The sequence below is a fragment of the Macaca nemestrina genome, chromosome 17, assembly GCF_043159975.1.
Source record: "Macaca nemestrina isolate mMacNem1 chromosome 17, mMacNem.hap1, whole genome shotgun sequence".
Taxonomy (NCBI): domain Eukaryota; kingdom Metazoa; phylum Chordata; class Mammalia; order Primates; family Cercopithecidae; genus Macaca; species Macaca nemestrina.
The window spans coordinates 69,783,144-69,926,331 of NC_092141.1; the positions used below are offsets into that span (position 1 = coordinate 69,783,144).

At 47.4% G+C, this 143,188-nt stretch overlaps 2 long non-coding RNA genes and 2 pseudogenes across 10 annotated transcripts; 3 read left to right on the plus strand and 1 right to left on the minus strand.

The window, feature by feature from the left end:
• The first annotated feature begins 705 nt into the window (after nucleotides 1–705).
• LOC105468313 (ADP-ribosylation factor 2-like) lies at nucleotides 706–25,785 on the plus strand (annotated as a pseudogene). Its single transcript, XR_011615909.1, has 5 exons — nucleotides 706–938; nucleotides 3,939–4,098; nucleotides 9,810–9,920; nucleotides 20,587–20,711; nucleotides 24,104–25,785. The product of XR_011615909.1 is annotated as an ADP-ribosylation factor 2-like (transcript).
• A 2,080-nt stretch (nucleotides 25,786–27,865) lies between these two features.
• Nucleotides 27,866–32,708, plus strand: LOC139359659 (putative uncharacterized protein encoded by CRHR1-IT1; annotated as a pseudogene). The gene is made up of 2 exons (XR_011615910.1): nucleotides 27,866–27,938; nucleotides 28,787–32,708. The product of XR_011615910.1 is annotated as a putative uncharacterized protein encoded by CRHR1-IT1 (transcript).
• Nucleotides 32,709–34,553: 1,845 nt separating this feature from the next.
• On the minus strand, nucleotides 34,554–61,547 carry LOC105468320 (uncharacterized). The gene is made up of 4 exons (XR_011615918.1): nucleotides 61,461–61,547; nucleotides 57,043–57,138; nucleotides 42,171–42,291; nucleotides 34,554–34,682 (listed from the first exon to the last, which is right to left on the minus strand). It is a non-coding gene; the product is annotated as an uncharacterized lncRNA (long non-coding RNA).
• LOC139359660 (uncharacterized) lies at nucleotides 51,108–68,538 on the plus strand. 7 transcript variants are annotated; one of them, XR_011615913.1, is made up of 5 exons: nucleotides 51,108–61,737; nucleotides 63,015–64,013; nucleotides 66,446–66,576; nucleotides 66,901–67,019; nucleotides 68,060–68,538. It is a non-coding gene; the product is annotated as an uncharacterized lncRNA (long non-coding RNA). The 7 variants fall into 7 exon arrangements; XR_011615912.1 differs by having other exon boundaries at nucleotides 53,330–63,171; nucleotides 63,701–64,013; XR_011615911.1 differs by having other exon boundaries at nucleotides 53,334–63,151; nucleotides 63,701–64,013.
• Nucleotides 68,539–143,188: the final 74,650 nt, after the last annotated feature.

Sequence of the window (143,188 nt, forward strand, 5' to 3'; positions counted from 1 at the left end):
CTAAAGTTCTTGATATAGGTTCTGGCACATAGTATATGTTTAATAGATATTTGTAATTCTGATGATTTCAGTTATGTACCATTTACAGGCGTTTGTAACCTTTTTAGCTAACAAGGTGGGCATTTAGGGAACTGATTATGGAAAGCATTGCTCAGAAGCCAGGACTGGTTCTGCGACGTCTTAACGAGGTGCGGGTGGCCAGTGTTTTCCCCAACTGTTGAAAATCTGTTTAGAGGTGGGAGGGCAGTCTAGCCTCAGGCGGAATAGGAAACCTTCCTTATGTCTAATTTCAGTGTCAGAGTCTGCTATTTCCTACGCGGAACACCGCCCCAAACTAATGTCTACGTTTAACTCAACTGCGGTAAATTTCCTTCCATGGCACTATTAACCTGGCCCTGCCCACATGTCCGCTCCCGGTTGGTGTGAATGCTCCAGGGTTAGCTCAAACCTCAGCGATTTTCCCAGCCGATTGGCTGTGCAAATAGACAATCCTTTTGCTTTTCTGATTGGTCGCACGTGGCATGGAGGACGTGGGCGTGTCTCGCCGGAACTCGCTGAGCTGTCATTTGAAGATGAATAGGGTATTGCCAGAGCTTCGTGGCGTCGCCTACGGCGCTCCCTCCCTCCTAGGCCTTTACTATCCTTTGCATTGGTCAGATGTGTCGTCACTCATAAAACTTCTAGCTCATTGGTGCAAAAGCTCCAGGAGGCGGTGGGTGATTGGTTGGTTGCTGTTCCTATCTCCACGCCGGTTGTGGTTTAGCTGAACTGAGCCGAAATCCTAAAGGCCGCGGAGTCGGCGGTGATGTAGGTAGCGGTGCCTTGAGTGGCAACAGGTGAATCTCCGGCTCACCTGGGGCGGCAGCACTCAAGACCTGGCTGGATCTCCGCTTCGTCTGCGGGCCAGAAACTGGAGGGCGGCGGTGGCTTGCGGAAAGGTATTGGGCTCCGCTGTTCCTTCTTTGCCCTCTCGACGGCCGGAGCAGCGAGGAACCGAAGGAGGCTTCGTAGGTTCCACGCAAGGCCCTCTCTCTGCTCTTCCAGGGGCGCACAAGTTGAGAAGGAGCGGCCTGGCGGCCCAGGTAAAAAAGGCATTCGGCGTTCTTCCCCGGCAGCCGGGCGTGCCTGGCTGCCGCGCACGCTCACCTGGGCCACAGTGCTCGTTCGTGCCGACGTTTCTCCCTAATGCACTTTTGGCGCTTGGGGCCGGGAGAGTGAGCATGCCAAAAAGGCCCTGTAATCGGAGCCATCATACCCCAGAGGGTCTTCAGCGGCGCAGGGGTGTCAGGACCGCGGGGGTCTGGGGCACATGAGTAGCAAGAAGAGGAAAGAGAAGGGAGAGGGAGGTCAAAGGGGTGTGTCTGTGCGGTTGGCAGGGGGAATCTGTGGAACTATCTGCCTCAAGGGGCATCTGAGTGGGAAATACCTTCCCTCCCCCAGCATGTTCCATATTTGTGAACAGGAAAAATTCTGGGCTCGCTTTCTCTCATCCTAGAAAGGAATGTTGTGTACTTGGGCGTAATCCATGATATTAAGCTACTGCTGGCCACTGTTGAATTTCAGCGGTGAGGCCTGTGGAATTTCAGCGGTGAGGCCTGTGGACCTCCCCTCTGTGGTCACCAGAGTTCGAATGAATGGTTGATTGCCTATCGTCTTTGTGTCTTCCCCCTCCCCTGACCAGGAGTAAAGCTTTCTTTGGTTAGCAATTTAAAAGGAAAAGAAATCACAGTCTCTGGAACAAGGATATAGGTTTTTTTTTTTTTTTTTTTTTTTTTTGTATTATTTTAAAAAATAGAGGCAGGGTCTCGCTGTGTTGCCCAGGCTGGTCTCGTACTCCTGGCCTAAAGCAATCCTCCCGTGTTTTCTGTTATCTTAGTAAGCAAAAAATAAAGTGATCCTATTGCTTTGGCCTCACAAAGTGCTGGAATTGCAGCGGTAAGCCACCCTACCTGGTCTGAAGATCTTTATAGACTTCCAAGAGCTTGGTTAGAGGTGTAGACCCAGCACTGCTTTTAAGTCTTTACTTAGAATGTCAAGCTCACATTTCAAGTAGGCTGATCTCAAAGAGACTGTACATTTCTGTAAAGTTAGTCTAACTTTGCTATTGATGTACTTTATGTAAGCTACCATGATCTCTGCTGAAAAATAAAATATTGAACATTTATGCTGTTAGAAGTCAATATAGTGATTACCTTTTATGGAGTAATGACTGGGAGGAGACACAAGGAGAATTGATCTAATAATCATCTTTTTTTTTTTTTTTTTTTTTTTGAGATGGAGTCTCGCTCTGTTGCCCTGGGCTGGAGTGCAGTGTCCCAATCTCAGCTCACTTCAACCTCCACCTCCCAGGTTCAAGTGATTATTGTGCCTTAGCTGCCTGAGTAGCTGGGATTGCAACTGTGCACCACCATGCCTGGCTAATTTTTGTGTTTTTAGTAGAGACAGGGTTTTGTCATGTTGGCCAGGCTGGTCTTGAACTCTTGACTTCAGGTGATCCGCCCACCTTGGTCTCCCAAAGTGCTGGGATTACAGGCGTGAGCCACTGCGCCCAGCCTGATAAATCATCTTTTCTTGATTTGTTTACATAGATGTGTTTGGTTCATGAAAATTTATTGAACTTTACAGTTATGTACGTTTATATCTGTATGTAAACTATACTTAAATAAAAAGTTCTAAGAACTGGTTGAGAGAAAGGTGATAGTTACAGCAATAGAACACTGGATACTGGCTGGGCCTGGTAGCTCACGCCTGTAATCCCAGGACTTTGGGAGGCTAAGGCGGGAGAATCACTTCTTGAGCCCAGGGGTTCGAGATTAGCCTGGGAAATATAGTGAGACCTAATTTTCACAAAAAATACAAAAATTAGCTGGGCGAGGTGGCGAATGCCTGTAGTCGCAGCTGCTCTGGAGACTGAGGTGGGAGGATTGCTTGAGATGGGGAGGTTGAGGTTGCAGTGAGTCGTGATTGTGCTGCTGCACTCCAGCCTGGGTGACAGAGTGAGACCCTGTCTTAAAACAAAAGACTCAAATGAAAACTGGATGCTGTGGTGCCTCCTCAACTCTGCCAAGTTCTCTCTCTTGGCAGTGAAGCTTCCCAACGCTGAATTTCTTTGCCTCTGAAATGTCTTAGGTTATTTACTAGGCTGTCTGCTAGCCATAGGGAACTACTACGTTTCCAAGGGATATAGTTGTTTAACCTGCCTTAAAGACTTTGTTTTATATTGCATAAAATAAACAGCTTCTCTGCTTCACAAATTCTCATTTCAGTACAGTTTAGAATGAGGTATAGTTGTATTTGTTGTATCATTGCTTCTGTACTTCTGTTTTTTTTAAAAATTTAATTAATTAATTAATTTATTTTTTGAGACGGTCTTGCTCTGTCACCCAGATTAGAGTGCAGTGGCGTGGTCCTGGCTCAGTGCAACGTCTGCCTCCAGGTTCAAGTGATTCTTATGCCTTAGCCTCCTGAGTAGCTGGTACTACAGGTGTGCGCCACCAGGCCTGGCTAATTTTTGTGTTTTCAGTAGAGATGGGGTTTCACCATGTTGGCCAAGCTGGTCTTGAACCCCTGACCTCAGGTGATCCGCCCGCCTTTTGGCCTCCCAAAGTGCTGGGATTACAGGCGTGAGCTACCGCACCTGGTCCTGTACTTCTGTACTAAATTGACTAAAGGCTGCCACTGTCGTAGCAGTGCTGAGGTTGAGTTGCATATCCCACTTGGATGCTGCAGTGGAAAATATAATTTTCTGGTAAGGCATTGAAAGGTTTAGTTGAGTTTCCCTTTGAAGATAAGACTCACTACTCATTGGCCAAAGTGTACCTAAAATTGTTTAATTTTTCCTGGAAGCCATTTCTAATTGACACTTGTATTTTATGCATGTTGCTTCTATATCTCTGCAAAGAACAATTATTTGACTTGCTTTTCTTGTCATGTTACAGAATTCAATTACAATGGGAAACATTTTTGAAAAGCTTGTTAAGAGTCTACTTGGGAAAAAAGAGATGCGGATTCTTATATTGGGTTTGGATACAGCTGGAAAAACCACCATCTTGTATAAATTGAAGCTGGGGGAGACTGTGCCTACCATCCCTACAGTAGGTAAGTTAATGAAAGACCTGCGGCAATTCCAGTTTACAATTTAGTATGTTATATATATTTTTTCTGTTAGGTTCTGTTTCACCAGAGAAATATGTTTTATTTTTACATGCTGCTTCTGTTATTGAATAATCCTTTTTAAAAATCTTGTCTACTCCAAGAGCATACATTTTTAGAGGCCAAAAACCAGGTTACATTATATATCCTTTTCTTTTTTTTGACTCTGTCACCCAGACTAGAGTGCAGTGGCGCCTCTCTGCTTACTACAGTCTCAACTTCCTGGGCTCAAGTGATCCTTCCACCTCCCTCCTGAGTAGCTGGAACTACAGGCATGCACCAGCATGCCCAGCTAATTTTTGAATTTTTGGTAGAGATGGGGTCTTGCCATGTTGCCTAGGCTGGTCTCGAACTCCTGGGCTCAAGCGATCCTCCTGCCATGGTCTCCCAAAGTTCTGGGATTATAGGCGTGAGCCACTGTGCCTGACCAGGTTCTCTGTCCTTTTCTAGTGGCTTGCACATTCTTAGGTTCACAAAGGTGACATGTGAACACAGGTAGACTAAGCAAAATTAACCCTATCTGCTTGGCAAAAAAGAAAAAGATAATGGGCCAAACAGGGAGGGTAGTTCTGCCCCCCCATTCCTCCCAGCTAGTGTCCCAGCAGAAGGCTGAGGTGGGAGCTGGGAATCTGCTGGTGCCTCCTCAGTCAGCCTCTGTTCCAGCTGGCCTTAGCAGCAGCATCGCATCTCTCTACACCAAGTACACTCCTGGTGCTTAGAGACGGAGTGTGATTTCTTTTCTTCACTCTGGCTCAAGCCAACTGCTTGAGATGATGTCCAACTAGAGAAATAGACAAGCTGGCTGTATTGCTCTTACTGTGAACCAGCACTGTGTTTTATGGGCTCGTTAAGAGATTTGCAAAATGAGTTTTGACAGAACTGAATCTTTGCCTTGTGAACTGCCTTTAGATCCAAACTTCTGACTGAGGATACACCCCACAGGTTGGCATGTGAACATGACTACTGTTCTGAACACTGAATTAGGCACAGGACTCAAATGATCAACTTTTTTTTTTTTTTTTTTGAGATGGAGTCTCGCTCTGTCATCCAGGCTGGAGTACCGTGGCGTGATCTCGGCTCACTACAACCTCCGCCTCCTGGGTTCAAGCAATTCTCATGCCTCAGCCTCCCGAGAAAGCTGGAAATACAGACGTTCGCCACCACGCAAGGCTAATTTTTGTATTTGTAGCAGAGACAGGTTTTCACCATGTTGGCCAGGCTGGTCTGGAACTCCTGACCTCAAGTGATCTGCCCTGCTAAGTGCTGGGATTACAGGCGTGAGCCACCGCATCTGGCCTCCAAATGATCACCTTTCAACTTGGGCAGTAACTGCAGAGATTGCGTCGATTGAGGAGTGGGAAACCGATGAGAATGTTCGAGTTATGAGATGGTTGTGAGTAAGGTGGGAATTTGGTTAAATTTTCCAAATGGGTAAGCCAGTGCTGTCGAGGAGGCACTTTCTGCAGTGATTGAAATGTTCTGTCTGTGCTGTTCGAAGTGGTAGCCAATAGCTATGTGACTGTTGAGTGCTTGAAATGTGGCTAATGCAACTGAGGAACTGAACTTTTTTTTTTTTGAGATGGAATCTCGCTCTGTCACCCAGACTGGAGTGCAGTGGCGCAATCTCGGCTCACTGCAACATCCACCTCCTGAGTTCAAGTCATTCCCCTGCCTCAGCCTCCTGAGAAGCTGGGATTACAGACGTGTGCCACCATGCCCAGCTAATTTTTGTATTATTAGTGGAGACGGGGTTTTACTCTGTTAGCCAGGCTGGTCTCAAACTCCTGACCTCAGGTGATCTGCCCACCTTGGCCCCCCAAACTGTTGGAATTACAGGCATGAGCCACTGTGCCCAGCCAGGAACTGAACTTTTAATTGTATTTAACATTGTTTATTTTTTACTTATTTTTATTTGTTGATTGATTTTTGATTTTCACTTTAAGTTTAAATAGCCACATTGCTGGGCGCAGTGGCTCATGCCTATAATCCCAGCACTTCGGGAGGCTGAGGTGGGAAGATCACTTGAGATCAGGAGTTCGAGACCAGCCTGACCAACATGGTGAAATCCCATATCTACTAAAAGTACAAAAATTAGTCAGGTGTAGTGGCATGCTTCTGTAATCCCAGCTACTCGGGAGGCTAAGGCAGGAGAATCACTTGAGCCCGGGAGGCGGAGGTTGCAGTGAGCTGAGATTGCACCATTGCGCTTCAACCTAGGTTACAGAGCAAGACTCTGTCTCAAAAACTAAATAAATAGGCCGGGCGTGGTGGCTTATGCCTGTAATCTCAGCACTTTGGGAGGCCGAGGCCGGTGGATCACTTGAGGTCAGGAGTTCGAGACCAGCTTGGTCAACATGGTGAAACCCCGTCCCTACAGAAAATACAAAAAAAAAAAAAAAAGGTGGGGGTGTGGTGGCAGCTGCCTGTAATCCCAGCTACTTGGGAGGCTGAGGCAGGAGAATCGCTTGAATCCGGGAGACGGAGGTTACAGTGAGCCAAGATCGCGCCATGTACTCCAGCCTGGGCAACAAGAGTGAGACTCTGTCTCAAAAACAAAGCAAAACAAAAAAATAAATGAATAAACAAATAGTCACAAATGGCTAGTGATTGTATTGGACAGTGCTGGGGTAGACAGTTGTTCAATGTCATTTATTGAATAATTTTTCCATGCTGATTTGAAATGCCTTCTTTGTCACATACTAAATTCTCACTGGTATGTGTGTCTTTTTCTGGACAACTACCTTTTTCTGGACAACTACAGACTTACATTTATATTTGAACTCTGTTACTTCAAGTGTTACTAGGGCTTGGCATAGCTTTAAAAATAATTCATTATTCATTTTCAGAGATTTCCTGGTTGTGCTTACTTGTTTATTTCTCCAAGTTAAATTTTAGATAATTTTGCTAAGTTTCCTGCCCCTGCCCCTACCATCGCTATAGGATTGGAATGGCATTGTATTTATTTATTTAGCAAGAATTTAGATTGTTGCAATGTGATGAGTGTCTCTCACTAAAATAAGGCATGACTAGAATTGAGGTTTGGAAGGGGAGCAGGCCCAGCTGACTGTGGGTCTTGACAGTGATGTTTGGGATTTGGGTGTGGGAAGCTGCCAAAAGGACATCTTTCCTTCTTTTTTTTCCTTCCTTCCTTCCCCTTCCTTCCCTTCCTTCCCTTCCTTCCCTTCCTTCCCTTCCTTCCCTTCCTTCCCTTCCCTTCCTTCCCTGTCTTCCCTTTCTTCCCTTCTTTCCTATCCTTCCCTTCCCTTCCCTTCCTTCCCTTTCTTCCCTTCTTTCCTTTCCTTCCCTTCTCTTCCTTCCCTTCCTTCCCTTCTTTCCCTTCTTTCCTTTCCTTCCCTTCTCTTCCTTCCCTTCTTTCCCTTCTTTCCTTTCCTTCCCTCTCCTCCCTCCCCTCCCTCCCTCCCTCCCTTCCCTCCCCTTCCCTCCCTCCCTCCCTTTCTCTCTCTCTTTCTTTTCTTTTTTGGATCTTATTCTGTCATCCAGGCTGAAGTGCAGTGGCGTGATCTCAGCTCACTGCAACATCTGCTTCCCTAGCTCAAGCAATTCTCCTGTCTCAGCCTCCCAAGTAGCTGGGACTACAGGCATATGCCACCAATGCCTGGCTAATTTTTGTGTTTTTTCTGTAGAGACAGGGTTTTGCCATGTTGCCCAGGCTGGTCTCGAACTCCTGAGCTCAAAGCAATCTGCCCACCTCAGCCTCCCAGAGTGCTGGGGTTACAGGTGTGAGCCACTGTGCTCGGCCTATTCTTTCTTTTTTCAATTTTTAATTTTATTTTTTTGGGGAGATTATTCTTTCTTTTGTAAGTTTGAAAATATTCCAATCAAACATAAATGTGTAGAGAAATGATGTGACCACACTATGTGTTTTTAAGCGATTGCTTTGATTAGAAGGTGGTGACTGGATGGAGACAGGGAGAGTGGCTGAGGTGAAATTAGTTACATGGTTTCAAGAATTAAGGCTAGAAATGATGGTCTGTTGGATTAGGGTGACTATTAGCTGTTTAAGAGGTTGAATTGATAAGATATGGTAGTAGGGTTCTAGGAGTGAGAGCATCGGATGTTTCCAGGGCTCCTCTTAGGCTATCAGCTTGTGGAATGAAGTCAATGAGGGGATAACTAGCAGAGGAGGAGGTGGGGGGTAGGGACCTTAAATTCCATTTTTGACTGATACCTTGTTTTGGGGCCTTGAAGACATTTGCCAAAGCTGTTAGATTATGAGCCTGAAGCTCAGGAGAGAGGATATAAATCTCAGAGCTAGATTGGAAGATATAAATCTCAGAGTTAGTACAGAGATAGGAATGAAGTCATGGCAGTGAGTGAGATTGCGTAGGGAGGGGTGCAGAAAGAGGAGAATTGATGGGGCCAGTGAGAGCCAGGGGGACTCCATCATTGCAGGATCAGTTAAACGTGGCCGAGCTCACTAAGGAGACTGAGACGGTACGGCCATAGAGATAAAAGGAAAAGGGAAGCTGGGGAAGAGTGTCAAGGAGGGAGTGAGCAGTAGTGTCAGATAGAAGATCAGATTATGGAAGAGCTGAAAAGGCATGTGTTGGATTTGTTGACCTGGTGGTCATTGCTGACCTTAGTGAAAACCAGCTGCCCAACATGGTGGAGCAGAGATAAGGTGCTGTTGCGTGAGAGGACCAAAGAAAGCTCAGTGAATATAGCCACACTTCTTTGAGACGTTTGACTTTAAAAGAGCAAATAGACCAGGCATGGTGGCTCACACCCGTAATCCCAGCACTTTGGGAGGCTAAGATGGGCAGATTGCTTGACCTGAGGAATTTGAGGCCAGTCTGAGCAACATAGTGAGACCCGTCTCTACAAAAAAAAATTTATATTTAGCTAGGTATGGTGGTTCATGCTTATAGTTCTAGCTACTTGGGAGGCTGAGGCAGGAGGATCCCTTGAGCACAGGAGTTTGAGGCTGCAGTGAGCTATGATTCTACCTCTGTGCTCCAGCCCGGCCAACACAGCAAGGCTCTGTCTCTTTAAAAAAAAAAAAAAAAAAAAAAAGAGCAAATAGAGGGTGAAGATGTGAAGGAAGGAAGGAAGGAAGAAGTTGAAGGAAGGAAGAAAGAGGGTGCTGATGAAGATGTGGGGGTCAAGGAAAGGTTTGTTCTGTTGCTTTTAAAGATGTAAAAGACTTAAGCATGCCAAGGTGAACAGATTGGAGATATTCAGATATGGGAGAGAGTAGGAATAGTAAAAATTCCAGACAGTCTGGGTGGAGTGGATGTGGATCATAGAGGGAGGGAGTCGGTGAAAGAGAGTTACCCTCTTCTGTTGTTCCAAGAGGGAGGAAGAAAAGCGTGGGTAAAGATGTAGACTGGCTTTTACGCTGTATGGTGGAAATGGAAGTCAGTCCCATCAGTGGCTTCTCTGCTCTGAAGTACACTGTGATAGTCTCTTGCGGAGAGGAAGGGCAGGTGCATGGCTGGAGATTGGAGAGTAGAGAAGGTTTGAGACACCTGTCCTGATGAATGGGAGAGGGGGCCAGCACATTCTCTTTGAAGGCTATAGATATTTGACTAGCAGGCTGCTTTGTAAATTAAAAGTACTATCCACATGTTGAAATTATTTTGAATTGTTCAACCAGCACAAATCATAATTAAACATTTTCCCCCTATTTCATTTAGGTTTCCATATGGAGACGGTAGAATATAAAAATATCACCTTCACAGTCTGAGATGTTGGCAGCCACTTCAAAATGAGACCTCTGTGGCGGCATATTTTCCAGAACACAAAAGGTAAAGATTATTCAGTGTATAGCCTCGATACTGTTTCTGTGAAATGTCTCTAAAGACAGATGCTTGAAGTGATACCTTGTGGTGCTCTGCTCTATTGACACTGTCAGCCACTTCCTCTCTTAGGGTCCCCTTACTGGGGAGCTTTCTTTTGTGAGACAGAGTCTTGCTCTGTTGCCCAGGCTGGAGTGCAGTGGTGTGATCTCGGCTCCCTGCAACCTCTGTCTCCTGAGTTCAAGTGATTCTCCTGCCTCAGCCTCCCGAGTAGCTGGGGTTACAGGCATGCGCCATCATGCCTGGCCAATTTTTTTATTTTTAGTAGAGATGGGGTTTCGCCATGTTGGTCAGGCTGGTCTTGAACTTTTGATCTCAGGTGATCCACTTGCCTTGGCCTCCCAAAGTGCTGGGATTACAGGTGTGAGTCACCGCGCCCAGCCCCCCTGTCTACTTTAAATCACTACTAGGTTACTTCTAATGTCTACTAGCATGTAAATGCTATATAGTTAGATTGTATTGTTTTTTATTTGTATTTTTTTTTACTGTTGCATTACTATTTTTATTTTTTTATTTATTTACTTATTTATTTTTTGAGATGGAGTTTCACTTTTGTTGCCCGGGCTGGAGTGCAATGGCATGATCTCAGCTCACCGCAACCTCCACCTCCTGGGTTCAAGTGATTCTCCTGCCTTAGCCTCCTGAGTAGCTGGGATTACAGGCATGCACCACCACGCTCGGCTAATTTTGTATTTTTAGTAGAGACAGGGTTTCTCCATGTTGGTCAGGCTGGTCTTGAACTCCCGACCTCAGGTGATCCACCCGCCTCGGCCTCCGAAGTTCTAGGATTACAGGCGTGAGTCACCGTGCCCGGCCTGCATTATTACTTTTTAGTATTTTTGGTTCAAGGTGGGTTGAAACTGTGGATACAGAGGGCTGACTATAGTTTTTACACCCTGATTATCATGTAAAATATTAACCATATGGAATCTACAAATTACTCATTTTAGAATTTATTTGGAGTCTGTTCGTTTTGAAGGTTCTCCTGCATGTACTTGGTAGTAAAGACTTACACATTCGTCAGTCTTTCCCGACTAAACACCCTAGTCGACTGTCCCTCTATATTTTATATCATTGTTTTAGCTGTCACCTTTGGCAATTAACTCTATTTGCAGTTAGCTTTTCCAGGCTATAGCTTTTAGAATGTTTTTTCTCAAAGTAGTGCATTTATTTTTTTTAACTTTTTTAGCGGAAAATCTAAAACAAATACAAAGACAGAGAAGACAACATAACGAACCCCCACGTACCCATCACCAAGCCTCAACAGTTATTAGCATTTTGCCCATCTCAGACATGATGCCTTTTATTCATACATCCTTTAGTGTTCGTTTCCAACTGATAAGGCCTTTTATATACATATATATGTAAATCTCCATGCCATTATAACATCTCCAAAATTAATACTAATTCTTTAATATCTAGCACCTAGTCCCTATTCTAATTCCCCCAGTTGTATCAAATGTATCCTGGCTGGGTGTGGTGGTTGACACCTGTAATCCCAGCACTCTGAGAGGCCAAGGCTGGTGGATCACCTGCGGTCAAGAGTTAGAGACCAGCCTGGCCAACCTGGTGAAACCCTATCTCTACTAAAAATATGCAAAAAAATTAGCCAAGCATGGTGGTGTGTGCCTGCAATCCCAGCTACTCGGGAGGCTGAGACAGGATATTCTCTTGAACCCAGGAGGTGGAGGTTGCAGTGAGCTAAGATCGCACCATTGCACCCCAGCCTTGGCAACAGGGCAAGACTCCATCTCAAAAAAAAAAAGTATCTTTTCTACATCTGCTTTGTTTGCATCTGGATCAAAGTTCACACAGTGCATTTTGTTGTTTTGCCTCTTTAGTCTTTTATTCTACAGCAGTTGTTCTTTTTCTATGCCTTTTGTTTTCCTTATTTTATTTTATTTTATTTTAGAGACAGGGTCTCGTGCAGTGGCACAATCTCGGCTCACTGCAGCCTCTGCCTCCTGGAGTCAAGTGATCCTCTCACTTCAGCCTCCCAGATAGCTGGGACCACAGGTGCATACCATCACACCTAGCAAATTTTTTTATACTTTTTGTAGAGATGGGTTTTCCACCATGTTGCCCAATCTGGTCTCAAACTCCTGGGCTCAAGCATCTGCCCACCTTGACCCCCCAAAGTGCTGAGACTATAGGTGTGAGCCACCTCGCCTGGCCTCCCCTTTTTTTTTTTTTTTGGTTGTTAACTGTTTATTCCACGTTCTGGATTTGGCTGATTACTTTATTATGGTGCCGTCTAACTTGCTTGGCTGTCTGTGGATTTCCTGTGAACTGGTTGTTTATTCTAGAGACTTGATTAGATTCTGGTTCATTTCAGAGGCAAGAATACTTCATAAGTACTCTTCCTATCCTAATACAGAAGTTTGGTTGTCACACTTAAACATTTTTAAAAAATTTTTATCGTGGCAAAATATACATAATATAAAAATTACAAGTTTATTCTTAAGTATACAATTCAGTGGCATTAAGTACCTTCACCGTGTTTTATAACCTTCACCACTGTCCATTTCCACAATTTTTTCATCATCCCCAACAGAAACTTTGTATCCATTAAGCCATAACTGCCCATTCCCCTCTCTCCCAACCCTTAGTAACCTTTATTCTACTCTCTCTCTATGAATTTGCCTATTCAGTGGAATTGTATAGTAGTCTTTCGAAGTTCAGCCGCCTGGCCTCTTTCACTTAATACAGTGTTTTCAAGGTTCATCTATGCAGTAGTATGTATCAGAACTTAATTCCTTTAATGGCTGAATAATATTCTATTGTACGGATATACCACGTTTTGTTTATCCATTCATCTGTTGATGGACTCTTGAGTTGCTTCTGCCTTTTGGCTATTATGAATAATGTTGCTGTGAACATTCATGTCCAAGTATCTGTTTGAGTCCGTGCTTTGAGTTCTTTGGGTATATGCCTAGAAGTGGAATTGCTGGGTAACTATGTTTTAATTTTTTTTTTTTTTTTTTTTGAGACGGAGTCTCCCTCTATTGCCCAGGCTGGAGTGCAGTGGTGTAATCTCGGCTCACTGCAACCCTGGCCTCCTGGGTTCAAGCAATTCTCCTGCCTTAGCCACCCGAGTAGCTGGGACTACAGGCGTGAGCCACCACGCCCGGCTAGTTTATTTGTATTTTTAGTAGAGACGGGGTTTCACCATATTGGCCAGGCCAGTCTCAAACTCCTGACCTTGTGGTCCACCTACCTCTGCCTCCCAAGGTGCTGGGATTACAAGCATGAGCCACTGCACCCAACCTCATTATTTTTTTATTGTGGTAAAATACACATAACTTAAAATTTAGCATCTTAAGCTTTTTTTTTTTTTTTTGGTTTTGTTTTGTTTTGTGGTAGTGATGTTTTTGTGAGATGAGGTCTCTATATGTTACTTAGATTGGTCTCGAACTCATGGGCTCAAGTGATTCTCCTGCCTCAGCCTCCTGTATAACTGGGACTACAGGTGTGCACCACTGCACCCAGCTCTATCTTAAACATTGTTAAGTGTATAGTCAGTCAAAATGTTCTGCAGCCATCACCACTATTCATTTCTGCAACTATTTTCATCTTGTAAAACTGAAACTTTGTACCTGTAAACTATAACTCCTGTTGCTTCCCCCCACCCAGTCCCCCCACTCCCTGGCAGCCACCAGCTTGTCACATTTTTAGTGATGCCAAATGATTTCAGGTGATATCAGCTTAACTCCCCTGAATTAAAATTCTCCATCAACTTTTCACCTAATCATTTTAGCATCCGTTGAAAACTATTGCCTAAACCCATTATTTTATTAGAAGTTATAAAATGGTGATTTTTTTCCCCTCCTAAATCTTGTTATTCCTCTGCATTTATTAGCTAAAATCTTTCTAAACAAAGAATTCCTTCATCAAATATTTGGTTTCCCTGAAATATAGTTTGTACAAGAAAGGCTGGAAAAATGCTTTATTCTTTTCCTTCATAGATTTTCAGAGAAACCACTGGATGCCCCAGCAACTCCCATGGTGACTCTTAGATGTTTGTATCTTCGTGTTTCGATCTGCAGATTATATATATTTTTTGATACTCAGAGCATCCATTTATCTTGGACTGGCACTTGACAACTTGGCAAACCCTTGCAGTTTCTTAACTGCAGTAAAACTAGAGCATGTGGGTTTGAACCACAGCTCTGCGGTGAAACCTTGACAGTTAGGTAATCTCGTCTGTCTCAATTTCCTCATCTTAAAATGGAGATGATACCTACTGCCTGCATCATCGGGCTTAAATTACTTATGTAAAATGCTTATGTAAAAAGCCATTTCATGGCTGGATGACAGTAGGCACTCAAAAGCCCAAATTGTTTGAGGTTTCACTTCATCATTTCTCTGGCAGAATTCTTTTTTCTTACCCTACTGGGAGTTTTCACATTCAAATAACAAGATGAAATAAATGCCTTTATTTCTTCACTCTTTTCTTCATAACAAGCCTAATTTTAGTAAGTTTCGGTGACTATTGCTTTTGATGGTAGGGAGCTGGCTGTATTCTAGGACCTTGGGGTGGGTAATTTGGACTTTTCATGAAATAGCAATTGGGAGCTGTTGGAAGAATGGACTTGCTGTGAGTGGTCTTGGATGCAGCCCTATGTTTTTTCCTGCCAGTTTCTAAACATCAGGCTGTCTTTTAGTTTAAATTTTCTTCATCAGTATGTTGAGTATGATAGAACTTAATGCTTTTAGCTCTCTATTAAAAGACATTTAACTGTGTAGGTTTCACTTGTATAGATTGGAATTTGAACAGTTTGTGGTTTCTTTTTTATTTTATTTTTTTTTTATTTTTTTGAGACAGAGTCTCGCTCTGTCGTCAGGCTGGAGTGCAGTGGCACAATCTCGGCTCACTGCAACCTGCACCTCCCAGGTTCAAGCGATTCTCCTGCCTCAGCTGCCCGAGTAGCTAGGACTATAGGCGCATGCCACGCCCAGCTAATTTTTATATTTTTAGTAGAGACGGGGTTTTACCATGTTGGCCAGGATGGTTTGGATCTCTTGACCTGGTGATCCGCCCGCCTCAGCCTCCCAAAGTGCTGGGATTACAGGTGTGCATCACTGAGTTTTTTTTTTTGAAACAGAGTCTAGCTCTGTCACCAAGGCTGGAGTGCAGTGGTGTGATCTCGGCTCACTGCAGCCTCCACCTGGGTCAAATAATTCTCCTGCCTCAGCCTCCCGAGTAGCTGGGATTACAGGTGCCCACCACGATGCCTGGTTAATTTTTTGTATTTTTAGTGGAGATGGGGTTTCACCATGTTTGCCAGGCTAGTCTTGAACTTCTGACCTCAAGTGATCCACCCGCCTTGGCCTTCCAAAGTGCTGGGATTACAGGTGTGAGCCACTGCGCCCGGCTGTGATTTCTTAATTGATATTTTTATAGAATGCATAAGATGGTCCATTAGTTATTATGGAGAAATATTTTTCTCCTTGATTGTAGGTTCAGTTATTTTAATTTGTTGAATTGCAGTGTATCTATCTGGTTCAAAATTCAAAAGTAAGAAAACATGTATACTCGTCCTTTGGTATCTGTGGGAGATTAGTTCCAGGACCTCCCATGGATACTAAAATCCTTGGATACTCAAGGCCTTGATATAAAATGGCGTAGTATTGGCATATAACCTATACACATCCTCCTTTATACTCTAAATCAGTGGTCCCCAACCTTTTTGGCACCAGGGACTGGTTTCATGAAATATAATTTTTCCACAGACCCGGGGGCTGGAGGGGGGGGATTGGGGATAGTTTTGGGATGATTTAGCACATTGCATTTATTGTGTACTTTATTTCTATTACTATTACATTGTAATATATAATGAAATAATTATACAAACTCACCATCATGTAGAATCAGTGGGAGCCCTGAGCTTGTTTTCCTGCAACTAGATGGTCCCATCTGGGGGTGATGGGAGACAGTGACAGATCATCAGGCATTAGATTCTCATAAGGAACGGGCATCCTAGATCCCTCGCTTGCGCAGTCCACAATAGGGTTCACGCTCTATGAGAATCGAATGCTGCAGCTGATCTGACAGGAGGTGGAGCTCAAGTGGTCATGCTAGAGATGGGGATGGGGTGCGGCTGAAAATACCAATGAGGCTTCTCTCACTCACCTGCTGCTCACCTCCTGCTGTGCAGCCCCATTCCTAACAGGCCCAGTTCTTAACAGTGCTGGTCTGTGGCCCAGGGGTTGGGACCCCTGCTTTAAATCACCTCTAGATTACTTATAATGCTAAATACAACATAAATCCTGCATAAATAGTTGTGAAACTCTATTGTTCGGGGAATAATGATAAGAAAAAAGTCTGTACATGTTCAGCACATACACAGTTTTTTTCTTTTCTTAATAATTTCTATCTGTGGTTGGTTGAATCCATGGATATGGAACCCATGGATGTGGAGGGCGGACTGTATAGTGAAAAGTCGCTGTCTCATTCCTGTCCCTTAACCATTCAGTTCCCCTCCCATAGACAACATTTTTTTTTTTTTTTTTTTTTTTGAGACAGAGTTTTGCTCTTGTTGCCCATACTGGAGTGCAGTGGCTCGATCTCGGCTCACTGCGATGCCCACCTCCTGGGTTCAAGCAATTCTCCTGCCTCAGCCTCCCAAGTAGCTGGGACTACAGGTGTGCGCCACCATGCCCAGCTCATTTTTGTATTTTTAGTAGAGATGGGATTTCACCATGTTGGCCAGGCTGGTCTCAAACTCCTGACTCAGGTGATCTGCCCGCTTCAGCCTCCCAGAGTGCTGAGATTATAGGCACGAGCCACTGTGCCTGGCTGACAAACATTTTTATTTCTTGTATATCTGTCCAGACATATTTTATGTATATACCAGCTCTCTATACATATATTCCCATTTTAAAAAACACATTAATAGTAACATGTGTAAATATACCTTTTTTTTTTTTTTTTTTTTGAGATGGAGTTTCGCTCTTGTTGCCCAGGCTGCAGTACAATGGTGCGATCTCGGCTCACCGCAACCTCTGCCTCCTGGTTTCAAGCAATTATCCTGCCTCAGCCTCCCGAGTAGCTGGGATTACAGGCATGCACCACCATGCCTGGCTAATTTTGTATTTTTAGTAGAGACGGGGTTTCTCCATGTTGATCAGGCTGGTCTTGAACTCCTGACCTCAGGTAATCCGCCCACCTCAGCCTCCCAAAGTGCTGGGATTACAGGCGTGAGCCACTGTGCCCAGCCGTAAATATGCTTTTTGTAGGTTCTCCTAGTTCAGATGTAGGATCAGTCTGATGTTAGGTTCTTAGGTAAGGACCTATATAAAGACAGTATAAAATGGTACCTAATATTACAAAGCTTTATTAGGAATGGCAAAGGGATAATATGGCAGCTTCCTCCCTGTCAGTTCTGCATTGGTGACTAAGGATCTCAAATTTCTGGATAATCTGGCTTCCTTAGTTATGATGAGAGACCAGAACTGCTGATAGCATATGAAATCTTCAGGGGAGTTTTGAATGTTTTTCATTTTTTAATCTGATATGATGTAGCAGACATGACATTGACTCACGCGTAAGCCCCAAACATGCCGAAGCCGCAGGAACTCTCTATCAGCCATAGCAGGCTGCTCTGGAGCCGCGGGTTCAGGCAGCTGTTGAGTGGGCCTGGGAGGCACGGAGGGAAAGGGAAGAGGGCCAGCACTGGTTTAGTCGCCTGGACATAGTCATGAAATCTCATTGTCAGAGGAAACCAAGAAGTCATCTTATCCTGCTGCTGTTTTCCTTCCAGGGTCTCTTCTGCAGGGTCCCCATGACTTGTGACTGAAGCTGTGCACAAACAAACGTCTCCAGTGACAGCAATGCCTTCTGAGGCAGCCCATTGCATCTTCATCTGCTGACACTCTGTTAGGCTGACTTCTGTAGTTTTCACCACTGATCTTCAGTCCACCTCACAGAGCTCTATAAAATGCTTGGATCCTCTTTACATCATAGACTTTCAGCTACTTGAAGATAGCCATCAGCCCCTCATGAATCTTTTCTCCAGGTAAAATCTCCAGTTACAGCAGCTGGTCTTCATATGGCCGAGTGTCGAATGCCTTTGCTCTCCTGGTCGTTTTTTGAATTTCTTCAGTTTGCCCATGTCTCAGAGTGTGGAGTCCAGCACTGCCTGTGTAACGTTCCCAGGATGTTCTGCCTGATATAGAGTAAGCCTGGTGTCACCCATGTCCTAGGAACTGAGATCCCGTCACTACTGGTGATGCAGTCTAGGATCAAACTATTCTTTTGGCAGCCACTTCACATTTTTGTGTTAAGGGCTTACTGTTAGCCAAACACAATTTTTTTGTTTTTTGTTTTTTTGTTTTTTCCGAGACAGGGTCTCACTCTGTCACCTAAGCTGGAGAGAAGTGGTACGATCTTGGCTCACTGCAACCGCTGCCTCCTGGATTCAAGCAATTCTTTCACCTCAGCCTCCTGAGTAGCTGGGACCACAGGTGTGCGCCACCACACCCGGCTAATTTTTGTATTTTTAGTAGAGATGGGGTTTTGCCACGTTGGCCAGGCTGGTTTCGAACCCCTGACCTCAAGTGATCTGCCCACCTTGGCCTCCTGAAGTGCTGGGATTACAGGCGTGAGCCACCACACCTGGCTGACAGATTGTTGTTACCATTAATGTCACATGAACTACCGCCAAGGGCATCTCCCCTTCCTGTTCTTGGAGGATGTGTTGGATGCTTCCTGTGCCCCTCCCTGGAGATGCTTTTGGCCCCACAGCTTCCTCCAGCCAATGTAGCAGTGACTGGGTCTGTGCAGGCTTTGGTCACCCTCACTCAGGCGTGATGGGGTGATGCCTTTCTTTGGCCTGCCCCAGGTATCTTTTACTTCCTGGGATGTATCCGATACTATAGTATGGGATGCTGCAGAGACTTCCAGCACCAACCCCCTGGAGTTGGGCTTTATTTCACAGGTTGAGGGCACCATCCTCCACAAGAATCCCCAACTTCAGCCACCAGCTGGCAGTAGGTTTGGGGGTCCTCAGACCACCCTCACTTCTGGCCAGATGGCTACGAATTTGGCGATTTCCACTACCCCCTCAGGTTTGATCATTTGTTAGAATGATTCACAGAATTCAGGGATGTACCATTACACCCCATCCCTGATGTACAACTGTACAATTACAGTTTTATTAATTGATCAATAAAGCAAAAGGATGCAAATGAATCAGTCAAAGGGAAAGACACATAGATCTGGGAGGGCAGCAAACACAAAGCCTTCAGTGTTCTTCCTCGTGGAGTCAGGGGCCGTTACCTTTCCAGCACATCGACGCGTGACAATGTATAGAGTATTGCCAATCAGGGACATTCTCCTGAGCTTCAGTATTCGTCATTCTTATTGGGGCTGCATTGCATAGGCACAATTGATTGAATCATTGGCCATGTGACTCAAACTTTAGCACCCTCATTTTTCCAGAGGTGATCTTGTTAGCATAAACTATCTAGGGGCCCACCCTGAGTCATCTTGTTAGCATCAACTTACAGATGTGCGCCCGCCATGATAACAAAGACACTCCTATCACTCTGCAAAGTCCAAGGGTTTAGAGGCTACCTTCTAGAACAGCCAAATTCATTGCTATACAGATGCCCTAGGAATCTGTTGGTGTTCATACCAATGTGACCCAGAAGTGTGGGTGGCCTAACACCTGTGGAGTTGTTCTTGACTAACAGGGAATGGGTACTGAAGGATACTTGTTTCCTCTTTTGTCTCCTGGGTGGACAGTTCTGATGGGCATTTGATATGGCTTCTTAGAATGTCCAGCAATAGCGAGCAGTGGTCCCACAGTGGGGGCCCAGCTTGATAACTTCTATTGTCTGTCTCTTCTGCCCTGTTTTACTCCCTCAGGCCCTCATTCCTGCTCCCTGGGATCACTTCCCAAAGAAAGTACCTGCACTTAAGCTTTTGTCTCAAGTTTTGCTGTAGAGAGCTAGACCCAGAATGCTGTTTATTATAATGAACTTTACATGTTTTAAAAAAACAATGTTTTGGCCAGGCGCAGTGCTCATGCCTATAATCCTAGCACTTTGGGAAGCTGAGGCAGGCGGATCACCTGAGGTCAGGAGTTCAAGACCAGCCTGACAAATATGGTGAAACCCTGTCTCTACTAAAAATACAAAAATGAGCTGGGTGTGATGGTGTGCCTATATCCCAGCTAATCAGGAGGCTGAGACAGGAGAATTGCTTGAACCCGGGAGGTGGAGGTTGCAGTGAGCCGAGATCATGCCACTGCATTCCAGCCTGGGCTGCAGTGAGACTCTATCTCAAAATCAATCAATCAATCAATCAATCAATCAATCAATTAAAAAATAAAAAAACATGTTTTTTCCCTGATGTGGAAATTAAGTGATTATAAAATGAGACTAACTTTTTCAGTATATATTCTTGTTGTTAATATGGTACAGAGCTGTGATGCTTCTGCAAAAGGTGAGTTGAGTGTACAGCAGGCCTCCTAACTCTAGAGATGATGTATCCTTCCATATTGATTGCCTTTGTGAAGTCACACACAGAAGCAGGGAGAAGCCGTGAAGATACATAAACAGCTGTGTTTTCCAGGCTCAGATCACTAACATGCTCGTGATTTCTTTCTAGGTCTGATTTTTGTGGTTGACAGTAATGACAGAGAGCGGATTGATGAGGCCCGGGAAGTACTAACTTACTTATTAGAGGATGATGAGCTCAGAAATGCAGTTTTATTGGTATTTGCCAATAAACAGGTATGTTGTTACTGACTTTCTGAATGCTGGAACTGAAATTTACTGCCAAATGTCTCACTTATGAATGTAGACATTTAAATGAGATGTCTGCCTCCCTCTCTCCAGTCCCAACCATAACGTCTCCCACCATCTCCTTGCTAGAATATCTTTTTCTTACTGAGACAGTCTTACTCTGTTGCCCAGGCTGGAGTAGTGGTGTGATCTCAGCTCACTGTGACCTCCACCTCCCAGGTTCAAGTGATTCTCCTGCCTCAGCCTCCCAAGTAACGGGGATTACAGGCATGTGCTGCCATGCCCTCCTAATTTTTGTATTTTTAATAGAGACTGGGTTTCGCCATATTGGCTAGGCTGGTCGTGAATTCCTGACTTCAAGTGATCCGCCCACCTTGACCTCCCAAAATGCTGGGATTACAGGTGTGAGCCATCGAGCATCTACTAAGTTCCAGACCTGGTTTTAGGCTTAAACCAAGACAGACAAAATCCTCGTGTTCATGGAGTTTACGTTGCTAGTGGGAAGAGAGTCAACCAATAAATAAAATGTAATGTGCCAGGTGTGGTGGCTCATGCCTGTACTCCCAACATTTTGGGAGGCTGTGGCAGGGGGATCACTTGAGCCCAGGAGTTCAAGACCAGCCTGGGCAACATAGTGAAACCCCATCTCTACAAAAAAGTACAAAAATTAGCTGGATGTGGTGGCATGCACCTGTGGTCCCAGCTATTCAGGAGGCTGAGGTGGGAGGATCCCTTAAGCCTGGAAGTTCGGGGCTGCAGTGAGATGAGATTATTCCATTGCGCTCCATCCTGGGCTACACAGTAAAATAAATAATAATACATGTCAGATGGTAAGTGTTGTGGAAGAAGGAAAAGCATAGTAAGGGGGCAGGGTAGGTGTGGGAAAGACTGGGAATGCCTCTCTGATAAGATGACATCGGAGCAGAGACCAGAAGGCCGGGAGGAAGGGAGCCACACGGTTCTAGGAACAGCATGGCAGCCAGCACAGCTGGAACAGAATGAGCGGGGGAGAGAGGAGATGAGATTGGATCATATAGGGCCTGTTTTGGAGGAGGAAAAGGGCTTGTACATAAATGTAAAACAGTAAAAGAAACATGGGAGGAAGACCAAGCGTAGAACTATCCAACCTCAGGACTCTGAGCTAAACTAAGCATGAAAAAGAAGGTAGAAAGAACCACGTGGAATTGTACCAGCCTGAGATGACCACTGTCACATTCTGACATCCTTCCTTCACTTTCTCTTCCATGAGTGCATTCATTATGTAATTGAGATCATACTGTTTTGACAATGTTGCATCTGCTTTATCACTTTAGATTTATCAAAAGCATTGTCTCTTGTTATCCAACTCTTTGTAGACATGATTTTAAATGGTCAATGGATCATCATTTGTACAACCGTTACTCTACTGTTCAGGTTCAATGTCATTCCAGAGTTTGCACTAGTGAATATATGACTATTAAAGAAAGAAAATGAATCTGGAGTGTGTGTGTATGTGTGTGTGATTTTTTTGTTTTGTTGTGTTTTGAGACAGGGTCTTTGTCGCCCAGGCTGGAGTGGAGTGGTGTGATCACAGTTTACTGCAGCCTCGAACTCCTGGGCTCAAGTGATCCTTCTTCAGCCTCCCAAGTAGCTGGGACTGCAGGCACATGCCACCATGCCCAGCTAATTTTTTAATTTTTCTTTTTTTTTTTGGTTTTGTTTTTTGACTCACGCCTGTAATCCCAGCACTTTGGGAGTCTGAGGCGAGCGGATCGGGAGGTCAGGAGATCAAGACCATCCTGGCTAACATGGTGAAACCTCGTCTGTACTAAAAATACAAAAAGTTAGCTGGGCATGTGGCGGGTGCCTGTAGTCCCAGCTACTTGGGAGGCTGAGGCAGGAGAATGGCGTGAACATGGGAGGCGGAGCTTGCAGTGAGCCGAGTTCACCCCACTGCACTCCAGCCTGGGCAACAGAGTGAGACTCCATCTCAAAAAAAAAAAAAAAATTTTTTTTTTTGTAGAGCTGAGATCTTGCCATGTTGCCCAGGCTGGTCTCAAACACCTGTGCTCAAGCTGTCCTCCCACCTCAGCCCTGCAAATTGCTAGGATTTCAGGTGTAAGCTACTGTGCTTGGTGCCTTTGTTGTTTTCAATGATAAAAACAGAATGTTCTCATGGTATAAATACGCATACACTTCAGAATATTCAAGTGAAATAGTCTAGTGCTACTCTTCATTGTTAAATTTATTCTTTCTCTTTCCAGAAATCCAACTTTCTCTGCCTGTGTAAGCAATTGTATGATTGTGTTCTTTCACTTAGCATATCTTGGAAGTCCTTCCATATCAGTACATCTACAGCTACTTTGTTCATTTGTTTGTTTGTTTGTTTATTGAGATGGAGTTTCACCCTTGTTGTCCAGTCTGGAGTGCAATGGCGCTATCTTGGCTCATCGTAACTTAACGCCTCCTGGGCTCAAGCAATTCTCCTGCCTCAGCCTCCCAAGTAGTTGGGATTACAGGCATGCGCCACCACTCCTGGCTAATTTTGTATTTTTAGTAGAGACAGGGTTTCTCCATGTTGGTCAGGCTGGTGTGAAACTCCCAACCTCAGGTGATCCACCCGCCTTGGCCTCCCAAAGTGCTGGGATTACAGGTGTCAGCCACCGTGCCCGGCCTTACTTTGTTCTTTAATGCTGATTTATTCAAATTTAGTTTGAGCTTATTCTGTGCCACGCACATTTTGAGGCACTTGGGATACATCAGAGGACAAGATAGATCAAGATTCCTGCCCTCGTAAAGCTTGCATTCTAGTTAGGGGAGACAGATAGACAGTTAATAATAAATATACTTAAGTAAGTAAATGTCATGATACAGTAACGTATGGTGAGTGCCGTATTGAAAAGATGGAACCGACCACTTCGGTGAGGTCTCCAGTCCAGGAGGCTTTGTGGACCGTAAGGACTCTGACTCGTATCCTGAGAGAGGGGGAGCTGTTGCAGTTTTGATAGAGGAATGATTCAATCTGATTCACTGGTGGCTTGGTTGAGAACAGGCTTCACGGGATCCAGAGCAGAGAAGAGGGAGGCCAGTTAGGAAGTTATTTCAGTCATCCAGGTGAGAAGTGGTGTGGCGTCAGGTTGGGGTGACAGCTGTGAAGTTAGTAAGTGGTCAGATTCTGGATAAATTTTGATGGCAGAGCCATTAGGAGTTCCTGACAGATTGGCTGTGACATTGAGAGAAAAAAAGTTAGGATAATTTCAAGCTTTTTGACCTGAGCAACTGGAAGGTTGGGGTTGCCATCGACAGAGAAGACTGTGGGTTTGGGCACATTTAGCAGGGAAGAGCATATTTCGCTATACGGATACAACAGTTACATTGACTTTTGAATGTTCTTTTTCAAGGATCTCTCTAATACTATGAACGCGGCAGAGATAACAGACAAGCTCGGCCTCCATTCCCTCCGCTACGGAAACTGGCACATTCAGGCTACTTGTGCCACTACCGGACATGGGCTTTACGAAGGCCTGGACTGGCTCGCCAACCAGCTCCAGAACCAGAATTGACCAGAAGGATCTATTCTTTGTGCCTTGTGGCCACATCGGCTGGTCTCTGCTGCGTGCACGTGTACCTGTGTGCTGGGAGTGGAGGCAGCTTTCTCACAGTGCCTTATCCATGCCATAAGAAAAGCAGGTTACATTTTAAGAAACCCCGTGTTAAGTTTTAAACACCACCTTCCATTTCAGTAGCTTTGATGATCATTTTTGCAGTTGATGGAGAAGTCCAGAGGGCTTGCTGGTGCTCGAAGGCCAGAGCGGGCTTCATGGTGGAAAGGAGGAGGAGAGTTGGAGTGGGAACTGAGTTCAGCTGTTGCAATCCTGGTCTGGCATCTGGAGTCCTGTTAGTCTTTGGTGTCCTTTCGTAAAAAGGAAGGAATTGTCATTCTTTTTTTTTTTTTTTTAACCATATTTTTACTGTAGCTTTTCATGTTTATTTTTTATTAAAAATTTTCTTTTTTTTTTTAAACAGCCTCCCACTCTGTCGCCCAAGCTGGAGTGCAGTGGTACGATCTCAGCTCACTGCAACCTCCGCCTCTCGGGCTCAAGCAATCCTCCCACCTCAGCCTCCTACAGGTGTGCACACCACACCTGGGTAATTTTTGTACTTTTTGTGGAGATGGGGTCTCGCCATGTTGCCTGGGCTGGTCTCTAACTCCTGAGCTCAAGGGATCCACCCACCTCAGCCTTCCAAAGTGCTGGGATTACAGGCATGAGCCACTACACTCCCCAGAAATCGTCATTCTTTACCATCACTGCTGGGGCTAGCAGCTCACTCTTCAGTGCTTTAAAGCAAATGATCCTCAGGAAAGAAAAGGTACTTGCTTATTGCAGGTGTGAAGAGGTTCAGATTGGTGGAACTTTTCCCTGACGCTGTATTTTAGCCCAGAGTTCCTGATGTAAGATGCTTTATTTAAAGATATCAGTGAGCTTTTTCACTGGCATGTCAAGACTTCATAACACTAGGAAGGTATCCAGCCTTTTCCATATGCTAGTTCCTTCCCTTATTTGCCAGATGGGGACCCCGTGGGGAGGTGACCCAGTGTGAGGCCGCAGCTCTTTCCCAGAGCCCCGCAGGCCAGCGGAGGGTCGTGTCTGCCCTCTGGCCATCACCGTCTGGGGTCTCGGTCCTCTGTGACTGCAGCTCCCACATCCCTGCTCTGAGATAAATGTTCTTCCCGTGAAGCAGACGGTTCACTTTTGGGATGGCGCTGTCCCCAGGTTTGGCTGTCTCAGTCCAGATGATGGTTTTGGTTAGTTTCCATTCCCAGAACCACACACCTATGAGTTCTGAGAGTTTGTGACCGACTCAAGGGGCTAATTTGGGAGATGTGAGATTCCCAGCTACCCCTGGTATTGCCCCCGAGTTCGTGGCAAATTTCACTATGGGAAATAGCTCTTGTCAAGACCACGCTCCACCACATTGCCTCCCTCTTTTGGATGGCCATGGCATCTCATGGACCACCTGGAAATGTGTTTTATGTTGTTCTTCAAATATTAATAAAAATGTCCTGGAGAGGAGGTTCACTGAGTGGTTTAGAGCTCGTTTATCCAGACAACTGTTGGCCACATTAGTACCTAAGCGCTTCTACTACTTAACCTTTTTTTTTTTTTTTTGAGATGGAGTCTTCCTGTATTGCCCTGGCTAGAGTACAGTGGCGTGATCTCGGCTCACAGCAACCTCTGCCTCCTGGTTCAAGCGATTCTCCTCCCTCAGCCTCCTGAGTAGCTGGGACTACAGGCATCTGCCACCATGCCCGGCTAATTTTTATACTTTTAGTGGAGACAAGGTTTCATCATGTTGGCCAGGCTGGTCTTGAACTCCTGACCTTGTGATCCGCCCTTCTCGGCCTCCCAAAGTGTTGGGATTACAGGCACCTGGCCTCCAAGAAATATTTAGATTGTACACCTCAAATGGGCAGAGACTGTGTCTTTCACTTTTGTATTTATGCTACAGTGTACCTAGTACAGTGCCAGCCCTCGTTAAATACTTATTGATTGCTCAGACAATAAAGACCTTGCTTTGGAAGGAGGAGAGGATAGCCATGTGCTTCTGAATGTCTTAAGCTTTTTGAAATCTCTTTCCCCATCCAGTTTAGCAGAGTTTCTATTGAAACTCCTAGGCTGTGTTTATGGAGGAAAAACTCAGAGGTGCTGTCCTGGCCTTAGGCCCTGGTAGTACGCCTTGCTGGGACTTTTCACAGCACATCCACTACAGCCTTTCCCACACTGTGATGCTGGAGCCGGTGAGTCAGAGTAAGTGTAAGTGGGGAGCAGTTTTCAGTACAGTAGTTTTGAGGAAAGACTTGGGTCCCTGAAAGCCATGTTTGCATCCCTGCCATGTCCCTCACTGGCTGCTAGCCTCAGGCCACTGACTCTTAGCCTCTGTATCGCGGAGCCTCAGTTTGCCTAACTGTTAAATGGGGATACTGATTCCTGCCTCATAGGGTTATGAGGATTAAATATCTCCTACCTTTGAATGTCTTGCTCTGGTGTTTCCCTGGAGATATCTTGTCCAAGTATGAATAGCAGTGCTGGCCACAAACTCATCAGCATTATTATTATTATTTTTTTTTTTTTTTAATTTTTTTTTTTGAGATAGAGTCTTGCTCTGTCACCCAGGCTGGAGTGCAGTGGCACGATCTCAGCTCACTGCAAGCTCTGCCTTCCGGGTTCACGCCATTCTCCTGCCTCAGCCTCCAGACTAGCTGGGACTACAGGCGCCCGCCACCACGCCCAGCTAATTTTTTGTACTTTTAGTAGAGATGGGGTTTCACCGTGTTAGCCAGGATGGTCTGGATCTCCTGACTTTGTGATCCACCCACCTCAGCCTCCCAAAGTGCTGGGATTACAGGTGTGAGCCACAGCGCCTGGCCTATTATTATTATTGAGACAGAGTCTCACTCTGTTGCCCAGGCTGGAGTGCAGTGGCACAATCTCAGCTCACTACAACCTCTGCCTCCCGGGTTCAAGCGATTCTGCTTTCTCAGCCACCCGAGTAGCTGGGATTATAGGCGTGCACCACCACACCTGGCTAATTTTTGTATTAGTAGTAGAGACGGGGATGTACTATGTTGGCCAGGCTGGTCTTGAACTCTTGACCTCAAGCGATCTGCCCGCCTCAGCCTTCCAAAGTGCTGGGATTACAGGCGTGAACCACTGTGCCTGGTCACTTTTAAAACATTTCTATCACCCTGAAAAGAAACCCTGTACCCTTTAGCGATCAATCCTCATTTCCCCCATCCCCCGCAGCACTGGGCAACCACTAACCACCGACCTACTTCCTATCTCTACATCTGGTGGAGATGCTTTTTAAACTTTTTTTAACTACCCTGTGGTCCGTGATGAGCATTACACTGATAAATTCTCTCCTGTTTTTTCATTCTCTCCATCCTCTTTTGCTGTAGTGCACGGCATGGGAAGCCATCTCTAGGAGGATGCTGTGGTCACACAAGCACTGGACGAACAGCTGGAGTAGGCGACTTCCAAAGTGTCCTAATGTAGCTATTAGACCAACTCCTGCATTTGGCCAGTAATTAGCGTGCTGCTGCACATTGCCACTAGGTGGTGCTGCTGCTCCATCCCAACTAACCCACATGCACTCCCTGGCTAGGGTCAGCCTTGGGGGTTCCCAAGTGTAGGGGAATCCATCTCTGTGTCTATGGTAAGGGCTGGACACCAGGAGAGACCCAGAAAACAGGGATATTCCAAGAAGAGAAAGGCAAAATAAGCGCTCAAAGCAGAGGACTTTTGAGTGTCAATAATGAAGGTGGCAGCAGTAATCATGGATACCATTTATTAAAAATAGTGAATATTGGCCAGACATGGTGGCTCACACCTGTAATCCCAGCACTTTGGGAGACCAAGGCAGGTGGATCACTTGAGTTCGAGACCAGCGTGGCCAACATGGTGAAACTATCTACTAAAAATACAAAAATTAGCCAGGTGTGGTGGTGCACGCCTGTAGTCCCAGCTACTCGGGAGGCTGAGGCAGAAGAATCACTTGAACCTGGGAGGCAGAGGCTGTAGTGAGCCGAGATCGCGCCACTGCACTCCAGCCTGCGCGACAGTGGAAGACTGTCTCAAAAAAAAAAAAAAAAAAAAGTAGATATTGTGCTAGTCACTTGATACACATCATTTCATCATTTCTGATCTTTGCACCGAGCAAGGCATGTATATTATGTCTGCATTACAAAAGGGGAAAAATTAAGGTCCAAGAAGATAAAGTGGCCAGGCATGGTGGCACATGCCTGTAATCACAGCACTTTAAGAGGCTGAGACAGGCGAATCCAGGAGTTTGAACCCAGGAGTTTAAGACCAGCCTGGGCAACATAGTGAGACCTCGTCGCTACAAAAAAAAAATAAAATAAAATAAATAAATAAATAAATAAACAAAATTAGCTGGGTGTGGTGGTGCGTGCCTGTAGTCACAGCTCCTTGGGAGGCTGATGTGGAAGGATCACTTGAGCCCGGAAGATAGAGGCTGCAGTGAGATGAGACTGAGCCATTGCACTCAGCCTAGGCAACAGAGTGAGACCCTGTCTCAAAACAGAAATAACGAATATAAGGTGACTTGCTGGAGGCCACATGGCCATGAGCCAAATACAGCTCTGGGGTAGCAGGGCTCACATACTTCTGAGTATACCCTATTGCCTTGGAATCTGCTGAAGACCAAGCCCCTGCCCCCACGCCATGGCAGAGGAGGAGGGAAGGAAGCAAAGGTGCCCATCGGAGACACCTTGGGTGGGGGGAGGCACCCAGGGCCCAGGAAGGCCAAGCAGCATGTGGCAGGGCAGATCAGGTGACACCCAAGAAGGAATGAGGAGAGGCTGTGAGGCAAGAGGCACAGCACAGAGTCCTGCTGTTAGGTCTGCAGAGACCATGGCCCATGGGACCTGGATCTACCCTTGATGCTAATAATGTTCTTTGGGGAAAAAAACTATAATCACAAAGTTTCTGCAACTGGACCGTAGCAATGATTGCAGAGCTGTATAGATTTACTAGGAACCATCAAATTGTTCACTTACAATGGATAAATTGTACAGTACATAGGTTATCCCTCGGTAAAGCTGTATGAAATTTATAGTCAAGAAACCAATAGTGACAAGGGAGCTGAGAAAGTAGGTCTCAGCCGTGCTGTAGGCACTTTGAGAAGAGGAAGAGTAGATTTCAGGTTTATTGAAAGCCTGGCCCATGACATCCAGCTTCTGCTTGAATACTTTCAGTGCCCGGGAGCTCAGTATCTCAAAGCAGCCCACTCCGGTTTAGGATAACTCTCTAATCCTTAGAATGTCAAAATATATCATTACCATTATTCTTATACTGCTATGAAAAATAAATGTCTGTGTTTTGCCACATAACATTTCTCTGAGAGCTTGAGGACAGTTATTGCATTTTCCCAAGTCATTTTTATCTCAGACAGAATTCCCTGATGACCTGTAGGTTTTTTGTTTTTTGTTTTTTTTTTTTTTGGAGATGGAGTCTTACTGTGTTGCCCAGGCTGGAGTGCAGTGGCGCAATCTTGGCTCAGTGCAGCCTCCACATCCCGAGTTCAAGCAATTCTCCTGCCTCAGCCTCCCAAATAGCTGGGATTACAGGTGTGAGCCACCACACCTGGCAAATTTTTGTATTTTTAGTAGAGATGGAGTTTTCACCACATTGGCCAGGCTAGTCTCGAACTCCTGGTTTCAGGTGATCCGCCCTCCTCGGCCTCCCAAAGTGCTGGGATTACAGGTGTGAGCCACCGCACTCGGCCCTCCCTGTATTTCTTACAGGACAAGATTTCCAGCCTCTCCCATTCTCCCGTTCTCCTGGTGGCTCTCCAGGAGCTACCCCTTTGATCTGTCCACATCCTTCTTAAAATGTGGGGACCCAATCTCAGAACCTGAGATTCTGCAGATGCCAGCCCAGTGCTGTGTGGTTGACAATTTGGATCCTAGCATTAAGACTCTGGGTTCAAATCCTTGCTCCACTGTAGGCCAGCTGTGTGACCATGGTTAAAAACATCTACCTTTCTGAGCTCTAATGTCGTCATCTAAGTTATTGTGAGGATTGTACTGACCCACATTTTCTACCTGCCCAATCCCTTGAGGTGGGCTCAACCTGATTTGGCAGTAGTTGGGCAAGGAAGAGCGATCCAAAGAGCAAGCTGTCACACTGCTGCTAAGCCAAGCAGACACACAGCCACCATTAGGAGAAGGGGCTCTGCCATCTCCACCTATCAGGCTTTTCTCCCATGGAGCTGTAACCCCTGGTAAAGGTGGTGAGGAACTTGTCGGGGGGAGCACACAAACACCTGCTGATGTGCCGGACTTGGGTACCCAGGAAGTTGCTGGCTTTGTCTTCCTTTCCCCAATAGTTTTGTTTGTTTGAGACAGTCTCACTCTGTCACCCAGGCTAGAGTGCAATGGCGTGATCTTGGCTCACTGCAACCTCTGCCTCCTGAGTTCAAGTGATTCTCCTGCCTCAGCCTCCTGAGTATTTGGGACAACAGGCATGCACCACCCCACCTGGCTAATTTTTGTATAGCCTCAGCCTCCCAAGTAGCTGGGACTACCGGTGTGTGCCACCACACCCGGCTAAGTTTTGTATTTTTAGTAGAGATGGGGTTTTGCCATGTTGGCCAGGCTGGTTTCGAACTCCTGACCTCAGCTGATCCACCCACCTCAGCCTCCCAGAGGGTTGGGATTACAGGCATGAGCCACCGTGCCTGGATGGCATTTTTTTTTTCTTTTTTTCAATAGAGTCTCCTCTTGATCTCATCCTTTGTCCACTGCACAAACCCCTCCCTAAAACTATTCCCAAGGCAGAGCCAACTAGACCACATATTGCTTCCACCCTTAATAGACTTTATCATCACAGGCTTTTCTTATTACAGTCCATTCATATAAGGAAGAGGCTCCCGAACGGGATCAGCCTAGGGTGGGCCTACCCAGTCCAATCTTAGCCGGGTCTATGGCGCCATCTGATTGCAATCTAACTTGACTCTCTTCTCACCAACCTCCTTGGGGTCCCAGGGGTGTAAACATCCTGCAGCCTTCTGCCAGCACTGTCTCTTTCAATGTTCCCCTCCATTCACTGACTGTCCTCACTATATTTCGACTAACTTACTCTTACATACAAAACAGATCTTTCCCCCTTCCTGTACATCAGATATCATTTTGGATCAATACTACACCTGAGGTTGGGCATGGTGGGTCACACCTGTAATCCCAGCACTTTGGGAGGCTGAGGCAGGCAGATTACTTGAGGTCAGGAGTTCAAGACCAGCCTGGCCAACATAGTGAAACCCCGTCTCTACTAAAAATACAAAACTTAGCCGGGCGTGGTGGCACACACCGGTAATCCCAGCTACTTGGGAGGCTGAGGCACAAAAATTGCTTGAACTCGGAAGGTGGAGGTTATACTGAGCTAAGATTGCGCCACTGCACTCCAGCCTGGGTGCAAAATATATTATATTTTATATATATATAAAATTGGATGGGGACATACCATCAGAAACTTCCCTCCAACTTGATTCATTTGTGTAACAGTAACAGATATTTACTAAGCACCTATAATGTGCTCTGTAGTGGACATTGTTCCATTCATTAGATGTGGAGGTTCAGCCATCTGTGTAACTTGGCTAATCATACTTTAAATCTAGCCCTTATTTCTCCATCTTACCCACCAGGAATCCTGAAAGATTCTATCAGGTGCTTTGCTAAAATTAAGTATGCAATATGCGTAGCAATGCCTTCATGTACCAATCCCTGAGCAATGGAAATAAGGTTAATTTGACTAATTACTCTTAGTAAGCCACTTTGACCACTAGTAACATCTGCCATCTTTTATAAGCCTATCTGACTGCAGATCAATCTCAGACATACCCATCTGTAGTTTCTGGAATCCCCCTTCTCTCACAAACCTGGGCAACATTTGCTCATCTCTAATTCTTCCCCACCCTTCTCAGCTTCCTGACTTCTCAATATTTACAGTAGAGGTTTGCAACCACACAGTAAAGGACTTGGGTATATTTAGTGGGAGTTAAGAGCGTTGGGCTCGCATAAAGCAGAAGGGCTCTCCTTGAGTGCTGCGTCATCTGTCTTGGGTCCCGATTTCCCCATAATCATGTTTATTATCCTTTCCAGGTTGAAGATAATTCTCTCTTCTAAAGAAAATAGAAGAATATTAGGATAAAAGACACCTTAAAATGTTCACTCTTTTATTCACATTACATCATCTGTCTTGAATAATGGGTCTCTTTCCTGTTACTCTGGCCCTGAAAAAAAAAAAAATTAGCTTTTTAAGACTGCTTTTGTTATGCGTGCATGTTCTTGTAATCTCGTCATTCTGGGATTTAATAATAATGGTATTAATACCACCTACCATTTGTTGGTTACTTAATGTGTTTTAGGCACTGTGCTAAATGCCTTACACATATTCATCTCATTAGTAAACATTTCTGAAACTATTCTTACAATTTGTCCTTTTTCTTGTTCTTGTCCTCTTAAAATCTGAGTTTAGCCATGAGCTCTCAGTGAAGCTGCTTATATTTCTTTAAAAACCCCTCTTTGCTTCTTCTGAGTGGAGTGGGTTGTACTTCTGAGGTCAGGACAAACTGGGCACTGGAGGAGTTCAGCCTTCCGAGGCTCAGGAGGGGTGGGTTCCCTGAGGCGAGCAAGGTGATGTAAGGCCTTGACTTGGGGTAACGGACAGCCACAGACAGGAAGAGAGAAGCCTACATTTAACCACGGAAGGATGCCAAGGGTGGAGAGGTGGGTTGAGCATTGGGCCCCAGGTGCAGGGAGTGGGAAAAGGTCCAAAGGTGAAACCTGGGAAGCCTGGGCTTGGGTCTGGAAGTGGAGAGAAGGAAGTCGTTCCAGGCAGAGCTGTGAGCAATGAGAACCCATGATTTCTCTTTTCACCAGCAAGGGTGAGAATTGAGTCCACAGGAGTGGCTCCCTCTTCTGCTTCCGCAACCTGTGGAGGGCTAAGTGGGGCAACAAGCTGGATAGAACTTTACAAGATGCTCTGCTCTTAGCAGAATGAGCCGTTCTGACCATTTCCCAAGGGCCAAATTTCCTCATCAGTCCTGAATGTTGCCTCTGTTCTATGATTTGCATTAAAAAAAAAAAGATACAGTCTCCCCACTGTGTTGTCAAATCTGAAATAAGGGACTGTGTTTTTGCAAAATTCTCTTCTGGGGCCAAGCACAGGGTCAATGTTCAGCAAATATTTGGTGAGTTAATGAATGAAATGAAAGCACTCTCCTTATGCTCCTCGGCTGGGTGATGTAGAGAAGAGTTCCAGAACAATATAATTTATGTTTCTTTCTCCTTCTAACCGACCCTAGAAATTCTCCACAAGGCATATGCAGATATCCCAGACGTGTGGGTTTCCAAGCATGTGTTTTACGTACAAATACTGCTGCATATATATGATTTTTACTTTTTGAGACAAGGTTCATTGTCCAGGCTGGAGTGCATTGGTGCCATCTCGGCTCACTGCAGGTTTGACTTTCTGAGTTCAGGTGGTCCTCCCACCTTAGCCTCCCAAGTAGCTGGGATGACAGGTGCACGCCTCCATGCCCAGCTAATTTTTTGTATTTTTAGTAGAGGTGACACTTCACTATGTTGCCCAGGCTGGTCTTGAACTCCTGGGCGCTAGCAATCTGCCCACCTTGGCCTCTCAAAGCGCTGGGATTACAGGCATAAGTTTCTGATCCATATATGTTACTTGTTCATCTGACTGAAGACCCCAAAAGAGACCAGCACCCCAAAGAAGCATGTATTTCTCTTTGGAACCGGAAGCAAACATCCTTCTGTTTGCTTGGGATACATGGGATGAGCATGCAGTAGGTGTTTAATAAATACTTGTTGACTAATTAGGGGGCATAAATATGTAAAAGTGGTAAATTAGCAAGAAAGAGCTATAGTGTAGATAATCAAATAACAAAGCTGTCTAGAACAAGATAATCTATCTCTGAGGGTTCTGTGTAGGGGGAGAGGCAGTGCTGGCTAGCAAGGCAGATGTGCCTTCTCATTAGGCTCCAATCAGGATAATATTGCAATTAGCTCGGGATATTATAGCAGTTAGCTTCTATTCTTGGAACAAATTCCTGGGAGATTTAAGTTGGGTGGTAAAAGAAGGTTGTCCCAGGAATAAATTTGCTGTGAACCGCTTCTGAGTGACTACCTCATATGTGTCTAATTGAACTGCCAATGTAAACCTGATTGGATTGTTTCCTTCTTTGTCGGCGACACTTAAACATGAGCTCAGGAATTTGGACAGCCACTTAACAACAGAACACAGCTCCGGAAATTGCAGATTTCAAATTTCAGAAAAATCGATGAATTTAGACAACTTGAGTGTCTTCTTTTTGTCAGGGTAGTCAGCCTTCGGCCTCCAGGATCTGGCTGACAAGTGCTTGCTGCTGAGACAGGCACTGAAAAGAGTAAAAAATATAATGTCCTCAATTATCTTCCCAGTCATTGAGACATTTAAAAACTCCACCCCAGCCCACCCTGACAGTCTCCTGTAAGGAGCTCGATTTTCTCTCTGTCAACCTGATGACAGACCCAGGAGGATGTTGTGTCTGGGAATGTTTGCTCTTCCTGGTGGGGGTGAGTAGGGCTTGGCAGCAGAGACAGTGCGACAAAACCAAGCCACGAATCCTGGCTCTCAATCCACCCAGCCAGTGGCTTTTCGCTTCATCCTTTACCCTCCATGCTTCTTCTCTTTCTTCTGCATCAGGAGAGGCAGATGTAGAGCCCAGAGTTTTTTGTCAAAGAGCCTGAGTTGGAATCCTGCCTGACTCCACCCTTGGGGGGTGACTGTGGCTTTCTGAGGCCCAGTTTCTTCGTCTATAAAATGGGCATGCTAATATCTGCCCATATCGTTTCAGGAGGTTGGTTTTTGAGAAGGGGTGGTGCCTGTACGACTGCCCTAAGTTTGAAAGGACTGCAATCGCTGCCGGCTTTGTAGCTCACAACCTTTACCTTAATGCTGACCATCACAGGGTCTTGGGACAGGCCCCAGGACCTGCCCCCGCTGGTCCCCCAGGGCTGCCCTGCAGATGGCGCTGTGGCCTGGAGAATGCAGTCAGCAATAAATCAGGGCAGCTTGATTAAACATGTCCAAGTCTAGTCAAGCCAGACTAGACGTGGGCGTGTTTGGCACTATAGGTGGATCCAGTCTGGATTTCCTTTACCTGCACGTCCTGGGTGTGTATCCCTCACCAAAGGTCCCCCCCATCACATTTGCACCTCCCCAATTTAAGCCACCCAGCCCCCACGTGGCCGCGGGAACCCCTGCGGCAGGCAGTGTATTTAATCCCTGTGAAGCATTTTAGCATTAGATGAAGATGACACCTTTGGGCTCCCATCCGCCTGTGACAGAGGCTGCCAGCTCCACTCTTGGAAACACCCTTGTTCTTAGTTTCCCATCCAAGATGAAGGTAGGCAGGCTGAAAAAGGCAATGCTAAAAGAAAGAAGACCCCAAGACCCCTGCGTGAAGCTCAGAAAGCAAAGCCAGTCTTCACAGGCCCAGCTAAAGAGCTGGGCTTTGGCACCAACACCTCCTGTTTGGAACCCAAGCTCCACCATTTAGCATTTGTGAGACCAGGGGCTTGTTAAGGAATGCCCCAAGGCTCCCTTCCCTGGCTATAGAGAGAAGAGATGATACCTGCTTTATAGGATACAGTGGTGAGGGTTCAATGAGAAGAGGCATGCAATAGGCTTGGTATAGGGCCTGGCACATGGGAATACTCAAATAGTGGTGACTATTAGATCAGGAGCAGACACTGGGGTAGGAGGTGTCAGCCCAAGGAGAGCTAGGGAGGGAAGGACGTGCCAGGGAAGAGACGGTGGGCTCTGCAGAGAAAGGCTTCTCGGTACCCCTTGAAAGCTGCTGTGGGAACACATCTTTACTCTGCTGACCTTTTCAGCCAGCCGTGCTGGCAGGGATCTGGGCACCTGGCAAAGCAAGCTGACCATCTGGTCAGCTGTTTCTGCAACAAAAACAGATGGTGTCAAAGGCTTTGGGCTGGGCTCCTTTGACCCACAGTTGGCACTGGAGGCCAAAGAAGTCCTCCTCGAGACCATCACCTTCTCATCAGCAATCTTCCATCCAGCACACTGCAGCGGCCAGTGAGTGAGTGCAGAATCGTCTCCAGGAAGCCAGTGCCAAGGCCAGAGGTCCAGAGCCTGCACTGAGCAGATCACCAGAAAGTAGTGATGGCCCTTCCCTCCTGGTCAGTGCTCTTGTCCCCTGGGGCTGCTATCTCCTCTGGATCCCATGAAGACTGCTCCCTGCCACACCCATGATTACCTGTCACACTGCACGGCTAGAAGTGCAGGCTCTGAGGCCAGGCTGCCTGGGTTCATGCATTAGCTGTGTAACCTTGGGCAAGTTACTTAGCCACATTTTGCCTCAGTTTTCTGGACTGCAAAATGGAGTTGTGAGAGTTCAAGTTCACGCTTATAAAGAGATGGCAACACTGCCTGGCATTTAACCAGTGCCCCACAGGTGTCATCTGGGGCTGTTGTCATCTCTGTGGCCAATTGTGCCGCGGTTCCAGGTCTCGGGGTCATGTCTGTGTATCTGGTGCTGTCAGTGCCCCAATATCTGGTCTCTTTTTCTCCCATTAAGAAATCAATCTCGCTTCTCTGTCTCCCCATCTTTCTCGCTTTTATTTTCCCTTTCTTAGCACATTTATTTAACAAACACGGATGAAGTCCCTGCCCTGCGCCAGGCGCTGGGGAGGGAGAGGATGGGGGGATACAGACATGGAATAAGCAGTGAGCCCTGCTCAGGACCCTCTGAGTGCCCACAGCTAGGCAGAACAGCAGTTAGTCCATGCTGCTGCAGGCTTCACCATCGTCAACGGGGAGCCAGAATCTGGAGACACCCCGGCCCTGAAGACGGAGCCTGCCCAGCCCCCGACTGAAGAGCGAGCTGCTACTGGCCTCAGCCTCCAGGAAGCGCCGGGTGATTCAGCGGGAGGGAGATCCTCCTTCCCGAGACAAGATGGGGGCAGCAGAGGTGAGATTCTGGCTGGGGGTGAATGGGTCTGCTAGCTGACAGCCTGCCTGTCACATTCAAAAGCTTATCCGGGGACAGTGCCCCTCTGCCCTGCTAATGACAGGGCTGTCACTCACAGATCTCCCCTGAATTGTGCTGAATCAGACATTGCTGCCTGTGCCCCGGCAGGGTGACAGACGTCACAAGGGCTTGGGAAGCTTCAGGGGAAAGTCAGGCTATCGGCCCACCCCTCAATCTTTATGCCACGCATCCCCAGTCACACAGAAATGTTCTTACACACCTCTTATGCCTTGGCACGGCTGCTCCCTCTGCCCAGCCTGCCCTCCCCTAGATTGGGCCTTCTCCATCTGAGTGTCCCACATGTCCCCAAGCCTCAATCCCCAGGAAGCTCTGGGAGCCTGCAGTGCTCCAGAAACGCAGAAATTCCTACCTCCCTTGAGTGGCCCTGATGCCTCGGGCATGCTTTTACTACCACACCGTCACACTGGGAGGTCATCATTTGTTTAGTTGTCTTTCTTCCTTACCCTAGACCTTGAGTTTTTGAGGCCACGAACAGCCACAGCTCAGTTTTCTCTGCAGAGCCAAGGACATAGTTAGCACTTGCAAACGCGTGCTGAGGAATGGATTGTGGTTACTGATGTGTCTGGAATTGGTTCCTTCCCTTGGGTTCTTGGTCTTGCTAACTTCAAGAATGAAGCCACGGACCCTCACTGTGTTACAGTTCTTAAAGATGGTGTGTCCAGAATTTCTTCCTTCTGGGGGGATTCTTGCTGACTTCAGGAATGAAGCCACACACCTTCCCAGGGAGGGTTACAGCTCTAAAAGTTGGCGCCTAGGGAGTCGTTTGTTCTTCATGGTAGGTTCGTGGTCTTGCCAACTCATGCGATGTTGTGGTCTCGCCGACTTCAGGAGTCAAGCCGCAGACCTTCACCATGAGTGCTGCAGCTCTTCAAGGTAGCGTGAACCCAAAGAGTGAGCAGCAGCAACTGTTATTATGAAGAGCAAAAGAACAAAACCAACACTGCGCGGAAGAAAACCCCAACAGCTCGCCACTACTGGCTCAGGTGGCCAGCTTTTATTCCCTTATTTGGCCCCGCCCACATGCTTCTGATTGGTCCATTTTACAGAGCACTGATTGGTCCATTTTACAGAGTGCTGATTGGTCCATTTTACAGAGTGCTGATTGGTGCGTTTACAAATCTTTAGCTAGACACAGAGTGCTGATTGGTGCATTTAAAATCCTTTAGCTAGACACAAAAATTCTCCAAGTCCCCACTCCACCCAGAGGTCCAGCAGGCTTCACCTCTCACTGACGTCAGCATCCACCTCTGCACAAGTCTGGACACAGAGCAGCCTCTAACCCCTGCTGGAAGCCTGGCCTAAAGTGACACACCTGCTTTAGTGAGGAGTTGGAGTTTGGAAGGCCCACTGGATATAAGGATCTAGAATGAGAAGGGCTTTTCCTATTGAGGACCAAAGATCTCAACTCTTTTTGCCTAATAAACTAGGAGGGACCAGTTTGGAATTGTCTCTAAGTGTACAGGATGAGTTTGAGCTTAGAGGTAGGGGAGCCTCTTGTTCCCAACTGAAGGCACTCACAAAACCTGAACTGCACCCACTTGGAGGAAGGTGATGAGACAGGGCTTCCCAGGGAGATGCATCAGAGGCCACAGAGGGAACAAACAAAAAAGCAATTTAATTTAGATTTTTTAATGCAGAAATGAAGTGTTCCGCTTGTTTGCTTTTAAAATGGAGAACAGAGAACACAAAATGATTTAACAAATGAAGGAAGTAATTAGAAAAAATTTTTCCATTTCTATGTGATGGCCAGTAAAGAAAGAGAGAGCACAGAAAAGATAGAACGGGAAGGGCAGACGGAAAGGAAGGAGAATAGGACACAGAGATGATGACGCAAAAAGAGAGAGAGAGTGGAGAAGAGATAAACATAGAACCCCCATCCCTCCACACGCACATATTTTGATCTTATGAAAAACTTGCTTTGTAGAATTAAAGTTTGTCTTTTGTTGTTTTTACACTGTAAGAGAGAGATTTGAATACATTTCTCTATTTTCTGACTTCTAGAATAAGACGTTGCCAGTGAGAAGTCCAATGCCATTCTTAGTCTTGATCTTTTTTTATAATCTGTTTTTTTCTCTCTGGAAAATTTTAAGTTTTTTTTTTTTTTTGAGTTGGAGTCTCACTCTGTCACCCAGGCTATAGAGTCCAGTGGTGCTATCTCAGCTCACTGCAACTTCAGCCTCTCTAGTTCAAGCAATTCTTGTGCCTCAGCCTCCCAAGTAGCTGGGATTACAGGCATGTGCCACCATGGCCAGCTAATTTTTGTAGTTTTAACAGAGACGGGGTTTCACCATGTTGGCCAAGCTGGTCTTGAACTCCCTACCTCAAGTGATCCGCCTGCCTTGGCCTCCCAAACTGCTAGGATTACAGGCATGAGCCACTATGCCTGGCCTAAATTTTAAGATTTTACCTTCGTATACATCACTATGAAATTAGCGTGGGCCTTTTTTCATTCATTGTATTGGGTGCGCAATGGGCTGGTAAACTCTGCAGACGCAGGCCATTCACTCTTAGGAAGTAATTTTATATTATTTCTTTGATAATGGACTCTCCTCCGTTTCCTCTCCTCTCTGTTTCTTTTGCTGGGCCTCCTGGATGGATCTTCTGCTTTTCATTTTCTCTCTGAGTTTCCATACCTTTATTTTTTTCCACTTCCAGGAGGATTTCCTTGACCTTATCTTCCAAATCCTCTATTAACTATTTTATTTATGTGATCGAATTTTCAGAAGTTTGCACTGTTTTTCCGATTTTTTTAAAAAAGAGTTTTATTGGAGGTACACTTCACATACTCTAAAATTCACTCATTTTAAGTGTCTAATTCAATGATTTTTAGTAAATTTACAGAGGTTTGTAACCATCACCACAATCCCGTTTAAATTATTCCTTTGTGTATAATTGTTTGTTCTGGTTTCACGGGTGAAATGTCTTCTCTTATCTCTCTCTCTCTTTCTCTCTCTCTCTCTGTGTGTGTGTGTGTGTGTGTATGTGTGAGATGGAGTCTTGCTCTGTTGCCTAGGTTGGAGTGCAGTGGCACAGTCTTGGCACACTGCAACCTTCACCTCCCAGGTTCAAGCAATTCTCCTGCCTCAGCCTCCCAAGTAGCTGGGATTACAGATACCCACCACCATGCTCTACTAATTTTTTGTATTTTTAATAGAGATGAGGTTTCACCATGTTGGCCAGGGTGGTCTCGAACTCCTGACCTCAAGTGATCCGCCCACCTCAGCCTACCAAAGTGCTGGGATTACAGGCGTGAGCCACTGCGCCGGGCCATCCTCCACCTGTTATAATGCAGCCAAAAGGCCCTCACTAAATGGAGTCCCCTAATCTCAGACTTCCCAGATTCCAGAGCGGTGAACCAAATAAACTTCTATTGTTTATAAATTACCCAACCCCTGGATATCTATCCTTGCAGATCCCTAAAAAAAAGAGTTCCTGGGAGTTGATGGATCTTTAATACCTGCTTGAAGGATAAACCAGATACTCTTTTGAGAGCCCATCTAATTCTGGGATTCTACCCTCAAGTGGGTTGAGGGGCTCAGTGTTTGCAAAGCTAGAGAGTGTCAGGACCAGGGACAGATCCAGGTTTTGTGAAACCTGAAGCTTACACAATTTTGGGTGCTTGGTATAAGAAAAATAATACAAAATTATGGATGCCAGATTAGATACGGGGCCTAGGAAGGGGCTCGTAAACTCTGCAGTAGTGGGCCTTAAGCATAAGCTTATTAGCTTCCCAATAAAGCCTCCTCTGTCTAGGACAGAACCGTTTTCCTTTGGAGCCAGTAGATTTCAATGCATTTTCCCCCAACAGACTTGCTCTTCCAGATTCTACATCGCCCTCATGATTTCCGCCCCCCACCAAATTTCTAAGTCAGCAAAAGCTTATTGAATGCCCACTATCTGCAAGGCATAGGTTTGTGCCCCTTCATTACCTGCCTCTGTGGTGGGACTGAGATGATCACCTATCCAGGGAGAAGCACATCTGACTCAAGATGCCCCTGAGTCTGTGCAGGTACCATCAAGGCAGAGGAAGAGTCGGATGGGCACAGAAAAGCAGATGGGAAGCAGGGTCACATCTGATCTGAGGACACAGGTGGTCTTCTGAGGATGTCAGGCCCCTGTGCTCAGAGGAGAAATTCGCGCTGCCCTCTGTCTCACTTCTTTTTTTTTTTTTTTTTTTTTTTTTTGAGATGGAGTCTCGCTCTGTCGCCCAGGCTGGAGTGCAGTGGCACGATCTCGGCTCACTGTAAGCTCCGCCTCCCGGGTTCCCGCCATTCTCCTGCCTCAGCCTCCCGAGTAGCTGGGACTACAGGCGCCCACAACCGCGCCCGGCTAATTTTTTGTATTTTTAGGAGAGACGGGGTTTCACCGTGGTCTCGATCTCCTGACCTTGTGATCCGCCCGCCTCGGCCTCCCAAAGTGCTGGGATTACAGGCGTGAGCCACCGCGCCCGGCCTCTGTCTCACGTCTGAAAGGAATCGTTCCTGCAGAAACTGCACAGAGACCTCAGACGCCTGAGTTGGAGTGGAAGACTCAGCTGTTTTCCTGCTGCTCCTCTGTCAGACACATCACCCCTCTTGTGGGACTGGAGTCAAATGTCATGACTCAGAGTCAATAGCCCTGCACTCGGACACTTGGTCTGGAGCCCAGCTGCCAGCCCTGTCCCCACATTTGTCCCCGGCCCCGTCCGGGCCTTTTTGAGCTGATTGAATTACAGTGTCTAGAAAACTTCAGGCCAATTCTAGGTCCTGTCTACAATCTCTGAGTGTCTCCTTTTCTCTTGGAATGTTTAACCAGCAGAAAAACACACACCTGCAGTGGTTTCTGAGGTCCTCTTCACCTTGCCAGATGACCAGGCCTTGCCAGGGACCTACTGAGTCTCTGTCATCTCCCCGAGCCTTTTTCGTCTTCTGTAAAACTGAGACGAGAACCCCTGTGAAGGGATAGTTTTATAACTGTAGTCAAGGTCAACCTGGGTCTGAGTGTGGGAAGGGGCTACTGATATCTCACAGTCTATCTTCTGGTCTAGCTGTACAGGTGATAGCCACGGGTCCCCACCAGTTAGATGTAGTGGGGGAGATAATCAGGCAGGTCAGGGCCCTCGGATGCCCCACATTTGCTTTGTGGTTTATGACATTCTCCCATGGTTTGTACTGACAATGCTAGGTGGGAAGGAATAAAAACAGCCAAACTTCTTAAGGTGATTTGCCTGAAAATTTTTATTTCGAGACACACTGTACTGAACACAGACCTGAAAATGCATTTTAAAAGGCTTTCTAATGAAGCAAATACAAAACAACTCACACATTAGACAAACCTCTGTGGTATAGCCATACTGGGGAGAGCAGAGGCTTTCTCAGAGAAGGTGGGCCAAGGAAGAGGTGGGGGAGATGTGAGGATGGCCCAAGGAGGTTTAGGGAGGGATGATTTGGGCTCCCCTCTGAAGTTCACTGTGACCCCTATTTCCACCCAGAGAGCTCAGTGCCCTATCTCTGTTATTTATACTAGTTGCTTCCCAAGCTTCCTGGGCTTTTCTCTAATTTGGGGTGCAATTTAGGGACTCCATTGATGAACTTTAAAATCCATTGATATTGGGCCGGGTGCAGTGGCTCACACCTGTAACCTCAGCACTTTGGCAGACAAAGGTGGGAGGATTGCTTGAGGCTAAGAGTTCAAGAGTTCAAGACCAGCCTGGACAACATAGTGAGACCCGCATCTCTACAAAAAATTTTTAAAAAAATTAGCCAGGCATGGTGGCCTGAGCCTGTAGTCCCAGCTACTTGAGAGGCTGAGGCAGGAGGATCAATTGAGCCCAGGAATTTGAGGCTCCAGTGAGCCAAGATTATGCTACTGCACTCCAGCCTGGGCAACAGAGCGAGACCCTATCTCTAGAAAAGAAAATCCATTGATATTATATGCAAAACTTTATGGGTGTGAAAAAAATCTCATATGGCCAGGTTTAGAATTTTTTTCTGGGAAGAGGGCCTGAGCTTTTACCTGCTTTCCAATGGGTTCAGCACCCACCACGGAAATCATCATGGTAGACCGTGCTAAGGCAGGAAAAGGTGGGCCAGCACATGATTCCAGCAGGGCCACTGAGAGAGTGGGGAATGCGGACCACCTCCAGTTTCGGGGTGGGCTGGGTACCCAAAGGAAGATGGAGACTCAAAACCCCAGGATGTCGTTTCCCTCACGAGGTTTGTACCCATGCTACCTGGCCAGTAGTCCAGACCCTTCTACAGATATCTGATCCTATTCACAGCACCTGTTTGGCACCCCGATGAGCCTGGCACTTGTGGAGGACAGGAGGAAGGTCAGACATGACCCTCGTCAGCCTGTATGGCACTCCTAGTTGAGGGGGCTGGGGAAACAGGCACCCAGAGAAATTACAGCATGCTGTGGTGTGTGCTGCACATGAAGGTAAAATAACTGGGCAGCACCGAGGGAAAGGTTAGCTCAGCTCATTCTGGAAGCTAGAAAGCCACCCATGGGCCTTAAAGTGAAACACCAGCCACCCATGGACCTTCGCGTGAAGCGCCAGGCTGTGTGACTTCTGAGGACCTCAGTTTCCTTATTAGTACCATATAGCAACAACTATTCATGGAGGTGGGAGAGTCACATGAAGTCATGTCCACACAGTGCATCCATGGATTGGACCTTCAAGCGGAATTTGCCTTGTGGAAAGATCTAGAAGGACACCAAAAGCAGCAAGGGCAACATGGATAGAGGCATGGCTCGGCAGGGCACTTTGTGCCGACTCAGCGATGGGTCCATGCTGTGACTTGGAGAGACTCACTTTTGATGGTCCAGCAGTGTTCAGATTCAATGACTCAGCAATTCCTGATTCAATGATGTGGTCATTTGAAGATTTGTGGGTACCGGCGATTAAGTAAGCAGAACGTTTATGAATCTAGGCTGCTGATAATCACAATAATAATCGCTACTAAAACTGATTGAGAGCTTACTATGTGCCAGGCTGCACACAGCATTTACAGATTAACTCATGGAATCATTACGTGACGCTAATGGAAGGGTCTTGGGTAATCCCTTCACCCAGGGGCCACCTGTCACCTTTAGTTTCAGTTTATTCCTCCCCCTCCCATTCTTACTCAGGCCTCCCTATCCTTACCTCCCCATAAGTCATGACCCTCTTCTAAAAGCCCTAGAAGGTCAGAGCCAGAAGGGACCTGGGAGATCCCCAGTCCAGTTACTTTTTTTTTTTTTTTTTTTTGAGACAGGGTCTCACTCTGTTGTACAGGCTGGAGTGCAGTGATGGTGCGATCACAGCTCACTGCAGCCTCGACCTCCTGGGCCCAAGTGATCCTCCAACCTCAGCCTCCCAAGTAGCTGGGACTATAGGTACATGCCACCACACCCAGCTATTTTATTATTATTATTATTTTTGTAGAGACAGGGTCTTACTATGTTTCCCAGGCTGGTCTCAAATTCCTGGGCTCAAACGATCCTCCTGCCACAGCCTCTCAAAGTGCTGGGATTACAGGCATGAGCCACTGCACCTGGCCTCAGCTCCTCATTTTATACAGGAGGAAATTAAGCCCACAAAAGGAAGGGACTTGCTTTTCTAGAATACAGAGAAAGGGCCTCTGAGCACCTGTGTAGGTGCTTGGTGAATCCAGCCAGGAGGCCTTGGTTATCCTTCATTGACTATCCATGCGATCTCGGGTGAAGTTCAGAGTAAGTCAAGCCAGTGCTCAGCTGGGTGTGTCCACATGCTCCCTGGGACTCACATGCACTCTGCTCTTCTTCTGGCTGTCCTGGATCACCTAGGGACCTGGTTTCCCCTCAGGTCAAGCAACAGAGGTAAGGGGTTCAGGCCTCTCCAGGGCTGTAGCTCAGACATCAGGAGATGCAGGAGACACCTGAGAGGTTCAGAGAGGCACAGTAACTTTAGATGTGTCCTGGTGGCCTGAAATAGCCACTGAGCATTGCTGTGGCCCTGCCCAGGCCAGTAGTGTGGCCAGCCTGGGACGCTAAAGCTTTGAGACTAGCTTAGTTAGGATTGCAGTCTGTTTTCCCCAAATCCTTCAAACCCAGAACCATCCCAGGCTGGAGTGCAGTAGCAAAATCAGCAGCCTGAGCTGTCTTCTTCTGTCTAATCCCTTGACTGTATTCCAATGTCTTCCACTCTGAGATAGACTTACTGATGGCCCTGAACTTACACCTTCTCCCCTTCTCTGTCCCTCACGCCTGCCTGGCCCCATCACTGTCCCTTACCCTTCCCAGTTGAACCTCAGCTTTTGCCTGGCTTCACAGGGGTCTCCTCCCTGACTCCTGTTCTCACTTCACAACCACCTGTAAGTTGACCCTGCCTTAATCTTCCACCAGGAGAATTTGTGTGGGAAAATAGACACAAAATTTACCATTTACCTTTTTAATTATTTTTTTTGTTGTTTGTTTTTGGTTTTTGTTTTGTTTTTGAGACTGAGTCCCACTCTGCTGCCCAGGCTGGAGTGCAGTGGCGCGATTTTGGCTCAACACAACCTCTGCCTCCTGGATTAAGCAATTCTCCCGCCTCAGCCTCCCGAGTAGCTGGCAATACAGGCGTGTGCCACCACACCCAGCTAATTTTTGTATTTTTAGTAGAGGTGGGGTTTCACCATGTTGGTCAGACTGGTCTCGAACCCTGACCTCAAGCGATCCTCCTACCTCGGGCTCCCAAAGTGCTGGGATTACAGGCGTGAGCCACCGCACATGGCCCATTTTAATCATTTTTAAGGGGATAATTTAAGGGCATCAATCACATTCATGATGTTGTGCAATCATCACCACTATTTATTTCTGAAACTTTTTCATTACCCCAAACAGAAACTCTGAACCCATTAAGCAATATTTCCACATCCCCCACACCACCCAACCCCTAGTAACCTCCAATCAACGTTTCTGTCTCTACAAATTTGCCCATTCTAGGTACCTCATATAAGTGAAATATTTGTCCCTCTATGTCTGACTTCTTTCACTTAGCATAATGTCGAGGTTCATCCATGTTGTAGCGTGTGTCAGAACATCATTCCTTTTTATGGCTGAATAATATTCCATTGTCTGTATATACTTTGTTTATCCATTCATTTACTGATAACACTGGGTAGTTTCCATCTTTTGACTATCGTGAATAATGCTGCAGTGAATATTTGTGTACAAGTATCTTGTTTGAGTCCCTACTTTCTTTCTTTCCTTTTCTTTTTTTTTTTTTTTTTTTTTTTTGAGACAGAGTCTTGCTCTTGTCACCAAGGCTGGAGTGCAGTGGCATGATCTCAGCTGACAGCAACCTCTGCTTCCCAGCTTCAAGCAATTCTCCTGCCTCAGCCTCCCAAGTAGCTGGGATTATGGGCATATGCCACTACACCTGGCTATATGCCTGGCTAATTTTGATATTTTTAGTAGAGATGGGGCTTCACCATGTTGGTCAGGCTGGTCTCGAACTTCTGACCTCAGGTGATCCACCTGCCTCGGTCTCCCAAAGTATTGGGATTACAGGCGTGAGCCACCGGGCCTGGCCTTGGGTTCCTGCTTTCGATTCCTTTGGGTACATACCTACGAGTGGAATGGCTGGATCAAATGATAATTCTATGTTTAGCATTTTAAGGAACCACCAAACTGCTCCCCAGTGAGAGCACCATTTTACATTCTCACCAGCAACATGTATGGGTTCTGATTTCTCCATCCTGACCAACTCTTGTTATTTTTGAAACAGGTTTCTTCAGGTTTCTTTTTTTTTTTCTTTTTTTTTTTTTTGAGAAGGAGTTTTGCTCTTATTGCCCAGGCTGGAGTGCAATGGCACGATCTCGGCTCATCACAACCTCCACCTCCCAAGTTCAAGTGATTCTCCCGAGCAGCCTCCCGAGTAGCTGGGATTACAGGCATGCGCCACCATGCCTGGCAAATTTTGTATTTTTAGTAGAGATGGGGTTTCTCCATGTTGGTCAGGCTGGTCTTGAACTCCTGACCTCAGGTAATTCGCCTGCCTTGGCCTTCCAAAGTGCTGGGATTACAGGCGTGAGCCACCGCACCCAGCCGAAACAGGCTTCTTATTCTAACAGCAGCGTCCTATGGGTCATCTTCAGGAGGTTTCTGTTCTCTTTAGAACCTGACCTCAAATGGTCCCATCACACTTGAGTCTCCTTAGCCCAATTGCTGCTGCAGTAGCCCAAGAAGTGAGGTGCTGAGATGAAGGTCTACATCAGCAGGTCTGGGGTAGGGCCCTGGAATTGGCATTTCTAACAACTTTCCAGCAGGTGCTGATGCTGCTGCTCTGGGGATCACTGGAGAACCAAGGCTTGAAGGCATCACATTTTATATTTTGCCCTAGGAGGTTTCTGCTTAGTTCTTTCCCTTCCACATTTGCATAAAACAGAAGCCCTGCAACTCAAGGTCTTGTTAGGCTCCGGGGAGGAAGTCAGGGAAGGGATTCCTTCCTTTCCTCAATTCCCAAACCTCTGTCCTGCTCCGTCTGGAATATGAGTGTCCCCTGTTCTGTCTCTGCAAACAAGTTAGGGCCTTTGCTGGGGCCAACAGTGGCACAAGAATTAAAGTTCCAAGGTAGTCTTGGATCAGCTTCAATCCACTTTTCACTCTGGAACTGTTGTCGTTGAGGGATTGGCATTTTATTCAGTGTGTTAAATGGCTGACAGGCATTGAGTCTGGTGAAAGATCTCCCTGAAATACTTCCCCAAGGCCTGGTGTGGGAGAAAAACAATGAGAGCCTGGCCTCTCCTCTGGAGCGGAGGGCCTTTTATCCAGGCCCCAGAGCCTTCCACTGAAGCTCTGTCCAAGGTAGCCAGCCACAGGGTTCTCTGCTTCAGAGCTCCCAGCCCTGGTTCCCTGTGACCCGCCCCTTTCTCTTTCTCCCAAACTCTAGCTTTGGAGACCTTTGCCTACTCTTGGCCTCTGGTTATGGCAAACAGTTTACAACATCTTAGATTTCCCCATTTTGCATACAAATCACTTCCCTTCTGTGAGCCTCAATTTCCCCATTGTTCAAATTAAAGAAATGACGACAGTAATGATTTTGTAACCATGTTCCACAGAGCCCGAGGATTTGCTGAAGGTCAAGGTATACCCCGAGTTCACCACCTCCTCTTTATTAGAGTGACCTCATTTGTATTTGATATCTTAGAATTCTATGTAAACATCTCATTTGGAAGACAAAGTTTTGCTGCTAAAAAGTAGTTTGAAAATCAACAGCCTAGATGATCTTGAACATTTTCCCCTCTGGTTTCATCTTCTATGTTCTATAGTTCTTTGACCATTACATCATTTCCAAGTCCCAGCCTGCATGCGTTGTCAGCCTTGAGTTCTCCTTGAGCTTCCGAAACTCAATGCTCAGGAACACGTTTCTTCCACGACAGGGAAAGGACAGTTGCTGGCTGGCCTGGTGGTGACTGCTGCAGCCCTCTGGCCAGTCTAGGAGGGCACCTCCAGCCAGGTGGAGTGGGGCTGAGTGGTGGAAGGAGATTTGAGTGGTCACTACGAGCCTTCCTGGGTATGTTTGTGTGTGTGTGTTTTCCACTTGGAAGACGCCACCTGCAAAGGAGTAGGAACCCATTTCACAGTTCCTGTGACAGTCCTGTGTGAAACACCGGTGAACTCCCAGGCCCACTGGAGGGTGAGAAGGGAGGTCAAGTGGGAGCCACCCGCAAGGATGTTTTCTGGCTATCAAATTGACCTCATGGGCCTGAAGTTGACACACGTCAGCAAGACGAACAAGCCTGCAATACCTGATCATCAGGACAGAAGCAAGCATCCCTGGGATGCTTCTCTGGGAGCCAGAAAGGTGATAAGAAGAGGGTAAAATATGCAGAGTTGAAAGAGCTGAGGCTGTTTCTTCTGGAGAAGAGCAGGCAGAGGGCTGGGGTGGGTAGATGGGGGAGTATCTATTTATCAGGCTCAGGTACACGTACCCTTATTGCAGGAAATGTGATGTACAGGCTTCTGGATTTATGGTGAGGGAGAGGCAGGAGTCTAAATCATTTTGAAGACCCTGAAGCCCTGACTGGAGGCTTCTCAGGCTAGAATACATTACACAATGGGAGCTCCTCCAGTGATGCACCATAAATTGTGGCAGCGTGGCTATTCCAGAGGCACTGGAAATATTCAAAGGGAGGAAGGAAGATGGGAACTGTTCAATGGCATTGTATGTGTAAAGGGAGTGCCCAGGCGCCTGGGGTGAGGGTGAAGCTCCCACTGGAGTTTCCAGTTCTAGCTGTACTCTGGCACTTAGCTCTGTAAATCTGCCCAAAGACCCTGACAGTGGAGTAGAAAGGGCTTTGCAGCCAGACGAACTCGGACTTGAATCCTAGCTCTACCAATCTGCAGCTGGATGACCTTCAGCAATTTACCTGAAAACTCTTAAATCTGTTTCCTTAGTTGTAAAGTAGGAATAATACCCAAGGATGTCACTGTTTGTTTTTCATCCACAAGCCAATCTCCCTTTCTCCTTTGAGTTTGTTTAGATGAAACATTAGGGAAAGAGGCCCTCTCCTGCAGCTTCAGCAAGATAAACTGCAATTGGTCGGATCTAAGTGTAATCATGTCATTTTCTTTTAGCTATTGATTGGTTTGGGAGAGGGCATGTAACCTAATTTTAACCAATGAGATTTTTCTTTCTGATTATGTCAAAAAGTCCTACTGTCATCTTCCTACCATAATGTGGTTGGGTGAGGATGTGATGCTTGGAGCTGTGGCAGCCATTCTGCAACCATGAGCTGATAAGCCTAAGAAAGAAAAGACAACACAGCAAGGATGGTGATGCAGAGAAATAGAAAGAAGCTGGGTCCTTGAGCATTTTGCTGAGCAGTGGAACTGTAATAGGTTCATTGCTCAATGTGTGAGGCAAGTCAATATGCTGAGACACTAGGTTGCAGCAGAGAAAGACGTTTAATCATAGGGTCACTGAATGAAGAGAGGGGAAGGAACTTCAAATTCATCTGTCTGAGGAGTTTGAGGCTAGGGTTTTTAAGGATTTTGGAGTGGGCCAAAGTGTGGAGATCGTTGATTGGCTGAAGAGTGCAGGATGAAGTCGTGGGACAGGGAGATGAAGAAGCTGGATTCTCTTGCTGATCCCATTCCTCTGTGAAAAACATCTGAAGTGATCCTTAAAGAAAAGACTTACGATTTTCTTTTGGAGGGGCTGCTAACAGCTTTATTGAGATATATACTACACATGCCATACAATTCACCCACTTAAAGTATTCCTGGTATCTTCACAGAGTTGTGTAAACTTCACTACAGTCAATTTTAGAATATTTTCTTCACCTCAAAAAGAAACTCTCTATGCTTTTGCTATCACTCCCCCACCCCCTACATCCCCCAGCTTTATGCAACTATTAATCCACTTTTTCTCTCCATGGATATACCTATTTTAGACATTTCACATAAGTAACCTAATATATAGTATTTATAACTGGCTTCTTTTACTTAGCACAATGTTTCCAAGGTTTATCCATGTTATAGCATGTATCACTACTTTATTCATTTTTATGGCTGAATATTATTTCATTGTATGGATACACTACATAAAATTTTAGGATTTGGCGAGGCACAGTGACTCACACCTGTAATCCCAGCACTTTGGGAAGCCAAGGTGGGTGGCTCATTTGACGTCAGGAGTGCAAGACCAGCCTGGCCAACATGGTGAAACCCCATCTCTACTAAAAATACAAAAGTTGGCCGGGCGTGGTGGCTCAAGCCTGTAATCCCAGCACTTTGGGAGGCCGAGGCGGGCGGATCACGAGGTCAGGAGATCGAGACTATCCTGGCTAACATGGTGAAACCCCGTCTCTACTAAAAATACAAAAAACTAGCCGGGCGTGGTGGCGGGCGCCTGTAGTTTCAGCTACTTGGGAGGCTGAGGCGGGAGAATGGCGTGAACCCGGGAGGCGGAGCTTGCAGTGAGCCGAGATCACGCCACTGCACTCCAGCCTGGGAGACACAGTGAGACTCCGTCTCAAAAAAAAAAAAAAAAAAAAAAAAAATACAAAAGTTAGCCGGGTGTGGTGGTGCGTGCCTGTAATCACAGCCACTTGGGACGCTGAGTCAGGAGAATTGCTTAAACTCGGGAGGTGGAAGTTGCAGTGAACCAAGATCCTGCCACTGCACTCCAGCCTGGTGACAAGAGTAAAACTCCGTCTCTCCAAAAAAAAAAAAAAAAAAAAAAAAGCTTTAGGATTCTGATGTCAGAGAGCTTGTCTACAAGGAGCAATGGGGATATAAACAGTCAGGATCTAGTGCTACCTGACCTTTAGTAACAAGAAAATGGGCCCAAAGTACAGCCTGATTCGTGCTGAATTATAACTATATTTCTGTCCAGAACTTGGCATGCAACCCTTGTCAGCCCTCTGGGGGCAGTGTCAGTTGCTGCATGGACTCTGGGATTGTGTGTGCCTCCAGACTTCTTATCTGAGAGTGAAGTATCTTTATTCCATATGACATTGGCAATTGGGTATTCCATTGCCTGCACCTAATGCATTCCTCCCTGTAATACAGCAATCTCACAGGGTTGTTGTGAGCATTAAATAAGATAACAAATATGCAAAAATTCCAAGCCTAGAACTTGGTTTAGTGTAGGTGTTCAATACATGCTAATTTCTTCCCTCTCCTCTATTTTAATCTCTTAACTTTAGATTTTTTTTCTACTCTACCAACCTCACAAGATTGTGCTAAGAAACAAATGAGATCATTGTTATTTATTGCCACGATAATGCTGTATAACAAATAGCCACAAAACCTCTGTGGCACACCACAATAAACATTTCTTTAGCCCACAAATTGGAGGCACTGTCAACTTGGGTAACAAAGGGGTGGATGCACAGGCCTGTGAATCTACTAAAAGCCATTGAATTAAATGGGTGAATTTTATGGTACGTGAATTACATCTCAACAAAGCAGCTAAAAAGAAAAAAAGAGGATGATTGCAGATTAAGGAGAGGAGGAACGAATTACTAGGCGGTGGTGATACCACCCATTTCCTATAAGGCTGCTGGGGCCCCATGATGCAGGACCATTCACAACCCTGCTTGTTAAGGTCTTCTCTGCCATCCTTGAAAATAATCTCTTGTTGCATAATGGATGCTGTGGGGAAAGATTCTGTTGATAGCAATTCACTCTGTGGCTGACTTTGCAGGAGCACAAGCCCCCCTATCCCATAGGCCCAGACAGGAGCAGGGATCTCAGTGCATAGAAGGAAGTAGAGGCACCAGATGGAAGGTGGGAACATCAGCCCAGGGCTCTCCTTGGCCAGAAGGTGGCATTAAGGGCTTCTGTCCTGCTGTGTATTTGCAGAGGCAGAGGCGTGTGGGAAAGGGAGAAAACGTTAGCATGTAACAGCGACAAAGGGGCTGGAGCACAGGACCTACAGGGAAGGATGAAACGAACCGGGGTGAGGAGCAAGAGAAGAGCGGGATGAGGGGCAGTTTCACAACTATCTTCAGGAAACAGTTGGGTTATTAACTGCAAAAGTGCTGTGACAGGCTGCTCTCCTGGCTCTTTGAACTTGAGTCCTTAGGAAGCAAAGTTGCTTTCACAGGAAACTGGCAACTGCCTGCAGCATCTGAGCAAGTGCATAGGTACCGGGTCCATGTTGACATGAGGCTCCCCCTTCCTCTGGAACATTCCCACCCCCACCGAAAAGCAGCCACAGACAACATGTAAATGAATAGGCATGGCTGTATTCTAATAACACTTTATTTATAAAAACAGGCCCGCCGGGCGCGGTGGCTCAAGCCTGTAATCCCAGCACTTTGGGAGGCTGAGACGGGCGGATCACGAGGTCAGGAGATCGAGACCATCCTGGCTAACACAGTGAAACCCCGTCTCTACTAAAAAATACAAAAAACTAGCCGGGCGAGGTGGCGGGCGCCTGTAGTCCCAGCTACTCGGGAGGCTGAGGCAGGAGAATGGCATAAACCTGGGAGGCAGAGCTTGCAATGAGCTGGGATCCGGCCACTGCACTCCAGCCTGGGTGACAGAGCGAGACTCCGTCTCAAAAAAACAAAACAAAACAAAACAAAACAAAAACAGGCCCATTGAGTGTAGACTCCTGGAGAAGGACAGAACTAGGAGAGTCTCAGAGACCAGTGATTTCTAGCCTTGCCTGCATAATAGTCACCTGAGAAGCTTTCAAACACTACTCATGTCTGGGCCCCACGCAGAAAGTCAATTTCATCAACTTTCTGGGGGCTGGCCCTGAGCGTGGACATTTATTCAAGTTCCCAAGGTGGTTCTGATGTTCAGTCTGGGGTTAAGAGCCACTGCCTCAATTCAACTGCATCATTTTAAACATCAGGAAACTGAAGCCCGGGGAGAGTAAGCAGGTCTACGTTCTCACAGTCAGTCTGATTTCAGGGACTCCTCCAAAGCGGCAAAGTGCCATTTGGGTCAGACCTGTGACCTGAGCTGCCTCTTGGGACTGTCATCTTTCTCTCCTCCTGACAGGTGGATTTTCCCACGTAAAGTTTAGATCGGCTGATCCAGGAACTATAATGAAAATGGGGCACCCTGAGGACCCACTGGGGAACAGAGTTTGGGAGGGAACATGGAGGGCAGTTCTTCGTAAATGTAGGTTTTAGAGAGAAACAATTCAATTTACTAGCTTTGTGTGACATGGGCAGGTTACCTAATCCAAGACTTTGTTTCTCCATTTATAGAATAGAGCTGATCATAATACCTGCCTTGTGAGGGTGTTGTAAGGATTAGAAGGGATTATCCATGTAAAATGTTTAGCATTGTTCCTGGCACACAACCAGTGCTAATAAACGGCAGCATTTACAAGTATTTTTATTTTATCTTGGTATTAGATCCATTGCTGTGGGTGCACTTAGCAAAGTGAGAAGCAGGAATCCAGCAGGAAGGTAGAGGGCAGTCCAGGCGTGGGCAATGGCCAAAGAAAGGCCATGAGGTGGGGGTGAGCAAGCTGTGACGAGTCCCAGCTCTGGGGACCCATTCAAATGTCACCAAACCTGCCTGTGTCCAGACTGCCACCTGGAACCTGCTCCTCCTCTCCCCCAGCTCCTGAGCTTCTGTTCCGCTGTGGTCAGGGTCCTTACTGCACCCTACCAGGTTGGGGAAACTGCCCCTAGTGAGGGCAGGCGTGCCCTGTGTGTGGGTAGCCTCCAAGGGGCCTTGTACCTTGTGTGGCACACAACAGGCATAGCCAGTTAGGCTGAAAAGGAAGCAGCTTCTAACAAACATTGAAATAAGAGAGGCATGGCAGGGAAAAGCTGTGGCAGGATGGCCAAGGAGCTTCCGTTTGATGCCATGGGAAGCAAGAAGCTGTGCTTGTCTGGAGCTCCCCACGTACCCCTAAGGGATCCCGTGCTGCTCTGACCCAGGGCCATTTGCTCTGGGAAGAGAGTGCCTTGGCCCTGGGCTGGGACAGGAAGTCTTCCCTGCCCATCACTGTCACATCCTTCCATGTGCTCTGGTGGCGGCAGCCCCTCCTCCAGAACTTGCAATCCACCCCCTCCTCACTGCTAAGGCCGGGCCCAAGGTGTCCAAGCCCACCGCAGCCACCCTACCTGACACCTGGGCAGCCTTCCCATAGACCAGGGAGCAGGGGAGGAGAGAACAGACCAGTGGGCCTGGAAGGGGACTGGATAGTTGATTTGGGGTCCACCCAATTAGGTTCCAGATGACTAACCGCATTCAGAATCCTGACGCCACCCCACCCAGCTGTACTAACATAGCAGCCTCATGTTCACAGGTGCTTTCCTATGACTTGCTTCACTCCAGCTTCTCAAGCCATGCTCTTAACCTCTGTTTCCTTTCTCAGGGTTCAGAGCTCTTTTCCAGGTGGGTCACGTCGGGGAAAAGGTTGATTTTTCAGCTGATGCTGATGTGTCATAGCCTACCATGCCCGACTGACCCCATTGAGATAAAGAGGACAGAAGAGCCCCTGTCTCCTGGCTCCCCAAGGCTTGCCTGGAGATCGGGGTGTCATAGAGAATGGTGCTTTTTCTCCAAGGCTGCAAACCCAGCCTGGGGGGCACCCCATTTTCTTAGCTTCAAGGATTGTTCTCCCCCAAGGACCCTCTCCCCAGGTCAGTGTTCCTTCCTCCTTAGTCCCACTCAGGGTGGGGAGGCTGCAGAATCCATCTGGAGACAGGGAGCGTGGGACTGATGTGCTGTTTTTAGTTCCGTGGGAGAACTCACAACAAGGGGTTGTAATTTCTCTGCAATTTCTCTCCTTGATGAGACATCTGTTGGCATGCTGTGAGGAGATTCTCATCGGAGCAGACAGGGCACGTCTATGGAGCCACTTGCATGGGTGTGACAAGGCCTCATCACTGCTTCTGCCTCACAGAGGTCCTGTGCTTTGCTCTGAATCAGAGGAGCTGATCTGGGGACTGTCCTCCTTCTCTGCCTCTGTCTTCCTCCTCTACCACCTTCTCTGCCTCCCTCTCTGGCTGACTCACATGTGGCCTCCAGCTGTCTCTGCCATGGGTGGCACCTGCCCGTGCCTTGGTCACCTCTTGTTTCTTGCACTGTCCGAGCCTGATGGTCCCCTCGATGGCGACTCTGAGCTCCAGCACATCTGCCAGCTCTGCGATACTCCAACCCATACCATCTCCTGGAGCTCCAGGGATGAACAGGGAGCCCCCCTCTCCACCCACTCACCCTCGGGTAGCTGACTGCATGGGTGGGAGGGAAGGCAAGACACTAACATGAGATGCCAGTGCTCATGGCAGGATGCCCATTGGAGTTTGGGAGCTCAAAGAGGGAAACCCTCATCTCTTGGAAGCATAGTGATTGGCAGAGCTGGAAGTCAGACAACTGGAATTTTGCCCCAGGCCAGCCAAATACAGAGGCTATGACATTTGGGGGAAATAATTATAGATGGTGTGATGGAGAATGTTACACTTACAGGCTAGGACATGCTTTCCCATGCAGCAAGTGCCTGGCAGGAATAGTTATTTACAATAGGAAGCTCCCAGGCAGTGCACTTAATACTATTCTGCTCCTCACTGTCGCCCCAGCCACAACCAGGCACTTCCAAGCTGATGTGAGGACACCTTTATTGTCCTTGTCCTGGGCATCAAGGTTGCCAGTTCTAGTTCTGGTGGCTCAGGGTGTACCAGGGAGCAGGTGATGCTTCGCCTGAGGCTTGATGGGTGGGCAGGGGTTTGCCAGGCAGGTGAGGGGGTGGAGTGCAGGGAGTTCCAGGTAGGGGATGGAGGTGGGCACCGTATTTGGAAGAATATACATGGTTTGACCTGGCAAGGGCTTGAGGTTAAAAGGGCAGGAGGTGTCCTCAAATGCTGGGTGGAGTCAAACCCTGAGGTCCTTGAATGCTACACTGAGAGATCATGGCTTTTCACCTCCAGGCCTTTGCTCATCATAGACTGTGCCCCCTCAGGAGTAGGGCAAGCGAGGTGCAAAAGTTACGGAGACACTCTCAGCCACACCAGTGCACGTCGGTACCTGATAACGACTGCCTCCTTATTTTGCATTCCAGGTCCCCTTCCTAGGTCACCCTACACACAGCCCTGCTTAGGAGGGAGGTCACTTTCTATTCGTCTTTGAGCTTGGGGACTGAAATAGTGCCCGACCAGAGGAGGAGAGCAAGAAGTGCTTATAGAATGAACAAGTGAATGAACAAATGTTGTTCTGTCTGGAACATGTTTACCTTCCTCTTGGCCAGTCAAGGTGTGTCATTTTTTTTGCAGCTTACCTCTTCCCTGCAGCCCCGCCAGGCAATGCTGCCCTGGGTCCTCAGCTCTTACGTCGTGTACATGTCCTATTTCCCAGGTGGGTGGTGTTCTTCTGTCTGGAAAAGGACATAGATGCAGCAGGTGCCCTGTAACATCTGGGCATCATCAAACGTATCCCGGGCCCTTGGGTGGGAAATACCAGTCGCCGCTGCTGCTGCTGCTGCAAGTTTGGGCTTCCCTCCCTCCGCCTTCCTTCCCTCTTCTTCATGGGGCTAGGCTCAGAGAAGGCTCCTGGAGGTGGTAGCTCCAAACTGCCCCTCCACAGGTACAACGCATTTGCTCAGCTCGAGTTCCTGATTCCCCGCTTTGGATGGCTGCCAGCCGGCTGCTGCTCATGCAATCTGGAAGGCTCCAGAGGTCTTCTGATTTGCCCACACCCCTCATCCTCCGGATGGCACTCCTCATCAGGTATGAAACCCATGGGGTCTTGGCTAAAAAAACGTTAAACATGACCACTCCTGGGCTGCAGAAACGCCGAGGATGATCAATGATGTTCCCTAGGAGGGGTCAAGACATTCACATCTTTTGTCCAGTAGAGCATCCGTTTCAATCAAGAAGCTATTCTTGCTGTCCAGAAAAGTGGATCAGTCCCCTCCCATGCTCACCTCACGAGAACAGGGAGAAGAGGCAGAGGGCATCACATGGGTAGCGTAATTACAGAGTACCCAGGTCAGGGCGCTGAGCCTTTACATCAAGAAGGCAGCCATGCCCTGGCATCCATCAGAACCTGGCATCCTGCATACTACATCTCAGAGGGCACAAACCTCCTTGGGAATGCTGTTGCTACAGAACCAGTGCTCAGGTGAACTCGAAGCAACTGCAGACACACAATGAGCGACAAAGGGCTTAGAGACAGTGCCAAACCCCAAACCTCCTGTGCAGTATAAAGACCTTGGGGCCCCAGAGAAGGTCCAAGCTCCCCCAAATAAGGAACAAACTCTAATTCAATCAGGGAAAGAGCTGGACATCCACTTAGCCATTTTTTACTAGCTGTGTGCTTATTAATTACGCCTGAGTTGCGAGGAAGTTTAAGGCATTGGTAATGAGCTCTGCCATTTACTAGCTCTGTGCCCTCAGGCAAGTTATCTAGCCTTGCTGGACTTTAGTTTCTCCATCTGTAAAATGGAGATAATTCTATCGCCCCTCAAAACGTCTGATGATTCAGTAAGTCCTTAGAAAGTCTGACACATCGTGGATACTATTAAGTATTGCCTGATAAGCACAATCAAAATATTTTCCAGATAGTTTAATTACATTGAGCTCTCATTTTGAGTCTGGGAGGGTTAAGTCATTTAAAATATCAATCATTTGTACTTTTCATAAAGTCCAAGTTCAAGAACATGTGTAGGTATTAAGGCTAAACCTCAGTCACGGGGACGAACCGACTTCGAGAGCCAAGATTCTGAGGCCCAGGAGGGTAGAACCCGGTAAGCAGCGTTCCTTCCTTCCTGGATCCTGTCCTTTTATGGTCCATCCCTGCCAGGTTGGGTACAAGTCACCACAGACACAGCCCACCTTGGCTTTTTGGACCAGGCTGAAGGCAGCCCTAATGTGTCCGGAGTTGGTTCCTTCCGGTGGGTTCATGGTCTGGCTAACTTCAAGAATGGAGCCGTGGACCTTCATGTGAGTGTTGCAGCTCTTAAAGATGGCACGGGACCAAAGAGCGAGCAGCAGCAACATTTATTGTGAAAAGCGAAAGAACAAACCTTCAACAAAGCTTCCACAGCGTGGACCGAGGACCAGAGCAGGTTGCCTGCGCGCTGGGGTTGGGGGGGAGCGGCCAGCTTTTATTCCCTGATTGTCCCCTCCCATGTTCTGTTTCTGTCCTATCAGAGTGCCCTTTTTTCTTTTCTTTTCTTTCCCTTTTTTTTTTTTTTTTTTTTTTGAGACGGAGTCTCGCTCTGTCACCCAGGCCGGAGTACAGTGGCGCGATCTCGGCTCACTGCAAGCTCCGCCTCCCAGGCTCACGCCATTCTCCTGCCTCCGCCTCCCGAGTAGCTGGGACTACAGGCGCCCGCCACCACGCCCGGCTGATTTTTTGTATTTTTAGTAGAGACGGGGTTTCACCGTTTTAGGCAGGATGGTCTCAATCTCCTGACCTCGTGATCCGCCTGCCTCGGCCTCCCAAAGTGCTAGGATTACAGGCGTGAGCCACCGCGCCGGCCTCCTTTTTTCAATCTTCCCTGCCATTGGCTTCTTTTAGAATCCTGCTGATTGGTGCATTTTACAGAGCGTTGATCGGTGCGTTTTACAGAGCGCTGACTGGTATGTTTTACAATCCTCGTGTAAGACAGGAAAGTTCCTGATTGGTGGGTTTTTACAATCCTCTTGTAAAACAGGAAAGTTCCCCAAGTCCCCACTCGACCCAGAAAGTCCAGTTGGTTCACCTCTCACTAGACTCGGCGATGGGGACCCTGCTTCACCGTTCTAAGTGTCTGCTTCTCTTGGCAATGGCAGAAGTTTATCTGCTCTGCTGTGGGGCAGTGGCAGAGTGGAAAGCAGAAAAGTTCAGTATCTGGCAGGAATGTGCTTCTTTTCTATTTCTCTGTGCGAGAATGAGAAGAGTGGTGCTGGGATGCGTTTTCTGACCTCACTGCTCCGGGCCTAAGAGCCAGGGTGGAGTGGTCCCCTTGTCCTGCCTGTCTCGTGAAGCTGAGAATACCATAGGCAGCGGTTGGAGGATAGGGGAGGGAATGAATGCGGTGGTTTGAAGAAAGCTGATCTTGTCCCTGCTGACCCTGGCCTGGGCCAGGCAGCTCCCCAAGGGCATTGTATTATAACTGTTGGTAGAGGAGCTGCTAGATTGTGAGAGCACCCCCACAACCAGGTTGTGCCCAGAAAGTGTTCCCGCCCCTGCCCTTTTGTTTCTTTCTTTCTTTTTTTTTTTTTTTTTTTTTTTTTGTTTTTTTTGTTTTTTTTGAGACTGGGTTTTCTTATGTTGCCCAGGCTGGTCTCGAACTCCTGGGTTCAAGCGATCCTCCTGCCTCAGCCTCTGGAGTAACTGGGACCACAAGCACGTGCCACCACGCCCAGCTTTCCCACCCTCTTCTTCATCATTTTGCTTTCCTGGCCACAGGAGCAGAGGCTTTTGTGCCTGGCATCTCACCCCTTGGCCCTCTTCCAACCCCAGCTCCAGCGGCTGCCCCTCACTGGGCCTTTTCTGCTCAGTCCTTGCACGGGTGCAGCCTGGAATGGAGATGGGGGAAGGGGGAAGTGGGAGACGAGAGGAGGGGGATAGGTGCTTCAGTCTCCGCGCCTTCGGGGAGTCGATTCTGACGTACTCTGCACGGCTTCAGGCCCACTTAACCACCACCTCATTCACCCTCCACACCCCCTCATTGCTTCCCATGGTTGCCTCCCCCGTTAACCACCTGCATCCAAGTTGTCTCTGGCCCTGCTTCCTGGGAACTGCACGCTCAAATTGCACGTGACTGCCATCCCTGCAAAGGCGATTGGCCAAAAGATAGAGTGTGTCCCCAAGCAAGGCCAATCAGAATCCTCCTCTGGAAAAATACGAGCCACTCACGTGTGGGCACTGCCAAGGCTGCAGGGCTGACCCAGCACGTGGAGACGGCAGGATCAGGGATGTGAGAGAGAGGGCAAGACCTCCGCTAAAGAAGAGACAAGCAGACGTGAGAGACTGGGGGAGTGCCTTGGGATTTTGAGCGCCTGAGGCTGTGGTTGCTTCCTTGGGTCTATGAGCCAGAGCCTTCCAGGCCACATGAAGCCTAACTCTCCTGGAGCTGGGGTGAACTAGGGTCTGTTACTCAACTGAGAGAGGCCAGGTTAAGACAATGTTTCCGTCTCCCCTGCAGAAATGAGGGCTCCTTGAGGGAAGGGACTGGGGCTCCTTCATCTCTATTGAGAGGTGAAGCAAGCTGGACTTCCTGGATAAAGGGCGGACTTGGAGAACTTTTCTGTCTAGCTAAAGGAATGTAAATGCACCAAGCAGCGCTCTGTATCTAGCTAACGCTTTGTAAACGCACCAATCAGCACTCTGTAAAAACGGACCTATCAGCTCTCTGTAAAATGGACCAGTCAACGCTCTATAAAATGGACCAATCAGCAGGATGTGGGCGGGGCCAAATAAGGAAATAAACGCTGGCCCCTAGAGCCCGCAACAGCAACCAGCTCAGGTCCCTTTCCAAGCTGGGAAGCTTTGTTCTTTCTCTTCGCTCTTCCTAATAAATCTTGCTGCTGCTCACTCTTTGGGTCTGCATTACCTTTATGAGGTGTAACACTCACTGCAGAGGTCTGCCGCTTCCCTCCTGAAGTCAGGGAGACCGCAAACCCACTGGAAGGGAGAAACTCCGGACACATCTGAACATCTGAAGGAACAAACTCCGGACATGCCATCTTTAAGAACTGTAACACTCACGGCTAGGATCCGCAGCTTCATTCTTGAAGTCCGCGAGACCAAGAACCCACCGGAAGGAATAAATTCTGAACGCACTAGTGCAGTGCCTGAAGGCATCAGGTACGTCATGAATGAACGAACAAAGGAGTGAATGAGAGAGTGGATACGTCATGGGTGTCTTTTGCTGTTCTTTCTCTCTGCCATCACCGGGCCTACCTTCAACAGTCTCTTTTCCTATGAAACGGAAGCAGGATAATTAGGCTTTAGATTGTGAAGTACAGAAGAGTAAAAATCTTGAGTAAATGATTCAGGTCCCTTGTATAGGAGAAAAGAGGGGGGCAAAGGAAAGGTGGAAACCAAATGCACTTAAGTATCTATTCGATGCACACGCTTGAAACATTACTTTAAACATTTTTGACAATATCCCCAGGGAGAAGACATTATCCCTCTTACAGCTGTGTAAACTGAGGCACGGAGTCGTCAAGTACTTTGCCTGAGGTTTTACAAATAGTAATCAGTAGACCTAGGGTTTGATTTAAGCCGTTCTCGTAGGTGTTAGATGGTATCTTGTAGCTTTAATTTATATTTTCCTAATGTCTGATATTGTTGGGCATCTTCTATGTCCTTATTTGCCATCTGTAGCTCTTGTTTAGTTCGTACTTGTTCAAATTTTTTGTCCATTAAAAATAATTGGTTGTTTATTGGGTTGGTTCTTTTTTATTGGCTTGCTATTGAGTTTTGAGAGTTTTTTTTTCTAATTTTCTGGATACTGGTCCTTTATCAGATACTTGTTTTGCCGATAGTTTCTAGTTTTTATATTCATTTTTAAAATTATACTTTAAGTTCTAGGGTACATGTACACAATGTGCAGGTTTGTTACATGTGTATATATGTGCCATGCTGGTGTGCTGCACCCGTTAACTCATCATTTACATTAAGTATATCTCCTAATGCTATCCCCCTCTTCCCCCACCCCACGACAGGCCCCGGTGTGTGATGTTCTCCACCCTGTGTCCAAGTGATCTCATTGTTTAATTCCCACCTGTGAGTGAGAACATGCTGTGTTAGGTTTTCTGTCCTTGCAATAGTTTGCTCAGAATGATGGTTTCCAGCTTCATCCATGTCCCTGCAAAGGACATGAACTCATCCTTTTTTATGGCTGCATAGTATTCCATGGTGTATATGTGCCACATTTTCTTAATTCAATCTATCATTGATGGCCATTTGGGTTGGTTCCAAGTCTTTGCTTTTGTGAAGAGTGCAACAATAAACATACGTGTGCATGTGTCTTTATAGCAGCATGATTTATAATCCTTTGGGTATATACCTAGTGATGGGATGGCTGAGTCAAATGTTATCTCTAGTTTTTGCGGATAGTTTCTGTCAGTCTATAGCCTGTCTTCATTTTCTTAATGGTATGTCTTGAAGAGCAGAAGTTTTTTTTTTTTTTAATCTTGATATAGTACAACTTATCCATTTTTACTTTTATGCTTGGTCCTTTTTGTGCCCTGGACCTGGAATCTAAACCCAGATCTGTGAGTGTCAAAGTCCTTCTTCTTATTGCATCTAATGTAGTGTTGCCTCAAAGTCTATTCTAAGGCCAGTGCCAGGCACCATGAGAATCACCCGAGGAGCTTGCTTACAACTGTGGAGAATCTGCTTCCATGGGCCTGGGTAGACCTGGGAACCTGCATATTTTATCAACTCTCCAGGTGACTGGGTGATCAGCCAGGTGTGGAAGGGGCTGTAATGCATGGACCCTGGCACCCCTGAGCCTTTAGACCTGGTGGCTTCTTGGCCTCGCCTCTTCTCTTCTCTCTCCTCTCCTCTTCTCTTTCTCTCTCTCTTTCTTTCTTTCTTTTTCTTTTTTCTTTTTTTTTTTTGATGGAGTCTTGCTCTGTCACCCAGACTGGAGTACAGTGGCATGATCTCGGCTCACTGCAACCTCTACCTCCTGGGTTCAAGTGATTCTCCTGCCTCAGCCTCCCGAGAAGCTGGGATTACAGGTGCCCGCCACCACGCCTGACTAATTTTTGTATTTTTAGTAGAGACAGGGTTTCACCATGTTGGCCAGGCTGGTCTCGAACTCCTGACCTCAGGTGATCAACCCACCTCGACCTCCCAAAGTGCTTGGATTACAGGTGTGAGCCACCGTGCCTGGCCTTCTTGGCCTCTTTCTAGCTGCATCCTGCAAAGTGCTGCTGATGGTGACATTTCTAGATCTGTTTCTTATGTGTCCCTTCCCCTGTCTTCCTCCCTAGCTCCTTAGCTCAGTATTTGACATTCAGCAGATGATGAAGACATGCTTTTAAACCAAGCGACCCACTCTCTACCAGTAGTGGGGAGTGGCAACCTCACTCCACAGCTGGCACTAAGTGGAGCCAAGTAGAAACCGTATAATTACTGACCTTGGTTTAGAGTGCTCTCCTGTAGCTCCTTCCCTCCCCAGCCGTGGGCGGCCACTTAAGCCGGTTGCCTCACCCTCTGGCCCAGCCAGAGGCTTCCCCACCTAGAGAAACTGTTATTTTAAAGTAGCTCCAAGATCGGCTCATCGGAGTTGAAAAGGACACTTGTGTAAGTGAACAGCTATGGCAGCCTCCAAATAAAAGAAAACTGGATTAATTGGGAACAGGGGATGGGACTGGGGAAATGGAGTGTGTTTTGGCTTAGGAGCAAAACAAGCACCTAGAGGTTTAGCAACTTTCTCTGGCATGTCAGATTGTGACATGTCATAGGGTCAGAAGTGAATACTGTAGGATGACAAAGATGGTCACCTGCTTTCCCCCAGACAACTGGGACTTCTTGGGGAACAGAAATGATTTCCTTCTCCCACCCTCAAAGGGAGCAGCAGTAAGAAAACTAAGATCTACTGTCAGGGTTTTATATTTTATGAATCCTTCCAATAACCCACAGGGTCAATATTATTCACATTTTTCAACATGGGCAAACTGAGACTCAAGAGATTATAAGGATAGCCAGGATATGCTGGAGCCAGGATTGGGAATGTAGCAGAGGCTGAGCCACTGTAATAAAGAGGCCTCAAAATACAGTGCTTTAAAGAATGTTGACAGTTATTTCTTCCTCATAAAACATCTCCAGGTCAGTACAAAAGCTCTGTTCGAGGCAGTCACTCAGGGACCCAGGATCCTGCTATCTGTGGCTTCACAGGTTTCTGGAACTGGGGTCAGCAATCTTTCTCTATAAAGAGCTCAATTGTATTTTAGCCTATACAAGGCACGTGGTCTCTGTCCTGACTACTCAACTATTGTATTGTGACAGTAGACATAGACAATATGTAAATCACTGGGCATGGCTGTGTTTTAATAAAACTTTATTTACAAAACAGGCTGGATTTTTGGTTCAAGGGCTGTAGTTTGTTGATCACCATCCTAAGAGGGTGATTCTCAAAGTGTAGTGCCAGGGAACCAGCAGTATCAGCATCATTTGGAAACATATTAGAAGTGCAACTTTTGGGGTGAGTCCCAAGGCCCTACTGAATTAGAAACTCTGGGGTTGGGACCCAGTGATGTGTGTTTTAACAAGTCCTCCAGGTGATTCGTATGCATGCTGCAGTTTAAGCACCATCACTGTTCTGGAGTCCTACCTCTCAGTCCTGGCTGCATCTGAGCATCACCTGGAGAGTTTTAAATTAAAATTCCTAGTGCCTGGGCCGTATCTCAGTGCCATTACCTTGGACTCTCTGGGAGTGGAACCAGAACTTTTAAAGCTGCCTGCTGATTCCAGGGTATTGCAAAGCAGTGGCCTAGAGCGGCGTTATCACTGGTGTGGTTAGAGCTGGCTTGCCACCTGGCCTCCAACCACACCTCCTTCTCCAAGGTGGGGCACCCAGTGCTCCCTGAGATCTGGATTTTGGTTTTTTCCTTTGTCTTATCTCCCAAGCCCCTGGCACCCTGGCTCCTTCCTGGGAACTCTGTATGGGGCTTTGTGATTAGGGAGGACCTCAGTTCAAGTTTGTCAACTGACCGATCTCTGCTTAGCAGTGTTGCAATACGGGATTGGGGGGATGACCTGTGTGGGTGAAGGAGTGTGGAATGGAAACAGACTAGGAGAGGAAGGAGGGAGGGGACAGAGCAGGAGGAGGACTTGGATGTGGAAGCAGCTGGCACAGTGGCCTGTCACCAAGATTCAGTGAAGGCCAGTTCCCTTCCCGGCCTTTTCCTCCCCAGCTCCATCCAGCACCTGGCAGGTGCACAGCTTTCTGGAGGGAAGGGAATGCTATAGGGTGACAAAGAACAGTCCCTGGGTACTGCTGAGCCTTCCTTTATATGGTGAGCACTTAGCGTTGACAATGTGCCTGGCAGTACAGTTGTCCCCCAGTATCTGTGGGAGATTTGTTCCAGGACCCCCATGAATGCCAAGATTCTCAGGTGCTCAGGTCCTTCAGTATCCTAAATGCTTTATATGAATTAATGCATTAAATCCTCACAGCAACCCGTAGGGTAGGCACTATAATTACCTCCATTTTACAGATGGGGAGACTGAGGCTTTAAGAAGTTAGGTGACCTGCATGCAGTTACACAGGTGGTAAGTTGTTGAGCCAGGAGTCAACTCAGGAAGTCTGGCTCCAGAGCTAAGCTCTGCTGTCTTCTTGTCATAACTGCAATGGTGGCATTTATTTATTTATTTATTTATTTATTTATTTATTTATTTATTTTTGAGATGGAGTTTTGCTCTTGTCGCCCAGACTGGAGTGCAATGGTGCAGTCTTGGCTCACCGCAATCTCTGCCTCCCGGGTTCAAGCAATTCTCCTGCCTCAGCCTCCCGAGTAGCTGAGATTACAGGCATGCACCACCACACCCGGCTAATTTTTTGTTTGTTTATTTGTTTGTTTTTAGTAGAGACAAGGTTTCTCTGTGTTGGTCGGGCTGGTCTCAAACTCCCAACCTCAGGTGATCCACCCACTTTGGCCTCCCAAAGTTCAGAGATTACAGGTGTGAGCCACCGCGCCTGGGCCCATGGTGGTATTTTTATTCCCGTTTTACAGATGAAGAAACTGGGGCCATGCAACTTGCTCAAGATCACAGAGCCAGGAGGTGGTGGAGGCAGGACTCGAACCCAGATCTCCCTGCCAACAAAGCCTTTGGATTTGCCAGCTTGCCCCACAGCCTGCATCAGGTTCCCCTCCCTTCTTTCCTCCATCTGTCCACCCAACTTATTCTGGGTTTGCACGTGTGGGGCTGACTCATAGGGAGCAGGAGAGCCCATCCTCCGGAGTGAGAAGGCAGATTTTATTTCTGTTCAGAGCATCTTGGGCTGGTGCTGGGAGAGCTGCCAAGCCCAGCTGACACATTTTCTTCTGCCAAGGCTGCTGAGTGGGTGGGTAGCCCCAGGGGGCTCTAGAGGGCCCCAAGACACTAACTCCTCAGATGTGTGTCAGCACCCAGGGGAAAGATGGGGATGCTTGCTTCCTCTGCCTTAACTGCAATCTCTTTCCCTAAGGGAGTTTCCTGGAGCTAAAATTCCAGTTGCCAAAATCTTCCTCATTTCTCTGCTCTGGTCCAAAGCTGAAAGGAACCCCAAGAAGCCATTTGTTCAAGGTTTGCCTTTAGGCAATCAAGGTAATCCTGGTTGTTCCCATTTTACAGATCACAGAAGGCAGCTGTGGTTCTCATTGGCTTGTCCTCCTTCCCGTTAGCCCTATGATACTTCCCAAATGTCCTTTCTCCTATCAAATAATTTCTCCTATCAAATGATCGTAAGAATCCCAGGCACTTACTAACTTTCTGGATCACCTGTCCTCTGCTGTAAAAAAAAATAGGAAGCAGTCGGTTACAGCTGGGGCCCTTTACCAGATGCAGTGGCTAATGCCTGTAATCCCAGCACTTTGGGAGGCTGAGGCAGGTGGATCACCTGAGATCAGGAGTTGAAGACCAGCATGGCCAACATGGTGAAACCCCATCTCCACTCTAAAAATACAAAAATTAGCTGGGAGTGGTGGTGGGCGCCTGTAGTCCCAGTTACTCGGGAGGCTGAGGCAGGAGAATCGCTTGAACCTGGGAGGCAGAGGTTGCAGTGAGCTGGTATTGCACCACTGCACTGCAGGCTGGGCGACGGAGCGAGACTCCATCTCAAATAAACAAACACAAAAGAGGTGGGGCCCTTTAACGAGCACTGCAGGTGACTCTCATCATCTGGGATAATGGAAAATACTAGCACACAGAGACCTTCCAATGGGTGCCAGGATTCTCCCCCATTTAAGGTACAAACCCTGACCGACTGTCTTAGCTGTGCCCCAAATTGTTAAAATTGCCCCCCGCCTCTTGGATGAGTCTTGTGGGTTTGGCGGCTCATTCCCCTCCCAGCCCAACTCAGGTCATTAGAATGGGGTTGCAGGATGGTGTGGTGTGCCTGCATCCTCCCCCGACCCCGCCCCCCGGCCAGTCCTGCCTTATTCTTCAGAGGCTGTTCGCTGAGGATCATGGAGACCTTGGCAGTATCCTCAGATCTATGGCTATCTTAGCCTCACTTCAGCCAGACACGCCAACACTCAGGGCTCCCCATTTGCCAAGGGTCCCTAGCCCAATTGTTTCTGTTCTATGTAAGAAAAGCCAAAAGTCACTGGAGAGGACATTTGTTTCAAGTTGTGGTTTCATAATAGGTCTAAAAATTCTTTGAGCCTCCTTCCTGAAGTGGCAGAGCCTAATTCTCCTCCAGTGTGGGTGGACTGGATGACTTCCTTCTAATGCATAAAGTGGAAACAAGAGTATGTGACTTCTGAGACTAGGTCATGAAAGGCACCATGGCTTTCTTCTCTTTCCTGGATTACTCACTGTAAGGGAAAGCCAGCTGCCATGTTGTGAGGACACTCAAGCAACCCAGTGGAGAGATGGCGAGAAACTGAAGCCTCCTGCCAATAGCTAGCAAAGAAACGAGGCCTTTTGCCAAGAGCTGTGGGAATAAGCCATCTTGGAAGCCGACCCACCATCCCCAGTCAAGCCTTTGGAGAACTGCAGCCCAGGCCAATGTTTTGTCTGCAACCTCATTGGAGACCCTGAGCCAGAACCACCCAGCCAAGCTGCTTCTGAATCTCTGATTCACGGAAGTTGTGAGATACTAAACATTTGTTATTTTAAGCTACTAAGTTGTGGGTCATTTTTTAAATGCAGTGATGGGTAACTGACACACAAATCAGGAGCCACAGCCTTCGTCGACAAGCTGAGTGGGTAGGTGAGAGGACTGAGGTGGGCGTGGCACCCAAAGACCTGGACAGAGAACCAGCGTTTGTCAGGATGGAGTGCAGTGCTTGGATGTGTGTCCTTCCATTTACTGTTAGTGCTATTACCCCTATTGCCCATGTCAGGAAACTGGGGCTCAGATAGGTCAGATCGCATGACCGAGGTTGCCAGGCTCATCAATGGCACAGCCAGGATTTAAGCCCAGTCTGTCTGCTCTGGTCCATGCTTTCCCACTCTTGATGATCTCAGTGATTTTTGGGCAAGACTCACCCCTTTTGGGGGCTTGCATAGAACTTGAGCCGACCTCATGCATATCCGATGAGGAGGTTGAACCTGGTGTGCTCTGGCCCTGGATTCTCTAAGGTGTGTGAACCCTGCTCTCATAGTCTTTGCCCTGTAGGGTGCCCCAGGGTAGGTCAGCTCCGTCTGCTAAAGATCTAGTGAGCCAAGGATGAGGATGTGATAGCATGGCTTTGAAAGCCCCTGTGCAAACGTAGCTTCCTTCAGCAATATCATCTCCTGATTCTCCCTCACAGACATGTGTGCCCAGGTCTGTTTGCAGTGACACCAACATCACCCCCTGCCCTTGACCTTGCCCCTCTCTTCACCTCCATCCTGATTCCCGCTCTCCAGCCATACAGATGCCAACAGCTGGCACTTGTCCAAGAAACATGTGCTCAAGGTCAGGTGCAGTGGCTTAGGCCTGTAATCCCAGTGTTTTGGGAAGCTGAGGAGGGACGATTGCTTGAAGCCAGGAGTTCAAGACCAGCCTGAACAACATGGGGGCCCTTGTCTCTACTAAAAAAGAAAAAGGCTGTGCATAGTGCCATGCCTGTGGTTCCAGCTACTTGGGAGGCTGAGGCAGGAGGATTGCTTGACTTGAAGAGATTGAGGCTGCTATGAACCGTAATCATGCCACTACACTTCAGCCTGGGTAACAGCGAGACCCTATCTCAAAAAAAAAAAAAAAAAAGAAAGAAACAAGTGCTCAGGGTGATGCACATTGACTCCATCTTGTCACCCAGAGCTCACCAGAGCTTCCTGGGAGAGTCAGATCAGGAGCACACAGGGCTGGACACAAGCACCTGGGGCAGCCTTGGGAAGCTACTGCTTAGCGGCATCGGAAGTTCTTGCCCCTCTCCCGGGGCCTGGGGCATTGCACTTGGCATCTGAAGCCTTTCCTCCACACCTCCTTCTGGAGGCGGGGCCAGAGCCCACTCTGGGATGCCTCCTTCTCCACAGCTCCATGCTTTGATGGGACACTCCCCTGCCACCTCTCTGCCAGCCACAGCTTCTACCATAGCCATGGCCAACAGCCTCCGTTAGCCCATGCTTGCAGGGCAGTGGAGGGGCTGCCTGGAGCCTCCTGCAGCTCCACCCTCATCCTGCTCCACCCTCTCCCTGAAGAACCTCCACAGGCTCCTTGGTCCCATTCATGAGGAGCCTGCCCCGCTTATCCTGCTATTCAAGCCCCCCAAGTTCTTTCCCGGGCCCTACACCGCACCGGCCCTTTTCACAGCAGCCTCTTCCTAAGTGGTTTGAGTTTTGGGTCTCCAGGCCTCCTCCAGCTGAAACCCTGTCTGTAGACACCCTGACTCCCCTCCACCCACCTCCCACACTAGAAGTAGAGGAAAGGCAGATGGATGGGGTGTCTGTCCAGCCTGAGGGGCAAGGTGTGGGGACAGGCAGGAAGGGCAGGCCCTAGGATGGACAGATGGACAAGGCATCCGGCTCTCCCTTTTCCTGAATGACCACAGGAGGAATGAGGTCGCCACCCCATGCCTCTCACAGAGATGCTGTGAGTGTGAATGAGAACAGCTTGTGAGGGGTTCTGACAGGCGTAGCCTGGTGCGGAGACCTTTTGTAACCTTCCGGACCTGGCATTGAACCAGAGGACGGGTCATGTGACCCATGTTGCTCGGCCCTTTTAGCCTTCCTGGCTCATGGCTCACATCCCAAATACCCTCGCACTCTGCAGGCGCTCTTAACCTGAGGAGGGGCATGGATTTGTTTGAGGGTAGGAGATGCGTTGCCTGTGTTGAATCTACAGCTATATGCATATGTACTTTTAAAATTTTTTTCTGGCGTGTTCGCAGCTTTTCAAAGGTTTTGTGATAAACCTTTGAAATGGTCTAACTAACTTAGTACCAGCTTTCTAGTCTAGGCCCACCTGGATGTTTACTCCCAGCAAATCTGGTTTCCAAGCTTAAGGCATCCATCCTGATGAAGCGCTTGCCTCTTCACTTTGAAACTCTGACACCTAACCTGCGTCAGGGAGATGTGAGATCTGATCGGCACAGTGGGTACGTCCTCTAGCCTTCTCCTCCTCCCAGGCTGACCTCAGTTTCCCGCATCCAAAGTGGATCGGCGTTGGGTTACAGCTACACTCCAGGCTACTGGCAATGTTCCCAGTGACAGGTAAATCTCTGTCCCATGCAAACATCCTGCATCTGAGCAGCCCTTTCCAAAGATATTTTGTTTTGTTTCAAACACGTGGGCTTCTGCCTTGTACAGGAGTTTTAGTGTGTTTCCCAGAAAAACTCAGCCTCCTAACCTTTAGTATAAATAGGGTTGTTCACAAGCTAATGACTCTGATCATGGCAAGATGACTTCTATCTTGATCTCACCTAAATTCCTCCTCAATCCATCTTTAACCTGAGGTCTGAAAGCTGACCACAGCATGCTCACAAAAGCTAAGCAGCAAAGAGAAATGGCTTCCCCAAAGACTGTCCTATCCCAGTACAACTTTGTCTTATTATTATTATTATTTTAGACGGAGTCTCACTCTGTCGCCCAGGCTGGAGTGCAGTGACACAGTCTCAGCTCACTGCAACCTCTGCCTCCTGGGTTCAAGTGATTCTCCTGTCTCAGCCTCCCAAGTAGCTGGGATTACAGGTGCCCACCATCATGCCCTGCTAATTTTTTGTATTTTTAGTAGAGATGGGGTTTCACCATGTTGGCCACGCTGGTCTCGAACTCCTGACCTCGTGATCTGGCTGCCTCGGCCTCCCAAAGTGCTGGGATTACAGGCGTGAACCACTGCACCCAGCGGTTTTTTTTCCACATGTAATAAGTTCCTGGAAATGTCTAAGAATATCAAATGTATCAAAGTTAGATAATAATCTTATACTATGCAAGAAGAAGTAGAGCCTGATGGTTAAGAATGTGGACAGTGACCTACCTACATGGGCATAAATCTGCCACTTCCTAGGTGTGTGACTGAGACTCTCTGTGCCTCAGTTTTCTGAACGAGGGAATGATTATAGAAACCACCTTATAGGGTTCTTGTGCAAATTAAGTAATAGATATAAAGCGCTCAAAACAGGGTCGTATGCACTAAATATGTTAATAATTATTATTGTATGTTTTAAGGTGGATTCTATACTCAACTAGAAAGAATGGCAACTCCCTAATTATATTTTGCTTCTAAGAACATGATCACTGATAATTTATTTCTAAGGCCTTATTTTCTGGCTGAGTGCAGTAGCTCAAGCCGGTAATCTCGGCACCTTGGGAGGCTGAGGTGGGAGGATTGCTTGAGCCCAGAAGTTTGAGACCAGCCTGGGCAACATAGTGAAACCCCATCTCTACAAAAAAAATAAAAATAAAATAAAAAAATTAGCCCGGTGTGGTGGCACATGCCTGTTAAGTCCCAGCTACTTGGGAGGCTGAGGTAGGAAGATCATTTGAGCCCAGGAGGTCAAGGCTGCATAGGCCATGATCGTGTCACATCACTCCAGCCTGGGTGACAGAGTGAGACCTTGTCTCAAAAAAAAAAAAAACAAACGTTTTTTCCGCCTCACAAATGAATCCAGTCAACCAACTTGAGTTAAATGAACACTGAGCTAAAATGAAAACAACTTTCCTTTTATTTTTATTTTTAATTAATGAATTATTTATTTGTTGAGACAAAGTCTTGCTGTACTGGCCAGGCTGGAGTGCAGTGGCATAATCTCAGCTCACTGCAGCCTCTGCCTCCCAGGTTCAAGAGAGTCTCCTGCCTCAGCCTCCCGAGTAGCTGAGACAACAGATGTGTGCCACCATGCCCAGTTAACTTTTGCATTTTTTAGTAAAAACCAGATTTTGCCGTGTTGGCCCAGCTGGTCTCAAACTCCTGACCTCAGGTGATCCTCCCGCCTCAGCATCCCAAAGTGCTGGAATTACAGGCACGAGCCACCGCACCCGGCCTCATTTTAATTTTAATTATATTAACTTTGTGAGACCCTTTCTTGTTTATTACCTAGTACCTACAGTTTTATTTTCCCATGTTTGCTCATTTTTACTATCAATAAACACAACAACATACTCAAACAATGGCATCAACAGGCTGTACAATATGAGCCAAATGGAATGGAGATACTTCCAAAATGGGGCTGCTGGCTGCTCGTTTGTGTCACCTCATGACATCCCAACATGTTTGCCAGTAGATGTGAAAGAGCCCAGAACTGGTGAAGAAAAATCAATTTAGGAATGTCGAAGTCCAAACCTATGACAGCGGTGATGGTTCAAAAGCCAAAAATCCTTGAGGCTGGGACGGATGTCTGGGTTCATGTCAATGATCTTGTTGGAAGAGTAATTTGTTACCATGAAGTAGGAGACAGACAGTCTTCACTTTAATAACAGACCCATTCCAAGACAACTGGCTATAAAGAGACTATTCATATTGTGAATCACATTTTTTTTGAATTTCGTTGTAAAACTAAGATAGTCTAAGTAAAATGGAGAGCTTTGAGAAGTTTTGGTGGATAGGGCCAGGTCTTTGTCCTGCTGGGATTATGGTGAGAGAGATTTGAAAGCACTTTCAGTAATTGCTGTTCCTTCCTGTAGCAGAAGCTTCAAGGGGAGCTTCTTAAATGGAATTATGGTGAAATTTACGGCAGACTCTGCCTAAGTTTACAAGGAGCAGCAGATACTCCAGGCTACCTCCTCAGTGTGGTCTGATCCCTCCCCCGTTTATTCTCCTGCAGAGTGTCTTATATTATAGCTGGTAACACTCACTAATGTCTCCATTTCTTTTTTCTTTTCTTTTCTTTTTCTGGAGGCAGGTTGTTTTGTTGCCCAGGCTGGAGTGCCATGGTGCAATCATGGATTATTGCAGCTGTAATCTCACAGGCTCAAATGATCCTCTAGCCTCAGCCTCCCAAGTAATTGGGACTGCAGGCATGAGCCACCAGGCCCAGCTAAATTATTTTTATTTTCATTTTCGTGGAGACAGGGTCCCTCTATGTTGTCTAGGTTGGTCTCCATCTCCTGGGATCAAGCAGTCCTCCTGCCTCGGCCTCCCAAAGTGCTGGGATTACAGGCGTGAGCCACTGTGCCCGGGCTTCACTTCTTCTTCCCCACGTTTTGTTGTGTCCTTTTGCGATTGGGGTTTAGCTAGCTAGAGGTGGAGTTCTTTACTTTCCTGACAGTTAGGGTTTGTGTAGTCTTGGTATGCTCCCTACGTTGATGGCTACATTCTGGAAGCTGGGGAAGATATGTGTAAGTCTGAGCAGTATGTCTGGCACTGAAACATCAAGAGAGCCCTGATGCCACTCAAGGCCTTCACACATTGACGGGATGGCTATGTATACACAAGGGCTCCTGCCGTGGGTGGAGCGGGGGATGCCATCACCAGATAGAACTTCATAAGGACAAAACATCAAATTCCTTCCTTCTCCTCTCTTCGTAATGGTCCTCCCTATTTAATTCCGGGATGTGAGTTCTTTTGGTGATGGGGGTTTGCTGAATTGATAGGAAATGGTGCCGGTGGTAGTGTCCAAGTGGTATTGAACCATAGAAACATTTCTGAATGTTTCTTCTATTTCTACACCCTAATCTTTTCACGCCGCTAGGCATGTGAGGCCAACATGGCGTTCTAAGCTTCTATAGTCAGCCTGGCTGCCACTGTCCCTACATGATCCTGGGGACTCCAAGGGAGTCCCAGAGACCAAGGAGAGTCCAGTCTTGTGGTGCTGGCCAGAACTGAAATTTCACCATTGACTTTGTCATTGAGCTGCGTGCTTCTCCAAACCACAAGGGTTCCTCCTGCTTCTGGGGGCCTCAGCTCTATCCTTGCAGCTCTCACGAGCCTCAAGTTCTCATGCAGTTTTCAGATTCGGTGGTTCCAGGAACTCACACCTGTCTCTTTTCTCCTGTGCCAGTGTCAGAGGTGGCAGCAGATCATGTTCCACAGTGAGAATGGCCGGTTAACATATGCAATGCTTCCCTTTGAAAGCACCATAAGTGGAGAATTCTAGAAAATAAACCAGGCTGGGCGTGGTGGCTCACGCCTATAATCCCAGCACTTTGGGAGGCCAAGGTGGGAGGCTTATGAGGTCAGGAGTTTGAGACCAGCCTGACCAACATGGTGAAACCCCATCTCTACTAAGAATACAAAAATTAGCTGGGCATGGTGGCACACGCCTGAAATCCCAGCTACTCAGGAGGCTGAGGCAGGAGAATCACCAGAACCTGGGAGGCGAAGGTTGCAGTGAGCCAAGATCACACCACTGCACTCCAGCCTGAGTGACAGAGCAAGACTCCATCTAAAAAAAAAAGAAAAAAAGAAAACTGTTTCCCACTTTCATCCATTCTGGAAGCTCAGACCTAAGTAAAATTTATTTATTTCAAAGAAGGTGCAATAAAATTGTTCAAGCCCACTTGGAAATCCATTGTAAGGGGTGCTGGCATTTTGAAAAGTCATTTTGCTGACGGTGAGAGTAATACAAACTCATTGCAAATAATTAAGAAAATACAAAAAGGTACATAGAAATAAAATCTCCCAAGATGTCACTTCGCAGAAATAACCATTATTAGCATTTAATGTGCCACTCCTTTTTCTGTGCGCAACAATTTATAAAATTACATGGTACTTTATCTACAATTTTTCACCTTGCTTTTTTCACCTTAAACAACCAGAACATTCCCCCCATGTCATCGTCTACTCTTCAAAAACACCGTTTTAATAACTACGTAATATTTCATTATCTGGTTGTACCCGAATTTATTTAGCCAGTTCTCTATTTGCAGGCATCTAGGCGGTTTCTTATTTTTCATGATTATAAATGATGCTGCAGTGAATATTCTTGTCCAGGAAATCTTTATCTGGGTTTCTGATAATTTCCTTAGAAGAGATTCCAAGAAGGGAAATTATGGAGTCTCAATTCTGCTGGGTGTTACCTGTCTCCTATGGATGCTTAGAAAGATGGAGTGGCTCCTATTACCCTGAGTGGGTAGCGTTTCCTGCCACTAAGGCCTCCTAAAGGCCTGGACCAGAGAATTTTTATTCCTACTGGGGAGAGATGAAAAGAGGGCTCCTGAACCTCCCCAGACAGATCCCAACTAGTCACCTGAACCTGCTCCATACAAAGCAGAGCTTCCCCCTGCAGGACTCATTTCATAATTAACTTAGAGACTAAAGCATATTTAATTAACCATGGAAACCCTCCCGGCCATCTGCCTCTGTTTTTATTTTGAGGAAAATGGCAGATTTTTTTTCCCTTAGCTCCCTCTTTTTGGGGATGGAGCTCATTTCCAGCATCTTCATTCTTGTTTGGATCTGGGTCCTCTCCCTTGCTGGTGGCCACTCCAGAGTGTCAGAGTCGGGGATTAGTTTGAGGTGGGAGGCTGGGTGAGAGGTTGCACAAGGGCCTGGGCTTGGCCTCTAAGGCCAAACCCCTGCCTGGGGTGAGCTTGGCCAGGCAAAGGTGGCACCCACACACTGCAGCGTGGGCCTTCAGGGACCTAGCCTCAGCCTCTTGGCTGCTGTCCTAAACTTACAGGGCTACAGAGAGGGGCAGAGCTCAGAGAAAGAGGCCAACACTCTTATTCCACAGGTGAGGAAACTGAGGCCCAGACAGGCTCCAGGTCAAGCCTGAGCACAGAGATTTTCAGGCCCCTTGTTTGCTTCTTTGTTGTAGCCTCAAAGGAGCGGGGATGGCTTTGATTTCACTGGACTCCAAGGTCAGGGGATTTAAACGGAGCCCTGGGGGCTGTAACAGCCCATGACGTTGGAGCACTTTGAAATGTGCAAAACGCGTTCGCAGATCACATCTCACTGAATACTCAACCCAGGCTCTGGAGACTCCAGGGTCACGTGACATGCATATAGTCACACAGCTGGTGAGTGTTGAGGCTGCGATGGAAACGAGAAGTGCTTTGGTCTGAATTCCCAATGTATCAGGATGGCTTTTATTTGCATGGTATTCATCAGAGGCCCTGGACTGGGAACTCACAGCAGAAAGGTCTGAAGGAACATTAGTCCAGTTACTTCTAGTGACATCACCTCCTCCAGGAACCCTTCCTGGGCTATCGCCCCAGGCTGAGTTGGGAGGGAGGGCTGGATCTCTGACCCTTTATCAACACACACACACCACAGCATTATACCCTAGGGTGCTGTACTTCATGCCTCTTCTCCAGGTTCTAGCAAAGGGTCTGGCTTATACTAGTCGATCAATAAGTGGTATTGAATTGAATGAGATCAAATGTGGACGCAGGTGTAATTGCTTCAGCGCCTCACTTTTCCTTCCCTCGGGGGTCATCTGAGATCTCTCTGGGGGTGGATGTCACATGTGCTTTGGGATGGTCCCCAAGGGTTGCCATATGGACCCATCTATGTGCCAGGCTGGCCATGTGCCCCGGATCGTGGAGCTGTCAGAAGGGCTGGAGATCTAGCTCACAGACCCTGGCCAGGTAGCATCACCTTTAATAGATGTGTGGCCAGGCCTGGCAGGGGACTGGGGACATCTGCAGCCCCATGCTTTTAGTAAACCATGCCCACCCTCTGAGACTCATTTGCTCCTCTGTCAGATGAAGGCAATTTGATTGGACCCTTCCAGCCCTGATGATCCATGTCCTTTGACTTTATAATGTCCTCAGGCAGGGGCCAGGAATGGCAGAGAACAAATTCCCCCAAAACAGTCTTGGGGGGACAGTCCAGGAAAGCTTTCTGGAAGAAGAGATCTTAGAAATAACTGGACTCATGTTCCATTGGACCTTTCCTCTGTGAGTTCCCAGCTCAGGACCTCTGCTAGGGGCCAGGGCAAAAAAGATGGAGAGTCAACTCCAGCCAGAAGTCAGGAAGCTGGAGCTGCTAACCAAGCTAAAATGTATCCTGCATAGAAAAGACAGTAAAGTACCAGGTTTCCTGGAGCCACTTTAATGTTCCTGCCAGGCTGAAAATCTCTCTCCTTTTAAGATATAAAAGATTTGCTCCCTGACACTCATCTTCAATCATTTTCTGTCTCTCCAGCCACTACAGCCTGCAATGAAGGCAAGGGAATCCACAGTGATGAATTAGGTATCTATAGCTATTTCTCCAGAGCTGCATCTATTAAACCCAAAGCAGGTCTTGGCTCCACTGAAATCAAATTCAACATGAAAAGCCCTCAACGGGGCACCCCCAGCCCAGAGCCACGCTGCAGCCTCCCCTTCATCCCTCCTCTGTGACCCCTCGCACATCACCTGGGCCACTTATTCTGTGAATTGCTGTAAAATCTGAGTTGAGAACTTATCTTTTTTCCTATCAAGAACATGACCTACAGAATGAGAAAATAATTCGATGGAGGAAGATGAAAGTAAAATGCAACTTCATTCAGGGAGATTTTGGGAGAGAGAAATAGAAAATGCCTCTGTCATTTTCTTTTAAAAATCAAGAATGGGGAGCATGTAACTCTCTCCAGTAAATACAACTAGTAATAAAAATGCTCTGTAGTTCTCTGCTGTGGCCAGTTCCTGGAGAGAGGCTGAAGGGGGAGGAGGAGGAGGAAGGGGTTCAAGGAGTAGGGCAGGGGGAGAGAAGCAGCCAGAAACAGGTGACTAGAAAGAAGGAAAAAAAAAATTGAAACTCTGTAAAAGAGAGGGCATGAATGACAGTCGCATGCAAAGCAACACAAAATTATAGACAAAAAAAGAAGCATGCACACATCACAGCCCAGCCACTTGATAGGAAGAGAGACGGAGATGGGGAGGCCAGAGTAGGAGAAACAGACACAAAGAGGGACATGAGAGGGAGACAGGCAAAGACGGGCTCAGCAAGCAATGCAGCTATTTAAGAATAACCAACACCACAATCTAGGCTTGTTTTTGTTTTTAAAGAAGCAAACATTATCAGAATTACGTTCTTTTTCTCAGCATTACTTTTTAATGTGTTTACATTCCTGTCTAACTTTGAGAAGCGCAGGCATTCTTAAAAATCCATTCTCCTCATTTGCCACCCAGAGAACTCCTTGTTAACAGCTCCTGGCACGAGATCTCACACCTTGTGCTGTAACCTTTTCGGATGATGCCGCTGAAAACCTTGAAGTGGTGTTGTGTTTTCACAGCTCTGGACCTATGTGGTCATGCCTCTCTGTGCTGCTCACTGGGCGCCTTTTGCTCAACCCCATCCCGCCCTTGCAGAGACCACCGATTCAGAATCGAGGATGATCCAACCAGGGCCAGAGCTGACCATTCCACGCTGCTTGGTGACAAGGTTTGCTGAGCAAATAAGTACTGAAAATAAGATGACAGCAGATGTGTAGAATGAATGAAAAGAAGGAGTGCCAGGCCCTCCAGCCGCATCACACCCAGTGAAAGCTTCCCAAACCTGCCAAGTGCTCTCACACCTCGCTGCCAGAAACTCCTCTTTCCTCCCCTGCCTCTGCTGTGGGAAATCCTTCCCACCCGTCATTCTTCAATCAATTCATTGTATTAAGCATCTCCTCTGGGTATTCTTTTCCAACGGTGCTCCTCCCTGGGGGTTAATCCTTCCTTCCTTTGGCTTCCTGTCTTGCTACCTCTGCCGTAGGTCTTAGCATATTTCATTAGAGCAAGATTTCTCAACCTTGCACTATTGTTTTGGGCCAGATACTGCTTTGCTGGAGGACAGAGAGGGGCTGTCCTATCCATTGTAGCTTCAGCAGCATCCCTGTCCTCTACCCACTGGATGCCAGCAGCCCCACTGTCCCGGTTGTAACGACCAAAACAATCTCCAGCCATTGCGAAATATCCTCAAATCACACCCAAAGACACCGAGCGAGAGCAGTTGTTGAGGGTGTCAGCCTCAAAGACAGTGTGGCCTCTGGAGTCTCAGTGTTAGAACAGTGGATGGCATAGAGGAAGCACCCAGATTCTGTAGAAGAAGAATCCGGATGCTTGAACTCTGCCCATGGGCAGTAGATAATGAACTGGCCAGTTGCACACGAGCGATGTTGATCATTGAAGCAGGAGTGTGTTGGTGCATTAGGTCTGAAAGTAAATCCACCAGTCTATTGACTGATCTGTGGGAGACACAAGGAATAAGAAAGAAAGCATCTCTGTTTAAGGCTTTTGTGATCTAGTTCATCAGAAAAGGCCTACAGCCACGGGACGCTGATGTAAGAATAACGGGCAGTTTGTAATGAGTTCTGAAGCAGTGCAGGTTCCTCTACATGGGTTTAGGTATTTAGAAAAGGGGAAACCAGGGTGGGCTGCTATTCCTGTGGAGAGCCTAGGGGGCTCCGTGGAACTTGACCAGGGCCTTTAAAGATGGGATGGACTTGAGGTTGGGGGGTGAGTGTGCTGCGGCTTACAGCAGAAAATGTTCGCTCCAAGGGCCAGATCCAGCCAGGTCCGTAAGTTGGGTCTTGATGCCAGGAGGCCAAGTCTCTTCAAATATGTCCTAAACAGCCTGTAGCAGGGTTGCCTGGGGTTGCTGGTCACAAATGCAGATTCCTGAACCCCCCAGGCTTAGTGACTTGCTATCCCTGGGGAGGCCCAGGACCCTATTCTGTATTTTTCACATGCCCCCCACCCAGCTGATTCTGATGCTCTGTGAAGTTTGAGACCCACTTCCTTGTGGTTGGTGGGGAGTGATTAAACAGTCCTGGTAATAAACTTGGCCTTCCATTGTGTGCAGCCTGTAGGGTTTACATGGTCCAGCAGAGCAGTTAAGTACATAGGTGGTAGTGCCACGCTGCCAGGGTGCCAAATTTGGTCCTGTCATTTCTAGCTGTGCAACCTTGGGCCAGTCACTTGAAATCTCTGTGCCTCAAACTTTTCATCCATAATATGGGGTTAACGAGACCCCTACCTCACAAGATATTTGGGAAAATTAAATTAAGTCAAACATATAAATGCTTAGCATGGAGCCTGGCAGATAGTAAACACTCACTCATAAATGTAAGTCATCACTATCATCATTATTTTAGCATTTGAGGCTTGTTAAGGGTTTGACAAAGCTGAAGTCTCCTTTCTTAAAAATGTGGTCTGTCATCCATGGCCCTCCTCTGCTCCCCTCAGCTTGCCTCCAGTTCCTCCAAAACCTGAAGTTCAATTGCCTGAGCCCTTCTCCAGGAGGAAGATGGACCCTGAGGTGCTCTGAGTGGAGGAGCAGTGTTGGGACCAACAAGGGAGTGTCCCTGGCAGCGTCAGGACCCTCCCAGTCTTTGGCTCAGAGAGGAAACACTTCTTGCCTCCCCAGCCCTGGGATGGACATATTGGAGGCCCAGAACATCCCTTTGCCACTGCCAGATGGCCGTGCCACTCCTCAGCAAGTCTCTCCCAGAGGGAGGCCTGAGCCAGGGCAGGAAAGAGGGAAGAACAGAAAACAGCTCTGTCTGCGGCAGATTCCATACCCCAGCCTTCTGGTGTTTTTGTTTTTATTTATTTATTTATTTATTTATTTATTTATTTATTTATTTGAGACAGGGTCTCACTCTGTCTCCCAGGCTGGAGTGCAGTGGCACGAACTCGGCTCACTGCAACTTCTGCCTCCGGAGTTCAAGTGATTCTCTCACCTCAGCCTCTTGAGTAGCTGGGACTGCAGGCGTGCACCACCATGCCTGGCTAATTTTTGTATTTTTAGTACAGATGGGGTTTTACCATGTTGTCCAGGCTGGTCTCGAACCCCTGACCTCAAGTGACGCACCCACTTCGGCCTCCCAACGTGCTGGGATTACAGGCATGAGCCACTGCACCCGGCCCATATCCCAACCTTCTAAGAGTATAATGTGGTATTCAAAACCTGGCACACATGCCTTCCTTATAGTCTTACAATGACCCGAGGAGGTGGGTGGGGAGGCCTTGCCCACCCATTTACAAAAATAACAGCTTTTTGGAGATAAAATTTACATACCATAAATTCATCCCTTTGAAGTATTCAATTTAATGGCTTATAGTATATTCACGGAGTTGTGCAGCCGTCTCCTCTAGCCAATTTTAGAACATTTCATCACCCCCCAAAAAGAACATTTTAGTCACTCCCATTTCCCCCTCCTTCCAGCCCTTGACAACCATGAATGTCTTCTCTGTCTCTATGGATTTGCCCACTCTGGACATTTCATATACAAATGGATTCATGCAATATGTGGACATTTATGTCTGGATTCCTTCACTTAGCATAGTGTTTTCAAGGTTCATACATGTCATACCATGTGTCAGTATTTTTGTTCCTTTTCTTTTTAGTACTTTATTCCTTTTTATGGCTAAGTAATATTCTGTTGTATGGACATATGACATTTTGTTTATCCGTGCATCTGTTTATGGACATTTGGGTTGTTTCAACTTTTTGGCTATTATGGATAATGCTGCTATGAACATTCGCATAAAGTTTTTATATGGATGCACGTTTCATTTGTCTTGAGTATAAACCTAGGAGTGGAATTGCTGAGTCGTAAGGTAACTCTATATTTAAACTTTTGAGGAACCACCAGATTGATTTCCATGGTGGCTGCACCATTTATAGTCTCAACAAAAGGGCATAAGCATTCCTGTTTTTCCGTGTTCTTGCCAATACTTATTACAGGTTGAGCACCCCTAATCCAAAAATCCCAAACCCCATATGCTCTAAAATCTGAAACTTCTTGAGTGTTGACATGATGCCATCAGTGGAAAACTCTCATGTGACCGCCTGCAGTCAAAGCACAGTCAAAACCTTGTTTTATGCAAAAGATGATTTAAAATATCATGGAAAATCACCTCCAGGCTATTTGTATTAGGTGTGTATGAAACATAAATAAATTTCATGTTTAAACTTGGGTCCCATCCATCCCCAAGATATCTCCTTACGTATATGCAAATTTTCCAAAATCTGAAAATTTTTGGTCCCAACATTTCATATAAGTGGTACTCAACCTGTATCTGTCCTTTTGATTACAGCCATCCTGTTGGGTGTGAATTGGTATGTCATTGTAGGTTCACTTCTTATAGATGAGGAAATGAAGGCTCAAGAGGCAAAGCAACTTGGCCAAGTACACTCGGATAGCCAGGGGCAAAGCCAAAATTCAAACCAGACACATCTCACTTCTACATCCATTTTTTTTTTCCTATTACATCAGGCAGTCCTCCAGCTGAATGATTTTTGTCTGCGCCTGTCCCAGTCTCTGAGTCCAAAGTGGTTCTTAGGATTCACACCGGTTACAGGACAGGACCATGGTCTGCCCACCTGAAGCTGACCACCTGGTCACTGTTCACTCTCCCAGCCAGTCTGCTGGCCAATGTTCATTGAACGCCTATTGTGTGCCGAGCTTAGGAGCTGTAAGTAGATTAGGGAAGGCACAGAGCCCACTCTCAAACATGGACCGATTGCTTTTAGTGTGTCTCATCAAATGAAAGATGAATTTTTAGTGTCTAGATTTACACTGTGCCAGAAAAGAGCAGAAAGCTGACCCAAGAGGAAAGGTGAGAAAGAAGAATAGCAAGGGACCCCCAGCAGGAGAGTTGAAGGGCGATGGCCTGAGCCAGTTTCAAAAAGATTTGTTGCCAATGCTGAGGACCATGGCCAGGAAGAAGAGGACCACCTTAGAGAGGTGGGTTGGAACTGCTTTCAGGGATGGGGTTTAGCAAGGAACTGAGGAGCAATTAAGAGGGAAAGATAAAGAAAGGAGTCAGAAGGAGGAGAGGAGAAAGAACAAGGGCTGATTCGTGTAATTATACAAATATACAGCTTCTATTTAGCAGGCCTCTCTGAGGGGCAGGATCTGTGCTGAGCGCTTTGCATACCCTGCAAGGTACATTGTTAATATTCTTATTTTATAGACAGGAAGCTGAGGCTCAGAGATATTAAGTGCCTTGGCCAAGGAAATACCGTTGGTAACTTTCAATCAGACTTAAACCCTATTCTCTTAACCACCCGAACGTCTACTGAGTGAGTAACCAAGGGATGCTTATGAGGGAACGTGCCATCAGGGGTGCCGGAAATAGGAACCAGGCTCAGCTTTCCCTCTGGAAGGCTGGTATTTTTGGAAATAGAAATGCTTTGGAGCTAATGGTTTTTCCTGTAATGGTTTCAGCCTGTTTGGCGTTTTCACACTTCAGTTTACAGTCTGAGCCACTGGTGTGTACTCATTTATTCCTTTTTACAGGAAAAAAAAAAAAACCAATGAATTTTTAATCAAATTGAGCTTGAATATTTGACCAGTGAATCAGAAAGTCTTCCAAGTCTTAGGAAGGAGGTGGAGGTGAAGATAGAAAATGTATACCCATCTCTCTTCAAGAAGGCAGAGTGAGGGAGGCCCCTCCCGGGAGGTCTGGGACAAAAGGAGTGAAAATTAATCCCACAGGTTGTCTGCAGCAGGATCTCCAGGTTCTCTAGGGCATTGCATCTCTCAGGGGATAGCAACTGGTGAAGACTCTGCTGGTAGATCAAACATTCAGCTGCACGATGATGGTCTAGACCAGGGAAGCACGTTTTTCTATAAAGAACCAGGTAATTGTAAGTTTTGCAGGACACCTATGGTCCCCATCACACATTCATGTCTTCTTCCTTCCCCTTCCTCATTTCCTTCTCTTTCTTCTTCTTCCAGAACCATTTAAAAATGCAAAAAAAATTAAAACAAAAACAAAAACATTCTTAGCTCGAGGGCTATACAGAAAACAGACTGTGCGTCAGATTTGCCTGATAGCCGTAATTGGCCAACCCCTGGTCTAGATATCTTTTGGAAACTAGCTTGGATGAATTGCTTAACTTTCTGGTGTATTATATAATGTATCTATTGAACACCTACTGTGTGCATAGCTTTATACCAGTTGCAATAGAAAGAACACAAATGAGTGAAGCTTTGCTGTAGCTGCAAAGCCCCTTTGATGTAGGGGAAACAGCAGCAGACCTAGAGCCAGAAGACTTGGATACCAAGCCTACCTCAGTCCCTGAAGAGCCTGCAGAGCCACATCTGTAAATGGGGAAAATAATGCATCCTTTGCCTGATTAAATAAGCTCAAGAGTAAAGTAATTTGGAAAGCACTACATAATAGGAGCGGTATTTAGAGAGTTGAGGTTACACATGCCTATGAATAGTTGATTGACAATATAAAGACTGTATAAAGCTATGGTGTCAGAGATGTTAAGAGAGAAAAGAGATTGCCACACTGTCATGTAGGACTCCCGATACCAGGCACTCTCACCTGTGTTAGCCTGTAAGTGATCTAGGCAATGTATCCACTAGAATTGGGTTTGGCTGCTTCCCACAGGAAGCCCAAAGTAAAAATGGTCTAACCAAGACAAAAATATAACTTAACCTGGGCAATAAAGTGAGACCTTGTCACTATTTTTAAACAATTTAAAAATAGGCATGGTAGTGCACACCTGTGGTCCCAGCTACTCAGTGGGCTGAGGCAGAAGGATCGCCTGAACCCATGAGTTCAAGGCTGCAGTGAGCTTATGATTGTGCCACTGCACTCCAGCCTGGGTGACAGAGTGAGATGAATGAATGAACGAACGAACGAAAGAAAGAAGGAAAGAAAGAGAAAAAGGAAGGAAGGAAGGGAAAGAAAGAAGGAAGGAGGGAAGGAGAGGAAAGAGAGGAAATAGAGAAAGAGAAAAAGAGGAAAGAAAGAAAAGAAAGAAAAAGAGAAAGAGAGAGGGAGGGGAGGGGCAGGGTTCATTTGAAGTGGAGGTATGCAATCCAGAATGTGGAGAGTATCCCCACAGTGTCAAGAACCCAGGGTCCTTCTACTTTGCTTCATTATCCTTACATATAGCTCCCATTCAACAAAGACATCTCATAGGCCAAAATGGCTGCTTGACCTCCAGCCATTACATCTGCATTCCAGGCACGTGAAAGGAGAAAGGAATAAAGAAGAAAGGTCTAAAGGACATATGCCAGGAGCCTTTCACAAAAATGTACTGGAAGCTGGCTCCAAATACTACTCTTTATATCTAATTTGCTATACTTAGCAACAAAAGAGACGGTGAAAACAAGTCTTTATTGTGGGTGGCCACGTGCCTGGGTAAAACTACAAGCTTCTGTTTTTAAAGAGGAGGATAATGAACCCTGGGATAGGCAACTAGCTATGGCTATCATAGGTGACAAATTCATAGAAAGGACAAAGTCAGGGAAGGCTTTATTAAGAGAGTCAGACAGCATGGCTTGAGGAAATGGGTTGAAGGTCTGGAGGGAGAAAGCGAGCAAACTAGTCTAGACTACTTCTGTGGAGGAGGTTTGAGAATTAATGCTGGAAAAGATACTAATTAAAATAATACTATAACCAGCTGGGGACCCTACCACCTTGGGTGATGCACCACCCCTTGATGACTTTGTGACTCCTCAGAAGCTCCTCCCCTTCTCTCCCTCCTCTTCCCCTTCCTTCAATATGTCACCCACACAGCCTTCTGCCAGGGCTGCCACTTCCCAGGAGGTGGTCCTAAGGTCTTCCTGGGTGGCTCCCTCAATGCAGCTCAAGCCCATCCACCTTCCCCTGCATCTCCCAGTCCTTGGAGAGACTTGGTATCTTTGCTGCACTTAACTCTGCAAGTAAGGATTATTTCCTGCTCAATACTCTCTTTCTCTCAGCTTGACACAGGCAGCTCCAGTTCTTTTGACTTGAGACTCTTTGGGAGGTGACCGGTTGGGCCCTAGTCTCTGTGTTCTCCCAGCTCTCTGTGGGTTGCAGGTCAGGTTCTTCCATATATCTCTCATTCCAGCTCCATGATGGCATCTGACCAGTGGGACACCCACACTTAGCTTGGGGAGATGGAGATGGGGAGGCCCCAGGTCATCCCAGGCCTCACTAGTAGCTAAAAGAAAAGTCTAAAAATCCCCACCTCCCTCTAATCGCCTCGATGAACCTTTAGCCTTCTTTTTGGTATGGGCTAAGGTGATGGGGCAGGGGATGCAGAACCAGTGAGGGACCATTCTCAGCAAGTCCTACCTGGATGGTCTGGCATCTCCCTTCACAGTGTGTGGGCGATTCACACCTGAGGTTCTCAGCCTTGGGACCTCAGGTGAGATTCTAAAACAACAGGGCAAACCCGTGATGAATGTCCTCTTAAGTATATTCCATTTATTGACTTCTAACTATGTGTCAGGCACCACTAACCCACTACCAATGAAGCCTTTACAGGTAAAGAGACTCATGATGGTGGAAGGGCAGGTGAGGACCGGATGATTCCAGAAAGAAGTCATGAGAAATGAGGCCAGGAAAGAGAGGTGGAGGCGGATGGCAGAGGCTTTAGTGTGGGACTGAGAAGCTCTGACCTTCTCCTCTAAGTGCAGGGAACCAACGAAGGATGCTAAGCATATATGATGTGGTCTCAGTTGTGCTTTTGGAAACTTTATCTCCAAGTAGAGTATGGGAAGGATTGGAAAGAGGGGGCCAGATGTCTTTCCATTAGAGTGTGAGTCCTGGGAAGCAGTGGAGAGGGAGTGGGGAAGAGAATGAGGAAGAGGAAGGAAGGAAGATATAGGGGAAGAGAGGAAGGAGAGGGGACAAGAGAAGGAAAGGGGAAAAAGAAGGGGGAGGAAGAAAGTGAGGAGATTTGGTTCCTCTCTTCTCTTTTCTCTCCTCCTCTCCTCTCCTCTCCTCTCCTCTCCTCTCCTCTCCTCTCCTCTCCTCTCCTTTCCTTTTCTTTTGAGACGGAGTTTCACTATATCACCCAGGCTGGAAAGCAATGGCATGATCTTGGCTCACTGCAACCTCTGCCTCCTGGGTTCAAGCAAGTCTCCTGTTCCAGCCTCCTGAGTAGCTGGGACTACAGACGTGCACTACCATGCCCAGCTTTTTATTTTATTTTATTTTTTTATTTTTTGTAGAGACGGGGTTTCACCATTTTGGTCAGGCTGGTCTTGAACTCCTGACCTCAGGTGATCTGCCCACCTTGGCCTCCCAAAGTGCTGAGATTACAGGCATGAGCCACTGTGCCCAGCCTGGTCCCTCTATTGCATTTGCTCAACAGGAACATACAATTTCTGAGCACCCACCACATGTGAGAGGGGCTTGGACAAACAAGGTGGACCATCATGGTCCTTGCAAGAGCTCATAACATGGAAGGGAAGAGGGAGGAGGATGCCAGTTGATGTGTATAGGGTCCTCTGGAGCTGAAAAATGGCCTTGACAAATACTATCTCCCTCCATTCCTGCACCTGTTCTGTAAAATAAGCAGGACAGACATGCTTATGCTCATTTCATAAATGAGAGAACTCAGGCACAGATTATCTTACTCAGAGTTCTACAGCTGGGACAAGGCAGAGCTGGGATTCAAATCCAGTGCTGTTTCTGCTGCATCAAGTACACACAGGAAAGGTACCCAGAGCTCAAGGGGAAGGTAGAATTTGGCAGAATGGTTAAGGGCTGGATTCTGGAGTCCGACTGTCTGGCTCCAAAGCCTGGCTCCATCTCGCTGGCTGTGTGAACCGTAGGTGAGTTTCTTAACTCTCTATGCTTTAGCCCCTTTACCTGTAACATGTGAAGAATGTTGCCCACCTCCGCGGGTCACATGAGGCTGACATGAGCTATAGTTCAGGCCTGGCCCAAAGTAGGCACTCTGTAAGGAATTCTGCCATTACCATTACATTTTGAGGTGGGTGGGACAGGGAGGTGGTCTAGGCAGAAGCAATGAGCCATCTCAAGGGGAAGTGCAGGGACCCAGGCCACTGTCAGGACCTCCTTTCTGGGCCCAGACCCCCTGGTTGCCCTGGACCTAGTCTTTTGCTTCCTCTCCTGTATCCTTCCCTATTGTCCTCTTCCTCTCCCTTTCTTTGTTCCATCCATTTTCCCTTTCTTCCCTGCTGCTCCTTGCTCAGTTGTTGAGCCCTGGAGGCTGAAGACTGTGCTAACACTTCCCCACCACTTCCATGTGACTATGGGCCAACAACCAGCCTTCCAAATTGCTTTGACGTCCACCAAGGAGCATGTTCCAGGAATATCAGCTGTTCACCAGGTCTGCTAAAGGGCACGGCCAGAGCAGTTGGCTTTTCCTGGGGGGAGAGGCGTCTGCAGGCAGACGCCTCTCCCTCCTCACTACCCCTTATCTTGATTCCCAGTCTACATGGTCTCGTTTTTATTAAAGGAGAGGGGGAGAGAGGCTGATAGAGAGGGAGGGAAATATTAGAAATATTGTCACAACCTGCTCCCTGGCTTCACGGAAGGTAATCAGGAAAGAGACGAGGAGAGAACTGGGCTCTGTGGTTATCACAGCTATTAGTGGGAGATTATTTGTTCATCAGCCTGTAAAAAGTTCCCAGCTCTGGCAAAGGTAATTACCAGCCTAGGTGGCTGGCCAGGTTGGGACATGTGGGGAGGTGAAGCTGTCATTTCCAATTCACCAGCCTCCATTTGCTGTTTGGTCAAGAGGTTCAAATGAAAAGGTTAATTAAGAATCAGAGGATTTGCTCATCAGGTTAAGTCATGTATACACAGCACAAAGGGCATGTCTATACATGATAACTGCTTTAAAAAAAAACCAATTCAATTCAGCATGCGTTTGTTGACACACTCACGTCCCCCACCTCCCCCAACACGCTTATAACCTCTCAGGGTTAGGTGTGTGCTAGCCTCTTTGTTTGTTACAGGGGATATGATAGCCGGTGAGGTATGGGTGCTTGCTTGGGATATATGGCTACCTCTGCAATGGAGAGCAGCCCACAGATGTGGGTGCTCCAGTCAAACTAGCTACTTGCCTGCTGTGTGTCCCTTGGGCAAATAACTCTCTATCTTGGAGAAGGTTAGAGTAGATCTGCAGTTCCTAATCATAATAGTCTGCAGATTAGGAGAAAGGGGATGCAATAGAACCATTTTGGACAACTTTTAAAACTACACTCCCTGCAGGAATTCTGATATTTGCCCTTCTCCCAATTTCATCCAAGTCTCTTGGTACATGTAGTGGATGCTGTTGAATGTCAACCTCGTCCCTCCTTCAGGATTGAGGTCCTCACTTCTCCAGTTGCAGCTAGGAGTATTGGTAGATGATGTCTCTCAGCTGGGTCCCTCTCTAGGAATTGCCTCAGCCAAGGAGAGCCAAGGTCATATCACCTTCCTTGGGGCAGCCTGCATCAAACTATGGATGTAGGGGTGTAAATACCCATTCCTTTTTCTTCAGGACAGGACAACTTGGAAGGCCATCTTAGCTCCAGAACTCCCTGTAGGCTTGGCTGGGACCCTCATCCCAGCTCAGCTTCTTTCTCTGCTTAATCTCATTTCCTTCCCTCTCCTCTACACTCCCTTCCCTCTCCTCCCCACTCCCCACCCCAAGTTGTTGATGCCAAAAGCACCCTCAATAAATTTCCTGCATGAAAATATCCATTTCAGAGTCTGTTTCCCAGGAAACCCAACCCAAGGCAGCACACACAAAAAAATGAGACTCACCAGATCCAGTGATCGGCAGGAGCCGTTCTTCCATTCAGCAAACGAGTGTTTGGCACCTACGTTAACTCTAGCCCTAGAAGACGTCCTGGGTGAGGAAGGATTCCAAGTGGGCCTCAAAGAGTGGGCAGAGTGTGGAAGGAGGAGGAGAGGCAATGAATTTAATGGAATCATTGTGTGTTTTGGAGTGCACACATGGAGTGACCAACTAGATGTCTGAAATTATCCTGGAGTGCTGAATTACTAATTCCAGCTCTGGAGTGACCCTGTCTGACCTTTAGTGGGTGCAGGATTATTGCCAGTGGAAAATTCTATCTTGCTCCTGCCATGTGTTATGTCCCAATGGCAACCTGTCCTCACACCCTACCTTTGAAGAGGTGATCCATCTCCATCTCATAGCCGACATCAACAATGGAAAACTCCTACCTCCCTGGTATTATTTGCAGCCTTTGTCCTGAACCTGTCAATCACTTCACCCTCTTTGAATCTTCTCTGAATTGTCCCTGAGGCCTCAGCTGCCAGCCTCTTGCCCTGCCCCTTGACGAGGGCCTTACAGGCTCTCCTTGACCCTGATGACTGATGTTTCCCTCCCAACCCTCAGCCTTTGACTCCCCACTCATTTATAATGCAGGCACATTCTTCATCACATCTGTCTTCTGCCATGCCAGGGGTCTCCCCAGCCTAGCCTGTCCCAGGCTTTACCTCAGCACTGCCCCAAATGGTCAGGTGCTCTGCTGGCCTATAAGCCCTGTGACCTCAGACTAACTGTGTAGTGTTTAGAGGGAGACCTGGAGCTCTAAGAGGAGTTGGGGATTGTTACTCTGACTGGGGCACATGACTGAGATGGTCCTCTTATTCTAATAACAGCAGGAAATGCTGTGAGGTCACCTCCTTTCCAGGGTTCTGCGTCTTTACTCCCACCTGGCATAGTTTGGCTTCTGGCTTCCAGTCCAGTATCCCCAGGAGAGAGACAGACCTGAGCAGAGCTGAATCCTCAGTGAGGCACTGGCGACTTTGTCTTAAAGGAAATCAGGAAGGAGAGACGCAAAATAGAAAACAGCCTGGGAAGAAGGGGTTCTGTCCATGGTTCTGAAAAAACAATCCCAGGAATACTGTGATTACTTGCTGACCTTCCACCTGAGGCTCAGCGCTCAGCTGTGCACTGTGAGGAGCCCAAAGGACATGGGATCCCAGTTCCTGCTATAAAAGGTCCTTCAGGCAAGTTGGACACAATAAAACACCTACGTGAGAACACACAGGAATAATCCTGAGCAGTCCAAATAATGATGGGTTTCAGAAAACTGCATGCAGGAGAGTTCTGGCTGCCTTGATAAAGGGGACCTTGAGGCAAACCCCATTTCAGGCTCTAGGCCCTTTGAAGAAAAAAACCACTTTGTAAGGAAATGCTCTTTCTTTAGTCACCATACCATTCCATGCAGTATTTAAAACCTAAAGGTCTTGGATATAAAACTAGTTTATCTAAATGCAGCAGTGCAGCAGTTTAAATTTAGGTGCTAATGCTATGTTTGAAATGTAAGCATACCATTGGCTTTTAGTTATGTCTTTAAAAAAGGATTGGTGAGTCATTTTTGTCTGGGTGCCCCAGCTCCAGGCCATATGGCCATGGTCTCTCAACCCTTGCTTGTCACAGTCACACAGACCTGACCCTAGAAGCAAGAGGCTCCAGAGCCTCACTCTCCAGGGCAGCCTGAGGCCCTGGGACATGTACACAGCAGCGTGTCTGCCACACCCACTGCTGATGGGAGTGTGCTCCCTCCCCAGGCACTGCTCTGCCCTCAGCATTGTGAGGATCTTAGTATGCAGGGGCAACACATGGCCTCCCTGCTCTGCTCCCAGCAGGTGCCCTCCCTTGCCTTGCATGAGGAAAGGCTCAACTTTGAGCTCCCTCTTTAGCTAGGGAGCCTCCCTTGCCTCCTCCACTGGGTCTCAGGAGGAATAAGCTTGCGTGCATCTTCATCCAGCCTCTGTATCTTTGTGGAGGTCCTCTCATTCACAGACAAAAGGAACTGCTTTAGGTCTATCTTCAGAATTGGAAAAAATTAATATTAATAAGACAAATACCCTGATCCCTGACCAACTTGATGTCTGAGGAGTGGATCACACATCTATTGACCTCAGTTTCTCCTTTAAAACAAGAAGAGCTGACTGGATGATCAAACAGGGTTTCTGCTGAGTCATCCTAACAGCCTCTGAATCAGAAGGAGTGGGATGAGTCCTTCTTTACCTTAGATAAATATGTACCCTATCCATCCACCCCACTCCCTGAAGTCTTACCTCCCTGAGAGCCAATACTCAGGGAATTCACCATCCATGGGAACACCTCTTTTTTTCCCCTCATCTGGGACTGTTTCTCTCTATTCCATTTGATTTACTACCAATGGAACTGGGGTAGAAAACATGGATCCTCAAGGAACCCTTCACTTTTCTCTCCTGAGACCTTCACTAGAGCCAGCCTCTCTCTTGAGCTCTCCTTTAATTTCTTCTAACTACCAAGAGGAAGGGCAGAGGGCATGTCCTGCCCCACAGCCTCACCACCTTGGGAAGATAAAAAAAGAGAAGAAAGAGTTGATTTTCACTCTTCCAGACAAATCCCTCATGTCCAAGGCTTCAGAAAAGAACTGGGTGATCCCAGGAGGAGGCTGGCACACAGGGAAGGGTGTGGGAAAAAAAGAGAAACCTCAATTCAGTGGGTGATAAAGATTACCCAAGAAGGTTTCTCAGAGAAGCTTTCAGAACAGGCATTGAATGAGGATCTGCAGAGATACAGAGAGAAGACAGAGGCATACGTTGTAAAGACAGAAGCAGTAATTGGCAAGTCACTTGTATTTGGGGAGCAGGAGATTTCCAGTGGGCTCCAGCGGGCTGCAGGAAGAGAGTGAGATGTATTTGGTGAGAGGCAGGATTGTGGGGCTGACAGATGATGAGGGCCTTGCATGCTGGAGTCTATTTTCTGCAATAGGAACAAGAAGGACGTTGATCCTGATGCCAGGTCTCTGCAGGTTGGGTGTTTGTCCTGGGACTCCCAAACCTGGGGAGAAGGTAGGGCTCAGACGTAAGTTTGTGTAAGTGTGTGAACATGCATGGGAAATGCAATGGAGACGGAGTTTCATTTGAGCCATTCTGGCTTGGTCCAAGTTCGTTTTAATTTGGTCAAGAGTGTGAAATTCGCATTACTAGTCATAGGTAACTCAAGCCGAGGCTCCAGGAACTGACTGTCAGGCTGCGTGATTGCTTCCCTGCCAGGACAAAGGAGAATGAAGCTTACATGCTTGGTAAATATTGGGTTGGGGAAGAGAAATGGATGTTTTTTTCTTTTCAGTCCATTGATTTTGTTATTCTCAATTGCTGTCCCAGTGGACCCCACACGCTCCACACATCCCTGAAAATTCTCTCACATCTGGCACGCTTTGGGACAGGAGCGGAAATGCTGGGAGGGGTATCTGGAGAAGAGTCTGGAATGCTTCTTGGAGGTTCAGCCACGTTTGAATGTGCAGCAGGACTGCACCAGCCACTCAGGGCCAGTCATCTCTCACTCTTGCCTCCAGTCCCAGTTTCTGCCCTACTTTCCAAATGTGATAGTTGCTTTTAGCAGAAATCCACAAGCATTTGCCTTCAGGGTCTCCAAGAGCTCCCCTTCCAGTCTCCCACTGGCTCCCTCTCCACCTGCAGCAACACAGGAGCCAAAGCTGGGATTCACCACTGCTGCCCCGTCTGCACCAGGGGCCAGTCTTGGGACCTGCAGGAAGGGTGGGGAAAGTATGTTGGGCCTGTTGACATGAGTGAGTCACTCTGAGTGGGAGCAGATGACAGGGAGAGTATGACTCAGTGAAGGGAATACAATGTGGGTGAAGACAAGGGGTTTGCAAGTTGTTACCTGCCCAAGGGAATGTGGAAACTCAGGGGACTTGGATCAGGCCCAGCTGGTGCTTACTGATGCCATGTTGGCCCAATGGTGCTGCTGTCTTCAGGTTCTCTCTGGGTTACCAATATGTATGGGGTGGTCTTCCTGAGCTTGTCTCATCTGCATTCTTTGGTGCTTCCTTGTATCTTGATCCCTTCAGTCCTTCTTTGTCGGGGAGGTTGGTGAACAGAGGCCTCAAGGAATCCTCAGCCAGTGTCCCAGATACTGGGTCCACATCCATCAGAGGAGCATGGAACTGGGACCAGTGTCCTGATCTGAGTTTCAGAACAGAGTCTGCCATAGGGAAAGGCTCTTAAGCGTCTGACTTAGTCACTGAACATGGTGATGCTCTGCATAGGTCTCTCTTTTTGGAATATGGGAAGAGGGACAGTATCCTGGATGCTAAGGGCTGCTGCCTTCCTTCTTTAGCCAGCAACTTGTTAGGAGCAGGAGAGTAAAGTGGTCAAAGCTGTACAAGGAAGAAGAGCAGGGGAACGCTGCCACAAGCCTCATGGCACTGGCAGCCACCTGCCTCAGGGCCTTTTCACATGCTCTCCCCCTTCCCTTCACGTGAAATGCTCCTCCCCATACACCTGGATGGCCAGTGCCCTCACTTCCTTCAGGTCTTTGTTCAGATGTCACATTTTTAGTGAGGCTTCCCTGACTACAGTATTTAAAATGCCACCCTACCCACAGCATTTTCTATCTCCCTTTCCTGCCTTATTTTTTTTCCCGTATGCCTTCTCACCAACTAACATACTGTTACTCATTTACTATGTTTATTTTATACCTCCCCCTATTAGAATGCAGGCTTCATGAAGGTAGGCATTCAGTCTGTTTTGTTCATTGCAGTATCTCCAATCCCTATAACAGTGCCTGGCACAAAGAAGTTTCCCATTAATCTTAGTTGAAGATTTAGTGAATTAACCAAGAATATTCTGAGTGCTAGTAGGAAAGGTTTTATGCCCAGGCAGGGGTTACCCACTGCAGAGGATGGAGTGGACAAAAAAGGCTCAGACTGGGATTCAGGAGAGCTGGGTACAAACCCCAGCCCTGGCCCTCGCCAGCAGCAGAGTGGAGATGAGCCAGCCCACGCTGCATCCTCTGGGTAGTGGAAGTGTCACTTTGTAAATTATAAAGAGCTGCCTTCATGGCCCTCATCCTGACTCCACTGTGGTGTCTGGGCTGACCCTGAGTCACAGCGTGATCAGATGGAGTTGGGGTTAGTAGAGCAGGTTTTGTGGAGGAAGTGCGTCTTGGGATAGGCTCTAGACATGCAGGGAACCGCACTGGCGAAGGCCCAGAGAAACAAGGAGTTTGGGGTGGGAGAGAGGCAGGGCCTCTCTGGAGATTGTTCTGATGTTAATTCAGAGGCACCAGGGACTAGGGAAGCTTCTGCCTTTTGTGGCCACAATTCACAACCAGGCTAGTTGCCCTGGTGTGAGCTGTAGTCTGCTCAAGCCCTGCTTGTTACAGGGAACTGCGACCCACTGTGCTGCCTTGAGTGAAGGGGTGTTGCTGATTGGCAAAGGTGACAAACAGGCAGCCTCAAGGCCATGGAATGCGCTTTTGGAGGCTGGAACTGGATGAGCAGGGAGCCCTTCTCCTGGGTCCCCTCAGCCTACTCCCTTTTCATAAGGTCCAACTTAGCGGCCGCTGTCTTTTCCCCCTGTTTAGTTTCAGTCTCCGTTCCTGACTATGGGTTTCTATGTGTCTTAATGTTCTCAAAAGAGAAAGCATTTCTAATGCCCTTGAATCAGCCTATGGATGGGAGAGTCACTTGCCCACCTCTTATCCATCTCCTGTAGCCTGGAGGGGACAAAGTCACATGGTGCATGAGGAGAGGGCTTCCCTCTTCAGTGTCAAGGAAAAGGAGTATTGATCTAGGAAGGCAGTTGGGCAGGGAAGGCCAAATGGCTGGGACTTAGGCACAAGTCCTAAGACCATCCTTGCAGACCAGGGCTCCCAGTGTGGATTCGGGAAGAAAAATAAAAGGGCTGTTTCCATAGTGACCCTGTCTGAACTTTAAGCTGTATCTTATTATTATTTTTTTATTTATTTTTCTCTTTTCCCCCCTCACTCTTGCTATCATCTTATAAGCTTTATCTTTGTGGTCTTTTCACTCCAGCCCAACTCACCCACTCACCAGCGCCTACTTCTGCCCATGTCCTCTCCCTGGCCAACTCTTCCATTGATTCAAATCCTACTTGTCCTTCCAAGCTCAGCTGTGCCCTATCTCCTGCCGGGATATTGCCTTGATCACTCCAGCCCCTCCATCTCCCCTCCTCTCTTCCTCTCATTCTTATGTCTCTTCCAGGTTATTTTCAGCTTCCCTGACCCTTCACGTAAACTGTCTGGTGATAGATGGCCTTTGTAGGGTCGTCTTGTATTGCCACTTAATTCTGGTAATTTTTCATGCCTTGCTTTCCAATTGGTCAACAGGACAAACATCACATACCCCCTCAGGTCTTTGCTGGGCACATAAACATCCTTGTAGACATGCACAGTCATTTGCCTTTGGGGCAAGAAGTCTTTAACCACCATCAGGTCAAATCTGAGAGATGAGGAAACCAAAGTCTAGAGAAGAGGCGTATTTTGCCCCAAATCACATAGTCAAGGTCAGTGTGGAATTCAGGTCTCTTGACTCTTTATCCAGGCAAGAACTATGAGAAGCAGTTTTGCCTGTGAAGTTGGTACCATAGCGTTGCAAAGTAAACCGGAGCCAAGATGGCCAGCGGCAGTCGGGAAGGTCTCATGCATCAGAGAGTGAGTGGCTGCCCACCCGGGTGGACGCGTTCCCTGCCTCCTTGCAGGGGCTCCAAGCCTCATATTCTGCCAGGAGCCATCTGTTCCTTTGGAAACAGCCATTTCCCCCACTGTTTCCTCTTTTAAAATGCAAACTCCTAAGAGATGGCTCAAGAGCACATGCTGGCAGGGAGTACTGGCTGGGTCCCCCTTGGAAGGAGAGGGGGAGTGGTGGCAGAGGAGCCTTACAACTTCGCCGTGGCCACTGCCAAGGTGCGTATTTCCTGATTGGCAGGAGGACCAAATAAAAGCCAGCCCAGGGATCTGGGGAGAATACATCTCAATGAAATGGTTTTTATCAGGGTTCTGCTGCTCTACGAGGAAGATGTGCAGGTTAAGCTGGACAAATAGCAGGCTGAGTGCGGCTGGGCTTTTCCCAGCCTCCGGGGAGGACTCAGGATTGAGCTGCAGGGCCTGGTGATCATCCCAGCCTCAAGGCAAGGGCACAGCTGCGATCCTGCTTGATCTCACCCTGCTTTCTCTGCTTCCCATGGAGAGCTCCCTGGAAGACTTTGAGGGTGGGAAGGAATGTGTGATTATCCCCATTGTACAGAAAGGAAGAGTGAGACTCACAGTGACTAAGTGAATACAGAGAGAATGAGGAAGCAGAAAAGGAATTGGATTGGGGTCTGGGCCTCTGGTCCAGGCTCCGCCCTAATCTGCTATGTGATTTTGTCCAAATCTTTTATCTTTTCTGGTTTCTTCACTGGAGTGTGAACTTTAGACCAGATCAGTGACTTCCAGATCATTTTTTCTAACCACAATGGGCACATGTTAACCCTTTCCATGGGCCCAGGTCCCCTATAGGGGCTGTAATGAAAACACTTATTTCTTCTCCAGAAAGATCATCAGAACAGAGAACCCTGAGAATTGCACTGCAGGGATACCCTTGCCTCTGTTCTAATTTATATAACAAAATTCAAAGCTTTCACACTCAGTATTCGGGAATGAATGACCTACAGGGCACCTGGGTCACTGTCTTGAGAATCTTTAGCTTTCCTGGGTTCCTCACTCAGGTGCTAAGATGCCAGGATCCTGGGTGCCTGAGTGTACCCTGAGGTCTGGTCTCATCCACTGAGGTGGGGAGGCAGAGCTCGGCAAGCCCGGGTATCCAGCCCCCATGCCCCTCAGTGATCAGGGTCACTGTGGCCCCTCACTCTACCTGCCACACCTTTCCCAGCAGGTGGTAGCTGGGAAAGGAAGTCAAATGCCCAGTTTCCTCCCTCACTTTACCTGCCACACCTTTCCCAGCCCAGCTTCCTCTGGTGGGCTTGGGCAGATCATGCTCCGAGCGCTCCACAGCCCTGTTCCCTGGGTCTCTGAGCTGGCTTTCTCCAGATCTCCGCCTCCCTTTCTCTGCATCTCCAGTGAATACTGCCACACAAGGAGTCTGCTTTGCCAAGCCTTACTTGAGTGTTGAGATGCTAATAGATCCCCTGGGAATGGCAGGCTGGAGTGGAACCTGGCAGCGGGAAGACAGACTGTGCCAGGCAGCGCCCACCAGAGCACTGAGCACTACAGCTCTGGCACCACTGAGACCCCTGATCAAGGTCGTTTCTACCTCTGGGTGGACAAGCCAGGCTCAAGGGCACTGCTGGATTGCCCTGTGGGGGCCTCTAGGCAGCACAGAGGGCCTTCCTGCTGAGCCCAGGTTGGGAATTCTTCTTGCCCTAGGCCCACACCAGCACTGATTTCAGTCTGAATGTGGTGACTGCAGTGCAGGGCCCACCGTTCTGATGGAACCTGAAGCCAGAGGAAGAAGGAAGAAAATGACCACTGATTAGTACCTGGCAGAGGACAGTGACCTCTTCAGGGATCATCTCATTCATTCCTTACCTCCCAACAGCCCTGTGCTGCAGGCAGTACTATTCTATTTATAGGCACAGAGACTGCAACTCAGGAGGCCAAGCAGTTGGCCCAGGGTCACACAGCCGGCCACAGGCAGAGCAGGGATTCTGCCAGGCCTATTGCTCTTCCCACTTCACCATATCAGGGGTCTAAACCACAGTAAAGAAAGCCAGGAATTGGAACCCCATTGGCTGGTAGCCGTTTCTTCCTTCCTTTGCCCGGGGTGGGTGACGATGCTGTTTCTGCACCACCGCACAACTTGCCGTCCCTTCTAAGATCCCAGCCAGGGCAATGTCTACCGTTCAAGAAAGAGAACCCTCATCTCCCACCAGTAGAAATCAATAATTTATGAACTACTGCTTTAGCCAGAGCAGAGACTGATATTTTATAATGCTTCTTAAGATCCAGTATTAACAAGTTTTCTAAAGGGTGAAAATGTTTGAATTAGGGGAAATGAATGTTTTACAAGCCAGCAGGGGAGGCATCCCCTGAAATGGGCAGGGGGATGGCTGGGGAGGTGGGAGATTGTTGAACTGGGGCTGGGTCAACCGTCCTGAGGCTCTAAGCCGGAAGCCACTATAACTCAAAAGGGATGTGCCCTGGGCAGAGTGGGTGCAGAATCGCATTCCACAAAGGGTCCCAAATAGCCTCTATGCTAGATGCCTGTTGGGCAATGGCCAGGGGTGTCGAAGTCTAAGACTACTGTGGTCTTTAAATTCTGCCTCTTGGGACCTGCCCCTTTAGAACAGCTGGTCCTCCAGGCCTTCCTGCCCACGGGGCTGTAGGCAGGATCACCCTCTATGCTCAATTATGTTATTGTTCAGCAAATATTTACTGTCCCCTCCTCAGCGGGCAGCTTGAGCGGCCTGCCTGACCCTGCAGACCTCGGCTTGGGCTGATGGAATGTGGAGGGCAGGCACATGACTAAGGGCTACTCCAAGCAGAGGCCTGGAGTGAGTTTGCGCGGAAAGCTGGGGCTCTTGGGCTCCAGTCCTGCACTCTGAGAAGGCTGTGCCCCAGGGAAGTCACTGTTTCTTCCACCTGGATCCGGGATGAGACACCTGTGGGGCAGAGCCAGGAGCAGTCACCACAGCCAACCTGCAGGCTCGTGAGCTCATTGGTGTAAGACACTGAGATGTAGAGTTGTTTGTCATAAGGCATCGTCACAGAAAAGTCAGCACACCTTCCCCTCCCCACCACCTCCACACCCCGCAGGAAAAGCATCTCCTGGCCCCTTATCCAGGCACTTCGTTGTCAAATTCATGCCCTTTGAAGGGTACCTGCTTTCCTGCCAGACATGCTCCCCGCAAGGAGAGCAGAACAAGCTCTCCAACTTTTCCATTGTCAAAGCCCATTTATAGCATCCAATGTTGTCTCTGTCCCCCAAGGTTCAGTGGTTATATTTTCGTAGCCATTGATTGGGACTAGGTGTGGGGAGGAGCACAGTGAGACAAAGCAACTATGAATCAGTTACCCTTTAAAATTGATTATGCTTTAATTTTATTTTATCCAACAGAACAACAGTTTACAAACATTTGAAAAGCAGTATATGAACATAAAAGGTATAGCATTTATTCCCTCACTGCTGCTTACCCCACAGATTCATGGATTCCTCGCAATCTGAGACTCATAGGGACTGTGGAAAGACAGTGAATTTTGTTGTGAGACAGATTACTTCCCAGCAAGCCACTTAAACTGCCTGGATCTCAGTTTCTTCTTCTGTAAAATAAACACATCTCCGCGGCAGGCTTTTCTTAAGTATGAAGGCGAGCCCAGGAATGGTAATGCACATGGCAGACGTGGGAAATACTCAACAGTCACATCTTTTTCATGTTGTCTCTGCTGTTTATTCTGCCCTGTGACATTGGGCCACATTTGGAGCTGACTCTCAGCCTTAGTTCCTTCCTCTGAAAAATGAGGAGCATCGTACCTATCTCAGGGGAGACCCAGAGTCCTGAATGAGAATGCACCTGGAGCACAGTCGGTGCTGAAATAATTTTCTCCTTCCTTTCTTCTCTGCCAGCCCCTCCTGTCTTCCCATGGCCACATGCAAGGCACAGCTTCTCCAACACCCTTCCCAAGACCCCCACTCCATTCAGGAGTCTCCTTTAGGATAAAGCTCCTCTCCAGAAGCACATTCATCACAAGCTAAACACGCCACAGCTGATATCAGTAACAGAGGCCTGAATGACAAATTAATTAAAGATCCTGTTTACTCGCCTGCCTCCACCATGTCATGTGCCCCTTCGACCTACAGCCCTGCACCTTAATTGCAGCAATGAGTACACAGCAGTGAGGGATGCCTGGATTTCTCAGACTTCTGCCAGTTTCGCACTTGATTGCATTACCCGAGCCAGGCTGAGCCAGGCTATCCACACCTGGTGGTTCAAATGTGGCCAGGCTCTCACCTAAGCCACTCGATTACTCTTCACAATGGAATTGGAAATAGAATCCCACCAAGTTGGGGCAAAACAAGGCGGGAAGAGTATTTGATGAAAGCAGGGACCGCACCTTTTTTTTTAAGCACCAATCTTGTGTTTTTCATGCCAATAACCAGGATACAGTGACCTCCTGCTTCAGTCTCCTGGGGCCAGGACATGTACTCCTTACCTATGAGCCCTTGACTGTGTATCCTCTTGCCTCAGACTTCGCTCTCTGCTCTGAGGACAGTGGCAGGATAGTAATATGAGTAACAGCTGGGACCTGCTGAGCACTCAGCGAGGCTTTTAAAGGCAGTTCTAAGTGTGGTGGTGAAGAGAACCAGTTCTGAAAAGAAGATGGGCAGGGCGTGGCAACTCCTGCTTGTAATCCCAGCATTTTGGGAGGCCAAGGCTGGAGGATTGCTTGAGTTCAGGAGTTTGCGACCAGTCTGGGCAACAGGGCGAGACCCCATCTCTGAAAAAAAAAAAAAAAAAAAAATTAGCCAGGCATGGTGGTATTCGACTGTGGTCCCAGCTACTTGGAAGTCTGAGGTGGGAAGATTGCTTGAGCCCAGGAGATCAAGGCTGCAGTGAGCTCTCTTAGCACCACTGCACTCCAGCCTGGATGACAGAGGGAGACCCTGTTAAAAAAAATAGAGAAGATGTACAAATGGCCAAAGGTACGCACAAAAATGCACTCAGCATCACTAATCGTCAGGGAAATGCAAATGAAAATCACTGTGAGATATTGCCTCATACCTGTTAGAATGGCTATGATCAAAAAGATGAAAGGTAACAAGTGCTGGAGAGGGTGTGGAGAAAAGGGAACCCGGGTAAACTGTTGTTGGGAATGTAAATTAGTACAGCCATTATGTAAAACAGTATGGAGCTTCCTCAAAAAATTAAAAATGGAACTCTGATATTACCCAGCAACCCCACTACTGGGTATGTCCAAAGGAAATCAAATTAGTATGACAGAGATATTTACACTACCATATTTATTGCAGCATTGTTCATAATAGCCAAGATGTGGGATCAACCTAAGCGTCTATCCACGAATGAATAGATGAAGAAAATGTGCCCTATAGACTGGAACATTATACAGCCTTTTAAAAGAAGGAAATCCTGTCATTGGCAACAACATGGATAAACGTTGTGTTAAGTGAAATAAACCAGGCACGAAAAGAAAATACTGCATGATCACACTCATATGTGGAATCAAAAAAAGTTAAACTCACAGAAGTAGAGAGTCGAATAGTGGTTACCAGGGACTGGCCAGGGGCGGGGGCCAGGTGCAGAGAGATTGGGGAGATACTCGTCAAAGAATACAAAATTTCTGTAGGTAAGAGGAATAAATTCAAGAGATGTATTGTACCACACGGTGATTATAGTTAATAACCATATATTGTATTCTTGAAAATTGCTGAAAGTAGATTTTGAGTGTTCTTACCACAAAAAAGGATAAGTATGTAAAGTAATGCATATGTTGATTAGCTCAATTTAGCCATTCCACATTGTATACATATTTCAAACAACGTGTTTTATGAAGTAAATACATATACGATTTATCTATTAAAAATATAAATTAAAAAAAAAAAAAGAAAAAGCATGCCAGTTCTGAGTTTGGGTCTGGGCTCTGGCTGTGTGACCCCAAACACATGACCTAATCTCTCTAAGTCTCAGTTAGGAAACTCATTAGTAAACCAGGGCTGTCACAGCACCAGCTGGCAGGGCTGTCATGGGGACTAAAGGAAGAAATGCTTGTAGAGTGATCGGTGCAGTGACTGGCGCATACGAAGAACCCAATAAATATTAGACATTATATTTTGATAAGATGACTTCTCCCAGTGACCCTGTGGCATAGCTGATCTTAACCCTGTTACAAGTGAGGAAACAGACTGGGGAAGTTAAGTAACTTGCCCGAGGTCACATGGCAAATAAGAGGAGTTGAGCCCAGCTTTGTGTGCTCACGACCATGAGAAGACACTCTACAAATGAAGAGGTAAATGCCTGTCTGGATGTCCACCATGGAGCCCTATCTGTGTTAGGACATTCTTGCATTTCCATAAAGAAATACCTGAAAAAAAACAAAAACCCCCAAAAAACAAAGTTTAAAAAAAGAAAAAGAAATAGGGGGAAAAAAGTAAAAAACAAAATACCTGGGGCTGGTTAATCTATAGAGAAAAGAGGCTTCATTGGCTCATGGTTCCACAGGCTGTGTAGGAAGGATGGTGCCGGCATCTGCTCAACTTCTGGGAGGCCTCAGGAAGCTTCCAATCATGGCAGAAGGCAAAGAGGGAGCTGGCATATTACATAGCCAGAGCAGGGGCAAGGGGCAGAGGAGATGCCACACACTTTTAAACAACCAGATCTTGAGAGAACTCAGTCACCATCACAAGGACAGCACCAAGACCTTCATGAGGGATCCACTCCTATGACCCCAAACACCTCCCAGCAGGCCCCACCTCCGACACTGGGGTCTGCATTTCAATATGAGATTTGGAGGAAGCAAAAACATTCAACCTGTATCAATGTCTCGTGCCTACTGCCTTAAGTGAGTGGCAGAGTGTGGACTGAGGCCGTGGGGAAAGCAGTGAAGCTGTGAAAAGACTGGGATCAAAGCCACACCCCCTCAGGGTTGATAACCTGCTCTGCGCTTCACTGACTTTGGGCCTTTGCAACGGCTTGGCATTACTCAGCCTCAGTTCCCTTGTCTGCACAATGGGTATGAATGATGCCTACCTGTGGTAAGGATTGTGTGAACACTGTGTACAAAGCAACACAGCACCATTGTGCAGCAATGTGTATGTGGCACATAGTACATACTCAAGAAATGTGAACTCCTTTCTTCTCCCCTTAAGGTTTTGGAGTTGGGGGTCCCTCAGTCACCCAACACCACCCAGGCTGCCTCCTACTCTGCTGAAATGCCAACCCATCAATCCTGGGCACTTTTGTGGGGCCTTTGGTCTGTGTTCGGCCGTCCTGCAGCACAGGCTTGACTGTGGGTGACAATCTGCCAGCTCTTTTCTGGCTCTCTGGCTGACCTTGGTGAATCACTTCTTCTCTATGGGACTCAGTTTCCCTACCTACCCATAAGTGGCTCAGCCTGGTTCAAGACCTCAGACAGCACCTCTTGGATAGGCTACATCAGCATCGTTTGGAAAAATATTTAAAATGCTGAATCCTTGACGACGCTTTCTGGAGGCTCTGCTTCAGTGGATGGAATGGGGCCTGGGAACCTGTATTTTTAATGTTTGGGACCCATCAGCCTGGTCTCTCAGCCCCCCTGCAGTTCCTGTAGGCTGTTCTTCCAAGTGAGGACCATGCGACTTGCCTCTGTGCGCTCCCCTCCCTTGAGCGGCACCCTGCACCCCAGCCTGAGCTAGGTGGTCCCAGCAAGGGATTAGAGAATGCCGATGGGAAGGAGGAATGACTTTCCAAGCCAAACAGGAATCTCACCAGATGCCTCGGGACAATCATAAGCTTCGTGGGACCTGTTCCCATTTTCTGCTTGTGATGTGGCACTTCTCAGCTGGGAAAATGCACACTGATGTGGGTGGATTTCCTTCTCCTTTTGCCCCCAGACCTGCCTCCACACACACAGGTGCGAGCACACACACACATGCGTGCACACACACACACTCACATTCACACCCACACACACACACCAAGGAATCTAATCTGAGGGATTGTCTTGGTCTTGGCCTTGTCCACTCTTTGAAACAGCCGGATGTATGGAAGTTGCTGGGGGGCAGGGGGGCAGGAGGGGGCAGCTTGACTGTCTCATTTGTTTCAGTGGCTGTGGCTTCATCTACCTGCCAGGGGATGTTGGAGGGGGTCTCCTCCAGAGGGGAGTGGTGAATGAAGCCCAGGAGGGTTCCAGGAACTCCCCCTATGGGAAATGCATGCTTTTGTTTGTTTGTTTGTTTGTTTTTAGAAGGAGTCTCACTTTGTCACCCAGGCTGGAGTGCGGTGGTGCTGTGATCTCAGCTCACTGCAACCTCTGCTTCCCAGGTTCAAGCGATTCTCCTGCCTCAGCCTCCCAAGTAGCTGGGACTACAGGCATGAGCCACCACACCTGGCGAATTTTTGTATTTTTAGTAGAGACGGGGCTTTACCATGTTGGCCAGGCTGGTCTCCAACTCCTGACCTCAAGTGATCCGCCTGCCTCGGCCTCCCAAAGTGTTGGGATTACAGGCCACTGTGCCCAGCTGGGTTTTTTTTTTTTTTGAGAGTGGTAGGGATGGATCATCAGAATGGGCTTTGAAATGAGTCCAGCAGCAAAGAATCATCAAGAAATGAGGATCCACCATGCCGGGAAAGCTCAGGGAGACTGCAGGAAGAACTGAGTTTTGTTGCTTTTAAATGATTTCATTTGTTAGAACAAAATCTAAAGCCTACAAAAGGGTATCCTGTGGAAAGTGTCCTTTTCTTTCCAGACACACAGCCCCACCCAACATTAGCCACCATTTCACTTTCTCACAGATCCTTTCAGAGACAGCCTATGTCGATAAATGCAAATGTGTGAAAATTACTTTCATTGTCCTGGAACAGGTAACACAGTTACACACCATGCATATGCTTTGTGGGATTTTTTTTGGTTTTTTTTTTGCGCATCGATTTTTTCACTTTACTTGTCCTGAAGATCTTTCAGCACACAGAGAGAGTTGCCACAGTTTTTATTTATTTATTTATTTAGAGACAGAGTCTCACCCTGTTGCCCAGGCTGGAGTGCAATGGTGCAATCTCGGCTCACTGCAATCTCCGCCTCCTGGGCTCACTCCATCCTCCTGCTTCAGCTTCCTGAGTAGCTGGGACTACAGGTGTGCACCACCACACTGAGCTAATTTTTTTTTTTTTTTTTTTTTTTTTTTAGAGATGGGGTTTTGCCATGTTGCTCAGGTTGGTCTCAAACTCCTGAGCTCAAGCGATCTGTCCACCTCGGCCTCCCAAAGTCCTGGGATTACAGGTGTGAGCCATTGCACCTAGCTTAGTAGCCACAGTTTTTAAACAGTTGCTTGTATTCCATTTTACAGATAATTCATTTAGTCAATTCCTTCCTTAGCCATTTATCTTGTTTTTCAAGAGATGCTTCAATACAACAGCCCTGCATATACACCCTTTTACATTTAATCTGTGGGATAAATAACCAGGAGGAGAATTTCTGGGTATTAATTATAATAAAAATATACATTTTTAATTCTGATAGAGCCAACTCACCTTCAGAAATTATCCTAATTCATACTCTCACCAGCAATGCATGAGAATATATTACTTTGCTGATTTGATAGTTGAAAAAACACTATCTCCTTGTAGCATAATTTGCATTTCTTTTATGAGTGAGGTTGAACATTTTTTCATGTTTAAAAACCACTGGTTCTTCCTTGTGAACTCTTCTTCTCCTCCTTCTCCTTCTCCTCCTCCTCCTCCTCCTCCTCCTCTGCCTCCGCCTCCTTCTTCTTTGCTTCTTGTGAGGTTTTTCCTTTTTTTTTTTTTTAAAGACAGGGTCTCACTCTATTGCCCAGGCTGGAGTGCAGTGGCATGATCTCAGCTCACTGCAACCTCTGCCTCCCAGGCTGAAGAAATCCTCCCACTTCAGCCTCCTGAGTAGCTGGGACTACAGGCAGTGCCACCAAGCCTGGCTAATTTTTGTATTTTTTGTAGAGACAGGGTTTTGCCATGTTGTCCAGGCTGGTCTCATACTCCTAGGCTCAAGCCATCCACCCACCTTGGCCTCCCGAAGTGCTGGGATGAGCTACCATACCCCACTGTGAACTGTTCTTATGGCTCTGGAGGAATCTTTTTATGTATATAAAAACCAAACCCTTTCCCTGTTCTAAGAGATGCCAGTTTGTTGTTTGCTTATGATGTTTTTTTCCCTGGAGGAAATCTTGACTTTTATATAGTCAAATTTGTCAACTTTTTCTTTATGCCTTCTAGGTTTTGTACCCTATTTTTTAAAGGTCTTTCCATCTCCATTTAAGTTTTAAAATCTCTCGGTAGTATTTTTATGACTCATTTATATATTTAAGGCTTTCAAGCATCTGAGATTTAGATAAGGTATAATGTTTGGGCAAGTGCTTTGTATGTTTTCAAGTATTTTTTCTTTAATGCCAATTAGTTACGAAATTCCGCCCCATAAAAATTCTTTGGGGCATGCAAATGAGATTGCATTTGCTCTAGTTTTTGGGTAAAGATAGACTTTTTTTAGAGCAACTTTGTTTTCCAGATAACTACTGAGTTGCTCAATTTTTTAAAGACATAATCCATCGTATCCCCAGCGATTTGAAACACAATCTTTACCACATGCCAGATTGGTGTTTCTTTCTGGTTTCACTCTATACTTTTTTTTTCCTGTTCCATTGATCTGTCTACTCATGTTGTGTTAATTGCCATTGCTTTATACTGTTTTAAATATCTGGTAGGTCTGGGTCCCCTCACTATTTTTTTTTTAGAGTATGCCTATTCTTGCTTGGTTATTTTTCTCTATAAACTTTAGAATGGGCTTTACTAATTCCAAAAAGGAAGAACTGGTAGAGCTGGTGTGGTTGAGCAGGGGATGCCACCTGCCTCCTCTGGTCCTGGTATGCAGAGTCCAGCAGAAAGGATGATGTGGCACTGGACTGTCACAGGTGGCTCAGGAATGTTCTCCTTTCTCTCCTGCTTAATCAAGGAGGGCTTCCTGGAGGAAGAGGAGGTGGAAAAGGCAGAGAGGGGAAGAATAAGCAAGAGAAAGAGGCAGAAGATAATTTTGAAGCAAGGAAGAAAAGAGGCTTCCTGGCAGAAAGGACCGAAGACACTCTCTGGGGAAGAAGAGACAGAGTGAGATGAAGCATCAGAAATCAAGGCTGCGGGGAGGGTTCCTTGCAGAGACTGGAAAATGGTGGGTGGGAGAGGAGGTGGAGGCCAGCTGGAAGGCTTGAGCCTAGGTAGGTCGGGGGTGGCCTGGAACTGATGAAAGATGTGGTTAGAGGGAGGCAGTCCGCCTCTGAGTCATGCGCATAGGACTTCAGTCAGCAAGCTGCCCGGGCTGAGTGGAAGACAGACAGAAATGGAATGAAAGCCAGAAACTCCAACTGTCCTCTCAGGCTGGCCACCAGAGGTGCCATCTCATTTTCCTTCTGCTTACAAATGGTCCCTACCTCCCAGGAAACCACAGTGTGGGGTTCTGAATAAACTGCTGTGCATTTACTCATAGAGAGGAGTCAGAAGCTAATTTTGAGAGTGTATGAAGTAGTTTTACATCCTGGGCTACAACAGAAGCATATCCTGGTGCGGGGGTGTTGTAGCTGTGTTTCATTAGGAGTCATCATTTTCCAGACCAAAGAAAGTGGCAGGGAGCTCAGCCCTGGGAACAGCGAGCACAGAGTCAGGGGATGCCCAGGATGGGGGAGATCCTGGCACTGCGGAAGGAAGCTAGGCCTGCAGGAGCCCGAGTGTGGGCCACGTTCAGCCTTGTCAGGGTTGCAAGAAAGGGTGGATGATGAGTGCACAGGCAAAAATGGGCCTGCGGGTTCTCTGTCAAGAGCTTCACTCACTTCCAACTAGAGCCCCTGGCAAATGACTTCTCACACCAGGAAGACAGCCCTGCGGGAAGGCACTCCCGGCCCCAGCAGGCCCACGTGCACTGCAAACGGACCCGGTGCCACAGTTTTTCCCTGCTGCAGTGCCCAGCTTCAGCGCCCCCACACAGGGTGGCTGGGATGACCTCTTCCCTGTTCCCCCCCATGAAGCTGGCTCTTCTCTCTGCTCCCTTCTGGGCTGGGCTGGCCAGGAAACAGGGTCCTGCTTGCCTGCCTATTGGCCTTAAAAGGTTTCCTTCCTCTGCAATTAGAATCATGGAATATCGCCAAGTCCAAATCCCTCTGAAATTTTTCCCTGAAATATCAAAGCTCAGAAAGGGCACACGAGGGTCCCACAGCCACACGAAGTTATAGATGTGACCTGCGTCGAAGAACAAAATTTTAACAAGTTGAGTTTAATAAGTGTAATAATAAGGCCCATGACACTGTCATCTAATTGGCTTTTATTAGGAATTTGTGAATCAGGCAGTATTCCAGCTAGGAAATGTATAGAAAGGTATTCCACCCCATTGGCAGAACAGTCGGTTGAGATTTTGTTGTTGTTGGTTGTTTTGCTTTGTTTTGAGACAGGGCCTCATTCTGTCACCCAGGATGAAGTGCAGTGGCACAATTATGGCTCACTACAGCAGCCTGGAACTCCCGGGCTCAGGTGACCCTCCCACCTCAGCCTCCTGAGTAGCTGAGACTGTAGGCACACATACCACGCCCGGCCAATTTAAAAATTTTTTCTCTCGTAGAGACAGGGTCTCACTACATTACCCAGGCTAGTCTCAGACTCCTGGCCTCAAGCAATCTTCCTGCCTTGGCTTCTCAAAGTGCTGGGATTACAGGCATGAGCCACCGCACCTGGCCAAGGACAGTTGGTTTTTGTATGGTAACTTCAGCAGGAACAAGAAAACAGCATAGTACAAAAAGGAAGATTGGTTAACATTAGGTTACTTCAGGTTACTTTCCTTGTAAGGGTTAATGCAGAGGAGACTTTCTTCTCCAGCCAACTAAAACTGGCCCGTTTGGGGATTTTGCTACCATCTCTCTCCTGATTTCTTGGAAGGTCAGATCTCATAAGTTAACAAATTAGGTTTCAGTTTGGTCATGTAACCTTAGCATGAGTGACTCCATTTTGGGTTGATCTACTAGGGCCTAGTGCAGGAGCTTAGTCCAAATCAATGCCCTCCCATATATTTTATTTAACACCAGAATCCAGGTCACTGGCTTCTAGCCACAGGTCTGTCACCTAGTCTGGGTCTCCTCCTGTGTACCACAGGGCACGTTCAGCCTCCCACCAGGGAGTGGAAGTCATCGTCCTTCCAGAGAGTCAGGAAACCTTGCTCTTAATGAGTTCAGGGGCTAGAATCTTGAGGGCCTGTGTTTATTTTCAGTTAGAATGGATGGAATGTTGTTTGTGGTTGGCTTTTTAAATAAAAAGTGGGCTGTGGAAATGAAGCTGCCTATACAACTCTGTAGGGAGCTGGCCGGCTTTAGCAGAAAATGTTCTTCCCAGGGACCTGAGACTTAAGCTCTGTCTGGAAGTTCCTTCCCCGCTCTTGGCCTCAATTTCTATTCTGTAGATGGAGAAGGCTGGATTGGGGAGTGCCTGAAGGCCCTTTTGGCTCTGACTTGCTTTGCTTTTGTGAAAGGGCTATAAGGCCCTTGACACTGTCCCCAGCACCACAGTGGGGACATGGTGAGACCCTCCAAAGTCTTTTCCCATGGATGGAGTTGGCATGATTTGTATGAAGCACTCTCAGGCCTCCCCAGGGGGGCCACTCCTGTGCCTTCCGCTCAGCAGGTCATCCTGGGGTGAGGTTGACAGTCTACTTTCCTGGCACTTCATGCACAGCTCATCTTGAGAAGGAAATAGCTTTAGAGAGTCTCCCTGGGACCCAGCTTGAGGCCACCGTCCAGCAGGGGGAGACAGCCCAGAGATGGAAGCCGCCGTGAGAGCAAAACACTCCTCACCGCCAGGCTGGCCCAGCTGGACTCTTCCTGCCCCAGCACTGCCCTCCGTCATCCGTCATCCGTGTAGCGGGGGAGTGCCCAGTAAAAACACATGCCTTCGAAGTGCCTCAGAGGGGAAAATACAACACCTTATGACTGTTAGAAACGTGAGAATGGTCAGAAGTACATGAAAGCCGTGATGTAAGTCATGAAATAAAAGTCCAAGTTCTATATGTGTTGAAATAGTATTTAAAAAGAAAAGAAAAGAAAAAACCAGCCAGGCGTGGTGGCTCACACCTGTAATCCCAGCCTTTTGGGAGGCAAAGGCAGGAGGATCGCTTGAACCCAGGAGTTCGAGACCAGCCTGGGCAACATTGTGAAACACCGTCTCTAAAACAAAATTTAAAAATTAGCCAGGCATGGTGGCGTGCACCTGTGGTCCCAGCTGCTCAGGAGGTTGAAGTGGGAGAATTGCTTGAGCCTGGATTGTGCCACTGCACTCCAGCCTGGGTGACAGAGTGAAACCTGTCTTATGAAAAAATAAAAAGGAAAAAACCATATTAGGAAAAACTGTGACCCCTGCAGCAGCATGACACAGGTGACAATGACACTTCTATTATATCAACTGTGACAGACCCCTTATCCTGCATGGATTTTGGTTCATGCCAGTGTGTTGCAGAGCTTTGCATCTGATTCCCACTCAGTAATCAGCTGGGGATTTTCCTTGGTGTATTAGTTAGTATAAGCCAGGCTGCCATCACAAACCCACCCAACAAAAACTCAGAAGATAGAAGTTGAATTCCGTCTCCTCTAACCAGGTGGATATTCCAAGTCAGTGGGTGACTTTGCTCACACAGAAATACAGGGAGCCAGATTCCTTCTGTGGTGTGGCTCTGTTGAACCCTAGTCTAGGTGTCCATGGAGGCATACCCACTGTCTTAGGGCTTGTCTTAGTCCATTCATGCTGCTGTACAAAAATACCTTAGACTGGGTAGCTTATAAACAACAGAAATGTATTGCTCACAGTTCTGGAAGCTGGGAAGTTCAAGATCAAGGTGGCAGCAGGTTCGGCATCTGGTAAGGTCTCACTCTCCGCCTCATAGATGGCACCTTCTCGCTGGCTTTGCATGGTGGAATGGTGGAGGAAGGGAGCAAGCTCCCTTGGGCCTCTTTTATAAGGGCACTAATTCCTTATAAAAGGTGGAGCCGTCATCACCTAATCATCTTCCAAAGTCCCCAACTCTTAGTACTATTGTATTGGGGATCAGGTATCAACACAATTCTGGGCAGACATGAACATTCAGGCCAGGGTTCCAGCCTGGAAGTGAGTACCCTCTTTGCTCACATTCTATTGATGAGAACTTAGGGCTGTGGTCACATCTAACTGCCACGGAGGCTGGCTAATGTGGTTCTTAGCCAGTTTCCCACATGCTCAAATCCAACTTTATTACTGAGGAAGAAAGAGAATGTATAATTTGATGGATTACCAGCAGTCTCTGTAGCTTTGAAAACTATATCAACCCAAAAGTTTGTATTTTTCCTCTGCCAGTCCCTTCCTGTGATAATGCGTTTTTAGTAGCATTTGTCCACTATTTACCATCTCTTGCTCACTCTTCTTTCCCCTGCTTCTTTCTTTCCCTCAGCACACCCCTCACTCTTACTGTTTCACCTCTTCCCTCACTGAGTACAGAATCCCTAGGATAAACAGGATAGAGTTTCCAAGTTCCATGGGTCAGGACACACCAGACTGGGTTATGGATAAGGACAATGGTGTACATTCCTGCCTTCTTTGCCTACACTAGCCCATGACCACTTCATCCGTGCTAAGCCATCGTCAGCCCAAATGGCCCTTGAGCATGCATTTGAAAAACAGGTGGAAGATAAAACAAGCAAGAAGCATGCATTGGTTTTGCAGGTGGGAGACCTAGATTTCATGTCCTGCCAGTTACTAATTGTGTGGTCATGAGTAGGTCTCCTCACTTCTGGTCTGAGTATCTCTTCATTGAAAAAATGGAGCAAATGCAATTTCACCTGCAAACCCCAAAGAGTTTTTATGAGGCTGAAGCAGGATAATGTTTGGCAAGAGCTTTTTATATTTTCAAGTATGTTTCTTTAAGCATATTTGCTTTATAGTCTGAATTTTATAATTTCAATAGCTGAGGTCTTCTGAAGGTCTAATTCTGCTGTTTGTTTTATCTACTAATTTTTCACTCAAGGTGGTTTATTTTATTGTGTACTTTGTAATTGTAGGTTGTGAGCTCATATTCTCCTAGGCTTTCCTCTCTGTGAGAATCCTGTGAAGTGCGAATCAAAAGTGTCAGCTTCAGGGCTGGGCGTAGTGGCTCATGCCTGTAATCCCAGCACTTTGGGAGGCCAAGGTGGGCAGATCACTTGAGGTCAGGAGTTTGAGACCGGCCTGGGTAAGTGAAACCCCATCTCTACCAAAAATACAAAAAAAAAAAAATTAGCCAGGAGTGGTGGCACATGCCTGTAGTCCCAGCTATTTGGGAGACTGAGGCAGAAGGACTGCTTGAGCCTGGGAGAAGGAGGTTGCAGTGAGCTGAGATCATGCCAGTGCACTCCAGCCTGGGTGACAGAGTGACTCTCTTAAAAAAAAAAAAAAAAAAAAAAAAAGGTGTCAGCTTCAAAGAGGATTAACATTAACACTCCTGAGTGCTACCAACCTGATCCCACTCTAAGTAAATTTCTCGGTTTGGAGTTTTCCAAATCACATATGCAGTGTACTTTTAAACTCCAACCCTCAGAGGAGAGCCTATGATTCCAAATTCTCAGGGAAGGCTGGTTTTTTTCAACTCAGAGCCCAGATCAAGACAGACATATTTCCTTCAGTCCCTCTTTGCTGATGAGTCTACTTTTCCCTCCAAATATAACCCTTCAAGGATCTAGATTTGATGCTGTGGTCTCACTTCCAACTTCTCACATTGCTTGAATCCCCATGTGGACTTTAAAACTCAAGACTCTGTGAAGTAATTGAGCTGATGCCTTGAGGGAAACTTTCACCTTCAGTGTCATCTTAGCATTTTTACTTCCTGTTCTCTTCTCATTTGGGACCCCTGAAGATTGCTGTCATTTTCCTGTGAGTTTAGCGCTCACAAGAATAGTGTTTGCTGTATTTTGTCCAGTATTTCTAGGCGTTGTGCAGTGGGAGGGCTTCTCAGGATGGCCAGTGGACTCTGAAATCTCACTGTCTTTCACATCTTCTTTAATTCCTTTTTAAAACTTTTCCCCTTTCCTCTCTTGTCCTTCCCTGTCTCTTGCTCCTTCTCTCCACCTTTATCTGCCGGATCTCAGCTGCTGGCGCTGTGTGTTCTCAGGGGATGCTCTGTCAGGCGTTTTTCAGGGCTCCTGGCTGACCCTCTCCAGCTTTTCTCTTTGGTTCTCTAGCTCCAGCCCCCTAACATGGCCACTAAACACCCCCAGCAGGCACCCCACTGCCCCAGATCTGTGCCTTTGGGCTTTATCTTCTGTGCAAACTTGTCAGCATGCCTTTTTGTTCATCCAGAGCTCTTCATTCCATCACTATTCAACTTGTCAAAATGTGCTTAGCTGGGAACAGGTTTAGGTCAGAGCTTTTAATAATCTCTTCGGAGCTTTCCTCCTTTGAATCATTGTGAATATTATGTATCAGAAAAACTCCAGATTTTGAGCCTCAGACTGTGAGGCACAATTAGGTGCTTAGAGAGGCCAGAATTTGGCCAACTTCTCATTCTCCAAATGGACTCAAGCAATATGAGAGAATTCTGGATGAGAGAGCAGGCAGAATTACCCAAGAGGGAATGAAGCTCTTTGGCTCTAATTTGAGGGTGATTTTTCTTCTTGCTGGCATTTCTCTTCCCACCTGGATTGGGCCCCAAGACCATTTAAGCAGGCTTCTACGAAGGGTTCACTGAAGTTATTTCCCTAGAGGATTGACAGGGACTTTGAAATGTGCTGCCTCTTTTAGAGACTTTGCCTGGTAACAGGAGGCAAAACCTTAAACCAAAAGGACAAGGAAAAGGAAAGTCAAACATTGGGGATCGGGGGCCTCCTTCCCAAGGCTACTAGATGGTTGCCTCTGGATCCTCCAGTGCAGAGGCACTTTGACCCCAGCCCACTTCATCTGCAGTGTCCCATCTGACACTCACAACCACCCTGTTGACATCATGTAGCTCACGTTTTGTGGGAAACAGGCTGAGCAAGACAACAGAGGTCCTGTATTTGCTAAGTGCTGAGCCTCAATTAGACTCTAAGCCTGACTTTGAGAAAACCTATTGATATGGTCAGGCTTTGTGCCCCACTCAAATCTCATCTTGAATTGTTATCCCCACGTGTCAAGGGAGGGAAGTGATTGGATCATGGAGGAGTTTCCCTCATGGTGTTCTCACGATAATGAGTTCTCATGAGATCATATGGTTTTTATAAGTGTTTGACAGTCCCTCCTATATGCTCTTTCTCCTCTCTCCTGCCACCATGTGAAGGTCTTTGCTTCCCCTTCCTCTTTCGCTATGATTGTAAGTTTCCTGAGGCCTCCCCAGCCATGTGGAACTGTGAGTCAATTAAACCTCTTTCCTTTTTAAATTACCCAGTCTTGGATATTTCTTTATAGCAGTATGAAAATGGACTAATACACTTGTCCTCTACCTACCATGCCCAGTCCTCTCCAGGATGCCAAAAGATGGGTCGGAAGGCCAATTACTGCAATTGTCCAGGTAAGAGCTGACATCTGTATATCACACTCCAGGAGGCAGCAGACACAAAGACACAAAGACCCAAGGGCTCTAGAGCCAGATGGGCCAAGTTCAAATTCCAACTGTACCACTGAACTAGCTGAGCAACATTGGGCGATGCTTTACTCCAACCACCACTCCTAGCCTCTCCTCCCCGGCAGCCCGTGGAGACTGTAAAACACCAACCAAATCATTTCACTCCTCTTTTTCCAAGAGGAGTGAAATGTCTCAACTTTCCAAGAGCTTCTCATCACTTCTAGAATAAAATCAAAGTGCCTTCTCAAAGCCTCCCAGGCCTGCAGCAGAGGCAGCCAATGCTCACCAAACTCTACATTCTCCTCTTTGTCCCAGGCTCCCTGCTGTGCCGCATTTCTCAGCCTCTTTGCATGGATGGGGTGATGGTGGGTGTGGAGGCCTGTGCCTTGTTCTTGCCAATAGAGTGTGAGTGGAGGTAACACATGTTACCCCAGGTCAAAGTGGTTGAGAGCAGTGTGCCTTCTCCATACTTTCCCCACATGCCAGCTGGATGGACATCCAGTGAGGACCCTGAGGAGATGGCAGAGCCACACAGTTGAAGATGCCTGGATCCCCAAGCATGTAAAACAGAACCCCTGTACCCATCTTGTGACAACACTAACTGAACTACTACACAAGCAAAAAATGATTCTTTATTGTGTCACGTCACTGAAACTTGGGGTTTTGTTGTTGTTGTTGTTGTTGTTGTTGTTGTTATAGCAGTTGGCTTATCCTGACTAACACAAGGCCCTACATCAGTTAACCTCACTCCAAACCCATGCCTGCTCTCGCTGTCCCTCACTGTGCCCCACCACACCACCTTCTCATAGCTCCTCAAACTCCATCCTCATTCCTATCTTGTGCCTTGACCAGGCCATGTTCCCTCCTCCTGCAATGCTCTTCCCCAAAGCTTTACATGATGTTCTTTCTCAGTTTTGCCAGATTTCTGGTCAAATTTTAACTCCTCAGAGGGAGAAACCCTGATTCCCCTTTTAGGCAGGCCCACCCTCACCAGGCATCACCTTCCCTGTGCTATTTTTCTCCAGAGCAGTTATCCAGGACTTACCAGTATATCAGAAATGTTTCTTTGTTAATATATTTATTATATAGCTCCTTCCTGTGTCTGTCTATCCTGGTGTCTAGAACAGTGACTAGCACATAGTAAGTACTCAATAAATATTCTTTGAGTGGATCAATTATCACTCTTTTCTCTGTGTCTTTATCCATCTCTCCTTCCTTTTTCACCTCTGTAAGATGAGTGTTGTGTGCTGAAGACAAAAGGGGATAATGCAGGTTAATGTGGAACATCCTGGCACAACAGATGCCTGGGAACTGCAGATTCTGTCTTATGTAGGGATATCTCCACAAGAAAGTCCAGGCTAGTGTCCTTGGGCTGCCTGCAGCAGAGTCCAGGAGGGTGGTTTAAGCAGGAAAGTTCTTGTTGCTGCCCTCCCAAGAGAGGGAGTGGGGCTGAGCCAGCTGTGGAGCTTGGGGCTGGCTGCCAGCTGCTGAGGCTGACAGCCACATGGAACTTCACCGGGGCAGGTAATTGAATTAATGGGGTGAGCTGACCAGGAGGAGGAGAGCGTTCCCAGCATTGAGGTGATGAGCCATGGAACTGGTATTGGAGTGGCTCTAGTCAAAAGTGGAAGGAAGTCATCTGCTGGCACATCCAGCCTGCAGGGAGGGGACCCAGAGGCACCTGCACTTGTGGCCCGGAAGGAGATGGACAACTTCTGGGGTGCCCTCTGGTTGTTGGAGATGGAGGGGATTGAAGGAGGAGAGGACGGCATATGCAAAGGCATGGAGTTGTGAAATGAGTGCTTGGCAGTTAGAATGGTGAAGGGAGGTAGTACTGGTGGCCTTAGGATGTAGGTGGAATCAGGACTTGACGCCAGAAAAGCCACATGTGGAGAAAGGGTGAGCATTGGGCTAGGAGCCAGGAGACCTGACTCTCCACTCCCAGGTCTACCATGATCCATGTATCCTTGAACTCAAGTGTATCCATGATCCTGCTCAGGTGTTTCACTGCATGACACACAGATGAGGAAACTGAGGCACAGAGAAAGTGACACACAGTTGCATGATCACTTTTTCTGTGCCTCAGTTGTCTTATCTGTCAAACTGATGATTGTTCCCCTCACATGAGGATGAGGAGAAGAAGAACAAAGAGTGGATGCCTATGCAATTTTCTCATCGCAATGTGTTCAGTTATTATGACTGAGGGGTGGCCAGGAGGAGCTGAGAAATTCCCCTAGGACGTGTGTGCTGGGAGGGCCAAGGGTCAACTGGAAGTGACTGTTGCTGAGAAGAGAGGGGGGGAAAACAGCAGGAGGAAAGCCAACGTGGAGAGGTGGGGGAGGGGAGGAGCTGGAAGCAGTTCCAGCAGGAGACCAAAATGTGGGCAGTGGCAGGAGTATTGATGTTTCCTGGCAGGTGCAATCCAGTTGCTTTCTATGCCTGCAGTGTGCAAGTGGATTGGGTCCTTGTGCTTGTCCGTGGGCCAAGTACAAACATTCTGGTTGCATCTCCATCTAGGTACATGGTAGAATTGCATCCTCCATGCGTTTGAAGTTCTGCCTGCCCTGTGACTTGCTTTAACAAATGATGTGAGTGGAAGTGGTACATGTCACTTCTGGGTGGAAGCTTGAAAAGCCAGTGCCTGATTCATCTTTGAGGCTGATTTTGTCAGTGTCCCTTGGGCCCTTCCTGCTGAATTCTACCTGCCAGTGTCTGCATCTCTGTGCCTGAGGGATTTCTCCAGGCCCAAAAAAGACAGCTCAGCCTACATGCACTACCAGCCAGAAGTGCAGGGGAATTACACATCATCACCTTCATCAACTCTCAGTCAGTGACCCTGGGGAATTGAGACATAAATACCCAGGTTCCCTCGCCCCATGCTGCAGGTGGGCTCACCCTGCAGTATGTGCTCCTCACTCCCTGGGGTCTCCCATGGGATTCATTCACCCACAGAGGTAGCTGGCTTCATATGCATCTTTTATTAGCTGCGTTCCCTTCCCAGTTGCACTTTTCTACTTGATACCAGTGTTTCCTGTAACTCCTAAATAAACGATTGCGCTCACACCCTTGTTTCTGGATCAGCCATCTTCCTCTTTCCTGCTGCCATGACAGTCCATTGGCCAACCAACTGGCAATTTCCCTGGGGGTGGCTACTCTGTCATTCCAGACCTTGGGGTAAGGATAAGTAAAAGCTGGTGGACTCATCATGGGCAGGTGGCATGAGTCAGAAACCCATTGAAATTTGGGTGCTGCTTGTTACTACAGCCTAACCTCACCCACCCTGACTGACACAGCCCCTGGCTTCTCACCAAACACAAGAATGATGTGTCTAATTTAAGGCATCTTATGGGAAGGAAGGAAGGAAGGAAGGAAGGAAGGAAGGAAGGAAGGAAGGAAGGAAGGAAGGAAGGAGACAGAAGAGACAGAGCACATTTGTGAGTGTGCACATGTGCATGTGTGTGTGCATGTGTGTGTGCACACTGGGGCAGAATGGAAGAGAAGAAAGGGACAAATTTGAAGGGAAGACTGGGCCAGGAAAAGAGGTGCCCAAGAACCCACTGGAGAGGAGAGTTAGAAAGGATAAAAGAGCAAGAGGCCTAGATATGCAGTGAGAAGAATCCCAGGTCACACAGCAAGTTAGGGGCTGAATTAAGGCTAGGACTTGGGCTTCCCAACTTGGAATCCAGTGCTCTTTCCTCTGAACTCCCTTCCTCCAGAAGGCCCATGGCTGAATGTCCTTTCTGTCAAGCTCCCTGGGATTGTAGAAAGAAGCAAGCACATGGCCTGTGGTTCTTGGGACCCTAATTACCTCTAGCTACCACTCTGTTTTCACATCTGGATGACAGGGACACATCTGCATCACAATGAGCTACAGGCTGGCCCCTGAAGGGTACATGGGAATGAAAGTTAGGGGCTTTTTTTGCTTGAAAACAGCACAAATAAACTTTAGCCAGTTCAAACCACAAGAGGGGATGAACTGGAGAGTGTATTATAGACCATTCTTTGTGTTGCTATAAAGAAATACCTGAGGCTGAGTAATTTATAAAGAAAAGAGGTTTGGTTGACTCGTGGTTCTTCTGCCTGTACAAGCATAGCCCCAGCATCTGCTCAGCTTCTGGGGAGGCCTCAGGGAGCTTTCATTCATGGCAGAAGGCAAAGCAGAAGTAGGCACGTCATAGGGCAAAAGCAGGAGCAAGAGAGAGAGTGGATTGTAGGGTGTGCCACACATTTAAACAACCAGATCTAATGAGAACTCACTCACTATCACAAGGACAACACCAAGCCATGAGCAATCTGCCCCCATGACCCAAACACCTCTCACAAGACCCCTCCTTCAACACTGGGAATTACAATTCAACATGAGACCTGGCAGGGACATATATTCAAACTATATCAGGGAGATACTATAGTGTTTAGCTAACAACATAGGCCTTGGGAGGAAGAGCAACAGAAGCAGCTCCAGAAACCGTGATGCTCTTGTAATCACCTGATGGATCCTTCTTTGCCCACTGCACAGATAAAACCAATTCACTGAGACAGCAGTACTGCAGTAGAGAAAGAGTTTAATAGTCATAGGGCTAGTTAAGTGGAAGGATGGGAGTTTATTACTCAAATCAGCCTCCCCAAAAGCTCAAAGGTTAGGGTTTTTCAAAGACAGTTTGGCTGTCAAGGGACTAGGGAATGGGGGATGCTGATTGGTTGGGTCAGGGATGAAATTACAGAGGTTTGAAGCTGCCTTCTTGTGCTGAGTCAGTTCCTGGGCAGAGGTGACAGGACCAGTTGAATTGGTTCCTTGATATGAGTTATGGGTGAAGTCAGTCTGTTACCAGAATGCAAAAGTCTGAAAAATATCTCAAAGACCAATCTTTCATTTTTGCAATAGTGATGTCATCTATCAGAGCAATTGGGGAAAGTTACAAATATTGTGATCTCTGGAGCAGTAAATGATTATAGAAATTCAAACTAGGGAACAATGACTGGTTATCATTTAACTACACCTGTGTCTGAGCAGAATTCAGGCCTCTCCTATGATCCTAATCTTGTGGCCTTTCATTAGTCTTAAAAAGGCAGTTTTGTTTTATTTTGTTTTTTGAGATGACATCTTGCTCTGTTGCCCAGGCTAGAGTGCAGTGGCACGATCTCGGTTCACTGCAACCTCTGCCTCCTGGGTTGAAGTGATTCTTCTGCCTCAGCCTCCAGAGTAGCTAGAATTACAGGCATGCACCACCATATCCAGCTAATTTTTGTATTTTTAGTAGAGACAGTGTTTCACCATTTTGGCCAGACTAGTCTTGAACTCCTGACCTCAAGCAATCCACCTGCCTCAGCCTCCCAAAGTGCTGGGATTACAGGCGTGAGCCACCATGCCCAGCCTTACAAAGGCAGTTTTGGTCATCAAGCAATGAGGGGGTTAGCTTTGGGAAGGGATTGGTATCATCTCTGTTTTCAAGTTAACAATGGCAGTTAGCTTGTGAGGTTGGAAGCAAGGTGGAGTCAGTTAGGTTAGATTTCTCTCACTGATGCACTTTTTGTAAAGGTGGTTTTGCCCTGTGCCCATGGACCTTCCTTCCAAGGGTCACCATTTATGCCTCTCACCTGCTATGTCTCTCAAGTTAAAAGTTCACATTCCTAGGAGAAAAGAATCTGACTGGCAAACTTCAGTCAGATGCTCTTTGGTCCAGTGAGCTAAGCCCCGGGGTTTTAGCTGGGACCCATGGTTGAGGATGGCCAGTTCCTGGAGAATGGGAGAGGGCACTGTGTGCAGGGCAGACAATGAGGTGTCACATTTGTGAATGGAGTCTTCCACCAGTGACTCACATCTCCTCTCAGAAAGTCCTCCTCTCCCTTTTTTCAGACAGCAGGGTTTTCTGTCACTTGATTCAACCCTCACTGAGGCTCTAATTGATGTCTCACAGGTACCGGCCTCTGTGAAGGATTCTGAGATGAAGACAGTCCTCACACCCCTGTGAAGATGAGTGAGTTCACCAAGCACAGCCACGCAAGGTGTAGGGGCCTGGAGCCCTGGGAAAGCCTGACTGTGGGGGGTCTGTCGCTGCCGGCTCTGCCTCTTGGTCTCTCCACCCAGATGCGAGATGATCAGGACTGACCAAACTGAGCCACCCAACACAGTCTCATGTGGACAGGGAAGGCTTCAGCTTTGCCAAGAATTCCAGAGCTGGATTTTATTGACACATCATACTTATGATTATGTCAGTGGAGTTCTTTCTGGAGAGGGAGGCCTGCCCTTTGACCTAGCTGTAGAATTGCCCCAGTATTCCCTTAAGCTCAATCCCTCCTCTGATCCCCACCCCCTTGGGACTCTCTGTGGCTGTCTCTAGATCAAAATATCCTCCCACCATTCAGGAGGGGCCTGGCCAGAGACTCTGTTGTTATTTTCACTCCTGTTCTGATAACAATCCCTGTGGAAGGAAAGAAAAATGTCACCTAGATAAAGACACAAAGCATAAAAAAGAAAAAAAAATCAGAGTGACATTTGGAAAAGTTTAGACAAGAATGGCCTGGCCAGGGCTGAACTTGGGAGGAGGGAGAAGGTCAGAGGCTGGGGGTTAGGGACATCTGAGGGTTGACTTGGAGAAAGGGGGCTCTGGGTTTCTCTTTCATAAGGGCCAGAGGCTGCTCATACATGCTAAGCACCTTTCATTCACTGTCTCACCAACAACCATAGGGGGCAGTTACTATTATTAACTCAGATGGAAATAGGGAAACTGAGGTTCAGGGAGGTTAAGTAATTTCCCAGGGTCTCATATTCAGCCTGGACACTGTCTCATATCTGGCTCTAAATAGTAGCCTCTCAGGCTCATTGGATTGACACTTGCCTCCCAGGACCCCTGTGGTTTTGAGATTCAGAGTCCTGAGATGTCTGAGCTGGTCAAAAGCTTTGGGTAATCTTTAAATAAGCAGCTGAGCCTTGCTAAGAGAATGGGAGGCTCCTGGAGAACAGAGTGGCCAACTAGAAAGAAACTAGCTTGGGCTGGGCACGGTGGCTCACGCCTGTAATCCCAGCACTTTGGGAGGCTGAGGCCAGTGGATCACGAGGTCAGGAGATCGAGACCATCCTGGCTAACATGGCGAAACCCCATCTCTACTAAAAAGACAAAAAATTAGCTGGGTGTGGTGGCGGGTGCCTGTAGTCCCAGCTACTCGGAAGGCTGAGGCAGGAGAATGGCATGAACCTGGGAGGTGGAGCTTGCAGTGAGCCGAAATCGCGCCACTGCACTCCAGCCTGGGCGACAGAGAGAGACTCCATCTCAAAAAAAAAAAAAAAGAAAAAAGAAAAAAAAAAAAGAAAGAAAGAAAAAAGAAAGAAACTAGCTTGGAAGTAAGAAATGGCTGGGTCCCGTACCAAGCCTGCCTCTTACTACCGTGTTACCTCGAGCAAATGACTTTACTTGTGTGAGCCTCAATTTTCTCCTCTGAAAAATGGACGAATAGCATCTACACTGGAGTGTGCTATCCAGTGCAGCTAGGTTCTCCATAAGTGAAAAGATGGTTCCTGCCTTATTGCTTCCTTAGGATCTTCTTCTCCATAAGTGAAAAGATGGTTCCTGCCTTATTGCTTCCTTAGGATCTTCTTCCCCAGCACATAGGCTTTCAGAGCCTCAGTACCATCCCTGATGACTTTTTTGCCAGGGCTCATCAGATGGGGTAGAACTTTCTGATCAGGAACCCACAGCACACACATACACACACACAAGCCTCCCCTCATTCTGTACAGAGCCAGCTTTGCTCGGGCTTCTGGGAAAGGGGATTATGGGAATTACTTATTGACTCCAGTATCCAAACCACCGGCTGGACAAGAATGCAGCCAGCCTCAGGCATGACTCAAACCAGGGACCGTGGGGCCACCAGGCCTCCCTCCTACTATCTGGTTCTTTGGGTGTCAGCTCCCTGCTTAGATAGCTTCTCCCATGCTGCTGGTCCAAGGCCTAATATTCTCAGTTTCATCACTGTAGACAAAACTCCAATTCCAGTTACCAACCAACCAACCAACCAATAGGAGAAGACTCCAACTGGCTAGGCTTGAATTACCCATCCCCTTCTCAACCAATTATTGAAACTCGGGGGTAGAAAAATACTATGACTGGTCAGGGCTGAATTAGGTGATCACACTTAGGCCAATAATGTTCAAAAATGGCCACTTTGCATTCAGATCATCTAGCTAGAATGGGAATGTACAGTGCTTTGCAGAAAACAGTGGTGAAAGTTCATGACCAGCCTGGGCAACTGATATGGTTAGGCTTTGTGTCCCCACCCAAATCTCATCTTGAATTATAATCTCCATAATCCCCACATGTCGAGGGAGAGACTAGGTGGAGATAATTAAATCATGGGGGGAGTTCCCCCATGCTGTTCTCATGATAGTGAGTGAGCTCGCACAAGATCTGATGGTTATATAAGGGCCTCTTCCCGCTTTGCTTGGCACTTCTCCTTCCTGCTGGCTTGTGAAGAAGGTGCCTTGCTTCCCCTTTGCCTTCCACCATGATTGTAAGTTTGCTGAGGCTTCCCCAGTTGTGCAGAACCGTGAGTCAATTAAACCTCTTTCTTTTATAAATTACCCAGTCTTGGGTAGTTCTTTATAGCATATGAAAACAGACGAATACAGCAGCATAGTGAGATGCCATCTGTAACAAATTTAATTAATTTTTAAAGTGGCAAAACGTTCTGGGCAAATGAATAAATATCTTTTACCTTTCAAATCTCAATTCTCTTTCTTTCTAATCATTCCCATCCAATCCTGTCCCCTACCCTGGTGCTTAAATCTCTCCTCGCTACCTATTGGGCACAGCTGGCCTGATCAATCTTAAATCTCTCCTCTCTACCTATTGGGCACAGCTGGCCTGATCAATCAACCCAGCTTGCGGGTCTGATGGGTTTTCAGAGTTCAAGGAAGTTCTTACTTTTCCAACTATCTTAAATGTCTTCCTACCTCTGCCTGCTCTATCAGCAATTTCACTATTGGTGGTTCATTTTTTAGCTTAACAGGACTTGTTCCCATTAAAATGCACATCTCTTTGTGAGCATGCACTCACTGTCTGAACAATTATTTATGATTTAGTATTAGTGCTTTATCAGCTTTTTTACATTTTGGTAGGGGAAAGGAGGAGAGGTTACAGAAGGCTTACTCGTGTTGGAGGGAGGAAGGGAGGCTGTAGAACATGGAAGCCAATTCTCCTGATCCAATGAGTCTGTTTCAAGTAAGTCCAGGTGATTGTCTGGAAGCCATGGCCATTCTTATTTTACCTTGGAGAAGCAGCAGCTGTTTTCTCTTTTTTCTCTCTTCAAAGTTTAAATTTTCTTACCTAAAATTTTAAATTTTGAGATAATTGAGGAATCCCATGTGTCCTCTACTCAGTTTCCCATGGAAGCATCTTGCAAAACTATAATATTACAACCAAGATATTGATGTTAACACAGTCAGGCTACAGAACGTTTCTATCACCATGAAGAGCTTCATGTTGCCCTTTTATAGCCATATCTACTTCCCTCCCATCCCTATCTTCTCCTTAACTGATGGCAACCACTAATCTGTTACCCATTTCCATAATGTTGTCATTTCCAGAATGTTATATAAATGGAATCATATTTATGTAACTTTGGGGGACTGGCTTTTCTCACTCAGCATAATTCTCTGGAGATTCATCCAGATTGTTGTGTGTATCAATAGTTCTTTCTGAGTGTATTAGTCCATTCTCACACTGCTATAAAGCTACTACCCGAAACTGGGTAATTTATAAACAAATGAGGTTTAATTGACTCACAGTTCCACATGGCTGGGGAGGCCTCAGGAAACTTACACTCTTGGCAGAAGAAAAAGCAGGCAAATCTTACATGGCAGCAGGCGAGAGACAGTGAGCAACAGCAGGAAAAACTATCGTATAAAACCATCAGATCTCATGAGAACTCACTATCATGAGAGAAGCATAGGGGAAACTATCCCTGTGATCCAGTCACCTCCTACCAGTTCTCTTCCTCAATACCTCGGGATTACAATTTAAGATGAGATTTGGATGGGGACACAAAGTCTAACCGTATCACCGAGCAATAGATCATGGTAAGATATACCCCAGTTTATTTAATCATTTCCCTGTTGAAGGACAAGTGGATCATTTTCAGTCTGGGGCTAATACAAATAAATAAAGCATCTATAAACATTTATATACACATCTTCATTTATCTGGGATAAATGCCCAGAAGTACAATTGCTGGGTTGTACAGTAGTTGTATGTTTAGTTTTTGAAAGAAACTGCCAAACTGTTTTCCACTGTGCTTGTGCCATTTTACATTCCCACCAGCAATGTATGAGTGACTCAGTTTCTCTGAATCCTTGTCAGCATTTAGTATTATCACTGTTTTATTTTAGCCATGATAGGTATGCAGTGATTCTCAATGTGATTGTAACTTGCATTCCCTTAATGATGAACAATGAGCATCTTTTCATGTGCTATTTGCCATATGATGTCTTCTTTGGTGAAATATCTCTTTATGTCTCTTACCTATTTTCTAACTGGATTGTTTGTTTTCTGACTGCTGAGTTTTGAGCATTCTTTATATATTCTACATACTAGTTCTTTGTTGGATACATGGTTTGCAAATATTTTTTCCCAGTATGTAGCTTTATTTCATCTTTTTAATGCTTTTTAATGGGCCTTTCACAAAACAGAAGTTTTACATTGTGATGAAGTCCAATTTATTAGTTTTTCCTTTTATGGGTGATGCTTTGGGTGCTGAACCTAAGAAATCTTGGCATAGACTACATCCTGAAGACTTCCTCCTGTTTTTTTCTAGACGTTTTATAGTTTTATGTTCTGCATTTAAGTTAATGATCCATTTTGAGTTAATTTTAGTATAAGACGTAAGACTTAGAGGCTTTTTTTTTTTTTAGCACCATTTGTTGAAAAGGCTATTTTCCTCCATTGAATTGGTTTTGTACCTTTGTCAAAAATTAGTTGAGCATATTTGTGTGAGTCTATTTCTGGTTTCTCCATTCTGTTCCATTGATGTATGTCTCTGCCAATAACATACAGTCTTGTATGTTATCTTGTATTTTGTATGCCAGTAACATACAGTCTTACTGTAGCCATACAGTGATTACTGTAGCTTGATATGAGATGGACTGATTCCTCCCAATTTATTCTTTTTCTTTCCCCAAAATTGCTATTCTTATGGTTTGGATGTTTGTCTCATCTAAACCTCATGTTGAAATTTAATTCTCAATGCTGGAGGTGGGGCCTAATGGGTGTTTGGGTCATAGGGGTGGATCTCTCATGAATAGATTAATGGCCTTCTCTGGAGTGAGTGAGTTCTCACTCTATTAATTAATTCCTGTGAGAGCTGGTTGTTAAAAGAGCCTAGCACACCCTCCTTTTCCTCCTCTCTCTCTCACAGTGCCATCTCTGCACACTCTGGCTCTCTTTTGCCTTCTGCTATGAGCAGAAGAAGCCTGAGGCCCTCATCAGATGCAGATGCCCAATCTTGAACTTCCAGCCATGAGGATCATTAGCCAAATTAACCATTTTTCTTTATAAATTACCCAACTTCTAGTATTTCTTTATATCAACACAAAACAGACTAAGATAGCTATTGTAGTTCCCTTGTCTTTCCACATAAATTTTAGAATAATATTGTCTATAGCTACAAACATTTTTGCAAGATTTTCAAAGGAATTGCATTAAACTCATATATCCTTTTGCAGAGAATTGACATCTTTACTATGTTGAATCTTTCAATCCATGAACTTAGTACATCTCTCCATTTACTTAGCTATTCTTTGACTTGTTTCATCTTCTTTTTGTAGTTTTCAGCATACAAATCCTGTAGATTTACACTTAAGTGTCACTTATTTTTCTTTTTGTAGTTGCACATGGTATTGTATTTTTAATTTTGGTATCCAGGTGTTCATTTCTAGTACATAGGAATACAATAGATTTTTGTATGTTTATCTCGTATTCTGCGACCTTGCCGAATTCACTTATTAGTGCTAATACTTTGTATATCCCTTAGGAACTTCTACAAAAACAATCATGTTATTTTCAAATAGGAAAAGTTCTTATTTCTTTTTAATCTACATGCCTTTTAATTTCTTGGCTTATTGCACTGGCTAAAACTTTCACAGCACTATGTCGTATAAAAGTGGTGACAGCAGACATTCTTGCCTTGTTTTCATCTAAGGGGAAAGCATTCAGTCTTTTACCATTAAGTATAATGTTAGCTGTAGGGCTCTCGTTGATGCTTTTTATCAGGTTGAGGGAGTTCTCTTCTATTCCTGTTTTTCTTTGAATTTTATAATGGATGAGTATTGAATTGCTGTTTAATGGGTGTTGACTTTTCAGCATCAATTGACATAATCATGTTAATGTGGTGGACAATTGGTAAACGGATAAACAAACTGAACAGTCATTTATACATTGTATGGATGTACCAGTTTGTTTATCTGTTTACCAGCTGAAGAACATTTGAGGAGTTCCCAGTTTTCGGTGAATATAAATAAAGTCTGTATAAACATTCACAAACAGGTCTTTGTATGTACATGGTTTTCGTTTCCCTTGGGAAACGAAATGCTACTCAAGTACCTATGAGTAGCATTGGTAGGTTGTATGGTGAGTACATGTTTAACTTTATAAGAAACTGCCAAATTGTTTTCAAAACTGTGTGTCATTTTGCATTACCAAGCAATGTGTGTGAGTTCCAGCTTTTCAGCCAGTACTTGATATTGTCAGGTTATTATTGTTAGTGTTGTTATTTTAGCTGTTCTATTTAGTGTAAGCCTCAGACTTTCAGAGCCCTTCTTTCTATCTCTGCTGTCTCCCCTCCCTGAGTGCCAGAGAAGAGTGGGTATCGTCACAATAGCAATTTTCCAGAAGCAGAAGGGTTGGCTCTCATAATTCCCCTGCATATTACGAACTTCAGAACTGCAGCTTTTAGGAAGGTATGACAAGTGTGTTGAGCAGAATTAGGACAAGGGCTAAGGCAGAAGGAGTAGTGGGGGCATAGGGTTGGCAGTGAAGGGTCTGGGTGGCAGCAGTCCACAGTGGCAGGACCTGGAAGACTTCATCTGCTCAGGGCTTGTTGGTAGTCACTTGGGGCCCAGGAGGGGGCCCTGCTGCCTCAGCACTGTCCCTATGCCCTCCTAAGGTTTCCAGCCATTTCTAACAGAGCAAACTGCAATCTCTTGAGATTCCTGCAGGCCCCAGGGAGGGAGAGGCCTCAGAACCAGAGGCCTGGCTTGGGGCCCAGTTATGTGACACCTGAATCTTGGGGAGAGTGGCTGTGGGACCAGGCCCCTGGGGCCTCCTGGGACAGCTGGGGACAGAGAGGGGCAGCTCAGGTTTCATCACTGCTTGGTGTGTGACCTGGGCTCCACCCAGGCTGCAGAATAATGCCAGGCCTTAGCCCCTGCGGTGTAACACCTTTCACCAAGAAATTGCTGTCCCGCTCCTGTTCCACAGGGACTGCTCTGGCCTGGACTTTGGGTCCTGTGGCCTAGAAGTAAAGGGACCAGATTTTAGTCAGGCCTCAGGACAGAAGCCAAGCCAGTCAAATCAGGAGGAGGTGCGTGAGGTATGTGTGTATGTCTGCGGGTGGGGAGAGGTGTCATGTGGGGACCAGGAGCTGCCCAATATTGAGTTTCAGTTGATTAGCTGTATGTCCTTGGACAAGTAATTTAGCCTTTTTAGGCCTGGGTTTGCCTGTTTTTGACTTAAAGGTTTGGACTAGTTGGGTGATTTCTCAGTTGCATTGAATGTCAACATTACTTGGGGCTTGTTTTTATAAACTACAGATCCCTGGGCTCCACCACAAACCTATTGAATCAGCATCTGTGGGCCTGGGGTCCTGGCTTCTGACTGTGTAACGGGCTCCAGCCGGTTTTTGTATGGCCAGCGTGTCACTGATATCTCCAGACCCACTTACCTAAAAGTTCACTAAGTCCAGCAGCCCAGGGCAACCTCTGGTGGAAGACAGAAGGCAGGTCCAGGAAGGTGGGAGGAGCCAGAGAAGGGGAGCCAATCAGTGGCCAGAAAGGGGGAGGCGGAACCAGAGAAAGGGAGCCAATCAGTGGCCAGGAAGGTGGGAGGAGGCGCCACTCAGTGGCCTGAAAGGAGGAAGAGGAGCCAGAGAGGGAGAACCAATCAGGAAAAGAGGATGCAGCAGGCTGGGATTCTTCTTGCAAGGGAAACTGAAGCTTTAGTCTGGGCAGGCAGCGAGCTGGACTGGTATCGGAGGAAAAGAAGTCTCTACTTTGGCCGCTGCTGTTTGAGTGTGTCTCCCAGCACCATAAGGCAGGTAGAGAGGGCATCACCTTTGTGGTCAGGAGAAGGGTTAGCACATCCCTTGTCTGTTTGGAGGCTCAAAGTGGGTCTAGGAGAAACTATGTCTGCCTAGAGGGAAAACATATCCTGCAAACCCTAAATAGCCATGGGGAATAAATAGCACTTGGGCCCCGGCCAGTCCACCCCCTCTGTGTCTGACTCAGCTTGGAGGACAAAAGAGTCCCCGTCTGCTGCTTACTGGCTTTGCGTGTGTGAGCGAGTCACTCAACCTTTCTGACTCTGTTGCCTCCTCTGTAAAATGGGAATAATAATCACACCTGCCCCACCCCCGCAAGGCATTGCTCTGGGCATCACCTAAGACAAGGGAGGCGATGGTGCTCCATCACCTGCAGCGTGATGCGCAATCCTTTGGGGCTAAGCACTACCAGAACCCCAGGGAAGAAGGGATGGATGGACAACCCTCCCTTGTCCCACAGTTGGAGCATCTGTGCTTAAAAGAAAACCACTCGAGTGATTATCTTTTATAAATTGTTAGACCGTCACAGATAATCTTACCTCTGACAACCCACCTCAGTTTCAGAGGCAACAGGTACTATAAGAATTTGGTGTGATCTTTTCACACTTAAAAAATTTTTTTCACATATATGCGTGGGCTCATGGGAAATATATATTGTGTGTCAGCATGTGTGTGTGTATGTGTGGCTTGTTTTACACAGAGGGTGGCGCAGTTACATATCACACAGCAAAACGCTTTTTTTAAACTCAGGTTGTATGTTTAAAATCTAATTAGGTCATTTCTTTTATGTGCCATGTACTGTTCTACCTTGAGTCTCTCTGTTTTGCCTGATGTTAAAATTGTTATGGCGCTAAATCATGTCTTTTCTTACCCCAGGCACAGCCAGATGGGCTGCCGTTGGTTGCAAGCCTGGAAGAGTCAGAAAGAAACCTGAGGCTGTCAAGGAAGCTTGAAGGTGGGTCTTCAACTCTGGGCCCAGAAGGAGCATCACCTCCACCTGGCCTTGTCTGGTTCATCTACAGCCTGCAGGAAGAGAGGGGGAGGGGGGGAGAGGGGGAAAGGGAGAGAGGAAGAGAGGGGAGAGGAAGACAGGGGAGAGGAAGAGAGAGAGAGGGAGAGGGACAGAGGGAGAGAGGGAGAGGAAGAGAGGAGGGAGGGAGGGAGAGAGAGAGAGAGAGAGAGAGAGAGAGAATAAATGTGAATATGAGAACACTGCCCTGCTCCAAGCTCACCTCACACCTCTGTCTGGAGAAAGTGGAATGGGAAGAAGCGGGTGGCATCCCCATCATCCCAGGGTGCCCTGCTGCCAAGAAGACCTTGGGTGTCCATCCTTCTAGTGCAGTAGCACCACCACCCCCACCCTCCCTTCAGGTGAAGGTTGCAAACTTTGAAATCAGGATGGGCTACATAATTTGCAGAGCCCAGTGCAAATAAAAATGCAGGGCACTTGTTCAAGAAATATTAAGAATGCATTAGGCCAAAGGCAGACTCCTTGTAAGCATGTGGCTCTGCACATGTGGCATTCCCATGAAGCTGGTCTGGCCTGAAACTGTCCTCCAGGGGAGTCCTGTTAAGGTGTGGGAGAAAGTGTGCAAAGCTCTGCCAAGGGAAATAGCTGTCATTTTGGAAGCCATCAGGATCTTTTAGTGCAGTCAAGCTGAACCATGGAGGTCATCACAGTTCCAGACAGGTTGAGAAGCTCTGATTTGTCCCCTCTAGGGTGGGAGCTAAGGACTGGAGATGCTGCAGAGCCAGCAGGTAACTCCGAAGGCCAGGGTGCAAATCCTCCCTCTGTCCCTGATGAGCAGAATGACCATGAGTTTGTTGCTTAGCTTCTCTGTGCCTCAGTTTCCTTATTGAGATAACGTGCTCTCTTCACAGGATTGCTTAGAGGATTAACCTTAAAACTATGGAGAAACTGAGGAACCCAGTCCCTTTTCCTGGCACACAGTGCTCGATAGTCTTGGCTGATGTTAGATATCCTTTCTGTGCACTTTGGTTTCTTTCCTAGGAGTATATAATGGGGAAAGGTAGAGGGCGAAGATGAATCTAGAGTCAGGAGTGCTGGGTTCTCAGCTACTAACCACCTGCTTACCAAGGCAGGTTGGTCTCCCCCTCAGAGTCTTACTTCTAAAATTTAAAGGCGGGGGTGAGGTATGACTTTCCTTCCAGCTTTATAATTCTGTTTCCAAGGAATTCCACCTGTTCTTCTCATTGGCTTATCCCAGTGTATTAGTCTGTTTTCATGCTGCTGATAAAGAAATACTTGAGACTGGGCAATTTACAAAAGAAAGATGTTTAATTGGACTTACAGTTCTACGTGGCTGGGGAAGCCTCACAATCATGGTGGAAGGCAAGGAGGAGCAAGTCACATCGTACGTGGATGGTGGCGGGCAAACAGAGTGAGCTTGTGCAGGCAAACTCCAGTTTTTTAAAACCATCAGATCTCATGAGCATCATTCACTATCATGAGAACAGCACAGGAAAGACCCACCCCCCATAATTCAATCGCCTCCCACCGGGTTCCTCCCATGACATGTGGGAATTGTGAGAGTTACAATTCAAGATGAGATTTGGGTGCGGACACAGCCAAACCGTATCACCGGCATTTATTTTCTCTGAGGTTTAAGAAATTTCTCCTCTTATCTGACTGTAAATCTTTCTCATTAGTTAAAGTCCACTTCTTTTTCTGCTTTTGTGTGAAAACAATAGGTTGGTGGCCCATTTTATAGACTCAGAAACTGAGGCACATTGAGAACCATCTGCTCTCCAGACGGAACAACCCCAGTCCCTTTAATATGCCCTTGCATTGGCCTTTCACTTCCCTGTGACCCCTGCCCACTGCCTGTCCCAGGAATCTCCACCTCTCCTGCATTTAGACACCCACGTGGGTCACTCCTGCCAGCCAGGCACAGAGCTCGGCCCCTCAGATCTGTCTAATACTCTCAGTGCCTGTAGGGAAGCAGATCTTGTTACATATCTTGTTTTCCAGCTAGAGAAGCAGGCTCCTGGAGCCCGGACTGAGGGTGGAGTGAGGTTCCAGTGGGTAACCTGTGAGACCCCCTAATGCGGTGAGGCAGAGCCCCAGACCCTGCAACCCTTTGGGGGTCAGCCTTTCCTGGAGAAAAACTTTCCCCCAGCACTTACCAAGCCTCTCACCCGGCAGCTGGCGTGAGGGATGTTGCTCCTCTGCCAAACCCACACTCTGGGGTGAACACAGCTCTGGGCATGCCAGCTGCTGCCCTGGCCCCTTTACTGCCACTCAGGAAGACACACGTGAGTGCCATTCGGTGCCAGTGTCCTTATCAGGGAGCAAGCTTCAAACCTGTCCCCTTCCTACAGGCCCCTGCTCAGCTCCAGCACTAGCACAATGCAGAATCAATATCTATTTGGGGGGATTATTGAATGTCCATCTCCTCTACTAAAATAAACTCTTTGGGTGGTGTGGGGGCATGACTTGTTCACGGAAATATGCCCAGAGCCTAACACACTGCCTGGTAGATGCAGGTGCTCAGTACACATTCAGTGTGCGAGCACATGGATCTGCTGTGATTTATTTATTTTTTAAAATTTATTTATTTATTTATGTTTTGAGACAGGGTCTCACTCTGCCACCCAGGCTGAAGTGCAGTGGCACAATCACGGCTCTCTGCAGCCCTAACCTCCTGGGCTCAAACAATCTCCCACCTCAGCCTCCCAGGTAGCTAAGACCACAGGGGTGTGCCACCACACCCAGCTAATTTTTGACTTTTTGTAGAGATGGAGCCTAGGAGTCTTGCACTCCTGGGCTCAAGTGCTCCTCCTGCCTTGGCCTCCCAAAGTGTTGAGATTACAGGGGTGAGCCACCACGCCTGGCTCCACTGGGATTTATTGAAAGTCAACCTCTGGCCCAGGCATGGTGGCTCATGACTGTAATCCTAGCACTTTGGGAGGCTGAGGTGGGTGGATAACCTGAGGTCAAGAGTTTGAAATCAGCCTGGCCAACATGCTAAAACCCTGTCACCACAAAAAATACAAAAATTAGCCAGGTGTGGTGGTGCACACCTGGAATCCAAGTTACTAGAGAGGCTGAGGCAGGAGAATCACTTGAGCCCGGGAGGCAGAGGTTGCAGTTAGAAGAAGAAGGAGGAGAAGGAGAAGGGGAAGGGGAAGGGGAAGAAGAGGAAGAAGAAAGAAGAAAGAAGAAAAAGAAGAAGATCATCAGCATCTGGCAGATATTGGCCCTTTATTAGCAAATTCCTAGAGGCCCATGTTTCACAGGATTACTACAAGGGGTGCCGATTTAGAAAATTGCTATTTTATGTGTCGTGCCATGAGGGTTCATTCATGCAAACAGTGTATACTGAGCACTCACTATGCGCCAGGCCCTGGGGACAGAGCAGTAAAGGAGACGATATCCCTGCCTGCATGGAGGTCCCATCCAAGTGAGGAGACAGTTAAAATGCAAACACAGCTGCACGATATTGTCAGGTGATGCTTTGTGCTGAGAAAGATGAAGTGGCGGGTTGCGGGGGGGGCGGCGCGGGGATGGAGAGAGTCGGGTGCGTGGAGTGCTATTTCAAATTGAAGGGTCAGCGAGGTCCTGCGGAAGAGCTTCGATTTAAATGGAAGCCGCCGCTGAGAACAAATAGGGAGGATTTGGGGGCATCCCAGGTGAGGAGTGGGATTCAGAAAGAATTCCTTGACATCCCAGGCTCCTTGGTGAGCCAGTGGGGACACACTCTGCTTGCCATCAAAGTGAATTACAAACTCATCCAGCTTAGAGCCTGTGCCAGAGCCATCTGGGCTGCAGTGGCCTCTTTCAAAGAAAAGAGTTCGCCAACAAGAAAGCGGTACGGCATCCTGATGAGGACCAGGGCTTTAGAGTTCTAGGCAGAAACGTGTTGAAATCCCAGCTCAGGCACGATCGAGGTTCATGTCTTAATCGCTGTGAGCTTTGGTTTCTTTTTTTTTTTTTTTTTTTTTTTTTGAGACGGAGTCTCGCTGTGTCTCCCAGGCTGGAGTGCAGTGGCGTGATCTCGGCTCACTGCAAGCTCCGCCTCCCGGGTTCACGCCATTCTCCCGCCTCAGCCTCCCGAGTAGCTGAGACTACAGGCGCCCGCCACCACGCCCGGCTAGTTTTTTGTATTTTTAGTAGAGACGGGGTTTCACCGTGTTAGCCAGGATAGTCTCGATCTCCTGACCTCGTGATCCACCCGCCTCGGCCTCCCAAAGTGCTGGGATTACAGGCTTGAGCCACCGCGCCCGGCCTGGTTTCTTTATATGTAGTTGGGAATGGTAACAGCGCCTCTCCCAGAGGGTTGTTATAAAGCTTCAAAGAAACAGCCTGTGTAAAGTGCTGAGCACAGATAAACAGTGGCCTTTACTGCCGTTGTCATTCTCTTGGCTCCCAGTGGGGTTCTTTGCTTCTCTCTCATTCATTCCACAATAACTGAGCACCTACTCACTGTCACGCTCTAGATGCTAGGATGCCCAGAGGAGGCATACCTGAGCTATCCAAAGGTGAGCCAGAGAGTGCACCCATCCAAGAGGCAGGGCCCTGGGCATTCCTGCCATTCCAGCTGTGTGAACTCGGCCATATGGTTTCATCACCCTGGGCCTCAGCTTTCCCCACTGCAGATGGAGGACTCGGCTTGCCAACCACTAGGTGATTCTCCTGCTGAGCTCCTGGGCTGAGGCTGGGGCACAACTGTGGAGGGATCATCTGTAGCTCCAGGTGACCTGAGCCTCAGAGACAGCTGACCTGCCTGGCCCAAAGGCTCTGCTGGGAGTGAGGTGGGAAGAAGCCCACGTCTCGGAAATGGGCCAGGGTCAGTACTGGGGCCTGCCACCTCCAGGGACCCTCCCACATCCGCCAAACCTCCTCATGGGGAGGCAGAGGGCACAGCCGCTGAACATGCCTTCTGAGGAGAAGCGTGCAGTGTACTCAGGATCTCGGCAGATGTCGGGGGTTCTGAGGGGTTGTAAGAGGGGCCACTAGGGACAGGGCTCCAAGGGGCCTGATGAAGCTGGAGACAGAGGAAGAAGATCTCTAGGAGAAGGGGTTTGTCCTATTTCCTCCCAAGTGCCATTTGCACTTCTAATGCTGGGAGTCATTCATTATACAGCTGATTTGGGGCCACCACACTTTCCTTGCCCTTCTCCTCCTTTCCTACCCCTCACCCCAGGAGTGCTGTGGACCCTGGAATGACCCCTTCTAATTTTTTCTCCTTCCTCTCGTATTAAAACTTACCTTTGCTGGCCGGGTGCGGTGGCTCACACCTGTAATCCCAGCACTTTGAGAGACCGAGGTGGGCAGATCACCTGAGGTCAGGAGTTCAAGACCAGCCTGGCCAATATGGCAAAACCCCGTCTCTACTAAAAATACAAAAGTTAGCTCAGCGTAGTGGCGGGCACCTGTAATCCCAGCTACTCAGGGGGCTGAGGCAGGAGAATTGCTTGAATCTGGGAGGTGGAGGTTGCACTGAGCCGAGATTGTGCCACTACACTCTAGCCTGGGTGACAGAGTGAGACTCTGTCTCCAAAAAAAACCAAAACCAAAACCAAACCAAACAAAACAAAAAAACAAAAAAAACCTTATCTATGCCGTGTACCTGCCTGTCTGTGTTATGGGAAACTAAACCCTAAATAATCTATATAATTCATTTTATTCAAAAAGCGCTTTTTTTTTTTTCTTAGAGACAGGATCTCAGTCACCCAGGTTGGAGTGAAGTGGCACGATCATAGGTCACTGCAGCCTCCAACTCCTAAGCTCAAGCAATCCTCCTTCCTCGGACCCCCAAGTAGCTGGAACTACAGGCAAGTGCTGCCACGCCCAGCTAATTAAAAAAAAAAAAAATTTATAGGAACTGTTGACCAGGCTGGTCTCAAACTTTTGGCCTCAACCACTCCTCCCACCTTGGTTTTCCAAAGTGCTGGGATTACAGGTGTGAGCCATCACACCTGGACTCAAAAAACATTTAATGAGTTCTGTTTAAGGGAATCTTTGGGTGTGATGTAGTAAACAAAACAAAGAAGGCTCCATATCCTTGTGGAGCTTGCATTTCAGAAAGTGAGTGGACAATAGTGCTTAGCGCAGCACTTCTCCAACCTAGAGCTGTATATGGGATCACTTGGGCATCTCGTTAAAATGCACATTCTCATTCAGGAGATCAGGGATGGGACTGAGATTCCAATAAGTGATGCCTAATGTCGCTGGGCCACAGTTTGAGTGGCAAGGGCTCTTATGTGATACCCCTCCCAGGGGGATTAAAGTCTTAAAGAGAACTCCCTGAGACAGCAATGACATGTTCGAAGGAATGGCTCTCTAATATGGAGCCCTAGGGAGGTGTTGGTGGAGGTGGGTGAGTGTTGAGGACACTGGGGACTCTGGACTGGCCTCCGGGGTGGCTGCCTGCCTGTCTATGGAGAAGGCTGGCTCTGCTTTCCAGCGCTGGCTTCTTAGCTCCCCACTGTTCCTCCTCAGCCAGGCTGTGGGTGGGAACATCTGGAAGGGATCCCCCGGAACTGGGGGAATTTCCAGGCAAATGAGACTCTGTCAACCCAGCCAGGAGCACCCGCCCCTGCCATCTGCTCCAGACATCATTGCGGAGTCTGTGTGAGAGGAACCCGGCAGTTTCCAGCTCCTCCAAGGAGCGTCTGTCCATGTCTCTGGGTCCTGCCCTGGGCATGTGAGGGGCCTGCCCCTGCTACTGCTGGGGGAGTCTGTGGGGTGCCTAAGTTCCCAAGTGCAATTCCTGTCTTTTATCTGCTGGGAGATGAGGCACCTCTGAATTCCAAAGATACCCTGGGGGTCTTCCCAAGGACGATGATGGAGGGAGAAGCTGCCCTGGTTGTGGAGAAGCCTGAGCCCAGATTTTTCTCACCCTCATGAGGCAAATTTGTCCGACACATCCTGTGCTCTGCCCTGTGCAACATCTTAGTAATAAATGCCCAGTTTTGTGCACTGATGGCCTGTGCACCGGGGACTTTACAGCTGGACCTCACGTGATCTGCATGGAAACTGTGAAACTGCTCTTATTCTCACCTCCATACTGATAAGGATGAAGCAGCTCAGAAAAGTCAGGTTACCTACAGGAAGTAGCAGAGCCAGGATTTGAACCCAAAGTCACTTGATACCAAAGCCCAGTGTTAACCCCTCAGTCATATTGGCTCCCTACATATCCTCTAACAGCAGGTGCTAGCTAAGAGCAGGACTGGATGGAACTCGTCCAGCTGAAAGTCTTGCCTCTTCAAACTCCAAGACTTCTCCTGGAGCTTCTCCTCCAGCCTTGTGGGAAGCTCCCGGTCCAGGGTTTGGGGTGGGTGTGCCCAGCTCTGTTCATCACATACAGCTGCATGACTGGGCAGCCTCGCCCTGTTAATGAGAGTGGCGAATGACTGTCATCAAGTCTGAGAGCTACTCAGCATCAGAGATGGGTCTCTGGATGTGACTTCCTTCTTAAGAGCAACTGCAACGAGTGGAATGCCTAATCCAAAAGCAGGAGGCCCGGGTCCTCGCTTGGGAACTCCCAGGGGACTGGGAGCAGCTGGCCCAGTCATGGGACAGTGGGGTGGGACAGCCAGGGCTTGGGGTCTGCTCTCTAAGGGAGCCCCAGGCTGCAGCGGCTGTCCTCTCCATCCCCTAGCTCCCCCAGGATCTGACAGGGAGAGTATTACCTGATGTGAAAGCCCAGTGTTTATCCCTCTGTTACGTTTCATTCTCTCTGCCACCATCTCTCAATCCAGCCTCTTAGCATGGGTGCCCCTAGCCCAGGAGCCCTATGCTGAGCTGGCAGGCAGGTGAATAAGTCTTCATGTATAGAATTTGTGCCAGCCACAGTGCCATAGACCCCGCAGGCCTCCAAATGCCTGCCTGCCTCCCTACCCCATCACAGGTCAGGCTGGAACTGCAGGACTCAGCAGGCACCATGGTGGCTTGGTCTGTGCCCGTTCTGCCCTCTTTGTCTGCTGTGCCCTCAGCTTTAAACCTGAGCCGGGCCGGTGTGACAAGGGAAGAGGGCTCCTTGACTATGATTTGCCAAGAGATGAAGGGCCCCTGAGGAAAGACTTTTATTTCTGTATTTCAGTTTCACGGCTCGGGGAGATAGGAGATAGCTCATGTTCCCCTGAGGCTGCAAAGGTTCTGTGAGAGCCAGTCAGTGAGGCCTTTTCCAGTAATGGGAAGACAGACATTGTCATTGAAGGGGCTGTGCCATCTCGCCTCTGGGGGAGGATGAGGCAGCAGCCCAGCTAGGACACAGGGCAGGGGATGGAATCTCATCATGTCCAAAGGCAGGTCAAGGCAATAGACTCGCTGTGTGCCCGGGCCAGGGAGGCACCTCTCTGAGCCTCAGATCCCAGTGGGAAGAAGGAGGGAATGATGTCAGAAGTACAGAGAGTTGGTGAGAGAAGAGACGCTGGGGAGGTATCTGCAAGATGGAAGGGAGAAGGACAGGGAACTGGGAAGCAGCCAGCAGGCGAGGACTGAACAGGCCAGGGTGTGCTGTCCCGGAGGGTGAAGGGCCTCTCTCCATTGGCCCCACTGCCTCCTGCTCCTGCCTTCTGCTCCTGCCTCCTGGTACAGATGCCCTGCTCTGAGAGACCGTGCAGAGATAGCAGGTGGCTGAACAAGTCTTTATGTGTAGAACTTGTGCCAGCCACAGTGCCATAGACCCCACAGGCCTCCAGAGGCCTGCCTGCCTCCCTGCTCCACCCAATAGTGGGGGCCGATCTGCTTCCATCTGTAGGATCAGCCCACTTCAATCCTATTTCCAGATTGAGGGCATTTCTGGGGGTTGGTAGATTCTGTATCCAGTCACCTGTAATCTTCTTAGTTCCTTTGAAACCCAACCTTCACCTTGGTCCCAGTTCCAGTCTTGGGTTTGGATCCCAGCTCTGCAGCCATCTACGTCTACACCTACCTTCTGCCGTGAACCCCAAGTCCCCCTTCTTTTTAAATGATCATGGTAGTAGTGCTTCTCTCTTAGGGATCTTTGAGGATTAAATGAGATAACCGGAGCTCCCAGCAAAATACCCAGACATAGGGGTTCCATGATTGTTAGATCACTTCTCCCTCACCCCTCTCAATTAGCCTCTTTGGGTTGTGCTTGTCTCCAGAGGACCAGGTCAGGCAGTTCATAGTTAGGGTATGTGGAGTGACTGCCCACTGCCGCCTTCGGCAGTAAAGGTGAGGGGAGGAACAAGAGCTGTCATTTATTGGACACTTTCAGAGGGCCAGACCATTGGCATGCAGGCATCATCATCCTTGCACCAACCCTGTAAGGAGGGTTTTATGAGCCCCTTTTTAAAGATGAGCAAACAGAAGCCCAGGCTTCTTGAATACCCTAGCTGGTGAGTGCTGGAGACTGAATTCAGATCCAGCCCCAATTCCCAAGCCCTCTGGGCCCTTGCCACTGTCCCACTCAGTAAGATACAGTGACACTCAGGGGCTGGGTGGCCAAAGGCCACCCGGACCAGGTGAAGAGCACCTATTCTGGAGGCAAAGCCCTCAAATCGTCAAGGCTAGGGCAGCAAAGCATGCTCAGATGAACACAGAAACCCAGAGGGGCACTAGGCAAATGACCCCAGGGAACCCAGACCTGCAGGGATGGAAGACTGGTGGGTGGAGACCCAGGTACAGCAGCACCCGCAGGACACAGTGCTCACTGTAGTGCAGGGAAATGCTGGAGAAGCCAGGCCAGCATGCCCGGGAATGCAGAGGGAGGGAGGCCTGTGCTCTTCCTTCTGAAAAACACACGGTTTCCCCAGTCTAACAGTGGCCAAAAGGAAAAACTATGTACTCTACAAAATCCACAGTATGCACATGAGCTGCCAACATTTCAACGTCATCTCTCCAAGAGATTTCTCCCAGAATCCCGCGAAAGGGCCAGGCCACGGGCAGACTTGCCCAAGGTCAAAGACACTATTCCAGGTATGAATTTTACAGGTAACCAGGTGACATTTGAAGCGGCTCAGAAGTTGGTGTGAGAAAAGTCCCCAGTTGTTATTATCTAGTGCGGCCTGGGAGGAAGAAAGAATTCTTTGTAGAGCAGTGAAAAGGATCCAGAGAGAGGCAAGCCCCTGCCCTCCCGAGCAGAAATCGTCTTTTCCATCAGCAGTTTCTGCTCTGCACCGCCCAGCCTCATTGTTCTGCAGCATTCCGCCGGGGGCAAGAATACACCGGGATGCCTTGCCTTCTCAGCACACGACTGCCTGGATTTCTGTGCAAGGACTTGAATGTAGATCTATCCTAGTCATCATTATTTAGAAATATTTTCGGCCAGGCGCGGTGGCTCACACCTGTAATCCCAGCACTTTGGGAGGCCGAGACGGGTGGATCATGAGGTCAGGAGATCGAGACCATCCTGACTAACACGGTGAAACCCCGTCTCTACTAAAAATACAAAAAACTAGCCGGGCGCGGTGGCAGGCGCCTGTAGTCCCAGCTACTTGGGAGGCTGAGGCAGGAGAATGGCGTAAACCCGGGAGGCGGAGCTTGCAGTGAGCCGAGATCTGGCCACTGCACTCCAGCCTGGGCGACAGAGCGAGACTCCGTCTCAAAAAAAAAAAAAAAAAATTTCACAAAGTAGTTTATTTAAGGTACTATGAGTCTCCTCCCTGCTTTTTGCTGTTTATCATTTCTTTTAAATTTTCTCCCAGAAACTGTAATCCTCGTAAGGCCAGCACAACGTTGAAATGCAGCAGTGGGGGCCCGGTAGACAGAGAGGGCACATATTCCCAAGAGAGGCATAAATCCAGGTGGCCACCAGCACCGAGGGCTCCAAGGCCTGCCATGGCCTCAACCCCTGGGGTGTGCTTGTCTCCATCCTCCATCTCCATCTGGGCCAGCACCTGGGCTCTGGTGGTGAGGTGCTAAGACCTCTTTCCACTCTAGAGGGTCGGGGACAAAGATACTCAATAAGGATGTTCTGGGGGAGCTGAGGGTATCTGGTGCAGAAGACCGATGAGACCAGTCGAGGAGAGCTAATTCAGGAAACAAAACACCCAGAATGTCAAAGCCAGGACAGCAAGGCATAAGAGACCGTCTCAACCTTGAGGGGTTTATGTTTCCAGCTAAGTAGGTGAGACAAGCATTTTGACATATTACTGAGGCTATGGCCTCCATGCAGAAGGCAGTGACAGTGACAGGAAGGTTGTCAGGTTGACTAACATGGGAGAGGGGATAAAACACATAGCTGCTGCCCTCAGGTGAGTGGCAGGTGGCAGGGGGTGGCGCGACCCCAGCATGGCTGCCTTCCATTCTCTCCTTTTCAGTGTCACTTGTCACTCCTCCCGTTAAGGGGTGGAATCTGTGCCTCCCCTCTGCTTGAATCAGGGCTTCTCCCTAATGATTTGCTCGACCTATAAAACGTGGCGGAAGTGATGTTCAGGATTTCTAAGGCAATGTCCTAAGAACCTTGCAGCTTCTGCCTGGAACACTAGAGACTGTTGGCACCCAGAGATCTCCATGCAGTGAGGAAGCCTAGGACGGTCACGAGGAGAGACCGTAGGGGGAAGAGGGTGGACACCTGTCTGGCCCTCCGTTCCAGTTCCCAGCCATTTGAGCCATCTGAGCTTCAGCCATAAACATCAGGGGCAGAGAGGAGCCATTCCCTCTGTGCCCTGTCCAGGTTCCTGACTCACAGAATCGTGAGACATGATAAAAACAAAGTATTGTTTTAAGGCACTAAGATTGGGGTTGTGTGCACCATACATCCACAGATAACCAGAACTGGGTCGGGGGACATATGCCAGGGTCAGGGACTCTGTTGACCCAATGCTTTCTCCTTGAGACCACACCTACCCTCTCTAGCCCCAGACTCCTCCACCATGGCTTCCCTAAGTGCTGACACTCCCATCCCTGGGACCAATCCCAATGCCTGTGCACTTCCCCTTTGAACCCCAATTTGAAAGAAGATTTGCTGCTGAGGTAGGGGGGAACTAGGGGAACCCCGGGACAGGGCAAAGATTCTGGGTGACCACCTCTGGGGCAGGTGTGGGGAGACTGGCCAGGGCAAGGAAGTGGCTGCACGGGGGAAGGAGTGAGCCATGTGTGCATGGACATGGGAAGGAGTGAGCTGTGTGCTCGTGGCTGTGTGCCTTCCTCCATGGAAGAGCTCCCTCATGCCTCCCTTCCAGAACTCAGGTCCAGCGTTTCCAGCCGCCTGCTGGACTCTCCTCAGAACCTCCCACAGGTCCCCCAAATCCAGCACATCCCAAACCAGAACCTTCTCTAAACCCACCCCCAAGGCAATTCCCTGTCATTCCTATTTCTGCCCAGGGTGCCGAAGTCACCAGGGCCCATTCAGGTGTGGGCAGCCAACCCTCCAGTGGAGCTGGAGCAGCAAGAGCTTGCCCACGTGGCAGGTGGAGGTAGGGGGACCTGTGGGTAGGGACTGGAGTGGGAAGAGTCTGGCCAAGGTCTTAGGCAGTCTTAGGATTCCTCCTGGAGAGGTAAGGGGCTTTGGGCTGT